Source organism: Cupressus sempervirens, chromosome 10 (assembly GCF_028749045.1).
Source record: "Cupressus sempervirens isolate cs-2001-9-10 chromosome 10, ASM2874904v1, whole genome shotgun sequence".
NCBI lineage: Eukaryota > Viridiplantae > Streptophyta > Pinopsida > Cupressales > Cupressaceae > Cupressus > Cupressus sempervirens.
In genome coordinates, this window is record NC_143127.1 from 339518468 (window position 1) to 339662646 (window position 144179).

The following is a 144179-nucleotide window of genomic DNA, read 5'->3' on the forward strand; positions in this document are numbered from 1 at the left end:
TATTTCAGTTAATACAATTTCCCTTTTTTGTTGTGTCCATTCTATTCTTGGGTTGTGTCCCCGTCATTTGGTTAGGTGTATGATGCCTTCTGACATATCTTGCTAGCGCAGGTACTTTGGATTTTTATTTTGTTTCACTTATTTCATCATGGACTTTAGTATTAAGCTTGGGTCCTACTATTTTTGACTTGGCTCCATCATACTTGGTTTTCTATCATAATAGCTTGGTAGCTTTTGACTACAACTCAAGTCCTTCAGAATGTGACTCAAGTTGCACTGTTTGCAACTTGGTAGCTATTGGTGTTAGCATGAATGTTGATGATATGGGGGAGTACTGAAGAACATTTTTATGATGTCATCATTGTCATTAGTGTACATAATTAATTCCTTGCTAGATTTCATATCATCAATCTCATCTTTTAGTTTGCCAATGTATAGTTTTGCATCTTTGTATCAATTTATCAAGGTTTCTCTTTCTTCTGTAAGAAGTTCAATCTACTTGAGCTTCTTCAAATGTTTCATATTCATAAGGATCTTACTTAAGCTATTAAGCCTCTTCAAATTAGTTGTGCTCTAATAACAATTATTAGAAATAGATAATATTGAGGGGGGTTGGGGGTTGAATCAGTATTCTACAAACTCTTGCACACAAATATATATTGTTAATTACTTTATAACTCACATATGAAAGTAAACCAACAATGTTGAATGGTGAATGTAACCATGCACATAGATAACTCATAACATCATTATTTTGTTAACTAGGGAAACTTTGGCCAAGGGAAAACATTGGTGGGGATAATACGCACTAGATGATTCACTAAACTATAGGATCATGTTAAGGATATTGACCCTATTGAGAGTCTATGAAATAAATATAGTGTCTAAATTCCCTATTAGGAGACTAGGCCTTGTTAGAAGCTTCAAATCTTTTAGGAGTTGGTAGAACAAATATAGTGTATGCAAGAAGAGCCTACTACTCTAACATGTAATAATACAATTCAGTTATTCACAAGATAGGTATACATACAATACTTGATTTACTACTATAACTCACACTTTCTCTAATCAAATATTAGTTCTTGCATCACATAAGGCTTGCATAATAGTTTTTATCACAATTACAACATCTCACTATCTCGCACAACTTCACACTAACTATGCAATATAAGATCTTTACTTATACCCTGCACATTCACAAAACTCTACTCAGTCAGCCTTCATGTGTTTAAATGCTTGACATAATATAAAATAACTTATGGATTAGTATCAATATAGTTGGATCATCATAACTTAATAATTATTTTGTAACCAAAATAATTTCTCAAGTCGCACAACTATGTTTATTGATATGCTATGTCCTGCTCTGATAAATACCCGCACTGGTATTTTAATTATATCTTGAGTTGTATTGTTTGTACACATCTATGTACTTAACTACATCATCCTAATAGTGTCACATAGATTTCCTTAACTATGCATAAGCTAAATCTCAATGAGTCATCCATACTCTTAAGATGTGTTTTTTATATTGTTGTAAATTGGCTAACACTTAGACAATTTTCTAACACTAAATGCATAAGTGAAATACTAAATACATGTTTCCATAAATGACAACCATCAAGACATCTATCTAACCATATTTCCAACATATTTTTCCTCTCAAAAACTACCATTGATATGAGGGTTAGGTCACATTCATTGAATCCATCCATCTTTTCATATCCTCTTCCTCTTCTAGAAACTTCTCCAAACTTATCTTTGAATATAAATTCTCAAACATGATTTCCCTTTTATTAAATCTTCTAGCTCATCAATTCTTATTTTCAACACAGTTTCCATTTTCCAAGAATTCAACTGTGTGGGCCAAGAATTGAGATTTTTCATAGAGTGTAAAATGTTGTCACTCTACCAACATTTTGTTCCTCATCCTTGTTATTACTAGATAACTTAGTCATCACTATACTAACTTACTCAGCTTACACTATTTTCATTTGTTCCATTTACTAGTGCTTGGTTATAATTTTCTATTACTCTATCTTTTACTAGTGCTTTGTTGACACTGAATTTTCTTGACTTCTATTGTTTTCTCAATCGACACTAGTATAGCTTGGCTTTAACTATAAGTTCTTTAATCTTCTACTTTGAAGCTTAGTTAAGCCTAAATATTTTTTCTTCATTGATCATATCTTTTAGGATTTAACTCAACTATATTTTCCACTTTGTGTTATTATTAAACTACACATTATCTTTCCAAGGTCCAACTAATCAAGTTCCCATTGTAATTCCACACAACTCAACCTTTTTACTAGGTCATATTGCTATCTCTTCTTCTCAAATCCTCTTCATCAATCATCTTTATATGGCACTCTACTCAAGTAGAAACTATCTCACCAATAAGGTTTGGCATTAATTAAAACACAATAGTTGTTCCAATTCTAGTTCCAACAGTTAAGGTACAATGTACACCCAACAATGTCTTGTACATGGATATGTTATTTTTATGTTTTGAGGCATTTTTTTCATACCATGAAGGTATGCATGGCTCTATATAAGACCAATCTATTATTGTGAATACTTCTTGTCCATAAGAAATATAGGTCCTATAATTAATCCTCTAGTTGAAAATATGCTTCAATAGATAAAAAAGATTGGAAGTCAAAACAATAGTTAGAAGAATTTAAGTGCTATTCAAAGATAACCTAAGGGGTGCTTTTCAAAGCATCACATTCATTTAAAAGGGTTACCTTTATTTCCCCTTTGCCTAGGGAATTAGTCACATAATAGCAAGAATCTAAATTCTATTTTTGACACTTTGAAGCTTGTTGAGTAGTCAATGAAGCTCTTGATAGTTTTATTTAGTTTATTTGTAAATGAGTGGAAAAATACCACTTCAAATATGGAACTTTGAATTGATTTCAACTACATTAATTTTTCTCATTTTTATGTCAAGAACTCACAAAAACCCTTAGCTAAATCCATATTGCAATGAAGAGCCAAAAATACATGATAGATTAGATGATAAAACAAAGAAAATAAAATATACTTAAAATAGAATCATAAAGATGCACCTGTTTCTTGTCTTTTTGTTCCCACAACCTTATAAATGTGAATTAATAGATTTAAACTTATTTATAAATTCTTTGGTGGACAAAAATACATTGGTAATAATAATGATGATTTTTTCTCAAGATTTAGAGTACATAGCTCAAATTAATAACCCCAAAGATGTAAAATTCAGCCCTCATTTCTCTCGGAGTCCAATGCTAGAATCAAGATTGAGTGAGACAATTTGAAAGATGTAGACCAATAAAAAAAAAGCCTTAAGGATCTTGTACTCATTATAAATAAACTCAAATAGATATGCAAACTAGATTATGTCTCATTTAGATATGACCATAAACCCATATATTAGTGTAATTTGGTCATTAGAGCTTTTGAGATGTGATAGTTATCTATTGTGAGATTCTTGATTTAATTTTCCCCTTAAATTAAGTATTATATTAGAGAAAAGGTAGAGCAAGATGTGAATATGAAAGATGATTTTTTTTCCACAAAAGAACAACCATCCATCACAACTATATACAAAAACATGAATTCTAGAAATGGAAAAATCCTAATACCTCTTAGTGTCTAATAAAAAATATGTAAAAATAAAATATATATTTGGTAGAGCACACAACATTTGCTATAAATGTTAGTTTTAGAAAAAAATGGAGCCTTCTTCAATAGATAACAAATATTGGAAGTTAAAACAATAGTTAGAAGAATTTAAGTGCCATTAAAAGATAACCTAAGGGGTGCTTTTCGAAACATCACATTCTTTTAAAAGGGTTACCTTTACTTCCCCTTTTCTTGGTGAATTAGTCACATAATAGTAGGAATCTAAATCCTATTTATAATACTTTAAATCTATTTGAGTAGTCCATGAAGCTCTTAATTGTTTTATTTAGTTTATCTATAAATGAGTGGGAAAATACTGCTTCAAATATGAAACTTCAAATTAATTTCAAGTATGTTAATTTTTCTCATTTCTATGTCAATAACTCACAAAAATCCTTAGCTAAATCCATATTGCAATGAAGAGCCAAAAATACATGATAGATTAGATGATGAAACAAAGAAAATAAAATATACTTAAAATAGAATCATAAAGATGCACCCTTTTCTTGTCTTTTCCTTCCCACAACCTTATAAATGTGAATCAATAGATTTAAACTTCTTTATAAATTCTTTGGCAGAGGAAAATACATTGGTAATAATAATGATGATTTTGTCTCAAGATTTAGACTACATAGCTCAAATTAATAACCCCAAAGACGTAAAATTTAGCCCTCATTTCTCTCAGAGTCTAGTCCTAGAATCAATATTGAGTGGGACCATTTGAAAGATGTAGACAAATCAAACAAAAAGCCTTAAGGATCTTGTACTCATTATAAATAAACTCAAATAGATATGCAAACTAGATTATGTCTCATCTATATATGACCATAAACCCATATATTAGTGTAATTTGGTCATTAGAGCTTTGAGATGTGATAGTTATGCATTATGAGATTCTTGATTTAATTTTCCCCTTAAATGAAGTATTATATTAGAGAAAACGTAGAGCAAGATGTGAATATGAAAGATGATTTTTTTTTCATCCAAAAAACAACCATCCATCACAACTATATACAAAAACATGAATTCTAGAAATGGAAAAATCCTAATACCTCTTAGTGTATTATAAAAAATATGTAAAAATAAAAGATAGATTTGGTAGAGCACATAGCCAAATTTTATATAAATGTTAGTTTTACAAAAAAAAAATGGGGCCTAAATATGGAAGGTACAATCCCATAATTGCAAAAAAATTAAATTATAATGATTCTTACATTAAATGTGTTAAAAGTAGTAAAAATGACCACCAATACTAGACCAGCATGATTGGTAACTTTTTAATGTAATCTCATTTGCCCAAGTTTGGGTCTGTATGGTCAAGTTAAAGCTAAAAATTTAAATTTAGGTTTATTTGGGTGACAAATGGCTTTAATAGAAAGTTTCCATTGTTGCTCATGTTCTTAAAATCAAAAATCTATTTTATTTTAGTGTTAGTAGAATATACTCAAAATATTTTTCATCCCTAGAGAAATAATACCCTTTGCAAAGAAATTTTTGAGTCTATTACATATTTTGGCCCCTTCTAGAATGTTCTTTTGTCAAAATCTTGGCTAATAGAATTTTGAATACCCATAGTGGTACAACTTGTACATACCCACTTGTATACCTATGTGTGCTTAAAGAGGGCACCCCCTCCTTTCAAGTTTTGGAAAAATAAAATACTTGAGATGGAGATTCCTATTTTGGAATAGTATACTCATATATAGACTATACATGCTCATAAATTATAAAATATGCTCTTTAAATTTTAGAAAATTTGGATATATTAACTACAATATGATGTTCATTTCTTTCCTCAATTTTCAAAGTCTTTGTTGACACTTGGATTTTGCCCTAGATTAAGAAAATTGAACCAAATCTTTAGCTCCTCAAATGTTGATGAATCGAGAGTCAATTAGTAGGTTTTAGGATTTATGCAAATACATGGCCAAATTTTGTTTGAACCTAATGTACATAAAATACTCTTTTAGAACTAGATCCGTCATGAAAATAACATAAATTTAGCTAAGTGAATGAAGTAATTTTAGAACCTCATTGGTTGAATATTTAGATGTTTTATTTATTATTCCAATAGAATGTACATGGAAGTTGGGTCACAATAATGATGAATGATTATTAAACATTTTAAATTAAATATAAGATAAATAAATATAAACAAGGATTAAACCATGGGAAAAGATAAATAATATAAACACGGATTAAATCATGGGATTTTAACATAGGTGTATGCCACTTATTAAAATGCCATTATGAAAAAATATGACAAAAAAATTAAATATATAGATTTTCTTATTATAATTTTATTTAAATTATATCTTATTGGACATTTTTAATGATCAATTCTATTGTAAGTTCATATTTAACTATTGTCACATTGAGTTTTAGAATATGAAGTAATATTTTCATATTATTTTATATTTTGTAAATTCTCTTTCTTATAATAATTAACTATTGAAGATTAAATGACACTCTTTAATATTTAAATTTGCATAAGTTTTGTAGTTAATAATCAACTTAGAAATTAATTTGTGTATATTTTTTCTAAAATATAGAAATTTTTTTTCTGCATATATTAATTTGATATTTCTTATTCTCTAAAGCATGAAGATGATCTTGAAGAAGTATTGTGAAATCTGTGATGAAGTTTTAAATATCGAGGTAAATTTTTACTTTTATTTATTTACATATTCATAAGAAGTCATTTATTTTAATAGAAATCTCTTATTATCTTTACTAAGTATCACTAACCTATTGAGAATAAAAAATTCAACAAAATTCTCATATAGTAAATATAGAAGACATAAAGAATCAGAAAAATATGAAATTCATGCATAGATATCAACATTGTTTTCAGGAGTACATAAGATTTTTTTTATTTATACAAACTATTATCTTTACAAAGTATTACTAACCTATTGGAAAAAACAAATTCAACAAATTATCTAATTATCTTTGTATCTTGAGTCATATAATAACACCCAATCTCTAAGCACAAACATTTTTATCTTTAATGTATTTTTCATGCCACTTTATCATTTGATGTTGAATCATCTCAGTGTATTAGAATGCACTTTTTCTCAACTTATACAATGTATTTAATTGCATAATTCATTCCCTTTGTATATTAGTTAAATCTATATCCAACTATAAAGTAGTCCTTAGGGCTTTATCTTTGAAATCAATAGGCATCACAACCTTCTTTCCATACACCATCACAAAAGGTGTGAATCTTATGGTTATTATTTTAGGTTGTTCAGTAAGTCCAAATGGATTTGGGTAATTTGTAATCCCAATCCTTTCTATGAATGTGTATTGTCTTGGTAACAATTAATTTGATATCTCAATCTTTTTATTTCTGCCTATCCATTAGCTTGTGGATGTTAGGATGTAGACTTCATATTTTGTATATTGTATTCATTGACTAAAGTTATGATTGATATGGAAATAAACTAGGCTCCTTCATCTATTAATATTTCCAAAGGAACATTGAATCTAGTAAAAAACTCTTCATAAATGAATTCTACCGCTTTATTGTCCCTAGCTTGTTTCATGTCTCTTGCTTTTGCCCATTTTGTTATATAATCAATACAAACAAGGATATAAGACTTACCATTTGATGTGAATTCAATAGGACTGGCAAAGTCAAGTACCTATTTATAAAAAGGTGTAACAACTTGTAGAAATAAGGAAATCTCGTCAAACCTAGGAGGTCATCCCATGCTCTACACCTATCATATCGCTTGGTGTATTTTTTGTCATCCTTATACTTGATGTTGACCAATAATAAAAACCATTTCTGATCTTCATGGTTGTGAATTTGGAAGAAAAATGTCCATGATGGGATTCATCATGACATATATACAAGACATCATAAGTTTCTTCCTCCCTTACACATCTCTACATAACTTGATTTGGTTGAGTATAGAACATACAATCTATAATCCATGAGTATCATTTCTTTGGGTGAGAAGTGAGGGGTAGTTATTCCTACAACCAAATAATTAGCAATATATATATATATACACACACACACACACACACAACATGGTTGTATGAACTTTATAGAAAATAAGTAATTATTGGGAAAGATGTCCTCAATGGCTATAGGATCACCTTGTCTTTTAATTTGGGAGAGAAAATATGCAAAGGCATTCACCTTACTATGTTTATCCACTATTGTTATATCTAATTCCTATATTATTAACAATCACATTATGAACCTACCTATGTTGAATTGTTTATTCATCAGGTACTAAATGGTTGCATGATCAGTATGAACAAAAATAGGATACCTTGTAATATAGTGTTTGAACTTATTACATGCATATATGACTACTAACATCTCCTTTTCTATTAAAATAGAATTTAATTTTTTCCCCTTGTAGGTTTTTATTGACATAGTAGATGGAATGCTCAATTGAACCACTCTTTTATCGCAAAATAGCTCCAACAACATAATCTAAAGCATCAATGTGAATATGAAAGGCTAATGACCAATCTAGCTCTTTTAACACTGGAGCATTGGTAAGAGAAACCTTGATATCAAGGAAGGATTTTTCACATGATGGTGTCCATTTAAAAGCCTCATCCATCTTTAGTAGGTTGTACAAAAGTGTTGGAATTTGATTAAAGTTCTTGATGAATCTTCTATAATAACCAACATGACCTAAGAAACTTTGGAGTTTTTTAAAACTGAAAGGAGCAAGTAAACTAGAAATTACCTCAATTTTAGATGGATCCACTTATATTCTTGTAGTAGAGATATAATGACCAAGTACAATGCCTTCTTGCATCATCATAAAATATTTTTGACTATAGAGAGAGAGAGAGATATATATATATTATAGTCCTTACACCTTTGTAATACCTTTACTAAATTATCCTTAGTTCATTGAAATGTAGAACCATACACAATAAATTCATCCATGTAAATCTCCATACAATCATAGGAAATATGTGCAAAGATGTGAACAATAGCTCTTTTGAATGTTGTTAGAGCATTAAAAAGGTCAACATGTAAGACCAAGTAAGAAAATGTATCCCAAGGACATGCAAATATTATCTTTTCCTAGTACTCTGATGCTATTTTTATTTGATTGTGGCCACTAAATCCACCAAGAAAGGAGAAATATTTTTTTCCTAACAAGTTATTTATAACATGGTCAATAAATAGATGTGGAAAATGGTCCTTCTTGCTTGTTGCATTGAGTTCCCTATAATCCACAAATACTCACCACTTACACCCTTTCTTTGGTACCATAACTAGTAGAGAAACCCATTGGCTATGTAATATAGGGTAAATAAAACTACCATGAAGTATCTTTTGTAATTCCTTGACTATTTCCCTAAAGGTTGGATTATTCCTACTTTGAGGTTATCTAACTGGCTTGGACTCACTATTAATGATTATAATATGGGTGCACAAATATGGGTCAAGTTCTTTCACGTTATAATAATCCACAGCAAAGGCTATTTTGTTGGCAAAAAGAATTTTCACAAGAGACTCATTTTCCTCAATAGTGAGTTTATTGTTGATGTTCAATGTTTTACCTTTAGCAACCTCTAATTGTTATGTTGGCTCTAGCATAGAGAATTTAGATAAAGAGGGAATCTCTAGCTCATGAGGAAGGAATGTATGGAAATAATCAAAGACTATGAGATAATGAGATGATTTCAATGATAGAAGAATACTCTATAAGGAAGATGGGTTGTGTCCACACATAGGAGTGTCCATTCCATAATTATTTTGAAGCACATTAGAAAGAACTTCCTCTTCCTCCTACATTTGAATGAGTGGTACTCATGTAATTATCATCAAATTAACAATATATTTGACCTCCACTTCTTCTTCATAATCACACAACTCAAGTAATACTATACATCTTGATTCAAATTGAGATTAGGTTGATATATATAGATTTAGCTTCTTTATATTTTAGCCATCTAAGATTTTCATTTTACTAGACCTCCAACCTATATATGTAAGAATTTTTCATAGCCAACCAAGCTCTCCAAAATATTAGTGGATACCCTTCCAAGGTAGCTTTACGTGACAAGATGATAAAATCAGCTAGATAGTCCTATGAATCCAAGGTAACAACAAGATATTCAACCATTCCACCAATCTTAATAGTGGAGATATCAACTAATTATAATATTGTAGGTGTAGTTCTCAGTTTAGGGGTACCTAGTTGGGTCATGAGATCCTTGGTCATGGAATTGATGGTTGTACCAACATCTATTCATGCATTACTAATGTTTATTCCTTTTATTATTATATCCACTACAAGACTACTAGGGTTAGAATATTTTGGGATGGTAAGATTCCTAAGAATCTCATCAAATGATTGTGTTAGGAGATGTATAGTTTGTAGGTCTTTTTTCCTTCCTAGCCTCTTAAGACAAGCTTTTTTAATGAAATTTTTTATTAATTGGGACTTCCTTTATGACTTAAAAAAAAATTATTTTTGTACTCATTTCTTTTAGCTCATCTTGGAGGTTAGTAGTAAAGTCATTAGCCTATTATACAACTTCTCCTACTAACCTTTGTAGGAAGGGTGGTGAAGTTGTGTTGGAAATAGTAGGGATAGGAGAACTTTGGACAACCTTTAGAGGTAGATTTGGCTTACTATTATTCCTTGGGTCATTTTCTTCAACTAGAATATCAGTGATTATAGGTGGAGTAGGTATATGTAGTATAGTTCTAGACCTTAGGTTGATATTAATTAGGTTAACAATATAGGCCATTTGTTGACTAGGATCCATGGAATACACTTGCTACTACTAGGGTTGACTATTTGCATTTGGAGTAAGTTGAGTAGGTAGTTGAGTATATTTTGGATTATTTCCCTAGTGAGCTATAGGAGGATGGATAATTTCTTGTTGCTGAGGTTGTTACAGGTACCTAGTAGGTGGGATATTCTATTTTTTGTTCCCCTCCACTCATTCGTTTGTTACCAATTTTCTTGTGGAGGTTTCCACTAGTTTTATTGTGGGGCCTAACATTGGTCCAAAGAACATTGTTTCTAGTTTTTCTAATTATTTCAAGGTGGTTGGAATTGGTTAGGCTAGGGAATATTCCTTTTTTTTTATTAGGCTAAGGGTTATTTCAATTTGGAGCTTGGGGGCAAAAATTCTAGGGATATTGATTTTTCCATTGACTACTATTAATATAAGAGCCAAAATTTTGAAGTGGGTCTTGAAGAATACCTTGGAGTTGGGCATGTTGTAGTTCTTTTTGGTAAGAAACATACAAGGCAGATTTAAACTTAATACCAAGATGGAAAAGATAGAGACATGCCTAAGGATAAGCTAAATCCTATATTCAATAGGGCTAAATCTCAACTCTAGACCAAATTCAATAGAATCACTGGGACTCTCTTTACTTTAGGTTGTACAAGGCCAAGGTAGCTACACCTTAGGGATGGAAATGGCTTTATGATCATCTTATTTAAAACACCCAGCTCATTATTACTTCCTCTTTCAAACCCTATCCCTTATAGTAGATACCAATCACAAATTCTTCTTAGGTTTGCAACAAGTTCCTTGACTACAATAACTAGTTATAATCAATAGGAAAAATAGCACAAATAACTATTGACCAACAACTTTAGTTCTTCATTACATAAAATGGTAAATTGATATTTTTTGTTATGTATGTTCTACAATTAGATGAACCATTAACTTGTACTTGAAATTAAATGAAAAGTGTCTTATCCATTATTATTTAGAGTCAAAACCAGCAACTTGGACCTATTTAATCAACTTGTAGTTAAATTTGTCAATAGTGAGCTCTGAATTTCATTCTTATCATATCCTTCCCATTAACCCTAAAACTTATCACTTACAAAAAGAAATTACTTAATTTTTTCAATCAACAACAATCAGTAAGAAATATACAATTTACCTAAATTGCATTAAATTGAAAGAAACTTGTTCATTTTAATCTCAAGATTATAGATGTGTAAGGAAGGAGACAAAACCCTAAGACAGATATGTAGAATTTTCTTCTTGTATTGATTTCCATTGAAATTGAGTACAATACTAACAAAGACTCAAAATAAAACTCAAAACTTGACAACTGCTACTGTGTATTAACTGTATATTTTAGTATACAAAACTGATTATATTCATATAATTACAAGATTGGATGGACTGTAAAAAGGACATAATATGGGAAAATTCTATAGAGTTCTGATCTCTACTCCCTATCTTTGAAATCCTTATATAGGATTGTAACAAGCTATAGATAGGAGGGAGGACACATGTCAAAACTTAAAAGGATAGAAAAGGTAGCAAGACATGCCAAGAAGTTACAAAAAAATTCCTTAGTGTTTGATCCAAAATTGGGGAGGTAGTTGAAAAATTCAGTAGGTCAAAATTTATTTCACACACTTTGACTTTACTCTTTTTTGTCTTCTACTACCTTTAATCATGAAATTCTTCAACTCCCTTCATCGGCATAGCCTTAATATTTGCAACTTCCTTCAACATATTTACTTCTTTCTTGGTGGCCATTCCGTAAATCTGAATTTATCTGATCTTCTCACTATCATACTTCACATGGACATCAAATCTCCATTAAGGTACAATATCAAGAAATCAACTCAATGTTCATCTTTTGGCTCCATTTCAATCATGTCCAGCTCTGTAATCTGCATTTCACATCAAATATTTGTGCCACCTCAAGGTCAAACACAGCTGATTTCCCATTGAAAAACCATGTATCACCTTTTGACTAGTTGGAATTTTCTTCTTGTTATATTTTCACAACCTTACAGATGTATTTCTTTATTGACCAGGCTGACCCATGATCATGTGATCCACTGATTCTTACTTTTTTGTTGCACCTTCAGAACATTGATTCACTTTCAAAATATTGACCTGGCAATCAAACTAAACAAACTTTGACACATGGATATCTCTATACCTTGTTGGTACTCCTTATGTAATACTTTCATGTCATAAGACACATGTCACCCTTTTGTTATGTCACTAATGCTAAAGATCAAGCAGTTCTTGTTAGCAACATATCAACAGCCTTTGATCTTTCATGTATCTAATGATCATAGATGATACATTAAAATCCTTTGAAAGTTGGCCACCATGCTATGTGTCACATTTTTGTTATATCACTATAAGTAAAAACCTTGCAACTCTAGCTAGTGACATAATGACATCTATTTATCAACCTTCAATCTAACGGTGAAAATATAGAAACTATATTATAACTGGGGTGGGTTCGCAAGACACGTGTTTCATTGTCATTACATAATCAAGAGTAAAAGAACTTAATCTTTTCATAGGAACATGATGATGACCACACATCTACTCTAAGATCTATGGTCCTCCATGTTCTTGTTGATTTCTATGCCTAACTCCAAACAAGTAGGCCCACTTGTTCCACATGTCCATCTATCACTTTGTTGCTATGAATATTGATTGTGCAACTTTTGATAGAGACAAAATAAGATCCATTGATTTTGAAAAGATCTTATGGCTTTGACAAAACACCTTTTCTCCATAATGTCTACTAGCAAGGAAAATAAAAACTCAACAACTAGAAATCCATTTATGACAGAGACTTATGGCAACTTCTTGCAAGGGTTGGTTCTACTACCTTCAATGTGGAAAGCTCTTTTTTATGTCACTATGGGTATTCATCGAGAAATTTTACATAATGACATAGCAACAACTTTTGATCATCTCAAAATTGACAGTAGATAAAAGCACATTAAGAAATTGGCCCACCTTCAAAAAGCACAAATAGAACTCAAAAAATTGTCAACTCATTCTAACACTAGCTGCAAAGAAGAATGGCCCACATCACCACATGTCTTCATGTCATTATGTCTCTATGAAGAAAGGAAGAGAAACTTCTCTTAGCGATATAATCATGGCCTTAGATTTCAATCTTGATCTACGGTAGAGATATTTTTCTTTGAAACTTTACTTCAACCTGATCCCCATGACAGGTGTTACCCCATTGCTATCTTGCTAAGATGAAAACTCCTCTAAATTTTCATAACGACAAAGAAACAACCCTTGATCTTAAGGAAGATGAAGGGCCATCATTAACTGATCATAATTTTATCTTTAAAAGGTAACCAATGTAAGGAAAAGGATTATGATGAGACCTTGGATTAAGGAGTTAGCAATAAAATAGGAGGTGGACTAACCACATGAAAACTTAGATTAAAGAAGGATCAAGTGCTGGGTTGAAATGTTTTTTGCAAAAAATATTGAAAAGATTGTACGATAATTATAATAAAATAATTTTCAAAGGTTTTAGGGCTTTATTTGAAAACCTTCCCACACAATTTTGAAAATATGAACCATGTGAAGTAGGCTTAGAGACCTAGGGTAAAAAATGTCATTTAAAGAAATGAAATTAGGGGATTTTTTTGTGAGGAATGAAAAGTTATTCAGAAACCCTAAGCAATCTAGACACAAATTCCTCCTGATTGTCATAAAATAATTCAAAACTTTTAACTAGGTGAAAATTAGGCCAACAAAGGCTCTATTTGTGAATATATGCCCCTTGCAGGCATGGCAAGAATTCAAAATCACTAGATGTAGTAGGCCACATACTTGATAGCCTAAGAAAACTTTCTGAAACTATACAAAAATATACACATATATATAGAAGCTATACACATATGTATAGGAAAATACATAATTGTACAAATTATACAAACCTTAAATATTGTTCATGGAAGATAAATACCTTCAACAAAAGTATTTCTTCATGAATTTTCTCTGAACTAGAAATTCAAGAAAACTTCCTGATTATTTTTTGATGAAATATGAATCCTCACCCCAAGTAGAATCAACCAGATAGGGACCGAGCTAGATAGGATCAAATTTTCCATGTTTACCTTTATCTTCTAGCCTTGCATTCCGCATTAGGACAAGATCATCTAGTTCAAAATTTCTTTCAGTTGCCTTCTTATCATACAGATGCTTTATTTGTAATTGCAATTTTGTATTTCTTGCAGAAGCTTCTTTCCTTGTTTCAATCAATCCAACTAATTCATCCATCCTTTCCTACATATCATCAATGATATTATCATCATACATCTAGATGTAATTATATAAGCCCATTAGGTTATTTTGAGGCATTCTAGCCTAGATTCCATACACAATGTCAAAAGGTGATACACCAATTTCCTTCTTCACTGTCACTCTATTAGCCGAGATTGCTGATTGAAATTTAGAGTCCTCTACATTCTTGTTCTCATCTAGAGTCCTCTTTATGACCTTCAATAAGTTTTTATTTGTATACTAAGGCTATCCATTTCCTTGTGAATGATAGGGTGATGAAATTGACCTGGTGATGCCATACTTATTATAAAATTTAATAAATTCTTCAAATTTGAAGCATATGACATTGTTAGTTACTATTCTCTTAGGATAACCAAACCTTGTTATTATATTATCTAGTATAAAATTATTTACCACTTTACCAGTAGAATTTCTTATGGGAATGGCCTCCACCCATTTTGTAAAGTAATCAGTTGCCACTAATATCTATGAATAGCTAGTACTAGAATAGTAACTTGTTGCAACATAGCCTCCATATTAAGCAACCTATAGTTATCCTTCAAGGATGCAATAGTCAAGTTCCTAAAATCAACACAAAGCCTAATGTCACCATTCTTTTTCCTAATTGGTACCAAGTTAGACACCCATGAAGAATACCTAATTAGATTTATGATTCCCCCCATCCCTAAGCTTCATAAGTTCCTCTTGCATCTTAGGGGCTAAAGTGGGATTCACAAGCCTCTGCTTTTGTCTAAAAGGTTTAACATCATCCTTGAGAGGTATTACATGCTAATTTTATTTATTTTTTCCTATAAGCCTTAAGGTCATCATATGATGATGAAAAGGGATGTCTAAATCTTCTTAATAAACTTATCAAGGATTTCCTAATTTCAAGGGATAAGGTCTTACCAATATATACATTTTTTGGGGATTCAGTAGTGCCAATATTTATCTCTTCTATCTCTTGTGGCTTCTTATCTTTGGCTTCTAAATATACTTGGTCTTGGTTATCAAAAACATTTTCTAAAACCACTATTCCCTTGGGTACCTTATTATTCTTGAGCTACAAGATCTCTTGGCCAAAGATAGTTTCCTCTCCATCTACTTTTTCTATCCAAGAACTATAGTCTAGCTCTTTCCCATGATATTTATCCTCATAAAGGAGGAAATTTAGGATGTCCTTATCATCCTCAAATACTTGCCAACTTTCCACATTGTTTGAAATTTATGGCCTATTTTGCATTTCAATAGTAGACACCAACAAATGATATGTCATCTAGCTTAATAGCTACACTAGCTAATAAGTCAGCTATTTTATTGTTACTTCTATCTTTTCAAGCTATTCCAATAGAAAAAATAACTCAATAATATCCCAAACAACATTTTTATATTGTTTCAATCACTTGTTCTTTGAAACATACACTTCTTTAACTTGAGAGATAATCAACTTAGAATCACCAATGAGATGCATTTTCTTGATTTTGTGGTTCACTACTACCTTTAACTCTAATAAGAGTGCTTCATATTCATAAACATTGTTGGTGCATGAAAATTTAAGGTAAAATGAGTATCTATATGTATTTTTCTTTGGAGAGAAATACTATCTTAGCTCCTGATCCTTCCTTCAAGCTTGCTCCATTAAAATACATATTTCACAGATTCTATGAATCCATAGAAGAAGTCACATCCTATGAAAACAATGGTGGTAACTTCTCAACCTCTTGAATAATTAATTCAGCTCTAAATGCATTCACCTCTATGTATAAGAAACAAGTAGCATCCTTATCAATACTATCCTCAAATATGTAGGTTACTCTTGGCTCTCTATCAATATTTTTAGACTTGTCTCCTATATGAAAAGTTTCATATGATAAGTCACACTATAGGCTACCTCCTATCACAACACTCCACATTCTAGAGAGAGACATTCCATAGTGGGGAGGAATATCAACTACAAGGATTGTTATAATTATTTCTACATTAGGGTATGCAACAGGTTTGAAAGGTAACACATTTATAGTACCTATAATAGGTACTTCCCTAGCATCCATTTCCCTACACCTACCCTTCTTGGTATCTACTTCTAAACCAAGGGTCTCCATAACCTTAAAAGGCATAATAGTATTGATGCACATAAGTCAATCATACAGTTCTTTAAAGTCCTACCTTTTATGATCAAGATAAGAAAAAAATGATCAATTTCTTATAGGTATGCTATAGATGAATTGTTCAAATACATTTGGGGTATTTGGGACATGACTCCCTTATCCTTTGTATCTTTTACAAAGATTGGGGTTTTTTGTATAGTTGTTGGTTCTTGTGTGACAACATTATTATTCCCTATCCCACCTAACCAAGATAGAGCCTTATACTATTGTTCATCTATCCTAAACATTTCTGATCAAGGAACTTTGATAGCAATTTATGATAACATTGAAATCATGTCAATAGGGTCATAATTGGTAGGCATAATAGAAATACCTATGACTATAGGCATCTGAATAGCAAATGGCTCCTTTTTCTTGATGGTATCAAAGTTTGATCTCTTTTCTAGTACACTCGCTTTGACAATTTTAGCTCCTTGACACTATACCTTCTTCTTTGGCTCCCACTTCTTATTGTGTTGTCCTTGACCTTAGAAGTCTCAAGAGCATCCCTCTTATTTTCATTGTTGACCTTTTTAGTAGTGTCCTTGATGAAGATACCAAGTGGCTTAGCTAGAACACTGTTAACAGTCCAACTTCTTAGATTATAGGTACTTTGCGCTTGAACCACCATTTCTGTAGTAATTTTATTAATCTCTTCATTGGTAGGCTTCCTCATATTGATGTTTTCCACCCCTAATAATTTTTTGAATATTGTTCTTTCATCCTGATCTTCACTATCAGAAAACACCTGCTAATGATGCATATGATATATATTTCTTTGGTCTGCAACATTATTTTAAGTTTCCTCTATGTCAAACTCATCTTTATTGTCACAAAGTTTGATCATATTATATGTAACACCCCCGCAATTTTCCTCTTCCTCCCCCTCTTAATTTTGTACCTATTGATTTGTAGAAAATTTTTGAGCTACTACATAATAATCAAGGGAATGAGAGGATTGACAAACAATACACCAAGGCATCTCTTCTACCATGTTTAAAAAATTCCTTTGCAGAGGATCTAGTGTTTCCTTTTCTTTTTTTCCTTGGGTGAGATTAGGGATTGGCTTATCATCCTTCCATTGGGTGGTATAAGGATATTTTTTCATCTTAGGCTACCTATTAAAATTATTATTGAAAGGGGCCTTCTCAACAATATTTGGCTTGTTTTCTTGGTAGGTTGGTGGATTCATTTTCTTTAACAAATTTAAAACTTGCCCTATTGTATCTTCCCCGGGCTTCTTACTTGCATAGGATTTTCACCTTCTTTTTTAATTTCTAGGATTGAATAATTTAGGATCATCCCTTCTTCTCACTTTACCATAGGCTTTTATGTTATTTTCTATGTAAATTTCCATCTTATAAGCCTCCCCCAATGTTTTAGGATCCTTGTCCCTAAGATAGTAGGCCATTTTACAATCAAAAGCATTGAAATAGGTTGTGAGACACACATCCTCATTCAACCTCAATACTTGTAAAAGTTTATACATTCCGTTATGAAGTTTGACATTAAAATCAAAAGTGGACTCATTTGTACCCTTCTTTCTGTTGTTGAAGTCATTCAACACAAAGCTGGCATTGGTGTTGTAACTATATTTCTCTTTGAAAAGTTTTTCTAAGTCACTCCAAGAAGCTACACTGTCATCAAGCAATCTTCAAAACTAGTCTTTGGCATCCTCTATTAGTGAAAGAACAAAAAGCTTCATCAACACATCTTTGTGTTCCACCTTAGAGTTATTTAACATGTCAATGAACTTCCTAAGGTGTTCCTCATCAGTGATGGAATTATTTCTAGAGAATTTTATGACCTTGTCTCTAAGGTCATTGGAGATGGGATGTAGGAAACTAGGCATGCCTAAGAAGGATATCTATTTTTATTTTTCCATATAAATTGGTTTCCTTCATAAACCTACAACATTTGAGGTACTTGCTCCAACAACTTCACTTTAGATAGGAATTTGAGTTTGTTAGATTTGTTGAATAATAGGTATCCGACTAGTAGTCCCAAAAGTTGAGTTTGGGGCTAAATGAGAAGAGCTTTGGCCTATTATTAGAGGTCTAGTAGTAGGGATAAAAGGGGTAATTTTTGAGGATTGGGATAGCCTAAATGGTAGGGAAAAGTTAGATTTAATAAATTGGATCTTTCTCCTAGTCTTAGATGCCTGAGCTTCATTCTCTATTTTCTCAAGTCCCTTTGCTAAATCTTCCTTATCTTTGGCCCTTTCCAAGTCTAGATCAAGCTTTGACATGACAAGGCTAGTGGGTTTATTATGAAGAACTTGGGCCTCATTGATTTGTACTCCCACAATCTTTTGTTTTCCTTTGTCAGGGTCTTTCACAGTAAATTCTACAATTTTAGGTTCAACAAGTTTATAAGTTTGAACTTATGAAATAGAAAATCCCTCCTTCTCTTTAAGAAGGTGCTCCTACTCTTGGACATTAGATTTTAAGCCCTCCATGTCTTCAAATATATCATAATGTAGCTTAGAAGATTTGTCCTCTAATCTCTTATTTTGGTTTTGTAGGGAAGCCATTCTCCTAAGCAAGTTGTCTCTCTCAATGAGAGTATTCAAAGTGATTTTTTCTTTCTCCTTTTCCAAATGAATGTGTCTAGCTTCCTGCTCTACAACCTGCCTCCTAAGAAGGACTAGTTCTAGAAATAAATCCTTGAATTTTGTAGTAGTGGCCTCTAAATCTATTGGGTCATCTAGATCTATAAGATTAGCCACATATGGTCCTTGTCTAGGATTGAAACTTGCACCCATATTTTCCCTAAATACCCAATTATGGTTCATTTCATTCACCAAATTTGGTCTATAAGGCACATCACCCATAGAAGATACCTTTTTATCTTGATAAGCTCTCTCTTCTTGGGTGGTGAAAGTCTCCCAGGAGTATAACATCTTATAATTCAAAACTTTGGGAGGATGATTCGCTTTCTACCATAGGGTGGTATTATTATTAGGCTAACACACTACCTTTGAGGATCCATGTAGGATTAGAATCAAATTTCTTTTTGCTTTGGTTCTTTCTATCCCTAGGAGGTAATTGGTGTATAATGGTATTTCTGGGTGGTCCTTTGTAAAAGCATAGGTATTTTTCTTCATATCATCCATTGGTTAGGATTTCTTAAAATATTTATAGCATTAGCTACAAAACCTTAGACTTGAGTTGCCACCCTATGAAGGGAAAGTAATTAAACAATGACTTTTGAGTCTAAAAAATAATATAGGATAGCTTTCAACAATAGAAATGACATGGGGCCAATTAGAAAGCTTTAACTCTACACACCAAGTAATGCTCTAGAGATTTAGCACATATGAGAATATTGCTTATACCATTTCTCTGGTAGAGTTCCCATTTTTTTGTTCTTTTTGGTAATGAACATACTACGTACATTTAAACTTGTTAGTGTAATTAAATATTCACTAATTACACTTAATTAAGCTTACTTAGGATAATTTATTGCAGAGTAGTTTGTGATTGAAACATTTAGGAGTTTGCACCTCAATTAAACATATGGTGTAGGAGATTCCACTCTTGTTGCTCATAGTTGTTGTCTTATTCCACCTTTAGTGCACTTGTCACATTATCATCCTCATCATAGCACATACTTCATTGCATAATGGAGGATGATCCACCTTTGGTGGACATGTGATTCCACCTTGTGTGGGTGATAGCTTATCTTCTTCTTATCATTATCTCTTATTAGCTCTCCTATGTAGGGAGGCCTATTATGTACATTTCAAATCAATCCATTGGATGTCAATCAAGTCCATTATCAATAATAGCATTGTTTCATCTTCATGTAATTGTCTTGTCAATCTCTTGTGGAAGTTATCTTGGTCTTTCATTTTATTATGGGGGTGTTGTAGAGTCACTTAAAACTCTCAAGTTGTGAAGACCTCTTCTCAAGAAATATAATCTTGGCTTGACTCATTATTGGTGCAGCATTTGGCAATTTGCACATCACAATTTGGAGGAGATTTCAGTATTCATATTTTGTGACCTTCTATTGCAAGAAAAAATCAAAGCTTGCTAGTGCAAATCAGAGGTTGACATCATATAGAGGACATCCAAAAACCCCTAAATCGAATTTTGTTTCATCTAAATTAGACATCTAAGGCCAAATCTATATCCATTTGATTTTTGAAGGTCTAGTAGCACTGATTCAAAAAAAATAATTTCAGAGGTGATTTCAAACAATGATATCTCCCTCATATAGACTCCTTTTTCTGAGAAACTTTTATTTTGTTTTGGGGTAGAATTTCACGATCTACATAGGGGTGTAGGTGATTTTGGATCTCTATCTATAATTTTTTCTAAAAATTGCAAATCCCATTTTTTGTAACTTTCAATGCTTTGTTTGGTATTATCCAGTAACATTTTCAGGTGCAATTTTTTGTGAAAGTGTATAATTTTTCCTTTACTTTCTAGATTTGTAATCAAATATTAGTGATTTGGAGTGGACATATCACTTTTAGAAATCAGCTTTTTTTGGGTATATTTGCACTTGGTGAATACTTGGATTTCAATTTTCTTGATAGAATCAATAATTTTAAGGAGTTATCAATTGATTTCAGTCATCATTTGATCTCATTATGGATTTTTCAAAAGTTCCATTACTCATGCCATACAACTATCATGAATGGAAACAAGCAATTTCTAATTAGTTGATGAGCATTCGATTGCTTAGAATGATTCTTGGATAGGATCTAGAACTAGCTACAACTATTGTAGAAAGAAGGAAATGGTTTGATAGAAGAGATAAAGCACTTGTCTATCTTAGATCTACCATCTCTCTTGATTTTCTATATCATATTGCATCATGCACACATCCTCATAATTTCTGGACAACATTGGAAGAGATCTTTGGTAAACCTGATAGAATAAGAAAATTCAAATTGGAGAATGAGCTTACAGGTCTAAGTGCATTTGATTGACAATCTTAAAGAATTTTTCTCTAAGTTTAATTCTATTATATTGGAGCTTTCTAATTGTAGCATTACTAAAGATGATGAGCAATTTATACTATCTATTCTTTCCAAGCTACATCCAAAATATTTAATCTTTATTTCCACATTCTATGCTACTATGAATGCTCTTGGTAGTGCATACAAAATGCCTTCTCTTGGTGAATTTGCAGCTTAGTTCACAAGGGAAAAAGAAAAGTTAGCGCACATGGGTCCATTAAAACCTTCAATGTATCAAGCATTGGTTGCAAATGACTCCTCTCCAAAGGCTCCCAAAGGAAAGGGAAAAAAAGAATACAAGGATCCTAAGAAACATGACAAAGGTGATGAATCTCCTTTAGAACATAATATTGAATCCAAGTCCTCTTCAAGAGAGGAAACATCTTGAAGAAAGAGAGATAAATGTGCTTATGGATAAAAGTTAGGACATGATGAGCATAAATATTTCCAGAAGAAGATTGATGAACTCACTCACATTCTTCAAAAGAACAATATCAAGATGTCCTCATTAGTGTCTTCTCCTCCTTCTACACATCAAGTAGCTTCTACACCTACATTATCATCCAAAGGAAAAGGACAAGCACTCATTGCTTCTACACATCTTGAGCAACGTAAATGGCTTCGTAATTGAGGTGCATCACATCACATGGCATCTTCTATGGATATGTTTTCTTCTATTGAGCTTGTACATCTCCACCTATATTGATGGGTAATAATACATACATAAAGGTTTGTGGGAAAGGTTGTATTCCTATTGGAGAGGATACATTTAATGATGTTCTTTGTGTACCATCCTTGACCACTAATCTCCTTTCCATTTACCAAATTACTCATGGGGCACAAGATAAAATTGTTGAGTTCACTCCTGATTATGTCTATATTATAGACATGGAGACTAGAGATGTCATAGCTATGGGAGTTGTTGATCATACATCACACTTTTATTCTTTTGTACAATCTATGGGAGTTGTTGATCATACATCACACTTTTATTCTTTTGTTGATAATGATGATGATATTCATGATGTATCTAATGCTTTATTAAGTGCGAATAATTCATGTGAGGAGAACATTGGACACTTGAATCATTTTGTTCTTGAGACAAGTGTTGAACTTCCTACTCCTCCACCTCCTGCTTCTTCAAACATGAGTTCTACTATTCAGTAGGATGATCTTTATGCTTTAGATCCTGCAGTGTAGGGATAAATTCCTAGATGCTCTTTTAGATGAGTCTCATAATGTAGATTTGGTTAATACATCTAAGGAGGTTTCTCGTTTGAGATACTTATTCATCTTCTTTGGAGATTTGATTTCCCAACTCTTCATGTTCTCTTAGTTTTTCACATCTCATTAGTCAGCTTAATGGTGTGATAAAATCTTTGATCTTGGAGACACTTGTTCAGTCTTCAGAGATGCATACATGGAGACCTTCTTCCTCCTTCTCCACTTTTTACATGGAGTGGCTTCTTCATCATTTGATGTATTTATCTCTTCCTAAGGGGAGAGATGTTTCTTGTAGGAATTGGATTATATTTTTCTTTTAGGTACTTGTCATCTACATTTGAGCTTTTTTCATTATGGGGGGCATATTATGTCTCCTTATTTCCTTCCTATTGGGGGATCATTCTTTGCATATAAATGATGTATGCAATTTTTGGTGGGTCTTGAGTACTCCATCCATGCATGCATCTTGTTTTCATCTCTCTTTTTGGAGGAGGGTTTTTCACATGAGGTTTTCTCTCTTTCTCCAAGTTATGAGAGATTTCATTTCATGTATTGCATTTCATATTGTACATGGGTACCTAAAATGGCCTAGTAGCCAGGACCCATCTTGTATTGTGAGTTTAAGTGCATTCCCCTAAGTTTCACTTGAGGGGTGTTGGTGTAATTAAATATTCACTAATTACACTTAATTAAGTTTACTTAGGATAATGCATTGCATAGTAGTTTGTGATTGAGACACTTAGGAGTTTGCACCTTAATTAAACACATAGTGTAGAAGAATTCCACTCTAGGTGGTCATAGTGGTTGTCTCATTCCACCCTTAGTGCACTTATCACATTACCATCCTCATCATCACACATACTTCATTGCATAATAGAGGATGATCCATCTTCAATCGACAAGTGATTCCACCTTATGTGAGTGATAGCTTATCTTCTCCTTATTGTTGTCTTTTATCGCCTCTCCTATTAAAGGAGGCCTACTATGTATATTTCAAATCAATCCATTGGATGCCAATCAAGTCCATTATTAATAATAGCATTCATGCATCTTCATTCAATTTTCTTTCCAATCTCTTGTGGAAGCTATCTTGGTCTCTCATTTGATTCTAAGGGTGTTGTAAAGTCACTTAAAACTCTAACAAAACCAATACCAGGATGCAAAAGATAGAGAGTTGCCTAAGGATCAACTATATCCTATATTCAACAAGGCTAAATCTCAACTCTAGATCAACTTCAACAAAATCATTAGGACTTTCTTCACTTTAGGCTCTACAAGGCCAAGGCAGGTACACCTTAGGGATGGAAATGTTTTTATAATCTTCTTCTTTAAAACAGCTAGCTCACTATTACTTCCTCTTTCAAACCTTATCCCTTATAGCAGATATTGATCACAAATTCTTCTTAGGTTTTGCAATGAGTTCCTTGACTAAAATAGCTAGTTATTATCAATAGGAAAACTATCAAAAATAACTATTAATCATCAACTTGAGTTCTTCATTACATTAAATGGTAAATTGATTGTTTGTTTATTATGTATGTTCTACAATTAGATGAACCATCAACTTGTACTTGAAATTAAATGAACAATTTCTTATCCATTGTTATATAGAGCCAAAACTAGCAACTTGGACCAATTTAATCAACTTGAAATTATATTTGTCAATGGTGAGCTCTAAATTTCATTCTTAGCATATCCTTCTTGTAATCCCTAAATCCTATCACTTAATGAAAAAAATTACTTAAATATTTGAATCAACAACAATCCTTGAAAAATATACAATTTACCTAAATTGCATTAAATTGAAAGAAACTTGTTCATTTCAATCTCAAGATTATAGATGTATAAGGAAGGAGAAAAAACCCAAAGACATAGATATACATAACTTTTTTCTCGTATTGATTTCCTTTGAAACTAAGTAGAATACTGATAAAGACTCAAAACACAACTTAGAACTTGAAAACTGATACTTGGTATTAACTGTATATTTAAGTATACAAAACTAATTATATTCATGTAACCACAAAACTAGATGGACTTTAAAAATGACATAAAATAGGAAAATTCTTCAAAATTTTGACCTCTACTCCCTATCTTGGAAATCTATATATAGGATTGCAACAAGCCATAGATGTGAGGAGGACACATGTGAAAACTTAAAAGGATAGAAAAGGTGGCAAGACGTGCCCATGAAGTTACACAAAACATTCCTCTGCAATTGAACCAAAAATGGGGAAGTAATTGAAAAAGTTAGTAGGTGAAAATTTATTTCAAGCACTTTAACTTTACTCTCTTTTGTCCTCTATTGCCTTTAATCATGAAATTCTTCAACTACCTCCACTGGAAAAACCTTAATATCTACAACTACCTTAAAAATATTTACTTCTTTCTTGGTGGCCATTCCATAAATCCTGATTTTATCTGATCTTCTTACTATCATACTATTGTTGAAATACTTTAGAATAACTAGGGGGGTGAATTAGTTATCCAAGGTCTAGATGTATAAATAAAACTTTTCACATCTTAATGAAGTCATAAAACATTTATACTCATGCATGCATCCATAAGATTATGCAATCAGTTCAAACTTGTAGCTTACCATCAAATGAACTTAGAAAAATGTAAATCATGAAACATAATAGATTCATCAACACACTTGACATAATGGTTTATGTGGAAACCCAATTTGTGAAAAACCACCAGTAACATGCTACTCTTTTCACTCTTCTAAAGTGATGCCCTGTAAAAGGCCACATCTATTAAAGGTTACAATAAATATTGTTAAATGTGACCTTGTTAAAGGATTTCAATCACACTATTAGAAGTGAGCCTTGTTAGAGGACTTTAGACCATTCACTTTGAATGTCACCTAGTTAAAGAATTTTCAAATGATTATTAGGTCAACCTTAGTCCAAAGGATTTACCCTACACTAATACAATTGTTAGAGAGTAACAATAAGGCTTGATCTGATACAACTTACAACTTCATTTGCGGATTATAGATCTCTTTCTAGTCCTCAATTCTTCTTGGCCTTCATACTTTATAGCTATAATAGCTTATTCACCCTTCAAGCATTCATCTCCTTAATCCTTCTTGCTTAGCATGCCATTTTAGACTCTTCTTTTAGGTCACCTAATGAAGTAAAACCCTTGACTCCTTGTCTCCCTTAGGTTCTTGCACATGAAAAACTTGCTTCATGACCAACCATTCCTATAAATAGGAAATTAAGATCTTTTTCCACTCATTCTCTACCGTCCAATTTAGGGTTTGGATGGATTAGGTAGGATACAATGTATCCACCCCATATCTCATATATCTTCTAAAAACTTCTCCAAGAGTACTCTTTGAATTTGCCTAAAAGTGGTTGACCTTGAATTTTATACCACTTGCTCATCAACCTTATCTTCCACTCGATACACATAATCCAAGAAAACAAACTTGTCAGCTACAGCAACTCGCAATTATCAAGCTTCTAATGTTGGAAACATATTGTGTTTCTCAACATCCACTGTGTAATGACTCGACACAAACTAAAGTTTACCAGTGCTCAACATCAGCTAGACTTTACTTGGCATCCACTATTCTGCTTGGCATACACTAGAATAAACTTTTACTTGGCTCCAATTGATTTTCTATTTGGCTTGCTCCATCTTTTCTCAGCACCTACTATCCACTCGGTCAAGCTTCATAGACAAACTTTGTATAACTTGTTCTTCTAAAATTTCTTAGTGTAAGCAACCTTTATAACCTTAAGTAGAATATCAATACATCATTTATCACTATCTTAACTGATTCATGTACTTCATTACATAATTGTAACTCAACATTTCCTCTAGGTGCTATTGTTACATCTTTTTATCAAATCCTCTACATCAATCAAATAGGTGATAGTGCTTGAATCTTATAAGAAATTGTCTCACTATCAAATAGCAGGTTTGACATTAGTGACAAAATAATGATTGAAGTATATTTTTCATACTTATATGTTCTTAGTAATCTCCTTATTTAAACAATCTCCTTCTTTGATTAGCTTCTTCAATCTATTCTCAAAAATTTCCCTCTTTGGCATTGATGGCAAACCAAACTAATTAACCAAATCAACCAAATGATAAACACCTTGTTCAACCAAACTGACAAGGTTAAAATAGTAAGACAATACAAAAAAGAAAGCTTGGATTGAAATATGTCCCTCTATCAACAACTTTAATCTTTTGAATATGTTATAAAACACTTTCTTATAACTCCCTCTTACTAGGTAGATGTTAGGATTTTTCTTTCTTTGTTCTCTTGAACAACAATTGTCTCCTTCAATAATTATCTCCCTCTTAGGATCAGTAAACTCTCCCTCTTTGACAACAATCTCTTGATTGGTAATACTCTCCCTCTTTGACAACAATGATAAAGACTTGTCATCTTTAATATGATAGTAGTTTCTTCAATGTCTCCCTCTATCACCTTTCTTGTGATTGATTTGAATTTTTTTTTTTTTAATTACTTTAGGCAGCTTCTAAAGTAAGATCCTCTGCATCAATGTGTAACATATGAACATGAACTTGTTTGATGCAGGGCACTCCTCTTATTACTTAAATAGCCTTAGATAGGGGTATCACCCCTAGTTTACCTCTTAGATACTCATGAGCATCCTTAGGTAATGCTTCTGTGAAGATATCAACAATTTATTTTTTTGTGTTAACATATTCCATCTTTACCTCTTTATCTTGAACTAACTCCCTCAAGTAATGGTACTTGATTGCAATGTGCTTAGTCTTTGTGTGCATCATTTGATTCTTTGATATATTGATAGTACTTGTATTATTACAAAAAAATATCACTAGTTTTGTGATCTCTTTCTTCATTCCTTTGAGTAGTTGTTTGATCCATACAATGTTTGTACAATTTACAATAGCAACAACATATTCGGCTTCAACACTAGATTGTGAAGTACAATTTTGTTTCTTGCTAGTCCATGTAACTAGCCTCTTCCCTAAGAAAGATTCTCCTCTACTAGTGCCTTTTCTATCATCAATGTTTCTAGCCCAATCAGTATCACAATAGGCTATCAATTCAAAATTTTCATTCTCCTTATAGTGTAGACCAAACTCTTTTGTTTCTTTTAGATATCTCATTATTCTCTTCACAAGCATTAAATGATTCTCCCTAGGATTAGCAGAGAACCTTCCAACTATCCCTATAGATAATGCAATGTTAGATCTACTATGTACTATATATTGTAATTTGCAAATCATAGACCTATACAATGTTTAATTCACCTTAACTGAATCATCATTCTTTGACAACTTGTGTCCTATTGCCATATTTGTACTTACTAGTTTGGAATCCTCCAATCCAAAAGTTTTCAATATTTCCTTGACATACTTTGACTGAGTGATGTATATACCATATTTCATCTGACATACTTGCAAACCCACAAATAACTTGATCTCTCCAGACATAGACATCTCAAATTCTTGCTTCATTTGATTTGCAAAATCCTTGCATAAACCATCTTGACCTCCAAATATGATATCATCAATAAATATTTTAGATAAGAAAATACCTTTTCCTTTCTTTGTCTTCATGTATAGATTGTTGTTATCATCAGTCCTTTAAAATCCAATCTTCAAAAGATAATTATGTACTCTCTCATACCATGTTTTTGGTGCTTGTTTCAAACGATATAGAGCTTTATGTAGTCTACATACCATGTTCTTATTGTTAACATCAATAAAACCTTCTGGCTATACTATGTAAACTTCTTCCTCTAATATAAAATAAAAAAATACAAATTTAACATCCATTTGATAAACTTTGAAACCTTTGTATGAAAAATAAGCAAGTAGAGTTCTTACTCATTTCAATCTAGCAATAGGAAAAAATGTCTCTCCATAGTCAATTCCTTCTTCTTGTGCATCTCCCTTGCAAACTAGTGTTTCTTTGTTCCTTGTGACTTCACCATTTTCATCTAGCTTGTTTTTAAATACCCACATAGTACCAATCACATTTTTGTCTTGTTGTTTAGGAACTAGAGTCCATGTTTTATTTTTCTCAATTTTTTTAGTCTCTTCTTCCATGACTTTACTCTAGTCAACATCTTCTAATGCATCTCTCATTGATTTGGGTTCCTTCATGCTCAACAAACATGTATCATTTCTCAATTTGTTTCTTGTCATTGGTCTAGCATTTTTATCTCCAATTATTTGAGCAATAAGATGATGTCTTTTGACATACTTAGATAATCTCGGTTCAGCTCTTGTTTCTTCATTTTTTCTTTTAGCTTCTAAATCACTACGTACATCTCTATTAGGTAGCTCAACATCTCTTTCATGTACACTAATCTCAGAATCAAAATGTGCCTTCACTTCTTTCTATAACTTGAAATTTGTATGTAGCTTAGTTCTTGAATGCAACTCGAAATTCATAGGGTGTAACTTGATAGTCATTGAAACTTGCTATTGATTTGTAGCTTAATTTTCAACATCTTCATCAGTAGGCATACCTTCATAAAAGTATACAAATAATTTATATTCTTCTGGTTCTTTCATAGGTTCAGCCTCATATATCTCTGTATATTCATCAAAGTTCACATTTGCACTTTCCACAATTTTGTTAGTGTTAGTATTTAAACAATTATAAGATTTACTTCTTGTGGAGTATCCTAGGAATATACCTTCTTCACTTTTTGCATCAAGTTTACCATTCTTGACATCTTTAAGAATGTAACATTTACTTCTAAATACTTTAAAATATTTTAAATTGGATGAGTATCCATACCATAGTTCAAAAGGTGTTGAATGAGTACCTTTCTTGATTTTCACATTGTTCAAGGTATAGATAGCTATACTTACAACTTCTCTCTAGTATTTCAAAGCAACATTTTTCTTCATCAGGAGTGTTCTAGTGTAGTCCATTATAAATATGTTTCTCCTTTCAACTATTCTATTTGTGGAGGTGTTCTAGGGCCAGATGTATGTCTTTTGATTCCTCTGTCATTATAGAACATTTGAAACTCATTTAATGTGAATTCTCCTCCTCTTTCAGATCTCAATCACATCATACTTTTACCTGTTTCCTTCCCAACTCTTGCTAAGTACCATTTAAACATTTAGAAAGCATCAGATTTCTATTTCAAAAATATAACTGTCATCATCCTAGAATAGTCATCAACAAGCAAAATAATATACTTATCTCCTTTGTAACTTTGCGCATCAATTTTTCCACAAAAGTTAGTATGAACAATCTCTAGTATTCCTTTAGAGGTATAAGTTTTACTCTTAAAACTTGACTTAGTCATTTTGCCTAATTAACATTGTTTGCACATTACATCATTAGGCTTCTTCAACTTAGGAAAACCTCTAACTTTCTTCATGTTATTGATACTAACCAAGTTATCAAAGTTAACATGACATAACCTCTTGTGCCATAGTCATACATCATCAAATTTTACAAGAAGACAAGTAGCATCCTCTATATCAAGATAGAATAGATTACTTCTAGTTTGATCACCCTTTGCAATTAATTTCCCATTTGTCTGATATATCTTAGCAATCTTGTTTTCATACTCAACCTTACATCCTAAATTATTTAGTTGTGACACACTCAACAAATTATAGTTAAGTCCTTAAACATAATAAGCATTATCACATAAAATCTTATCTGAGTTTGATATAACCTTTTCCTTTGATCAAACATAGTGCATCATTACCAAATCTTACACTATTTACATTATAACAATTTAGGTTAATGAACTTACTTTTGTCACCAATCATGTGATGTGAACACCCATTGTCAATGATCCATCTATAATACTTGTTCACACAAGTCACAAGTGCAGTTTTCTCATCTTCATAAGATTCATCCTTCATTGTGACATACACCACTTCATCATCATGTTCATTAGATTCTTCTTTTTTTTCCTCTTCAACAATTTAGCAAGACTTCTTGCCTTTGTCTTTAAATTCCTTACTGTCTTCATCTCTTCTACTCTTGTACTTGTCACCACCTCTATAGTTCTTCTTTGGACATCTAATAGAAATATGACCAACCTCATTGTAATTGAAACAAATGATGGGTAACTTACCTTTAAACTTTCCTTTACCTTTGTGGAATATTTTTGCCAGTAGTGCTTCCAGTTATTCAACATCCTCCTCATCTGTATCACTGTCACTAGACACATACTTCTTCTTTTTCTTTTTCTCCTTTTCATCAAGTTCCTTCAATGATACCTTAGCTTTGAAAGTAGATTCAATATTTTTAGGTTTGTAATTATCAAAGTTAGATAGCTCAAAAGAAATGAGTCTACCTACCAGACCTTCAAGTGATAGTTTATTCCCTAGTATGCATCTCAGTTCTTGAATTGCAATAACTCTAATAGCATATATAGACAATAATGTCTTTAAAACTTTTCTGAGTACAATATCATCATCTATATTACTAGTAGCTCCTCTTATTACATTAACAAGTTCTTTTATCCTTCCAACATATTGAGCAATATTCTCACCTTCTTCCATTATCATATCATTAAACTTACCTCTAAGACTTTCAACTTTGGCTCTTAGATCATTTGCATCTCCTCCATAAATAGTGGTTAGGGAATTCCACATTTTATTTTCACTATCAAGACCTTTGATATCATCAAATTCAGCATAACTTAGACCAGTGACAATCTCTAGCATTGCTTGGTTGTGTTCTTTCATCTTCTTCATATCCTGAGTAGTAAGGGCACTAGCAAGATCAACATGCTCCACTGAAATGGTAGATTGTGCATGATCTCCAAGTCCTCTAAGGTGTAGCTTCATCAAACTTTTATATGCAGGAAAGTTATCTCTATTGAGCTTGGGTACCTTTCTTTTTGACATCTTGATCTTTGTGCTACTAGTACCTTCAAACTACTCCTCTTATATAGATGCCTCTAATACCAATTATAGGAATACTTTAGTATAAATAAAACCTTTCACAACTTAGTGAACCCATAAAATATTTATACTCATGCATGTATCCATAAGATTATGCAATCACTTAAAACTTGTAGGTTGCTATCAAGTCAACTTGTAGAAATGTAAAGCATGAAATATAACAAATTCATCAACACACTTGACACAATGATTTACATGGAAATCCAATTTGGAAAAAAACACTAGTAACATGCTATTGTTTTCACTCTTCTGAAGTGATGCCCTATGAAAGGCCAACCCTGTTAAAAGTTACAATACACACTATTAAATGTGACTCTATTAAAGGATTTCAATCATCTTGTTAGAAGTGAGCCTTGTTAGAGGACTTTAGACCATTCACTTGGAATTTCACTCGGTTAAAGGGTTTACAAATAACTATTAGGTAAACCTTAATCCAAAAGATTTACCCTAGACTAATACAATTATTAGACAGTAACAACAAGGCCTGATCTAATACAACTTAAAACCTCATTTGTAGATTATAGATCTCTATTTAGTCCTCAATTCTACTTGGTCCTCATACTTTGTAGCTCTAATAGCTTGTTCACCCTTCAAGCATTCATCTGATTAAGCCTTATTACTTAACATGCCATTGTAGACTCTTCTCTTAGGTCACCTAATGAAAAAAAACCCTTGACTCCTTGTCTCCCTTAGGTTCTCACAGATGAAAAACTTGCTTCATGACCAACCATTCCTATAAATAGGAAATTAAAATCTTTTGCCACTCATTCTCCATCTTCCAATTTATGGTTTGGATGGATTAGGTAGGATACAATGTAACTACCCCATATCTCATATCTCTTCTAGAAACATCTCCTAGAATCCTCTTTGAATTTGCCTAAAATTGATTTACCTTGAATTTTGTGCCACCATCTTATCAACCTTATCTTCCACCTAGTTCACATAATCCAAGAAAAAAAACTTCTTGTCTCAAATCCATTGAATTCACAATCTTTTAAATAATGCAGCAGCTCGGCATCATCAAGCTTCCAATGCTTGAAATCCACTATGAAATCAGTCGCACAAACTAAGTTTATTGGTGCTTGACATCAACTAAATTTTACTTGGCATCCACTTTCTACTTGGCATACACTAGAATGAACTTTTACTTTCCTCCAACTAATTTTTTGCTTGGCTTGCTCTGTCTTTTCTTGGCACCTACTATCCACTTGGTCAAGCTTGGCAGAAAAACTTTGTGTAACTTGTTCTTCTAAACATTCTTAGTGTAACCAACCTTTGTAACCTTAAGTAGATTATCAATACATCAATTTATCACTATCTTAATTAACTCATGTACTTCATTACATAATCATAACTCAACCTTTCCTTTAGGTGCTATTGTTACATCTTTTGATCAAATCCTCTTCATCAATTAAATAGGTGATAGTGCTTGAATCTTATAAGCAATTGTCTCACCATCGAATAGTAGGTTTGACATTAGTGAAAAAAAAATAATTGAAGCATATTTTTCATACTTATATGTTCTTAGCAATCTCCTTTTTTCAACAATCTCCTTCTTTGATTAGCTTCTTCAATCTATTCTCAACAACTTGACCTAAAAATCAAATCTCCATTAAGGTTGTATAAGATCAAGAAATCAACTCAATGTTCATCTTTTTGCTCTATTTCAATCATGTCCAACTCTACAATGTACATTTCACATCAATTATTTATGCCACCTCAAGGTTAAACTTAACTCACTATCTATTGAAAAACCATGTGTCACCTTCTGACTAGTTGGACTTGTCTTCTTGTCATCTTGTCATCTTTTCACAACCTTGCAACTGTATTTCTTTGTTGACTAGACTCACCCACGAACATACAATCTCATGATTCATACTTTTTTGGTACCTTCACAACAGTGATTCACCTTCAAAACTTTAATGAAACAAACCTTGACACATGGATATCAATGTACCTTGTTGGCGATCTCTGTGTAATAGTTTCATATCATAAGACACATGTCACCTTGTCATTATATCACTATGGCTAAAGATTGAGCTATTCCTATTAGCAACATAATGTCAGCCTTTAATTTTTTGTGCATCTAGCGATCATATATGATACTTTGAAATCCTTTGAAAGTGGGCCACCATACTACATGTCACATTGTCATTATATTGGTATAAGAAAAAACCCGCAACTCTAAATAGTGACATAATGACATCTGTTAATTGACCTTCAATTTGATGTTGAAAATAAAGAAACTATATTATAATTTTGATGGGCCCATAGGACACATGTTTCATTATCATTACATTTCCAAGAGTAAAAAACCTTCATCTTTTCATAGCAACATGATGACAACTGCACATCTAGTCTAAGATCTACAATCCTCCATGTTCTTGTTCATTATTGTAGCTAACTCCAAACAAATAGGCCCACTTGTTCCATCTTTCCATCTATCACTTTGTTGCTATGAATATTGATTATGAAACTTTTGATAGCAACAAAGCGAGATCCATTGATCTTGAAAAGATTTGACATCTCTAACAAAACCCATTTTCTCCATAATGTCTACCTCTATGGAAAATAAAAACTTGACAACTGGAAATCCATTTATGATAGAGACTTATGACAACTTCCTACAAGGGTTGGTCCTACCACATTCCAAATGGCAAGCTATCATTAAGTCACTATGTGTATCCATTGAGAAATTTTACATAACGACATAGAGACAACCTTTGATCATCTCAACATTGATAGAAAATAAAAGCACATTAATAAACTGACCCACCTTCAAAAAGCACAAATAGAACTCGAATAGCTATCAACTCATTCTGACAAACCCACTAGCCACAAAGAAGAATGGCCCACATTGCCATGTGTCTTCATGTCATTATGTTGCTATGAATAAAGAAAGAGAAACTTCTCTTAGCAACATAACAATGGCCTTAGATTTCAATCTTGATCTATAGTGGAGACCTTTTTCTTTGAAACTTTACCTCAGCTGGGTCCACATGATAGGTGTTACCCTATCACTATCTCACTAACATTAAAACACCTCCAAATTTCCATAGCAAAAAAGTGACAACCCTTGATCTTAAGGAAGATCAAGGGCCATCGTTAACTAATCATAATTTTACCTTTAAAAGGTAACCCACATAAGAAAAAAGATTATGATGAGACCTTGGGTTAAAGACTTAGAAATAAAATAGGAAGTAGACTAACCATTGGAAAAATTATGTTAAGCAAGGATGAAGCATTAGGTTGAATTTTTTTTTTGCAAAAATATTTAAAAGATTGTGTGATAATTGTAATGCAATGGTTTTTAAAGATTTAAGGGTTTCATTTGAAAACCTTCCCACGCAATTTTAAAAATATGAACCATGTGAAGAAGACTTAGAGACCTAGGGTAAAAATTCTCATTAAAGAGTGCAATTAGGGGCTTTTTTGTGAGGAATGACAAGTTATTCAAAAACCCTAAACAATCTAGACACAAATTCCTCCTATTTTTCACAAAATATTCCAAATCTTTTAACTAGGTGAAAATCAAGCCAACAGGGCTCATGGCCTATGTGTAGAAAAATAGAGCATCTTTCCATTCTCATGAATATCTTTGAACTCTATAGGCATGGGCTTAGTTTCTATGTTAGCTATTGTATTGCATCAACAATTCTCTTCCTTTATCTACACTGTGAGCATTACTCGTTTAACATTATCTGAGTTTCCTCTTGTTTCTTCTAGGAAAATAACTATATCTAGATGAATAACAAAACTGGTGATGATTTATTATTTGAAATTTGATAAGAGATTTAAAATATCCATTTTTTATTCTCCAAAACCACTTGCCTTACCAAGAGAAGGCTTGAATCCTCTTCCCTTCTTCATCATTATTTTTGAGTGGTTTTGACAAATCTTTTTAATATCATTCCAGCTACTATAAGAAATGTCACCTCTCATCATAAGGTCTAGAGCTTCCACACATGTATCATTAAGGCCCTTTAAGGAAACCTATGATTCTTCATTCATCTCACGTTGAGTATTTTTGTAGACACTAAAAAAAATCATGAGATATAATCCTCCAAAGTCTCATCTTCTCATTGAGACATCTTATAGATATCATCCCCCTCTCATATCACTTCCTTGAATAATCTTTGTATTTTTCTAGGAATAAATCATTCATTGCATCCCATATTGTGAAAAATTTGGTTGATAATCCCTTAAATCACCTAAGAGATGTTTGTTTCAGAGTTAAGGGAAAAAACATTATTTTATGGGAATTTTCTCTATAATCATAGCTCCTATATAGAATTTCAAACTCAAATAGTAAGGTATTAAAGTCTTCACTATGAGGCCATAAAACTTTAGAAGTGTAGTAGTAGGAATATTCTTCAAATTATTGTTTTCATGGAGGTTAGGAATAGTAGAGGGAAATGTAGGTTATACAATCCTTTGTGGTAGAGGTGGTGGTCCTAATGAGGATGGAGATGAAGGAAATTCTTCTTAGGAATTAGAAAATGGTTGTTCCAAAGTTTGCTATTCTTCTTGGGGGATTTCCAACTTAGCTTGAAGAATTTATTCTATTTCAAAGGGGCCATCTTGTGGAATGAATCTCCCAAGGTGGTATCACCTTCTATGCATGTAGTATAATCACTGGAATTCTAAAAGATGGAAATTTGAAAATGTAACAATTATGTTTGAGATAGGCTTTTGGTTTGAGACCATCCCTGGCAACAATGTCGAAAATGTAGTGTCCTAGATATGTTTTATGACTAGGAAGAAAAATTCCTTTACCCATGGATTGGAAATTTTAACTGGTAGTCAAGTTACAACCTAAGACATCATTTTATCATCAACCAAGGGATGTTAAACTTGAAATGTGTTATCATGGTATATGTACTAAGTTCCTCTTTTAGACATTAATTCTACGTAGAAATTTCATACTGGAATGTAAATTTTGATCTAACACTTCTTAAAAAAAAAAAATCTACACTCAACTTTTAGAAAAAATGTGACTTTGTTCCTAGTGTTTGAAGGAACAACAAATACTTTTATTTGTATCAAAATTAGGAATAGTCATTGTAAGTTGCTTAACAATTAAAAACAATAGCTAAAAATATTGGCTATTAACCTACATACTAAAATTGAAAGTAGATAACTCCCTAAGTGGCCCCCCTTAGGTAGCATCTAGATTAACACAACATATCTAGGTGAAAAGATTCATAACTTTATTGATAATAGATTCAACAGTACATTAGCTTACATACAACTTAATTGCAAATCCAATGCATATCAAGAAATCTTAACTAACTAACTATTTTGTCCCCAGAAATAGGAGAACACTTATTATAGTTTTATCTTTTTACAATGAAGAAGGATTCTAATGGGAAAGTGGAAAAATTAAAAATAATTGGAGGAATTAAGGAACTATTACCCTAGATTGATGGATCATAAAGGAGAACTACTTGTAGATCTATGGGGAACTATGAGTCTCTCTTAGCATCTTTTAATGCATTCCTCTAAGTGGTTATCATTCCATTAGTTTCTTCCTTATCCATTATTGAATATTCCTTCTTTAGCATGGTTTTGTAATAGTCCTTAAGTGATGACTACATCTTTTTTGGTATCTCTAACTATTATTTTCTATTGGTGTCAAAGGCTTAGTCATTTACTAGGTAGAGTTAGATGGTCATCATTGTGACTGAGCTACTCTATATAGGTTGAGTCATGTACATAATTAAATAAATACAAAGCTCTATAAGATCCAAGCAAGTGTATTTCATTGTGTATTTTCTATACAAGTTGAGCTCAACATCAACCAAGAAGTTTCAAGAATACAAGTTTCGAGATACATAGTATGTGCCAGGCACAATACAGACCAAGAAACAACAATGCCGAGTATCAAAAAAAGTAAAGGCTGAGAAATGCATAGTTTACATAAAAATCAAGAATTATAAAAAATTTTGAGGTAATTCATTTTTAAGTCGACATGGAGGGAACATTTAATATATGTAGAAGTTGTTACAAAGAGTTTTACGTATTAATGACATTGCTCATAGATCCCTATGTTTTGTGATCAATGATTTAGATGGAGAGGCTAATTATGGAAGCATCTAAAAATCTCTTTATGAAACTCCTTAAATAGAGAAGATCTTAACCTAGATCATATGATGATTAGTGTGGTGATGAGATGAGAAGAGAAGATTGTGCATGTGAACAAAGACAAATATGTAAATGGTGAAAGATCGAGATTAGATTAGAAGTCAATTATCTCTAAATAGAGCAAGTGACCTAATTAGAGAAGTGAAGGGGAAGAAAAGTATTATCAGATTAGAAGAGAGGATTAGTTAGCAAGGAGAAGACTCAAAATCAACTTATAGAGCATACCAAGAGTTCAGTACTGAATCAGTTCTAATGAACTTGAATTAGGGTAAATCCCTTAATAGAGAAATCTTAATAGATCATTGTAAATATCCTAATAGATTCCTTACTTTATTCTAAGTGTTAAATCTTGTAACAAGGTGATACCTAGTAGTCTCAATGATTTTAATGGGACATACCCCTCATAGGGTAGATCATATATTATGATCAAACATTGTAACCCTAAAATCTTAACTTTATTACTATAGTAGTGAAGATTTGTGAGTGTCATCCCCATCCTAGTTTTACTTCACTTTGGAGGGTTTTTGGGTAACAAATATTACGTTATGTGTTTATTTCCATGCACATGATTGATCAAATTTACATGTTACATCAATTTTATTAATACAAGTTTTAAATGCCAAAGTTAACTAGTGAATGTGTGAATGAATTGTTGAAAAGTAAAAGTTCTTAAGATTCTAATTCACCACCCCCTCTGAGTATCTTTTTATCCTATTTTTACTTCCATCAATCAATAGTTGGTGTCAGACCTTGGTTCTCTAAGAGAAGCTTAATCACTTGGAGATTAGATCTTGGAGATGGAGACTTTTAAACTAGACAAGGCTATTCATAATTAGGTGATTGACATCCAACTCATACTACAAAAACTTGAGAAAGAAAGACAAGATCTAAAGAAATCCTTGAAAAGAAGAAATGAATTAGCTATCTAGGATAAACAATTTTCCTATGAAGAAGTTGAGTCTGAAGGACTATTTGAATCAATCAATCCAAACGACAAAGCATTTTTAGATCTACTTGAAAATAAAAAACTCTTAAATGAAGAAATAAGAGGACTAAAAAAGGAACATGAAATCCAATTAGTAAAATTATGTGAAGTGGCTGAATAAAAGATGAAAGTTGAATAAGACAAGACTATGGCTAAACAAGACAAAAGGGTAATAGCTACTAGACTTGAAGAAAGGATATGAGATGTGTAGAATCTCAAAAACACACAACTGGACAATTTGAATCAACTAATGCTTGAAAATTAGGAATTGAATCACAAGGATATGGAAATTGCAAATCTTAAATCATAGAAGGATATACTAAAGAATGAACTGAAAGCTAAGAAAGAGTCTATTGAGAGATTCAACAAACCAAAAGAGGCAATGAAATACTTTGAAGAACTTATGAAGTCATCCAGAAATACTGATGGGTCAAGACATTCATAGAATGAGCAAGGAGAATCATCCACGAATGGAGAGATGAGGAATGCAAAGTCAAAAGAAAAACCAACATGCTATCACTATGGAAATTTTTTTCATACTACAAACATTTATTGAAGAAAACATGGCATGCAAAATCCTAAACCTAAGTTTAATGGTTACTATTTTTACTGCAAGAAACAAGGACATCAAATACATGAGTGTAGGTCAAGAAAAAGGAATAAATATATTACACCTAGATTTGAGGGATATTTCTATAATTTTTAGAAGTTTGGGCATATAGCAAATGAATGCAAATCTTAGACCAAAGCTTGTTGGACAAATCAGAGGAGGAATTATGCACCTAACAATGCATGTTCCAAATGTCACAAGTTTGGACATATAAGCAAGAATTTTAGGACTCAAGTCCATTCATCAAATCAAACAAGAGATAAAGGTAAAGGAAAAGGAAAAGTCAACATTGAGAAAATTAAGGAGGAAATGAATCAAAAATGGAAAAAGAAAGAAGGAGATGAAAATAGTGAAGCAAATAGAGCCAAGGTCACCCAATCCAATGAAGAAGGTGATCATGTCATCTCAAACTAAGCAAGAGAGGTATGTATGGAACTATATATTTAATTAATATACCATACATCAGTTCCCTATATGAAATGCATCAAAGTTCATATTTGCATTTAAAAAGATGCATAAGAACATATTTATAAATGTTTGTCAAATGTCATAAAAATTCTCTATGTTGACCGAGCATTGCAACATGGACTAAGCACTTTAGTAATGAAATGGTAGAGATTGAGTGATATGGAAGAGACCAAGCTATAAAGAAAACACCTAGTTCAAAGACACCAAAGTCGATTGAGATAGCTGGCTTCCACCTACCCAAGTACACAATACTAAGAAAAATCCTAAATTTTTTAAAATATGGTATATATTAAATTTTGAAGACATTATCTCATACCTTGGATACAAATTTCAAGAGCAGAGATCAATTTGGTGATTTGAGCTACTAGCAAAAGATTTCAAGAGTGATTTAGGTGAGAAGCATGAAGAAAACACTTCAAACACTAACAAAGAATATGACAACTTCATCCACCACAACTTCATCCACCACTAGAATGAAGTAAGAGGTTAGTCATATTCAATTGTTGAAGAGTGACACTTGTCCTCCACCAAAGCATCATGTTATTCTAAAAATTGCAATGAAAGGAGATTCAATGGGTGTGGTATCCTCAATACTACCCAAAGTTTTTATGATCCATGATGTTAGGATTTGTTATATGTGTAAGATCAAAGAAGTGGGAGACTATGATATTAGAGAAGCATATCAGAAGCTATGTAATGAAAGAATCTTGAAGGATGAATTTAAAGTTTTTGAAAGTGATGGGAACACGACCCAAGAACAGAATGGACACAACAAGAAAGGGGAAATTTTATTAACTATGAAAATATGCTAGTACATTTAGTACAGAGAAAATAGATTTCAAAACATGCCCTAAGGGCTTACAACAGTATAAGTCTGAAGATAATTTCTCCTTTTAGTACCTCCTCTCAAACTCCACTCCAAACTACCTTTTACAATGCTAGAAATATTCTTAAATAGACCTTTGAAGGTTAAGGATTAGGAGTACATTCTAGAAAGTGATATTTGGCATCCACCGTCCAAATAGAAGGCTCCAAAAGCCATGTTAGAAGTCAACACAAATCTAGAAGAATCTAAAAATGGTAATCGAACTTTCAAGAGGCATAACTTTTGAACCGTAGCTCCGATTGATGAACTGTTTACATTTTTGGAAAGCTCTTGAAGCACTCTATAGCCCCATGGACCTGCTTTTCTTGTCCCACATTTTTCAGCCCTATTTGAGGTCATTTAATGCCCCTAACTTGACTTTGAAGCATTCTTAGGAGGTCTCCAAAAACTAAAAAATTGCAATAACTTTCAAACCGTGGGGCCTTTTGACCTAATTCTTTTTCTGGAATGCTCTAAATTACAATTACAATCTTCCAACCAATTTACACCTTCTAGTTCACCAAAATGATGGCTCAATTACATACTCCTATTTTTTTGACATTTACACATATCCCAATGTGTTCAAATACTCTATCCTAGAACACTAATAATGGAGCTATGAGAGTTGGAACCTTTATTTGACCCAAATGGGTATCCAAAAATGAAAACACATGAAACATAAATTAAGTATAAGTACATTTTTTTGGGTGACATAGGATTTCCCTTATACCTCTAGATGCTCCTGCATCAAAAAGGAAAGGGTTAATTCATGGCTTAGAATTTCCAAAGAATTTCAAGATTGAATGGATTAAAATTATTTTAAGTAGAATCCATGATATGAAGTATTGGTTATAGAATGGACCCATGTAGATCACGAAGAAAATTATTTGTACAGTTACATGCTATCCAACCCTAGAAAAGAAGAAAAGCATGTGATGCCTAAGTCAAGAGGAAGTTCTGGAAAACATAAGTGCCTAGTGGAATGGATGAGGTTTGTCCATTATAAATACTTCTAGTTCACTAATTGAATCTATTGTGACAATTATAGCTCAAAATTTTTACCACTCAAGCAGATTAAATGGTGCATTGTGTATGGTAGTAGATCAAGCATGGAAGATAGTGATGAAATATCATGAATATGATCCTATCGAGATGTAATGATTGCAAGTAGAAGAGAATCTATCATCTATCAAAAATGGAAATAATTCAATGTTTAAGTTTGCATTGCTCAGGTTGTATGAATATTCTTTTATATCCAGAAGTATTTTCTTGGTGTTGGTGATATTGTTTGGGAACTAAACAAACTAGCAACTAGACAGATAAATGAAAACATTACTCAATTTAGGAGCAAATTTTAAGAATGTCATGGATGCTTACTTTGAGTAATTCAAGCAAATAATTTTTGAGCTATCATTTTACATGATTTTGAACAATAGAAATCCTTTTGAACTCCTCTCTTGAAAAGCTAATCGACAATCAAATCTAAGGTTTTGAGCAATCTTGCTAGCTACTAAAATCCACTCAATTGAAGATAAATGTGTATATTCATGAGGAGGCCTTTGCTAGTTCTAAATAATTTTGGATAATTTTTTTGATCTATTGGTGTTTGAAAAAATAACAACAAAAGAAATATATTTTTTGGTATTTTTTATTTTTATGATGAATTCAATTTATCGATGCAACTAATATGAATTTTCCTATTTAACCAAGTATTAGAAAAGAAAATAACAAAGATAGGGTGATGAGAGATTAAAGAAAATAACTTGAAAGTGAAATTCCTAATGGACATAAACCATGGTAGAAACATGTCTACAAATGAAATCATCAAAAAGGGATTGGGTAGGAAACCAATGAGAACAGGAGTAATGCTTCCTCAATTCCACTGATGCAATTGTCGATGGGAAATCAATATAAACTGAAAGATTTTTCACGTTTCATTAAATCACAAGGCCAGAAAAAGTGTGCTCATGTGAGACAAGATGATACGAAAGAACAAAGATGATCCTTTCTTTAATTCATTACGTCGATGAAATTTTTTAACATGAAGAAAACACCAAAACTTAATAGTCACACAATCATAACAATGCAATAAAACTATTGGCTCCATTATTATCCATGAACATGCATTAACAAAACTAACACTCTCTGAAAAGAATAACTACACTTGGAATGAGAGCACCAATAACATATATTATTGCATCAAAATAATAGCATGGAGTACATATTGGATCCATGTATTTATAAGAAATCATCTTTTCCCTTTGTGTTAGGAGTGAGAATTTTTAAAATGAAAACACATGCTAAAAAATTAATTAAAAAATCTAATGATATAAAAATTGACTCTCTAAATGGTGCTAAGTAGGTCTCCACCCATGTTTATATTCATTAATGGGTGCATAAGCCTATACATGACACAAAAGAATAAAAGAATGAGAATATAAGAAGAATGCAACTATAAGATGATCTAGAAGTCTTTGGAAGCTCTAAAAATGGAAGCTTGACCTTCTCTAGGAGTTTCTAGGAGTTGAAATGTTGTTTTGGTGCATGAAATGCTCTAAATTAGGAACTGGTAGTTAATTGCTAGTGCAATGCTTCTTCTTCAAAACTATTAGCACACCTCTATGAAAAATGCACCTATGTACCTACACACCTGGTGATAGGTTCCAAAAATCCAAAGTTTTTGTAAGTGTCAAAACTGAATCTCCAACATTTGGGTTCTCTTACCCTTTATACCAAAATGATGTCTAGATGTTTTCTCTTACACTTCTCTATTATTTCCATGACTTGGGTAGCCTTTGGAAAATCCAAAGCTCCATATTCATCCTTTACTTATTATTAGTAATTACTGACTTCAATCTGAGTTGTCACAGAATCTTCAAGCTTTCTATCCAGCTCCAACAATACCTCTTCAGTCTTGAATGCTTGTCTTGTGTCTTCATTAGATGAAGCATCCTTGAATGTTCCTTGGAATTGTTGGACCACTAATTGTGTTGCAATAAGCTTGGTCTTAGCCTCATCCTCAAAAATACCAAGGCAAGCGGCATTATAGAACCTTTCCACTTCCAAAAATTGCTCCTAAATCTAATCCTTAAGCCTCTGGATCTTTGTACATAATCTTTCCATTAATTTATTGTTAGTTGATATCTTCTCAATCTAGTCATCGAGCTTGTCTACCTCCTTAGCAGTATATACTTCCATTAGCATTTGATACTTTTGAACTTTGATTTATTTTAAAACCTGTAGGTCATTTTCCCAAGTATGAACTTCATCCATTAGCCCAAAATCTTGGTTTACTATGCCAATGAACTTGTTGGCACTAGACTATATGTGGTGTAATAGGTTCAAACTACATTGTATTATTTGTACACCTTTCTTCTCAAAATTGTCATGTTATTGCTGACAGGCTTCTAAAAATGGATCTAGTTGTGTTTCTCTTGTTCCTCTTTTCTATAATGCCAATGCAGGAGTAATCTTTGGATTTTCTAGGTTCATTTGGCCCACATTTTCATGCAAATAGCCTCTTACTAGCTCATTTTCCTTCCACAATGCTATCAACTTGGACTCATCCTAGTCCATATGCCTGCACACCTCTTTCATACCTATAGTGATTGTTACTTTGGTTGTGTCTACCGTGGGTCTTCCTAACATGACCTCCTTGATTCAATAGTATTTAGAAGTTAGTTCTTTGGTATCAACATGTGGAGGAGGAATGGCTATATGTGCAAGAAAGTCTTGATCTTGGTTCTTCATTATCAAGGTCAATATTTGCACATCACTCATAGATGGCCTAGGCTTCTTGATTGATTTTACTAATATTTTCATTCCCTCCTTGGTTGTTAGGTCAATATATCTCTTTTACAAAAGAATAACCTCCCTCTTTGGCCAAATTGGTGTGATGCCCATGGGAGACATGTACTTGGCTAATAAAGTTGGTTCTACTATAGGCTACTTTCCCTTACTAGTCCTCTCTGGAGTCTTCTCTTGTTGACAAAGATCTTCAATTTTAGTCTTTATATTTGGTTGGGCTAAGGTCTTAGCCTCTATACCTTGATGAATTTCTTGAGGCTCTTCAAGTATTTTCCCTTCCTTAGATACTTCATCAACATGCAGCTTCTAGGGCTCCCCTTCCTCAGTCACTGCTTCTTCTTCTTGTGTAAGCTCAAGAATAAGTGGAATCAATAAACCTTTATCCAAAAATGTCAAATCTAGAGATGGTGGTGGTGAAATGCCCAGAGGTTCTTAAGGTAAAGACAATAATTGATTCTAGTCCTCTACTAAGGGTTCACTTATGGGAGTATCTCTTATTTTCTCTCCCACCATCTTAGTGCCCACTGGTATGAAGTTAAAGTTAGAGAGGTTGAAGACATCAGTTTGTTGAGCTTCCTTTCCTCTCTTTCTCTATGGCCCTAGGCAAGTAGATCCTTTTACTTAAGGGGAATAATTCAATTTTCTCCCCTTTTTCTTCATTCTCTACTTTCAAGATGGTCTTAGGCACTTTTGGTGATGGAGTGGTTTTCTTCTTTGGTCTCATTCTATGTGTTCCCACAATAGTTGATTCAGTTCTTGCCTTCTTTGGAGTAGAGGGGGAGGCTTCTTCTTCTAAAGTTTCTACTAGTGGTACCCTCTACTCTTCTACTTATTCTTCCTCTAGCTGTGGAGGTGCTTGTGGTTCCTAGGTTATCTCTTGTACGAGCTCAGCTTGAGGCTCAACTTGTTGAGGTTGTACAAGCTCTTATTGCTCTTGACCTTGATTTTTCTTCTCCCTTTCCTTAGAAGATGTTCTTTTCCTTTTTGTGCCTTTTTCATCTTCAAAGTACTCAATCTCCCACTCATATCGATGTACCATTTTTGGCCTTACTAGGGATTGAGTAGGGAAGGTTGGTACTATGAATTTCACACCTTTACTTTTAATTGGTTATCCTATAGCTTGTAGGGGTATGGCCCATGGAACTGGATCTAGTCTAAATGGATTTTTGTTCCATTCTTTATCGACTTGATTATGTGCATAGCTCGATGATTTATATCAATATTCTTATCCCTCCCTATTTCAGCATTCATTATAGGCCAGTCATAAATTTTATCCCTATTGTATAATGGATCCATGACATCTTCAATGTCCTTTTCCACAAAATCAAGAGAGGTCTTTATCTTCAACGCCTTTTCTACTAAATATATAGTCATCCTATAGTAGTCCCTTTTACAAACACCATGGTCATCTACAATATTCATCTAGTGATCCTCGAACACATCTTCATGTACAAACTCTTTCCCTACTAGGTGTTGTACCATGCCATTATTGTCAAAGTATGGGCGAGGGGAGTTACATTCTTTCAAGGGATATTGATCCCACTCAGAGTCAACTGTGATAATATCTTCCTTTTGGTTCACCTTAAAAGCACCAATTGTAATGGGATAGACCCATGTTTTGTGATGCTTTCTTCTCACCCTGTCATATGTAGAAGTGAGTTGTCATGCAATTTCCAATAGGATGAGCCTATCAGATGGGTATCTTGGGAGCTTCTTTGGGTACAATACATTAACAACTACCCTAAGATAGGTGAAGGTTTTGAACTGAATATAATAGGCACCTATTTCTATAATCATGGTTACTACCTCTACTAAAATTATTTTGGCACAATCAACTTCAATGAACCTAATGATGTCATGTATAAATGTGGGTCAGCTTTGATGGCTACTAACTACTCATCCAAGTTGTCAATTAGGATGGTAGCCTAATCAATTGGCATCTTTTCCATTTAGCTGGTTTGAATAAAATGGATCATCCAAGTTGGAAGGTGTCCTATTATAGGATGTCCCATAGCTCTGCTCAAAAACATGATTGCATATCCGATGTCATCCTTCATATACCCCCTTGTCATATCAACTTTACTGACTCTACAACCAACTAGTGTTTTGTCAATTAGGAAAGAGGATTGAACTATTTCCTTTTCTTCCTTCTCATTTTTTCCATACCATCTTTCGACCCCATCATATGAAGTCAGTAAATATTGATTTGCCCTTGGCAGATGAAACACTTTCTTGATGGTCTGGGGTTAGAGGTCTAGGTCTATCTCTCTAATGACACTCTTGACAACCTTTTCTTTAGTAATAGTGTTCTACAAGAGTCATTATCATTTTTGATGATTGAATTGATGTTGGGTGAGATGCTATGTTTATAAGGCTTGAGTGTATGAGCCATTGTAGAGCTTTCTCTAGGCTTATTACAGATTGTGAGGAACACATTCCAATCAATGTGTTCCAGTTCTTTTTCTTTTATCTCTGAATGTCCATCTTGAAACCTTTATTTCCTTGGTGCTTCTTAGCACTTGAATGCTAATATTTTAAGATCCATCTTTTCCACCATTGAAGAGGATGATGATGCCATTTTATCTACACAAGAAAAAAAAAAGTTGAAAGGTTAAAACTTGGCCTATACAAGACTCTAACTAACTGCAAAAAAAGTCAACATCAGTAAAAACATAATAAACAATAGTTGATCCCCCCAAAATAATGTGGCATATAATTCAACACACCTAGCACACCCTTACAAGTGCACTATTTGGACCTTTGAATAGCATTAAGGAGTAGTTGCGCACGTGTGCACCTATGTGAGGTGTGCACATGTATAGTGCAATTGGGGTTAATGAAGTCTTAAGCTTCTTTCTTCATATGCAGTTTAGTTGCACACATGCAGACCTCATGGAGTTCTACATGTGTGCGACTTCATTTGCCCTAGAAAGTTTGGAATTTGCTCTTAATGTTTTGTCTTTTATTGTTAGAAAGTGTGTATATGTGCATCTTGTGGAGGTATGCATGTGTGCAAACTCATTGTACTTTAGGTGTTAGGTTTAATTTTTTTAGGTCTTTCTTAAACATGTGGGGGTGTGCATGTGTGCACCTTCATTGAGTGCTAACCTTGTGTTAGTTATATATGTAGGGAATTGGCAGAGTAGTGTAGGTTGGAGCTATACAAAGATGTGTACTTGGAGGAGGTGGGGAGAATAGTGAAGAGAAGGTAGGATGTTAAGGGTCTTATATAGACATTAAAATCACTACACACCTTTGTGGGTGTAGAGCTTGGTAGGTGCACACCCTCCAGAGCTACTCATGTATGCATCTTTGGAAGGAAGTGTAGTGCTTACTTGCACATTGACCACACATGTGCAAGTATGCATGTTTGTAAGTGCTCTACTACACACTTAAAGCACATGTAAGCTCAAAACTTCACTTTTCTCTAATCTTTGTTCTCCAAACTTCCCCAGTCAGATACTGTGGTTTGACCTAGACTCCTAAGGGAGTCCAATATTGACCTAGACTCTAGACTAGGAGCCTAGTAGGGGAAAATCTACTAGGGGGTCCCCATTTCTAGGAGAATGGGGTGTGAGTTGTGAGACCACAATAAATATCCCCCAAAAAAGGGAAGAAATGACAAAGGAATTTTCTCATCAGCAAGCATTCTTTTGAAATGTGCCAAATGACACAAATTTTAAACACTTCAAGAAGCGTTCAAGTTTTTTGATAGTTAAAATTTTAGAATCTTAAATCTTCAAGCTCATTGTGTTCTCAGTGTATTCATTTCCTTTGATATCTTGAGATGTAGTCTATCATGAGTATCTAGCAACTTAGAAAAAATATTTTTCTCCACTAGTCCATTCATCAGGAATCCTTGTAAAACATGGTTAGCAATCACTACCTAACTAGCTAAGAAAATCCAATCTGAGGGCTCTTGATGATTTATCAATTTTTCATTTTGAATCCTTGGTAATCTCTTTTGATTTTCTTCATAGAACTTGCATGTTTCCATTTGATTCTTTCTTGAATCCTTTTCTATATTTGGTGGATAGCCACTTTGGATTGCATATCCCCTCCTTCAAATTACCTTTTAGGATCATCTGGTTCTTTCTTTTAACACCATCTGTAAATTTTCTTTCTTTCTTTTGTACCCTAACGATACTTAGATTGTATGGCCAAGGAATTGGTGTCATCTCCTAGATTTGTTCTTCATTTTGATAACCCTTGCATTCCTCTTTTATTGAACTTTACAGAAACTCTCATGCCAAATAGTGATCTTTGCAATTCATCAAGAGACCCTTTGTTTCAAGTAGAAAGTTTGGATAATCCCTCACTATTTTCAATCTAGATTTAAAAATCTTTGAGATAGTCAATCATTAAAGTTCATTAAGTGTTGAGAGGTATTGATTTACAACTCTAATTTTAAAATTGAAAGTCTCTTATGACTAGAAGCCAGGAATGTTTTCAATTAGTACAAGAAACAAAATTATTTGAATGAATTGACAAAGAAATACCTCTTCCCTAAAGTCAAAGACAAAAAGTGTGATCTATTGGATGCCTTAGAAAGAGTCTTGATTGAACCTAACCCCTAGTATGATGAAAAGTGATAGACACAACTTTTAAAGAAAACACATAACTAGAAATAAAAACACAACTGAAAGTAAACAAACTTTTAGAAAGTAAACACAATTACATAAAGTATTTTTTTTGTTTTTTAGTTTTAAAAAAAAAAACAATTTGAATGATTTTTTCTTTTAGGGCTCGAAGTAATATTTCATAAACTGGCCATTGAATGGAAATGGAACCAATTCCCCTTGTAGTGAGCTTATCCTAAAAGTATTTTCTCCCAAAATCTCCACAATTTGATAAGGGACAATCCACAGGCATTGAGACTTAGTGTGATTGCCCGACTTTTCTTTTGCCTTGTCCTCTAGAAGAACAAGGTCAGACATTTTGAAAGATTTAATTGCGGCCTGCTTGTTGAACCACCATTTGATGACAGCTTGATGTTTCACCATATGCTCTAAAGCTACTGTCCATTTCTCATCCAATTTCAAGAGATTCATTAATCTAATCTGAACTTTATCAGCATCCTCAACATACCCTCTCATGAAATTAAAAACTAGAATCCTAAGATTGAGTGGGAATACTAGTTCTTGTCCGTAGATGAGTAAATATGGAGATGTCCCCAAAGCATTTTTAATCCTAACTCTATCCATCCATAATGAATATGTTAGCTAAGTGTGCCAATATTTCGGGTTTTTGTATAATAAATTATTTATCACTGTGATCAAGTTCTTATTGGTGGACTTAGCCACACCATTCCCTTGGGGATAGTAATTAGATGATAACTTGATTATGACATGATTTTTTAATGCCCATTGAGTAAGGATTGATGCAAAAGATAACCCATTATCACATAAAAGGAAGAACAACATACCAAACCTTGTGACAATGTGTTCTTCCAAGAAATTAGTAATGACTTTTGTTGTGCAATTTTGAAAACTTTTAGCTTATGTCTAGTGTGTGCAATAGTCTATAGTTGTGAGAATAGACATATGTCTTGTAGAGGATGGTGAGTTTAATAGTCCTATAAATTCCAACCACCACTTGGCAAAAGGGCATACCTCAACAACTAGTTGTAGTGGCATAGCTCGATGTTCTATTAGAACTTGTCTAAAAAATGTGGCAAGAATGTAGATGTTCAAATGTGTCCTTGAAGATGGTAGGCCAAAAGTAACTTGATCTCAAAATCATGTAGGTTGTATCCTCTACTAATCTATGTCTCATGCCATACTTATCATGATATTGTTCTAATACCTCCTTCACTTCTTTGGTTCTTTGCATCTCAAACACTTCAAATAAATTTCCTCATAGTTTCTTTTATAAAGTTTTATATCTTGATTGAAGCTTATAGGATTCACATTTCATCTTGACTCCTCTTTGTTGGGAACTATTCATCCAGTTAGGCTATTGATTCTGCAAAAGACAATAGATAATATCTTGATAGCATACATATGTGATTATTCCTTGATCTATATCCACTTGAGACATTATTATTTTTGTTGATTTTTGGTGTTGATGTCTTCATCAAATCTAATTTCATTGTTCACATCGATCTCATTATTAGCTATCATCTTAGTTAGTCCTTGTCCTTTCACCAACTTGATTGGTTGAAACTTTGAATTGAACTCTTGTAATATAGCAATCCATTTTCCTTGTGTTTTGCCTAACTCATTATGCATCAATAATATTTTGATAGTAGGGTCTGGCACAATTGTATATACTTTGCTCCTGAGTATGTAATGATGAAATTTATTAACTACCTTTATTAGATAAAAGGATTGTTTGTCAAGATTGGAATAGTTCAATTCAAAATTCTTTAGTAGACAACTCACGAATGCAATAGGTCTTTCATCCTTTTTGTCTTTCTTTTGAGTGAGAATCCTAGCACATGAATGTTTTGAAGCAAAGGAGTAGATTTTGAAAGACAAGTCATAATTTGTACTTACCAATATGGGAGCCATAGATATAGCTACTTTGATGTCCTCAAAATATTTCTTTACTTCAAGAACCCATTTGATTTTTGCTCCATTTCTTAGGATCAATGGATATCCCAACTTCAAAAATAATATGACCTAGAAGCTTTCCTTTTGTGAGCTTAGATGAACACTTCTTGGGATTAAGTGATATGATATACCTTCAACATTATTTGAATACTTGTCTTAAATCAACAATATGAGTACTTTGATCTTTCAAAAAGATGGTTAAGTCATCCATATAGATAAATTTACATTTTTTTATCAACCCTTTGAATGATTTTTCCATCACTCTTTGGAATGTGGCTCCTATGTTGATCAATCCAAAAGGCATCCTTTGGTATGCAAAGGTTCCCCATTTTTTTATAAATACAGTCTTTAACTTGTCCTCTTCATCTACCATTACTTGGTTGTATCCAGAATATTCATCTAGAAAAGACATCATTTTAGACCTATTCACAATTTGCAATACTTCATCAAGTGAGGGAAAAGGGTAGTTATCCTTCTATGAAGCTAGGTTCAAATTGCAAAAATCCATGCACACGCAAATTTCTCCAGTCTTTTTCCTTATTGGAACCAAGTTAGCATCCCATGTAGAATGTCAAACTAGGAAGATAATTTTAGCATCAAGTAACTTTTGAACTTCTTTTATTATTAAAGGCACAATTACGAGATCCACTAGTCTCTATCTTTGACAAAAAGGTTTGGCATTAGGCTTCAATGAAATGTTATGAGTGATTATTTTAGGATCGTATGTCTTGAGTTCTTCATAACTCCATGCTATGACATCTTTTTATTTTTAAGTAACTAAAGCATACTTTCTCATTGTTGACGATTACATGCCTTTCCAATTCTCACCATCTAGGATCTTCTTCTGTACCTAGATTATTTGAATCACATTCTTCAATCCCATTTTCTTCAATAGTTCTTTTTTTGTGTGTTGATTCATCCCAATTGAAGATACATTCCAACTCTACCACCCCCTTAGGAATAGTATTGGTCTTCAAATTTATAATTTCATCTTCATGCTCTAGCTTTTCATCTTGAGGTTTATCATCAGGAGTATTATCAATCTGCTATCTTTCAAAAAGGCCATTGCACATAATGATCTTGAGAATATGTTGGTCATATTGAGAGATTTGGAAGTTCATAATGGTGTCTATAATAGAAAGGACATCAACCAATTCAACTAAAAACCTCTTTGGTTGTGTTCTTTCAATAGGTTACAATGCACTTGTTGAAATGGGAAGGGCATTAGATACCATGTTCATCCTCAACAATGGACCTTATGTTCAAGGCCTCTAAATCTTCCAATAAGTCCCAAACTCTTTTTTGGTATGCAAGTAATATTATATCATTACTAGAATAAATTGATTTCACCTATCTAATGACCAACTGAGAGTCTCCTTGAATTATGAAAACTTTGATGTCTTTCTGTAATGTGAAGAGAAGTCCATGAATCAAGGCTTCATACTCTACAACATTTTTAGTACATCTAAATTGTAAGCTATATGTTTCATAAAACACCTACCTTTGGGATTAATTAATTCAATACCTACACTAGCTCCTAATTTGCATTTAGAGTCATCAAACCCGAGTGTTCAAATTGGTTATTCTTTGGGCTTTCTAGACTTGTTTTTATTCATTCAAATCTTTTCTTTCACTTGAAATTTGAAGGATTGGTTCATTGGGATCCACTGTAATCTTTCACATGGTGGACTTGGTGAGTTTCTATTGTTCACCTTTGATATTGGGGTTGCCCATTTTTCTTTTTTCTTTTGAATATGCCCAATTAATTATGTGATTTTATCAATTTGTGGTTTAAGATGAATGACTACCAAGGCCCAATATTGACCTTTTACAAATGTATTCTACTTAGTACTTTCATCATCCCTAGTGCAAGACAAGATAAAACCCCACCATTAGAAGATTTGTCACTATATAATGCATTAAAATCTTTTTTTTCCTCTTCAAATTTATTCATGAGTTAAGATATGTATCTGGAACCTGATATTTCCTCTTGTATCTCCCTCATATTTTGGCCACTTTTAAATTGCATTATCTAGGTCATTACCCCAGAAATTGCTTCTTGGCAATGTGAGCACTTGAATTTTGAATGACTTACTTTGTGTAGCCTATAGAATATTGGAAGAATAAAAAATTTTGGGTCTACTTCTTTACCCAAACATTATAAGTTCAAAACCATGTTATCTATGAAATGAGTCACAACCTTTTATTTTTTGGTAGGGATCATAGATTATTTATTTAGATTGTCTAGTCTCTTGGCTGAGGTTATGTCAAGACCCATCACTTGGTAGGAACCGAAATTGGCAAGCAAAAAATGCTACCTCATCCAGGGCATTGTATTCTATGATCATCATCTTCAATTTTGGCTTGGCTTCAATCTTGATCTAATTATTCCATCCTTTCCAAGGTAGCCATAGTTGAGTAAAGTCAGTTGAGAACCATTCTCTACTCATTACCAATCTATATATTTTTGGAATCTCCACCACATGTATATCTATGATGTCTTGGATTCTAGGGTTTGTAGTCAACTATATTTGAACATCTTTTAATACATCAATAAATTTTACTTTTATCTTGTCAAGTTGAATCACTATTTGATTCATAGGTTAGGGAGTAACTCCCAACCTCTAAGCTATCAAAAGTGGCATAACATTATAAGAAGATCCTAATCAATGAGACAACTATGTAGGTTTCTTCCAAATATTCTTATGATGAGGAAGAAAGGAGGCACTTTGGCCTTGTCTTTATACATGGTTGGCATAGCCTCAGAAGTGTTGAGTTGTTGTGATACTCTCTTTGTAGGACTCATGCTAGGCATTGCCTTTGTATGATCAAGAGCCTTTATCAATCCTTCCCTTTGATTAGGACAAATTTGTAGCATGTGGAAAAAGGATATATTGGCCTTTGCTATTTTTAAATCTTCCACTACACTATACTTTTTAGTTGACCAAGTAGGATTCTTGAGGATTGTAGGCACATTTCCTTGGTTTTGATTTTGTTGTCCAACATAGGGTGCTATGGTAGATACTAGATTGTTATTAGCTCTTAGATCTAGAGGCATTGGTTGAAAAGTAGGAGGAATATCATCAGTCATGGGTTCCCTATGGTTTCACGAATTGTAAGTATTGTGATTGTCATTTAGAAAAGAAATATTCTCTTCTGGTTGAAGATTTGATTCTTGACTAAATGGAAAAGTAAAATCTTCATTAACTTGTTCTTCCTTCCCTTAATTCTATGCAAAATCATAAGATTCCAACAACATGGTATTGAATTGCATAGGGGGTTCATTATTATTGCTTTGTGAATTTTGGCTCACTACTTGATTTCCATTGAAGTATGAGTCACCATCATTGCGTACATTTTGATTATTTCCATATTGATTGATGTCTACAAATTGAGCATTATTGTTTCTATCTATAGGGATGCTTCCATTGTTTGGATGGGTGTTCCATTATTGATTATGTCTTTGGAAATTGTTGTTGCAATCTGGAGGATTGAAATTGTTCCCTACATTATTATTTCTTGCATTGTTATTTATGCTGAAATTATTATTGTAATTTTGGCCATAGGTGTTGTAAGGTTCATTCTTTGAAATTTGATGTTCTTCCCTTGTGACAACCTCAAATGGGTTTTTTTTTGGTAATTTGAGGCATGGTCTTCTTCATTTGGCCAACCTTAGATGCGACATTATTTTTTGCTTCAGCATATGTGGTTTTCTTATGCTCAAAGAAAGAAGCTTTTGGAGGTTCATATCTTGGATAAGTTATGGCTAGAACTGGTAAAATTGGTGCATGTTGTAGTGGAATTGGATTCATTAGAATGAATTGAGTAGGCATCACTTGTGCTCCAGTAGGATATGTCAATACTATTGTAGTAGCTTGAGTTGGGACCATCAATCCTCTTCCACTAGAATTGGATTGTTTAGTAAAGCTAATTTTTTATGAGAAAATTTTTTCCAATGTGGAAATGGCTATAATAGGTAGTCCTCTCAAGAAAATAGCCATTAGATCGTCCATAGCAATTAAATAAATTTGGATTGCAACTTCAACTAGTATGGTGTAGGGTGTCTCCTACTTGTAGTAAGCTATGTGAAATTGATGGTTGAAACATGAAATGGTTTCCATTGGATCCCTCTTGATTGATATAAATTGATGATGTATCACAATTGAGTTGAAAAATGTTTTAAATTTCTCAAGGAACAACTTTTCAAAGGTGGCTCAAATTTAGATACATCCTGCTGGCAAATTTACGTACTAGTTAAAGGCAACTTCTCCCAACTAAAATGAGAATAAATAGAGGACCAAATTCTCTTCTTGAACCTATTTTCAATTATATTTTTCTTTGAATACCTTGATATAGTCCTCATTTGTTCATGTTTCTCTATAGATGAATCTTGGGCATAGTTTCTCTAAATTCTTGGGAAGGTCATTAAGTATACCTTGTAAGTTAATAGGTGAATCTACTACATTAGAAAAGAGGGTCATCAATGAAAGATTTGGTGGAATGATAGGTGGAGGTTGATTCAAAGGTGGAACTAAAGAAGATAATGAAATTTGAAATGGAATTGGTAAATTTCTTGGTAATCCTTTATCACTGTGAGGCTTGGAAAAATGTTTAAGTTCTAAGAACTTTTGTCCATGGGTGAAGACCTTAAAGCTTGTTGAAATGGAGATGTGGGATTAGGATCTTCCATTTTGCATCAATCCTAGAAACGTGTACATCTATAGAAGTGCATTCTTTCAAAATAACGCACTTGTGCACCTTTTGACTGTGTCAAATGAATTTTTTTTAACTTCCATAAATTGTAGAATTTCAAAAGAACAAGTTTTTTTTCTTATCTAAATGGTTTGTAGGCCCTCCTTCTAGCACAACTTCTATTGAGCTATCATTTTGCATGATGCTAAATGACAAGAAGCCTTTTAAACTCCTCCCTTAAAAAGATAATCGAGGATCAACTCCAAGGTTCTGAGCGATCTTGCAACCTACTAAAATATTCTCAATAGAAGATAAATGTGTATGTTCATGATGAGTCCTTTGTTGGTTCTGAATAATTTTGGATAATCTATATGATATGTTGTTGTTTGAAAAATAACCACAAAAGATACATACATATGTACATACATACATACATACATACATACATACATACATACATACATACATACATACATACATACATATATATATATTTTAAATTATAAATGTAATTTATTGATGCAACTAATATTAATTCCTATTTTAAACAAGTGTTAGAAAAGAAAATAACAAAGATAGGGTGACAAGAGATTAAAGTAAATAACGTGAGAGGGAAATTCCTAACAGGTGTAAATCATGATAACAACATGTCTATGAATTAAATCATCAAAAAGGGATTAGGTAGGAAACTAGTGAAAATAGGAGCAACACTTCCTCAATTCCACAGATGCAATCGTCAATGGAAACTCAATATAAACTAGAAGATGTTTCATGTTTCATCAAATTGCAAGGCCAAAAAAAGTGTGCTTATGCAAGAAAAGATGCTATGCAAGATCAAAGATGATCATTTCTCAAATTAATTCCATCAATGAAATTCATTAACACGAGTAAAAAACCAAAACTAAAAGTTCCCACAATCATAACAACACAATAAAACCATTGGCTCCATTATTATTCATGAATGTACATTCACAAAAATAACACATTTTGGCAAGAATAACTACACTCAAAATAAGAGCACCAATAGCATGTATTTTTGCATCAAAATAATGGCCTAGAGTACATATTACATCCATGTATTTTTAAGAAATCACCTCCTCCTTTTGTGTTAGGAGTGAGACTTCTTAAAATTTAAACACATGCTAAAAAGTCATAAAACAAATCTAATTATATACAAAATGACTCTCTAAATAGTTCTAAGTAGGTCTCCACCCCTGTTTATATTCATTAATGGGTGCAAGAGTCTTTAGATGACAAAAAAGAATAAAAGAATGAGAAGATAAGAAGAATGCAGCTATAATATGATCTAGAAGTCTCTAGAAGCTCTAAAAATGGAATCTTGGCCTTCTCTAGGCATTTATGGGAGTTGAACTACCATCGAAATGTGTTTATGGTGCATGGAATGCTCTAAATTAGAAACTAGTAGTTAACTATTGGTGCACCACTTTTCCTTCAAAATTCTCAGTGCACCTTTGTGAAAAGTACACCTACACACCTTGGTAATAGGTTCCAAAACTTCATATGTATTCTAAGTGTTAAAATTGAATTTCCAACATCTAGGTTTTCTTTCCCTTTATACCAAAATGCTATCTAATTTTTTTCTCTTAAACTTCTCTATTATTTCTACCACTTGGGTAGCCTCTAGAAAATCTAGAGCTCCATATTTATCTTAACTAATTGTTGGTAATTACTAACTTCAATCCTAGTTGTTGCAAAATCTTCAAGCTTTGTATCCAACTCCAACACTACCTCTTCGATCTTGAATGCTTGTCTTATGTCTTTATCAAATGAAGCATCCTTGAATGTTCCTTGAAATTTTTGGACTATTGATTGTGTCACAATAAGTTTGGTCTTAGCCTCATCTTCAAAAATCTCAAGACAAGCGACATTGTAGTACTTCCAAAAACTATTGTTGAATCTAATCCTTAAGTCTCTAGATCTCTATATGTAATCCATCCGTTACTTTATTCTTGGCTAATATATTCTCAATCCAGTCATCAATCTTATCTAGCTCCTCAATAGCATATACTTCCATCAACATTTGATACCTTTGATTTTTGATTGATTTTAGAGCTTGTAGGTCATTTTCCCAGGTATGAACTTCATCCACTAGCCCAAAATCTTAGTTCTCTTTGGAAATGAACTTTTCAGCACCAGACTAGATGTGGTGCAATAGGTTCAACTTACATTCTATTATCTATACACCTTTCTCCTCAAAATTGTCATGGCATTGATAACATGCTTCCAAAAATGGATCTAGTTGTGCTGCTTTTGTTCCTCTTTTCTCTAATACTGGTACAAGAATAGTCTTTGGATTCTCTAGGTTGTTTGGGCCCATAACTTCATGCAAATAGCTTCTTAATAGCTCATATGTCTTCTGCACTACTATCTATTACAACCTTGTACAATTCCTATTCTTATTATTTGTTTTGTAAAATGTATTTCTTGCAAATAATGTTGATGTGTCAACATCTTGAATTGTGTGCAAGGAGATCATGACTAAAACGGTTATGACAGATTCCTATGACATGTAAGAGCTATGTTAGGAAGATTCAATGACAGGTGAAGACATGTGGCAACTAAGATATTTGAGTACTGTATACTCTACCCCAATAGTGGGGTTCGAGGCATCACCCCAAAAAAAATTTTGGGGTTCCTATTTTCTCGAAGAATGATAAAACACTAATACGGTTTACCTTTGGGAGTAGCCCTAAAGTGAAGTGCATGTTATAAGCATTTTTAGAATTGTGAAGAGATGCAATGCGAGAAAGGTGTATTTTTGGTACTGCAAGTAGCTACTGGAGTCTTCTTTTATCGATGTTGAGCTTGCACTGCAAGTGTATTGTAACCTTTTGTTGAAGATAATACATTGTGTAGGTTCTAAAAATGTGGGGTTGTTCTACCGAAAGGTTTTTCCCCACCGAAAAAATCCTTGTGTTATGTTTTCCTTTCACTGTCTATTTTTTGTATGCATGGTTGGCTACAATATTGTTGTTTACATGATTTTGAATCTGTAAGTGTAGAAGTTTTTAATAGGATTTGCATCATACTTTCCTTATGAGATTAGTTTAGGAAGCTGTTTTTGCACCTGAGTTTCCTTACAAGTGGTATCAGAGCTTGATCAACTTTTGATCCTATTTTTTGGGTAGGGTTTTTTGAGCTAATCTCAAGTTGAGTGGGAGTCTTGTGCAGAGCATCCTAAATCTTATTTGCAGATTGAGATGGTGAGTTCATCATATGGAAGAATGGAGGTGGAGAAATTTAATGGCACTAATTTCGAGTTGTGGAAACTCAAAATGGAAGACATGTTGGAAGATCGTGACCTATGGGAATCGACTACAAGTTCTACAAGACCAGCAACTATAGCTCAAGAAAATTGGGATATCAAAGACCATAAAGCTAAGGGTCTCATAAGACTCTATTTAACCGATGCAGTCCTTTTGAATGTTCTAGATGAGAAAACCACATATAGTTTGTGGGAGAGACTTGGGGTTGTGTATCAGGCAAAATCTTTGGTGAACAAGTTGTTCCTGAGGAAGAAGTTGTATTCTCTACAAATGGAGAAAGGTGGATCCTTAACATATCATTTAAATGCATTTAATCTACTGGATGCACAGTTGACATCAGCTGGTGTCAAGTTAGAGGAGGAGGATTGTTGCTACATGTTGTATTTTGATCTTCCCGCCAAAATTTATAATTCATATTCACCTTTCCTGCCTTTGAAATGTCCATTGTCCAATACCCATGGAAATATTAAAAAATACCAAGCTTCAAACCTTATAGCATATTTTCTACAGCCCATAGGTTCTCCATCTTCAAATCTAAGGAGATCGGCGGTTGGCGCTATCTCGCCATCGAAAGCTACACGAGATTTATGTTTGCGACATGGCGCCCTGATGACACATGTTCAATGGGTCCAACGAGCTGAGCAACATGTTTTGGCAGGTCAAAAAAGTTCCACGGCACCATGGGTGCTATGTCGCTATCATGTGTTGGCCGAAAAATCTTCATAGCGATATAGCGCCTGATGGAAATGTCTTACGGTGGGCGATCAGTTTCGTGGGCTGAAAAGTTCAAAAGGTGGCAAGGTGCCATGTCACCATCAAAAAACTCACAAGTTTTTCGATAGCAACATAGCGCCCAACCAGTTGGAGGGTGTTTCTACGGTGAGTCCCAGTGTTCGGTGGGCAAAGTTCGCTACAACGAAAAAGTCACCATGGCTAGAGCTTTAGGCAAGTGGTTGGGTCCCATTTTGTACCTCATCTACCCAGTTGGTGGAGTCCGGTGCCATGGTGGAAAATCATTGGAAGACACGTGCAAATCAAAAGACATGTCATTGTTGGGCGCCATGGCGCTATGGGAAGTTGGCCTTGATTTTCCCATAGCGACATAGCACCTGGGCACCACGTGTCCCCTTAGTAGGGTCAAAGCAGTACGGACCCTCCAGGTTGGTGCCTTCTCAGACCAAGGTGGTGCTTCATTAGGCCAATGGGGAATAGCCACGTATGCTAGGTTAGAATACAGATAGATCATGGGACCAGATCTTCAACGCAGCCAGTGCAGTAAGGGGTTAAGTTCTCCACTATCAAATCTGCAGAGATAAACGACAGGTGCCATCATTCGATGAATAAGCTGCATGAGATTTACAATAGTGAGTTGGCACCTAGAGCACACGTGTCCTTGTGGGTCCAAGTTGGAGTCATAGGAAATATAGATAGTTGGCACGTGGCCGATTCCCATTGATTCATACACTGAGAAGCAGTATCTATCGCTTGTCGTTAGATCAAGGAGAATCGACGAAAGGTGCCATGTCACCATGGTGAAGTTGCACGACCTTTACCATAGCGACATGGTGCCCTTTCGCCACGTGTTAGTGGGGCCAGGTCTCACCAAGGTGCAGTCACTGAGGTGATTCCAGCTATGCTGTCAGCATTTCACGGGCCCAAAAGTTGAAAAGCAAGCACGGAACATGATGAGTCTTCATGATCATCAAATCAGGGTAGATCAACGTGAGGCGCCATCTCGCTATGGTGAAGTTGTGCGATCTTTACCATAGCAACATAGCATCTTCCTAACATGTGTCTTGCTAGCAGACCAAGGTTGACGATTAATAGCAAGCAGTCGATGCAATCATCGCGATCAACATGGCAGTTAGTTTTGATGTTGCGGCTAGATGGCGGAAAGGTGGCGCAGTCAAATTGGTAACCACCGTAGTTAGAGATAATAGTTGGGCACTATGTCGCTATAATGACCCTCAGGGCATGGTGCCTATAGCGACATAGTGCCCAATCTGACATAAGGAATGGTCAGTGTATGGGACCTTGAGGAGGTGGCAAAATAAAGAGAGACAATTGGCCCGCGTGGCCTAGTTGGCACATAAGGAACTGTTTGACTTACTTTGACCTCGCAGATTCATGAGCCAGAAATAATGAATTAAGTTTTTTGCTATGAGATTTTGATCCTATGATCAATGCCACTAACTTAGAAGTAAAAGCAAAGTGCAAGGACATTCTACCACCATTACAAATCTATCTACTATGTCAAGGGATGTTTTATGGCGCCGTTCTGTCTTCTCACAGCTCTTTCTCAGAGGAATATCATATTTTTGGTACTCAAAACCATCAGATCTTTGATTAGATTTTTAGGGTGAGAAGTTAATGCCAGTAGGTGAGAAGTAAATGTAATGCAAAAAATCCTCAGTTATGCCTGAACTATAAATGCAATTTTGTGATCTTTTCTTAGAGGACTCCTTTTCTGATTTCTCTGCTATGACTTGTAGGTCTGCAGTGTAAAATTCCCTTTGTCTCTAAGCTGTATGACATTCTGTATAATCTCCTTCAGCCATCAATGTGTATGTGCATCCATCTTGCCTCTCGTTGGTGTATTGTTGAGATCTATGACTTGCATACTATATCTATTTTTGGCCTATTGGATAATATATAAGTGAAATCCTTTTCCTTGTGTTATTTAGTTTGGTTTCCCAATCTGTATGTGGTTGTTGATTGACATAAGTCTGGGTGTGTATGCCTTTTGAATGTTATCTTGGTTTTGTAGTGCATATATGGGCAAAAATGAGTCTGAACACTCTATTTTGGTGCATCACCTCCTTAGATTAGACTAGGTAGATTTGCTTTCATGCTCTCCTTCTCCCTTTTCCTCTCCAAGAAGTAGATAGGTGCACCTTGATATTAAGAGGAAGCCGGCCTTCTCCAGAGGCTCAACCTCACAGTTCAAGTCCCACAGCTTGGAGGTTGTTTCCATTATTTCACTAGGTTTTCCTCATGCATAGGCCTTGGACAAGGGTGCAAACCTAAGTGACAACAATTTTTGGCACACCCGATGGGACACTTTTTCAATCTAATTTAAAGTCTACTACTGTCAAGAAGAAAGAATTTCAGATATTAATACTGAAGAGGTAGTGTTGGCTTCAGTATTCAAGCCTTCAAGAGGTTGATTCTTCTAAGTACTTGGCTACTCTGAACATCAAACAAATCTGGTTCTGGGCCAAAGCTGTAGTGATTCATGCTCAGAGCTGAAACAAGGGTGTCTTCTAGAGGTAAATTTCAATATCAAGAGCTTTCTCTTTCAAATCCTAGAAGAAGGAGGACTAGAACTTCATTATCACCAGTTAGGGGTGTAATAATAGTTAATATACCTATAAGATCTGTCTCTACTCCTCCTACTATTCGAAATCAGCCTAGATTGCGATCAACACTCATCAATAGAACACTTGTTTACATGGCACAGCCAAGAGTTCATGCTTTTGCAACCTTTAATGGTGGAAGTCCTCTATTGTTAGCCCAAAGACATGATATACTAGTATCTTCACTCAAAAGTATACCTGATTTTACTGGTGAAACTTCCATCTCCACTTTAGACCATATCCAAGAAGTAGCAAATGTCTGTAATATTCATGGTATTACAGAGGATGATGTTCCTGTCAAACTTCTAGCCTCATCTTTAAAAGGAAAAGCATTACAATGGTATAGAGGCTTAGGTCATGGTTCTATAACTGATTGGGATGGACTAGGAGTAGGGTTATGCACACATTTTGAGGATAGAAGTGACCATCTATCACTTTTAGAGTAGCTGACTACTATAAAAAGGGCCCCCCATGAATGTATGACTAATTTTAATTATAGATTTCAAAAGACATGGGATAGAATACCTACTACAGTGAAACCTTCCCCTGGTAATGCCTTCTTGCATTACCTTAGAGCTTGTAATAGTGATATTGCCACTACAATCCAAACTATGGGAGGAGATACCTTGCCTAATGCTTATGAGATAGCCATAAAGGCTGAGAACATCCTAATACAAGGAGGAAAGTTGGCTCCAAGGCCCCCTATGCCTTTCTTTCCTGATGTTCCCAACCACCAATCGGCAATGGCCCCTCTTCCTACAACTTCTACATCACAAGCCCTTATTCCAGTCCCTCAAGCTTCCACATCCTCAAATGGGATAGATGAACTCAAAGAGATGCTCCATGCTCTAGTGCTGAATACAGATAAGAGAGAGAAGACCCTAGATAAAAAATTGCAAGAACAGGGGAGGGAGTTGAAATACCAAGGGAAGAGATTAGAAGATAGTTTTTCTATAATACAAAAAATGAGTAACAAAGTGGTGGCCTTAGAAAGACAACAAGCTCAAAGTGGCAAGCCCCCCCAATTGCAATATCAAGTTCCAAATGGTGGTAGGCCTCCTAATCAGTGGAATAGCTCTTTTGATCAGGGTAGGCAAAATAGTCATGCTTCTGCTTCAAGCTCAAATCATAACAGAGCTATAGTCCCTCAAAATAATTTGGCCCAAGATCAAGATTTCTGTCCTTCCTGCAGCTATTCTTATACCTATTGCATATGCCAGAAGGCAGAATCTAATTTGGCCCTGACTGACCAAGAACCTATAGCAAAGCAATCATACAAGGAGGATCATCCCAAGGAGGCCTCATATATTCAAGGACGTGATGATTTCTCTTTCATGAATCATCAGATTGGGGAGCATTGTAATGTAAACCAGGATTCCATTGCTCATAACACAAGAAGCAAGAAGAGAGCTATGGAACATACTGCCCCTCCTTCTCCTAAGCAGGCCTCAACTTCAAGTGCTACACCTCATGCACATGCAGCAGGTGAATGAACGAGTGCTTCATAGAAGCAAAAGCAAGATTCTAGAAAGAAAGATGCAAGTGATCCTTATGTTGCCCCATCTCAACCTCTTATAAGTGCAGCTCCCAAAGTTTCTACCAAAGTTCCTAATACACCATTTAGCGTGGTAGAGCAAATGAAGAAGACCAATGTGAATATCTCCATGTGGGATTCTATTGCTACCATACCAATATAGAAGAGGATGCTACAACAAGAATTAGAGTGCCACAAGTCTAGTACAGCTAGCAGGGGATGTGGAGACAAATAAAAAGGTTAGACCTCCTCCATTCTATGTTTCTCTGATTATAGGGGGTAAATTAGACCACAATTGCATGATAGATTCAGGGGCTAGTAGCTCAGTAATGCCTAGGTGTGTTGCTAATGCTTTAGGAATGAAATATGAGCCCATTGTTAGGGATGTGTTACAATTAGATGGTAGTACTATCAAGACTGTAGGTATCCTTAGGAATGTGGAGATGGCCCTACATGCATGCACTGGTTGCACTATGATTCAAGACATATCTGTTGCTGAAGTCAAGCCCTATTTTGCTATCTATCTTTCGCGAGACTTCACTGCTCAAATTGGTGGATTCATATCTACTGATTGGTCATATATGTCACTTAAGACTAGATATGGATCCAATTCCTCAATTAGAGTAGAACCTCAAGCCCTCCATCACATTAAATCTTACACCCCTAATCACATCAACATGAATTACCCTATTCTAGAGATGGATGAAAATGACATAGAAAATGATCCTTCCACTTCCATAGCGGAGATTTCTGATTTCTTCTTGGATGAATGGGCTAGTACATATCAGTTTGAAACTATGTCAGAAAATCTTGAGACAGGCCTTAGTACATATTGCATAATAGAGAAAGATGCTCAAGTTCCTGATCTAATTGAGACTAATGATGATATAAGTGGAACATGGAGTATGTACTGTGATGGCTCAAGCAATAGAAATGGAGCAGGGGCTGGTGTTATGTTGATCTCTCCTACACAAATAAGATACTACTTCTCCTTTAGGCTCCAATTCAGTTGCACCAATAATGTGGCCCAGTATGAATCTTTGATTCAAGGTCTCTTACTTGCCCAAAAGAGAGGAATTCAAGCCTTGAGAGTATATGGGGATAGTGAGTTGGTAGTTAACCAAGTGAGAAATAGGAATGTCACCAAAAATGGCCTGCTCAAGTCTTACAAACACAGAGTCTAGGATTTTCTTGAGGGCTTCAATGCATTTAATATTCAGAGCATTCCTAGGAAAGAAAATAGACATGCTGATAGACTTGCAACAGTGGGTGCAATTTATGATGTACCAGGGAATCTTGAGGAAGAAAAGAAGCAAAAAATAAAGGTGGTAGTGAGGCCTTCCATCCCTAACAACAACACTCATTGGCAGGTGTTTGATTCTGATGAGCAAATTGTGAGTTTCTTGCAGAATGAGGCAGAATTCTTAGATAGAAACCAGTCAAGACTGCAAGATCAGTATGGTGATCATATCATTCATCTCAGTTCTAACAAGTTGCCCAAGGGTCTCAGTACCTTGGAGAGTGTCTTTAATCCTGATGATCAAACAAGAGGCAAAGGAATGAATCTAGCTACAGAAAAGGATGATTATGCCCCAGTTACAATTGTTGATGGAAAATCTCTAAATATGGGGAAGGTATGTTCCGAAGATGAGCAAGAAAAATTCATTCATCTATGTCAAGAATTTAATGATGTATTTTCTTGTACATATGATGACTTAAAAGGGTTTGACCTTAGTTTTTTCAGCATACCATAGATTTAATTGATAAGGCCAAACCAATAAGGCAAAAATAGAGGCTAGTGAATCCTAAGATTGAACCTCTAATGAGAAAAGAGCTATCCAAGTTGATTGAGGCTAATATAAATTTTCCCATCAAGCACTCATCATGGGTAGCTAACCTTGTCCTTGTAAGGAAGAAGAATGGAGAAACCAGATTGTGTGTGGACTTTAGGGATCTTAATCAGGATTCTCTTAAAGATCACCATCCTCTCCCTTCCATGTGGTAAATTTTGTCCAAGGTCAGTGGTTCAAGGAGATTCTCTTTTCTCAATGGATTCTCTGGTTATAATCAAGTGCTGGTTAAAGAATCTGATAGACATAAAACAACATTTACTACTAAATGGGCCACCTATGCTTATTGCAAGATGCCATTTGGACTAACAAATGCAGGTGCCACATTTCAAAAGGCAATGGAGATGGCCTTTAAAAAATTAATTGACAAGTTTGTCTTAGTATACCTTGATGATATAACTATATATTCAAAAAATGTAGAAGATCATTTTGATCATCTAAGATAGGTATTTCTAAGATGTAGAGAGTTTGGGGTCTCCCTCAACCCAGCCAAGTGTGTCTTTGCTACAACCCAAGAAAAGTTATTGGGAGACATTGTATCTAAGGATGGGTTGACCATTGATCCAAAAAGAACAAAGGCAATACTTGCCCTTCCTCTTCCTAAACACAAGAAGGGGCTACAAAGTTTCCTTGGTAGAATAAATTTTGTAAGAAGGTTTATTCCTAATCTTGCTACCATGGTGAAACCTCTTACAACTATGCTTAAGAAAGGTATGGTCTTCTCATGGACCAAGGAAGGGAAGGAGAGTTTTGAAGATATCAAGACAGCCATAGCCTCAGCCCCTACTCTCATGAACCCAAATTTTGAAAAAGATTTCATCCTCTACACCTTAGGTGGTGAGTCAAGTATCTCTACTGTCTTGACTCAAACAAATGACAAGGATGAGGAGCAGCCCATAGCCTTCTTTAGTGAAGGGCTCAAGGAATATGAAGATAAGTACAAATTTGTTGAGAAACAGGCCCTTGAGGTCATCAGAGCCTTAAAGAAATTCAAGCACCTCTTATCCCACAATAGGATCCATTTGTTGGTACCCCATGCCAGTGTAAAGGACTTCCTATTAAGAAAGGATATCAGTGAAAAGAGAGTTGGATGGATCACTAAGGTAATGGAGTATGATGTTGATATTCATATTACCAAGCTGGTAAGAGGGAGAGGATTATGCAAGGAAATGTTATCAGGCCAGGATTCAAATGAAGAGGCTACTATGGTAATAACAGAGTAGCGGGAGGAAGGAAATGTTAATGGTCCAAGGAGCTGGATAAATAATATGAAGAACTTCTTATTAGGGAATGGATACCCTCAGGGATTGGACAAAACTAAAAGGAGACAATATAGACTGCAGTCCATTCCCTATGTTGTAATTGATGGTATCCTATTCAAGAGGAATTTTAATGGGACCCTGTTGAGATGCATTGAAGAGGATCAGGCTGAGAGGATGATTAAGGAACTTCATGATGGCCCTGATGGTGACCATTTCTCTATGAGAACAACTGCCATGAAGATCATGAGGGCTGGTTATTATTGGCCATCTATGTTCCATGATTGTTATGGATATGTGAGAAAATGTGAGAAGTGTGCTTTCTTTTCAGGCAAACAAAGGCTTGCAGCTCTCCCCCTTCATCCTATTCAAGTGGATCAGCCCTTTACCCAGTGGGGGTTGGATTTTATAGGCCCCATTAGTCCTCCATCTAGTGCAGGTCACAAATGGATTTTGGCTGCTACTGATTATTTCACTAGGTGAACAGAGGCAATTGCCTTGAAGGATGCCATAGAACCATCAGTTGTTGAATTCCTTGATGGAATTGTATCTAAGTTTGGTGCTCCTTCTACTATCATCTCGAACAATGCTATCTCTTTTGTTGGAACCTAGATTTGTGCATGGGCAATGAATCACAATATCTACCTAAGCACATCATCAAATTACTATTCTTAGGGTAATGGTTTGGCTGAGTCTTCCAACAAGAATCTGATTAGAATCCTGAAGAGGACAAAAGAAGACAATCAGAGGGTCTGGCATAAGAAATTAAGAACTGCTCTGTGAGGTGATAGGATAACACCCAAGAGATCTATTGGGAATTCACCTTTTGTGCTGGTATATGGTAGGGAGGTCAGACTCCAAATTTCATTGGAATTTCCATCCTTGGAGTTGGCTCATCAGCTGGAATTGATTGAAGATAATTCCATGTCAGTAAGAATGGTAGAGCTGATTGAATTAGAAGAAAAGAGAAATAAAGCTATGCAAACCCTAGAGATACATCAGCAATAGATGAAGAGGAATTTTGATAAGAAAACTAAGGTAGCTGCAAACCCAAATTTGATGCACTATGGAGTGGCCCCTATCTGATTGCCAGTTGCAAACAGGCTAATACATTTCAGTTGAGCAGGCCAAATGGTGAAATTTTGCCCATTCCAGTTAATGGGATCTATCTAAAGCCCTATTTCTAAAATTTTGGGAATCCATGTACATAAGTAGTTTAGTTTCTTTTCTGTTGTTTCCTACTTTTCAAGAAGTGTGTGGGCACAACCGTCTCCTTGTGAGGTAGTAGATTTTAAGGTGTCTCAGGTTGCAGAAGAAGTTTTGTTTTTTGTTTCCAGTTGCAGTTGCAGAGGTAGGGTTTTTAATGTTTTGATCTCCTCATAGAAGGGTTAGGGTTTTGCAGTTGTCAGATTCATACTTTTTTGACCCTATGACCCAATGGATTGTTTATAGGTACTGGTCATGCATCGAGCAGGCTCATGCCCCCTGTGAGTCACTTGAAATGTTGTATTTTGATCTTCTCGCCAAAATTCATAATTTATATTCGCCCTTCCTACCTTTGAAATGTCCATAGTCCAATACTTGTGGAAATATTAAAAAATACCAAGATTTGAACCTTATAACATATTTTCTATGGCCCATAGGTTCTCCATCTTCAGATCTAGGGAGATTGGCGGTTGGCGCTATCTCACCATCAGAAGCTACACGAGATTTATGTTTGCGACATGGTGCCCTGATGACACATGTCTGGTGGATCCAACAGGCCAGGCAACATGTTTTTGTGGGTCAAAAAAGTTCCATGGCACCATGGGTGCTATGTCGCTATCATGTGTTGGCCAAAAAATCTTCATAGCGACATAGCGCCCGATGGAAATGTCTTACGATGGGCGATCAGTTTCATGGGCTGAAAAGTTCAAAAGGCAGCAAGGTGCCATGTCGCCATTGGAAAACTCACAAGTTTTCTAATAGTGACATAGCGCCTGATCAACCAGAGGGTGTTTCTATAGTGAGTCCCAGTGTTCAGCGGGCAAAGTTTGCGGCAACAAAAAAGTCACCACGGCGAGAGCTTCAAGCAAATGGTTGGGTCCCATTTTGTACCTCATCTGCCCAGTTGGTAGAGTTCGGTGCCATGGTGGAAAATCATTGGGAGACATGTGCAAATCAAAAGACATGTCATCGTTGGGTGCCATGGTGCTATGGGAAGTTGGCCTTGATTTTCCCATAGTGACATAGCACCTGGGTGCCACGTGTCCCCTCAATAGTGTCAAAGCAGTACGAACCCTCCAGGTTGGTTCCTTGTTAGAGCAAGGTGGTGCTTTGTTAGGCCAATGGGGAATAGCCATGTATGCTAGGTCAGAATATAGATAGATCATGGGACCGAATCTTCAACACAGCCAGTGCAGTAAGGGGTTAAGTTCTCCACCATCAGATCTACAGAGATCAACGGCAGGCACCATCGCGCTATGGATAAGCCGCACAAGATTTACGATAGCGAGTTGGTGCCTAGAGGACACGTGTCCTCGTGGGTCCAAGTTGGAGGCACAAGAAACACAGATAGTTGGCATGTGGCCGATTCCTATTGATTGATACACTAAGGAGCAGTATCTATTGCTTGTCGTCAGATCAAGGAGAATCGATAGAAGGTGCCATGTTGCCATGGTGAAGTTGCACAATCTTTACCATAGTGACATGGCACCCTTTCACCACGTGTCAGTGGGGCTAGGTCTCGCCAAGGTACGGTCACTAAGGTGATGCCAGGTGTGCTGTCAGCATTTTGCAGGCCCAAAAGTTGAAAAGCAAGCACAAAACATGACGAGTCTTCACGATTGTCAGATCAAGGTAGATCAACAGGAGGCACCATCTCGCTATGGTGAAGTTATGTGATCTTTACCATAATGACATAGCATCTTGCTGACACATGTCTCACTGGCAGACCAAGGTTGATGGTTAATGGCTGGCAGTCAGTGCAATCATTGCGGTCAACGTGGCAGTTAGTTTTGATGTTGCAGCTAGATGGTGGAAAGGTGGTGCAGTCGAATTGGTAACCACCACAGTTAGAGATAACAATGGGGCACTATGTCGCTATAATGACCCTCAGGGCATGGTGCCCATAGAGACATAGTGCCCAATCCGACGTAAGGAATGGTCAATGTGTGGGACCTTGAGGAGGTGGCAAAATAAAGAGAGACGATTGGCCCGCATGGCCTAGTTGGCACATAAGGAATTGTTTGACTTGCTTTGACCTCGCGAATTCATGAGCCAGAAACAATGAATCAGGTTTTTTGCTGCAAGATTTTGATCCTGTGATCAATGCCACTAACTCAGAAGTAAATGCGAATTACAAGGACATTCTACCACCATTACAGATCTATCTACTATGTCAGGGGATGTTTTTTGGTGCCGTTCTGTCTTCCCTAGGCTCTTTCTCAAAGGAATATCAGATTTTTGGTACTCAAAACCATCAGATCTTTGATTGGATTTTTAGGGTGAGAAGTTAATGCCAGTAGGTGAGAAGTAAATGTAATGCAAAAAATCCTCAGTTATGCCTGAACTTTAAAGGCAATTTTGTGATCTTTTCTTAGAGGACTCCTTTTCTGATTTCTCTGCTACTGCTTGCAGGTTTGCAGCGTAAAATTCCCTTTGTCTCTGAGCTGTATGACATTCTGTATCATCTCCTTCAGCCATCAATGTGTATGTGCATCCATCTTGCCTCTCGTTGGTGTATTGTTGAGATCTGCAACTTGCATACTGTATCTATTTTCGGCCTATTGGATAACATATAAGTGAAATCCTTTTTCTTGTGTTATTCAATTTGGTTTCCCGATCTGTATGTGGTTATTGATAGACATAAGTCTGGGTGTGTATGTCTTTTGAATGTTATCCTTGTTTTGTAGTGCATATATGGGCAGAAATGAGTGTGAACACTCGATTTTGGTGCATCACCTCCTTAGATTAGACTAGGTAGATTTTCTTTCATGCTCTCCTTCTCCCTTTTCCTCTCCAAGAAGTAGATAGGTGTGCCCTGATAGTAAGAGGAAGCCAGCCTTCTCTGGAGACTCAACCTCATAGTTCAAGTCCCATAGCTTGGAGGTTGTTTCCATTGTTTCACTAGGTTGTCCTCACACATAGGCCTTGGACAAGGGTGCAAACCTAAGTGACAACACTACACACTATTGTGTTCTTTACCGGATTCATGGGACCATCTTGTGATGGCTCTTGGAAGCACATTAGTCACCTTCAAAATGGATGATGTGGTGTCTTCACTGCTATCAGAGGAGATGCAGAGAAAGGCTTCTATTTCGGAAAAAGAAGCCCTTGCTATCCGTGGGAGATCCATGGAAAGAGGAAAGAAAAATGTCAATAAGTCTGACAATAAGGGTGGATCCAAATCCCATGGGAAGTCAAAGACTTCCACTAAGTCCAAGGGAAAATGTTGGAACTGTGATAAGACTAGGCACTTCCCTAAAGACTGTAAAGAGCCTAAGAAGAAAAACAAAGCCTCAGATTCTGTTTCTAAAAAATCTCAAGAAGATGGCAATGCATTCATTGTAGCTTTGGCAGCCCATGCATCTAATGATATGTGGTTGGTTGACTCAGGTGCATCTTTTCACATGACCTCTCATCAAAACTGGTTCTCAAAATATGAAGAGTTTGATGGTCGAAAGGTGTACTTGGGTGATGATTCTCACCTAAAGATAGTTGGATGTGGAAGGGTCACTATCAAATTTCCTGATGGACAAGTAAGGGGAATCAATGGAGTTATGCACATTCCAGGTTTGGCATGAAACCTATTATCTGTAAGTATGTTGAATGATGTAGGTGTGCAAGTTGTTTTTTCTAAAGATGGATGTAAGATGATGAGAGGAGCTATGGTGCTTGCTAAGGGTACTAGGAGAGGTACCTTGTTTCAGCTTGATGTACACATTTCTCAGTGTAATAGTTTTTTTGTTTCAAAGAAGAGAGTAGCTATCACTTCATCCCCACCATCTGAATGAGAAATAAACAAGACTATGGTTAGTGGTTCTGATGGTAGTGCAACAAGTGTACCTAAGGGTGCAAACACTTTGGAAGGAAAGCTTCTTGCAAAAAATACAATGTTGTGGCATATGAGATTTGGCCACATTGGTGAGAAGGGTCTCAGAACCCTGAAAAATAAAAATTTCGTTGAGGGGTTAAATGATTGCAATCTCAAGTTTGACTTCTGTGAACACTGTGTATATGGTAAATAAAATCGTGTTCAGTTATACTCTAGTTCTCACAAATCTTCTGATGTTTTGGATCTTATTCATTCTAATGTATTTGGTCCTGTAAAAGTTCCTTCAATCTCCAAGTCTATATTTTTTGTATCTTTCATAGATGATTATAGTAGAAGGACATGGATTTATTTCCTTAAAAGTAAGACACAAGTCTTTAGTCAATTCAAGGAATTTAAAGCCCTAGTAGAGAATCAGACTAGTAAGAATATTAAGTGTGTGAGAACTGACAATGGTGGTGAGTTTTGCTCAGTAGAGTTTGAATAGTTCTATAAAGAACAAGGTATCGAGAGGCATAAGACAACTCCGTATACCCCATAGTAAAATAGAGTTGCAGAGAGAATGAATAGGACACTGATGGAGAAGGCTAGGAGTATGCTTAGTGGAGCTAGTTTAGAACAAAGGTTTTGGGCCGAAGCTGTGGCCACTGCTTGCTATCTTGTTAATAGATCTCCTACATTAGCCCTTGTTGGTAAGACACCCATGGAGGTGTGGTCTAGTAAGAAGCCTTCAATTAGACATCTTCGTGTTTTTGGTTGTGAAGCTTATGCACATGTTTCAATGGAGAAAATATCTAAGTTGGAAAACAAAGCTGTTAAATGTATTTTCATTGGGTACAGTGCTGGTGTGAAAGGATACAAGCTTTGGGATCCTATGACTAGTAAGGTACTGTATAGTAGAAATGTTATTTTTAGAGAGCTAAAATCTTCTCCTATTGTGCTACAACCAGATGAAAAAGAAAAGGAAAAAGATGTTGTTTAGTTGCCTCCTACCCCTAAGAAGACTGAACAGAGAGACCATGTTGGGTCTAATGATGAGGATAGCTCTTGCAGCTCTGATAGTTCATAAGAAGAGGAAGAATAACCTCAACCTCAACCCTTGAGGAGATCCACGAGAGAAAGAAAGAAACCAGAAAGGTTTGGTTATTCTATGTTACATTCCAATTGTGCTTTTGCTTTGATTACTAACACTGATGAGCCTAGATCTGTGAAAGAGGCTTTTGGCATGGAAGATGCAGGTTCCTAGATTGAGGCTATGAATGATGAGATGGCTTCATTAGAGAAAAAAAAAACATGGGAGCTTGTACCTTTGCCTAACGGGAGAAAATTTATTGGCTGTAAATGGGTGTTCAAGAAGAAATTTTGTGCAGATGGCAGTGTTGAAAGGTACAAAGCTAGATTGGTTGCAAAGGGGTATTCATAGGTAGAGGGAATAGATTATGGTGAAATATTATCTCCTATTGAAAAGTTGACATCCATTAGATTTCTTTTATCTCTTGCTACATCATATGATTTAGAGATAGAATAGATGGATGTGAAGACAACTTTCCTTCATGGTGATTTGGAGGAAGAGATTTATATGTCACAACCTGAGCACTACATTGTTAAAGGTAAAGAATCCTTAGTTTGCAGATTAAAGAAATCTCTATATGGTTTGAAGCAATCTCCTAGGATGTGGTACCTTAAGTTTGATGCCTTTGTGTTTTCAATTGGATTTGTAAGATTGAAATTAGATCATTGTGTTTATTTCAGAGTTGAAAATGATCGCCTTCTTATTGTTGCATTATATGTTGATGATATGTTGCTATTTGGGAAGGGTAAGGGTATGATTTCTAATTTTAAATCTCAGTTGTCAGCATAGTTTGAGATGAAAGATCTTGGGGCAGCTAGGTACATCTTGGGTATGGAAATAAGTAGAGACAGGTCTAACAGAAAACTTTGGTTGAGCCAAACTAAGTATGTGAAGTCTGTGTTGGACAGGTTCAGCATGGCAGATTGTAGACCACTATGTTTTCCTATTCCTGTGGGAACAAAGTTATATGTAGATGATTGTCCAAAATATCCTAGTGAGGTGGAGGACATGAGTAGAGTACCTTATGCTAGTGCATTTGGTAGTCTTATGTATTCTATGGTTTGTACTAGACCAGACATTGCCCAAGCAGTGGGAATCCTGAGTCAATTTATGGCTAATCTTGGATGGATACATTGGGATGCAGTTAAGCGAGTATTCAAATAGTTGAGGGGTACATCAAATTACTAGATATGTTATCATGGTAACTCTTTTGGATCTCCGCATTCAGTTTGTATTCATGGGTTTGTGGATTCAGATTGGGCAGGTGATATTGACCGCAGGAGATCCACCAGTGCTTATGTGTTCACTATGTTTGGTGGTGCCATCAATTGGATGAGCAAGCGATAACCTGTGGTTGCTTTGTCCACTACAGAAGCTGAGTACATGGCTGCTACTCATGCTTGTAAGGAAGCCATTTGGCTTAAGAGATTGTATTCTGATGTTGGTGTTGATGCAAAACATATTACTATTTGGTGTGACAGTCAGAGTGCTATTTGCCTTGCAAAGAATCCAACTTTCCATGCCAGAACGAAGCACATTGATGTGCAGTATCACTTTATGAGAGATATGGTGGAAGATGGAAAGGTAAATTTTGAAAAGGTAGATATTGTGAAGAATTTTGTAGATGCTTTAACAAAACCAGTGGGCACTGAGAAGTTCAGATGGTGTTTAGAGACTATGGGCCTTTTGACCTATAGCAGTTAGTTCCTGTTATGTTCTTGTTGCTCTTACAAGGTGTTCGACAAGTGGGAGAATGTTAGGAATAAGGTGTCTCAACCTTGTATAATTCCTATTCTTATTATTTGTTTTGTAAAATGTATTTCTTGCAAATAATGTTGATGTGTTGAGATCTTGAATTGTGTGTAAGGAGATCATGACTAAAATGGTTATGACGGATTCCTATGACACGTAAGAGCTATGTTAGGAAGATTCAATGATAGGTGAAGGCATGTGGAAACTAAGATATTTGAGTACTATACACTCTACCCCAATAGTGGGGTTCGAGGCATCACCCCAAAATTTTTTTTGGGGTTCCTATTTTCTTAGAGAATGGTAAAACCCTAATACGGTTTACCTTTGGGAGTAGCCCTAAAGTGAAGCACATGTTATAAGCATTTTTAGGGTTGTGAAGAGATGCGATGCAAAAAAGGTGTATTGTTGGTACTGCAAGTAGCTACTGGAGTCTTCTGTTATCGATGTTGAGCTTGAACTACAAGTGTATTGTAACCTTTTGTTGAAGATAATACATTGTGTAGGTTCTGGAGGGGCGGGGTTGTTTTACCAAAAGGTTTTTCCCCATCGACAAATCCTTGTGTTATGTGTTCCTTTCACTGTCTATTTTCTGTATGCATGGTTGGCCGCAATATTGTTGTTTACATGATTTTGAATTGGTAAGTGTAGAAGTTTTTAATAGGATTTGCATCATACTTTCCTTATGAGATTAGTGTAGGAAGCTGTTTCCACATCTGAGTTTCCTTACACTATCAACTCTGACTTATCCTAGTCCATAAGCTTGAACACCTAATTTATACATGTAGTAGTCATCACTTTGGCTATGTCTACTATGAGTCTTCCTAACATGACCTCCTTGATTTGGTAGTCTTGAGGAGTTAGTTGTTTAGTGTCAGTGTGTGGAGGAGGAATGGCTATATGTGCAAGAAAGTCATGATCTTGGTTCTTCATTATGAAGGCCAGTGTTTGCACATTATGCATAGGTGACTTAGTCTTCTCGATTGATTTTAGTAATTCCTTCATTCCCTCCTTGGTTTTCAAGTCTAGCTACCTCTTTTGGTAAAACATAACATCCCTCTTCAACCATGACAATGTGGTGCCCACGGAAAACATGTACTTGGATAAAGAGGTTGGTTCTCTCGCAAGATTTGTTCCCTTATTAGTCCTCTCTAGAATCTTCTCCTATTGAGAGAGATCTTTAGTTTAAGTCTTTGTATTTGGTTGGGCTAAGGTCCCAGCCTTTATACCCTAAGGAGTTTGTTGAGGATCTTTAAGTATTTTCCCTTCCTTAGATACTTCATCGACATGCATTTGTTGGGGCTCCCCTTCCTTGATTTCTTGTTCTTCTTCTTGTGTAAGCTCAAGAAGTAGAGTCATTGAACCTTTATCCAAAAATGCCAAATCTTGAGATGGTGGTGGTGGAATGCCCAAAGGTCCTTGAGGTATAGGAAAAAATTGATTCTAGTCCTCTCCTATGGGTTCACTCATGGGAGTATCTCTTATTTTCTCTCCCACTAGCTTAGTGCCCATTGGCATGAAGTCAAAATCAAAGAGTTCTAAGACATCAATTTATTGATCTTCCATATCATCTATCCATTTGTGTTGCTCATCTGTTGATGTTGATACCTAGATAGGCTCCCTTGGAGTAGATGGAGCTATCATTGTCAAGCATCTTCTCCTCTCTTGCTTTGTGGCCCTAATTAAGTGGGTCCTTTTTCTTAAGGAAAAAAAATCAATTTTCTCCTCTTGTTTTTTATCCTCTACTTCCAGGATGGTCTCAGGCACTTGTGGCAATAGAGTGCTTTTATTCTTTAGTTTCTTTCTCTATGTTACCTCCATAGTTGATTTAGTTCTTTCCTTCTTTGGAGCAAAGTGGGAGGCTTCTTCCTCTTGAGTTTCTACTGGTGGCATCATTCATTCTTCTACATGTTCTTCATCTAGCTATTCCAACTCTCAAGGTGCTTATGTTTCTTGAGCTAGCTCTTGTACAGTGTTGGCTTGAGGCTTAACTTATTGAGGTTGTACATGTGCTTTCTACTCTAGAGCTTGAGTTTATTTCTCTATTTCATTAGAATATATTCTCTTCCTTTTCATGACCCTTTTAGCTTCAAAGTAATTAGTCTCCAAGTCATGGTGGTGTACCATTTCTGGCCTTACTGGGGATTGAGTGGAGAAGGTTGGTATTGTGACTTTTGCACCTTTACCTTTAATTGGCCTTGTTGTATCTTGTAGGGGTTTGGCCTATGGAACTAGATCCAATCTAAATGGCTTTTTGATCCATTCCTTTGGAAACTCGATTATGTGTCTAGCCCGATGATTTATATCAACATTCTCATCCTCCCTATTTTAGCATTCATTATAGGCTGGTCATAAATTTTATCCCTATTGTGGAATGGATCCATGACATCATTGGTGTCCTTTTCCATAGTCTTAAGAGGGATCTTTATCTTCAGTACCTTTTTTGCTAAATATAGAGTCATCCTACAATAGTCCCTTGTATAGTCATTTTAGTCATTTACAACATTCATCTAGTGATCCTCCAATGCATCTTCATGTTCAAACTCTTTCCCTGCCAATTGTTGTACCATGCTGATGTTGTCAAAGTATGGGTAAGGGGAGTTGTATTCTTTCAATGGATATTGATCCCACTTAGAGTCGAAGGTGATAATATATTTTTGTTGCTTCACCTCAAAAGTAGACCCATTTTTTCTTCTATTATCTTCTCACTCTGTCATATGGAGAAGTGAGTTGTTGTGCAATTTCTAGTAGGATGACCCTATCAAATGGGTATCATGCAATCATAGGTTAATGTTTAGATTCACTTTGTTTCAAGAATAGTTTAATATTCACTACTAATTAGGGCCAACCATGTGAAGGTGGAAGCTCATTTGGCTCAACTCCCCTAACATCTAAATTCCCTATTAACATCTAAAATTCATTTATTCATTAATAAAATTCATTCATCCCATCAATAAATTCTTCGTTAACATCATACCATTAATTTGATAAACTTGTGAATGTCACTCTAAATCGATAATGCACATGCAGCTACATTCTATATCCAAGGAAAATAGGTGGAGCTAAAAAAACTCAACACATGTACATTTATTTAATAGGTCTATGTAAACCCCTAACAAAAATGAAAACCTGTTGGGTTTTTGAACTCCACCTGATGTCATATGCATTTAAATGGAGATTGCATATTAAACTATGGCATCCTTTTGCATTTCCTAAAACCAAGAGATTCATAGAGTTAGTTGTTATGAAATCATATGTTAATGTTGAGCTTTACCTAGTTTTGAGAATATTTTAATATTCTATACTAATCAAGGTCAACCACATGAAGGTAGAAGCTCATTTGGCCCCACCCCCCTTTCTAACACCTAAATTCTCTGTTAACATCTAAAATTCATTCATTCATTCCACTAATAAATTCCTTGTTAACATCATACCATTGATTTGATAAACTTTTGAATGTCACTTTGAATTGAGAATGCACGTGCAGTTGCATTCTATATGCATGGACAATAGGTGGTGCTAAAAAAACCCACCACACTTACATTTATTTAAAATGTCTATGCAAAATCTAACAAAAGTGAAATCCTATTGGGTTTTTTTTAGCTCAACCTAATGTCATATGCATATGAATTGAGATTTCATATTGAACTATTGTGTCCTTCTGCATTTCCTGAAACTAAGAGATTCACATAGTTAGATGTCATGTAATCATATGTTAATGTTGAGCTTCACTTAGTTTCAAAAATAGTTAAATATTCTCTACTAATCAAGGCAAACCACATGAAGGTGGAAGCTTATTTGGCCTTGCCCCACCCCACCCCACCCCACCCCAAAAAAAAATTCTCTATTGGCATCTAAAATCTTTAAGAAAGGATCAATCTTTAAAGCACATAGAATTTCCTAATTTCCTTTTGCTACTCTCACGGGAAGTCCATCTTCATTTCTCATGAGAAATACATCACAATTTTTTAGTGATCCCTATACTTCTAACACAAGAACATCCAAGAGTTTCCTAATTGCATCTTGAATTAAAGGAATCCATTATTAAAAAATGCCCCCTAAGAAATAATAGTTCAAGTGAAATAAACGCTTGAAAAATGAGAGAGAAAAAGAGGAATCTACTCACAAATAGGCATTGTTATCACATCTATGGCCATGCTATGTGTTGAGTGAATTTTATTGTTTTTTTGTTGTGCCAAAATCTCTCTATTTATATACATGCATACATACATACATACATACATAGACACACATGCACATATGTGTGTATGTATGTATATATACATATATATATACATATACATATGTATATGTATAGATATACATACATACATCCATATACGAAGATCATAAGGGAATGCTAATGCGATGCAGAGATCACAAGGTCACAACAATGAAATCTTAGATCTCCACTGATCTCTACAATCCACAAGATCTCTCTCTCTATATACATACATAGACACACATATGTGTGTATGTATATGTATACACATATACATACATACATACATACATATATACATACATATATACATACATAGATATATGCATACATACATACATATACACATACATACATACATAAATACATATATACACATACATACATAGATACATACATATATACATATGTACATACACACACACAGATCTTTTTAAATGTGTTTATTACATCTTAGCACAATAGAAAAATTGATCCAATTGCATACATATTCTAGAATCCAAATAATAAAATAATAAAAATCACTCAACCCATGCTAAGCGACTTACCTCAAAATTGTGCACACAAATAATGCAGAATTAATGGGCTATATATATATATATATATATAACAATGCCATTAACTCTAACCATTTTCCTAGGTTTATATATATGTATATACATACATCCATACATACATACATCTACATCCTTTCCATGGTTTAGAGTTAATTTGAAAACTACTAATGATCTACTGGAATTAATAGAGGAAATAGGTGGAAATGAAACATTTGACACACTAGAAAGAGTTTTAAAATTAGCTAGAATACAAGGTGCTATAGGTGGGATATTGCGAACTATAGTAGGAGTATTAGGATAATTGTAAGGAACACTATTGTATGAAGGTTGTGAGATAGGAAATGAAGTAGGTGGAACACTCATATGTAGAGAACAAATAGTAAGGTTACTAATAGGAGGATTAAGTGGTTGAATATAAGTAGTCACAATAGGAGAAACATAAGAAGGAATGCTAGAGAGAGGTTTAGAAAGGGACAAGGTAGGTTCAACACTAGTGATATGTGAAGCCATTCCTATTTCAAATGTGGCTTGAGTTGAAGGCTTAACATGAGTTTGGATAAGATGAGTAAGACCACAAAAAAATCCATGTCCATTGTTGCAGATCACTTTCTTAAGAGCATCAAAAGTAGCCATAGTATCGATATTGTGATTCTCTTGAAGAAGTCAATCATTCATTTTATCAATCTTAGTAGCAATCTTATGAACTTGTTTAGAAGGAACCCTTAAATCCTCATCCTCATCATGAGATGAATGAGAAGAGTCATGGTCCATAGAAGGATTACAATCATGAGAAACCATATAATCACTAAGCTTCCTAAAGAGAGGAAAAGAGGAATCTTGATCAAAGTGAGTCTTGAGTCTATGATTTCTCCTAAGGGGATACTATAATTAGGGCTTAAGGTAATATATCCCAAGGATGCAAGATTGTTAATTGCCCAAGGATGCACCTACATTAGACACCCAAGGTTTCAAAAAAAAGATGTTCCACAAGGACTTATTGACATCTAAAGAAATTCAAAACATAAATCCCATGCACATTCATAATCCACAAATCCTCTTCATCAATCATCCTAGAAGTTTTTCTAGACTTACTACTACAACCAACTATATCATCAGAAATATCAAATCTTCTCTTTCTATTGCAACTACTAGGATCAAATGAATAATACTTGTTGAAAGCCTTCATTTGATTAAAAAAATTCTTTCTTCTTCATCTAATCTTAATCACAAGACCAAATAACTATCTTTCAACAATAGGAACTTCAACCATAGGTTTTTTAATCTTTAAACTAAAATTCTTTAAAACACATAAGTTCACTACAGTATTTAGGGTCAAATTGTGATGATAGGGTAATTTATGGATTTTCATGTTTTTTTTAAAACAATTGTCCTCGATGCTATCGTAATACAAATATTTACACTAAAATTTTGATGCCTGCATGATTAGAAACAAAAGAACAAAAGAAAAACACAACATAAATCATTCACCATTTATTTGATCAATTATGGAGAGCTACGCACAAAAGAGGGTGGAGAGCTCTAAACGTTGATGGATATTTTATTGTCGAGCCCTTGTGGTCACTGCATTTCATTTTCATACCCTTATGATCTCTACATTTCATTGTTGTGCCCTTGGTGGAAATCAGTGGAGATCAAGGATTTCATTGTCGTGCCCTTGTGATCATTTCATTTCATTTCCATTCCTTTTTGATCTCTATATTTCATTTTCATGCCCTTGTGATCTCTACATTTCATTATCATGCCCTTGTGATCTTTGTGCCCTTTCTCTATGATTTTGTTGTTGTATTGTGCCCTTGTGATCTCTATATGCTTGCTCTATACTTTCTTCAAGGGGAGAAGAGGTACCTATGTAAATGTTCTTTTCTTTTCCTTCTAAACATGTATATCTTTATAGTTCCCCTAGCAGGTGATTAGAGAAGCTTCTCTTTATGTATATGTATGTGTATATATACATACATACATCCCATATGTGTGTATGTATATATTCACATATACATATGTATATATATGTGTGTGTGTCTGTGTACATACATACATATATAGAGATCACAAGGGGATGACAATGAAATCCTATATCTCTGCTGATCTCCACAATCCACAAGATCTCTTTGTATATATAAATACTATAGGACTAGAAAATGGGTTAATACCTAGCATACTATGAGCAATCACCAACTCAATAAATATATGCTAAAAACCATCTAGTCTACCATGAAAGCCAACTAAAACAAAGAAAGCAACATAAAGTAAAACAATCCCTCTTTAGTTGTAGCTCCCATGTCCTTCTTTCTTCTCCATATAATGTAGATCCAATTGCCTATATTGCACACAATTGAAAGAAAAATCCTATGATGGGATGATGCTATTGAGAGTACTACAAGAGTGATTTGAAGCCTAAGGAATTCTAAAAGATTAGGGACCAAGGGCTTAGGACTTAAGACTAGAAATGGGAGCGAGATGGCTCAATTCATAGCCAACATGCATGAGGAGATGATTGAATGAGAGGATGGACACTTGTCAATGGAAATGTGCAACTTGGCATGATATTCCTTAGGATATCCATGATTCATATGATACAAGATTCCAAATGTGAGATTCTATGATGCATGAAATTCAACATGCCTAAAAGTAGAAGAGAATCTATGACATGCATATAACACCTCAAAGCCACTTGTAGGATTCTATGATGTGTGGAAGTCAACATGGATAAAAGTGGAGGAGGATCTATGATGCATCATGTGACACCTCAAAGCCACTTATAGAAAAGAATCTATGATGATGGAGACTTATTATAGATATGCATAAGGAATAAATTATATAGATTATGACATATTTTAGCTAAATCTGAGGATAGAATCTATGATATAAGATGTACATGTGGCAAGATTATGTGGAATATTTGAATTAAAAATCCATATATCCACACAAATGAAAATAAGTAAAATGGAATTTAGAGGTGGAAAATAGAACTTAGGAAATTGTGAATTCCCATAGATTTGCAAAGATGAATAAATAAATTAATAAATATCAATTAATTGAGAATGCTAGGTAGGAAGAATGATTAGTAATGTGAGATGAAGATGACTGGACTGAAATAGAATTAGATTATGGGTTATCTAGTCCTATAAGATAAATTAGTAAATGATTGGCCAATTTGATTAGATAAATGCAACAATATCCTTTAATGAAGTGTGGTGATTATGTAGGTCAATTAGGATGATGGTGGATAGATCAAAGACATGATCAAATTGATTGACTGGTTAAAATTGATAACATGCCAAGGACACATGACATGGATTAAGGACATGTAACATTCAACTGACATTGTAAATGCTATAGGATCTAGATTGATTGATAGGGTTGATCATAATAAAATCTAAAAATATTGTCAATATTATCAAATGGATTTTATGATGCCATGATCTTACACTAAGAGACTCGAAATGTCAAAGATCAGATGATGTGAATGACAATTTGACCTAGCAATGAGAGACATGAAAATGCTAAGGTTTGATTTGATATGTTTGATAGGTTTTGATGGGTATCCCAAGCACTGAGAAACATGACAATGCAGAGAATTGGACAGATGATGGTAGATTTGGGATGTTAGGCATATCTTGGGTTAATTAGGACTGATTTGGGGTGATTCTAGGTAGATTTGGGATGATTCTAGGTTGATTTGATATGATTCTATGTTGATTTAAGATGGTTTTGGGTTGAGTCGATGAGATTATGAAATGATCTAAAAATGATTCAAAAAGGGATACGAATAATGAAGGACATTTTTAAAACCCTCTCGAGTGATATTCAAGTTTGGCCAAAAGATCAGAATTAGTGAAATGAGAAAATGGGATGAGTTAGTATGAAAATATGATTCAACCATAAATGTAAACCATTTTTGAGTGTCTACAAATACATACATATATACACACATGTGTGTAGGTATAAATACACATATATTGTTGGTTAACAGTTTGTCCCTCTCGCTAACTTGGCTTTACCTTGACTCTAAATGCCCAGAATGTGAGGAAATAAAAGGACATCACCAACAAATGGGTCAATGTATTTATTATATCACTTCCCTCTAAATTATAAGGTACAACTCCATTATGTGTAAAATATACCTAGAATGATGTCTTTAGTAGATCAAATGGTAACTAGGGTATGTTTTTAACCTAAGAGAAGAAGAGGCTTAACCAGGCTACCCATAGACATAAGAAACCTAGGTAAGGTTTTAGGTCTAGGACTAACTCTGCTCCTACTCCTAAATGCATCTAAAACTATGGGATGCAAGAGGATGTAATGGAAGAAGAACATCCATGGCCCTTAGTGGCTCTCTAACTAGTTAAGGTTACCCAGTGGACAAATCCCAACACACTTTAATCATAACTTCACACCACTGATGCAAAATGTTATGTAGCTCTTGAAAAGAGAAGAAATACATATGAAAGATAGCACTTGAATCACTCAAAAATCTAATGGTCATCAGTTACAACTCAATAAATTAGAGAAATAATATAGAAATGGTTAGAAAATCTCAAAATGGTTCATATTCCTCTCTAATCTATAATAGTCAGTGTGGCACCAAATCCATCTAATTTGTACCTCAATAGTCACATCAAATTTGAATTCTTGTTGTCAATCTGAAATCAATGATCATGATTAAAACCTAGCAATTTTTTCATCTCAATCCTTATTGCCTCCTCATAGTTGTCCATTATACAATACTTTTAACCCATGTGATGACTAACTATTATCTTATTGTGTAGCTTTGCAATCTTAATTTTTCTCATAGCTTAAACATGTGATGGTGTTATCTTTTATCTTTTGTTGTTTTTCCCCTTTTTTGTTTCTTTACAACTTGAAATGTCTTGAATATATTTTAACCTATGATGTTGTGATTCCTCTTATTCACCACTTTGTAACTACTCACTATCTCTTTTTACTAATTTCAATGAAGTATTAATGGCTACATATTAACCATGTTCACACCTTCGCAATATTAAAACTTACTATTATTTCAAACTTTTGAGGTAGAGAAATATTTTGAATTTGATTGCATCTCTTCTTCACAATTTTCAATCACTTAACACCTTTATCTCTTGCAATGTTGTGATCACCATTTTAGTTGACAATCAATTCACTTCGTAGCTTTGCAACTTAAAATCCCTTAACTACATTACTGCCTATGATGGTGTGATGGTTCAAACTTTGATTGCCATTTTATGCTCTTCACTCCATCACAACTTAAATTTCTTTAAGCTAGGACTAAGTCACAATCATGTGATCTTTAGCTTCTACTACTCTGCAACTTTCTTTGAGAGTTAATATTGACACCTTTTGATGCTATGATGACCGCATAGAAGACTGCTATCCTATTTCATGGCTTCACAACCAAAAGATCTAATTTCTACTGAAACCATGCAACAATGTGATACCCATGTGAAATTGATTACTACCATCCATCACAACCTCACAACCTAAAACCTTAACTCATCTTTTAACCTAATGAAGTTACGATTATATGCTTTTACTCCTTCACAACCCTAACCTTGGGTATTTCTTAACTTGTAGCAATGCTATGATGAAGAACTTTTGCTACTTCACCATCTTAACAAGAAGTCAGCCTTAAATCCTTGTGATGGTGCAACTGCTTAGTCCTTAACTATTGTGGTTAGCTCTTGTTACTTCATAACTTAAAACCCTTTGAGCCAAAATGAAGTTGCAATCATGTGATCTTTAGCTTTCACTTCTTTTTTAAACTTCACTCTATCAAAATAACAAGATACTACTTCCTTCAATCACCTAACTCATTTTATCATTGACTTCAAGCTGACCTTTCAACCAGTGATGTGGAGATTCTGATGCATTTTGCACCATCAATTTGATTTCCATTTTTCATTCTTTCCACCTTGACTAGGGTGTTTACCATTGCTAGATATTTGAGTTATTTCTTTGCATCAGATTCAAATGTTGTTGTTTCTAACTTGTTTCCATGATCTGCATCATATCCCCTAGTCTTGATATTGATGTTTTCTACTACATTTTTCTCTTGATATAAGTGTGACCTTTTCAAATGCATCTTGTCTTCACCATGAATACCTGATCAAAGCATTAGGATTTTAGAACAACTTCCCTCTCATCTAGGAAATACATAGATGTGCCCTCACTTTCCTAATCACATAATATGAACAAATGCATTACATTTCTTTTAAATTCCCACCTAGGTGCACACAAAGGGATATATGAGAGAGGAAGTTCCTTAAGGGAAATCTAGACATAGACATGACATCACATTAACTCAACCCTTATCCTAGAAGATTGGAAAAATATAGGGGGATTTAAATCATGGAAACAACTAGCTCTCATTGGGGAACTAGGCATGGTAATGCCTAGGTAGGAACCTAGAATCTCTAGTTTTGTAAAGAACTCGTCAAAAATATAGACAACAACATACCACCTTACTTTCTTTATTACAAAAAAATACCAAATAGCAAAGATTAGTGCCTTAGTCCATTGGATTGTAGAGCCCTAAATAGTATATAGAGATGTTATACATTTGGGTGGTGGGGAAGTAGGGAAGCCAACACAAAGAGAAAGCAAACACACATAGAGAAGGAAAGGGGAAAAAAAAAAGGGACAACTAAACTAAACACACACCTAACATGACATATTTACATGAGGTGAGATGAATCTCACCTTATGAAACCAGCAACAAAAGGTACTCAAGTGAATCCACTTACTAATTGACTAAAGTAGGATCTCTTCCTCCATAATTGATTTTTCTCTCTAAGTAGGATTCCTACTTGTACCAACATAAATAGCATGGAAACTCCACATGATTCTTTGATTATATGAACTAGCTGGCTATATATCCATTCAAGTCCAAACAACCATGTATGATCATAGATTACTTAATCCTCCTCAGGTTCTCTTGTAGTCTCCTTCTAGTAATCTTCTAGGAGAGGAAGATGGTCACACAACTCCTTATTAGGAGTAAGGTGATTAGCACCAGGGCCTTTGGTTACATTCTCACATAACTGGGCTTGATCAACCAGGGTAGAGAATTTTTTTTGCTACACAAGTTTTGTTACTAGATGGGTAAACACTTCATTACATTCAAGAATCAAATCTCCCTCAGCTATGGAGTAATGTCCATTCTCCCTATCCTTCAATGCATCCTTATTATCTTCAAGAATGAAAACAATAGGAATAAACACAAGAGAAGGGGAAGAAAACCCAACCATTAATGTCCCTTCTTTAACTTGATTAGGATTTGTACTTGGGCCATCAAGTGATTCATTTGTTTTAAGGGATGACAAGGACTAATAGAGAACCTCTCTCTCTTTGGGAAAAAGACTTATATCTATTTATGATGCCAAAGAGGCCAAGGGTTGATAGTTTACAATAAGACTTATTTCTTTAGTCAAAACTTTCCTAGGAGAGGATTCCATACCAGTGAGCAACATTACCTTGTCTTGTTGAAACTCTTCTTCATATTGGCAAGGTTTCTCCATGGATTGCTCCTTGCATATCTTGTGGACTGATGTTGAAGTCTCACCTCTTGGTTTCTCATCATTGAATGGATGCTTTAGAATAGGATGTTGATCATCCACCTTTGATTTGAGATTTGCTTCAATAGATGTATCTAATGAAGACTTACTATCTCTTTCTAAAATATCAGGAATGTTCACCCGGTCTTTAAACATTTGAAAACCATAAGGATTAGATTTAGGCAACTTCACCAAGGGTTCTTTATGTTCAACTTCCTGCACTTGTTTTAGCCTCTTGCTTTCATTTTCTTGCAGGTACTTGAGTCTATGGAAATGAGTATAAATGTGATTCCAAAATATCTTTGACATATGATCATCTTCTATGCTGATGTTTTCTTGGAGTACATAGAAGATTCTTTCTTTGTACTAATCAAAAAGCTCATAAAGCTCCTTTTCATCTGTGGTGTAGAGTTATTCAAGAATGAGCTTCAACCTTTCTTGCTTCAACCTTAGCTCCTTTCTTTGCATGTCTTTCAACTTCTAGAATCTAGAGCACACACATATCCTTAGGGATGGAGAAACATGATCATCTCCAATGTTAATATTCTTTAGGAGAGCATGAGAGATTTCTTCTTTATATAGAAGCAAAAGATCTTGCAGTAGCTTGTCCATAGTTTCATTGAGCTTTTAGAGAGTTTGTTTAGCCCTTGGCCTTCTCCTAGTCTTTGAATTTGGCATGGTCATTGAGTTATACTAAAACTTCTTAGACCAAAGGGAACATGACCTTCATACAGAGTCACCAGTCTTCACCCTAGGGAAGACACCTTTACATTTTTTAGAATGAGAATCCAAGCACTAGTCTTTGATTCCAATCCTTGGTGGAATCACCAAAAACTATTGGTTAACAGTTTCCTCTTCTTGCTAACTTGGCTTTACCCTGACTCTAGATGCTCAGAATGTGAGGAAACAAAAGGATGTCACCAACAAATGGATCAATGTATGTATTATATAAATGTCCTCAAGTTATAAGGTACAACTCCCTTATGGGTAAACTATACTTTGAATGATGTCTTTGGTAGATCAAAGGGTAACTAGGGTATGCTCTTAGTTTGAGAGCAGAAGAGGCTTAAACTAGGATACCCATAGATATAAGGAACCTAGGTGAGGTTTTAGGTCTAACACTAACTCTACTCCTACTCATAAATGCATCTAAGCCCATGGAATGCAAGGGGATGTCATGGAAGAAGAACATCCATGGCCCTAAGAGGCTCTCATACAAGACAAGGTTTCCCAGTGGCAAATTGCCAGCACACTTTAATTTTATGAAAAGAAGTAGAATGTTATGCAGCTCTAGAAAAGAGTAGAAATAGCTATGAAAGATAGCACTTTGACTACCCATACTATTAACACTGCACTAACACTCTAATTAGCCCAAATACTAATAGCTTCATAATTACTTGTCCTACATTTCTAGAAAGACTAACGTACATGCATGTTAGCTCAATCAAAGGAGACAATGAAGAAATCCTAGGCATGCTAGTTCTAACTAGAATTAAAACATCACATTACCTAGTTTTAGACATCAATCTAATCCTTCATTCCATACACCCCTCAATTCTTAAATCTTATGTGGTTAAAACTACAAAGCAATGAAATTTCTTAAAACACAAAGGGATAGATGAGAGGGTAAGTTCCTTAAGGGAAATATAAACACATACATGACATCACATTAACTCAACCCTATTCCTAGAAGTTTGAAAAAATATAGGGGGACTAAAATCATGGAAACATATATACATATATATATATATATATATGTGCATACATATATACATACATACATACATATACACATACAGATATACATAAATATACATACATAAATATATACATACATAGATACATTCATACATGCATATATACATGCATACATATACACATACATATGCATATGCAATTTTTTCACCTTGGAAAACTATATTTGATGTTGCTAGATAGGAACAATTGATTGTTCATTTTATTTTACCTAATCTAATGAGAGTTCTACAGGAATTTGTAGTCAACCAAGCTAATTAGCAACTAAACCCATTTAATTGGGTTATGGATTGTTTCTTTCTAAAAATATCTGCTATGATACGTTTTTATAAAATTTCTTGCGAACTCTGCCCATTTTTCCTGCTTTGGATTATTTGTGTGCAAAATTTTGAGGTAAGTCACTTAGCAAAAGTTGATTGAGTTTTATTGTTTTATTATGTGGATTTTGGAATATGTATGTAGCTAGACCAAATTTTATATTGTGCTAAGATGTAATAGGCACCTTCAAAAAGATCTCTTTTTATATATACATACATAAATAAATAGATATACACACATATGCATGCATATGTATGTATATATGCACACACATATACATGAAGAGAAGCTTCTATATATATATATATATATATATATATATATATATATATATATATATATATATATATATATATATATATATATATATATATATATATATATATATATATATACATACATACATACACAAACACATGTGTGTGTATGTGTGTGTGTGTGTGTGTGTGTGTGTGTATCTATACACATATATATACATAAAGAGAAGCTTCTCTATTTAACTACTAAAGGAAATATAAAGAGATGTTGAAGGTGATTAGATTTCTTACAGATTTGACTATGAATGTCTTTTCTATTTTCACAACATAATTATTAGTAATCTCTGCTCTTTATATTTGAAGTTAATGAACACCAAAGGGCAAAGCATTCATTGATTTCAATACTTCTTGTGGTTGTACAGTTGGGTATAAGTATTTTATCAAAAGACATGTTGGTGTTTAAAAATGTTACCTATTTCCAATTATCCCCATGAGAATATGACACATCTAGGGGCAGCTAACTCCCATTATCAACATATCATTTCAGAAATAGGGCCAACTATAAGGCATGACCCTTCTTCTTCTTTAGGCTCTGCAAAACCTAGGCGGGTGGACCTACAGATTCTTTATATGGTACCAGTTGTCAAAGCATACTCTGAATCTAATACAAAGCAGATAGAAACCCTTATTTCTCCTAATAACTTATGAAATAACATATATCTGCAGTAGCTAGATGCAAAATAATGAAATTCATAAGCTGAGTGATGGCATTCTTTTTATAGCTCTTCGACATGAAAGGGGAATTCATTTGATTAAAGATGTTGATTCAACAAAACCTCAAGAATGCAATAGTATAACCAGTGATCCTATAACTAATCAGTGCCTAATCCATTGGGCAATTCCATGAATTCAAAACATACATCTGTGACATCAGGACGTATCTCATATACCCAGACATCAGATCTATCCAACCACCTTGTGATTTAGACATCAGTGTTCATTCAGGTCTCATTCTCAAAAAATATCCTTCTCAAACAACTAGTAAACTTTGTTTAAACATATCGAGCATTTACTTGGCCCTTTGGTCCAACAGCAAAATACATCAAACATACAACCTGAAAGGGATGCAAATGGTTCTCAAATCTTTGTTCCAAACCACATAAGACTTACAAATTGCTGAGACATGAGACAAGAACTAGAACAAAACTAGTGAAATTGTTGCTCACATGTATTCATTTCCTTGAAACTATACATTCAGATGCATAAAATTAAAACATGAAACAACCTAATATCTCAGAACTATCTATATTATCTCTACAACTACTGTTCACATGAGAGTTCTACTAAAGAAAATGGTGTCATAGTCATGGAAACATGTCAAAATACTGGAACCAATGGTCTCACAGTTCAAAAATTGGAATCCCTAATGGTATCACAGCAATGAACTTTTTCTTCAAAGACTGGAACCGCTAATGGTATCACAGCAATGAACTTTTTCTTCAAAGACTGGAACCCCTAATGGTATCACAGCAATGAACTTTTTCTTCAAAGACTGGAACCCCTAATGACAAAAAGAAAGAATCATATATAAGAGAAAGAATTTTCGGATCTAATCTTTACTTGACAAGTGTCCACTTGAAATTCAATCTTTTGGCAACTGAAAACTTCGTCCTTCATTCTCCATCTTGATTTGATTTGATTTCATCATTGCCTTGTAACTGATTTGCAAAATATCCCCTCCTGAATGATGAAATCCCTTATTTGCTAAATATCTAATTTGCATCAAAATGCTAATAAAACTTGCTTTAACTGACTCAAAGATGCCCCCAGGTGAATTCTCCTTGTCTTTTACGCATATTCAAGCTATTAACTTGCCAAAAAACACAACTAAACTTCCTGGTCTGAAAAGGGTTGCAATTCAAGTACTTGAAAGAAAACCTCCTATAGCTTGAGCCAGCTACTACCTGTGTAAAAACCGACTCCAAAATCAGATAGTTCATCTTTTCTCGATTCCAGTGGTATATTGGAGTCCATGTTTTGCTTACAGAAAACCCCTAGAATCTTATTTTGAAAAATGCCCCTCTGCTATAACTATTAGGTCTGCATTCCTTTTTAAATTTAAAATTTGAAAATTTGAAATTTATCTAAAGTTAAAAATTTAGAATAAAATGTCCCCTTTTGCAAATTTTTAAAATCGAATGTGCATCCATTATAAAAATAATAATAAAATATTATTATTTTTTATTCTTCAACTACCCTTGCCTTCCAATTTGAGTCAATAGAGTTTGACCAACCTTTCTACCACGTGGCAGCCTTTGATTGGCCGACCACTACTCTCAGATGCCACGTCAACACCGTAGGGACCCAGTGCCACGTGTCGAGAATGCGCTTCCCCACATTACTTAAATCCCTACAACTCCATATTGCAGGGATGCGCGAACCGTCAGATCTCGCCATGTGGCAAAATCTTGTGCCTCCGTTTGAGCTGCTGATTTTGAACTGTGACTTGGGCCCACTACCACGTGGTGCCCAGGCGCATCCCTGCATTGCTTAACTACCGCACAACTCTTTGTGCGGGGATGCACATGCCGCCGGATCAATTCACATGTCAAAACCTGCTGCGATCCGCTCATCAACTTGCCATGTCATTAGATTTGCATTTGCATTTAAAAATTTGTCTTATTTGCCTCCCATTCACTGGCTGATGTCATCCACAAACCACGGGGTCCACGGCAAGGTCTACGCCCTTTCCCTTTAAAAATGCTTGTCTTTAATACAAAACATAATATGTGTGTTTGAGTATTTAAATATCAAAAAATATTCTCAGACTAGCGATGTGGGATAAAAGACTTTAAAGGTTTTCCCTTGTCCTCATTGTTTTTCTTCATCTTGGTTCCTTTGTTTCGAATGGGCGACTCCCAATCTTCTTTTTCTTGGCGTGGAACTTCTTCTAAATGCATGGACGACTGGTTTTGTGTCCCTTTGGCACGTTGCCTACCTCCTCTACAAGGTCAACATCCTACTTTCTGTAGTTTCAAAGCAAAATGTGAGGACCCCTGTGAAAAGGTCAACTTCCACAAAACACATTTTTCCACTTATGTGCTATGATTGGATGGTTCTTCATGTTGCTTTTTTGCACTAAACAAGTTTTCTATGGCATAGGCGTGAATGAATACATCTCTTGTTTTGATTATTCTTTATTTCCTATGTCGTCTTCTTCTTGTGTTGGAAGATTCTCTATTCATAGATGAATTGGTCTTTTGTATTACTCTGTAGACTATCTTCATAGTGCCTCTCCATGAAATGGCTCTCCCTGTTGTGTTGGCCACTTGCTAATGGTGTAGATTTTTGGCGTAAATCTTCTTTGACTGGCTGCGTTTTCCATTTGCTATGGAGTGTCCTTTATTGGTGCCTCAAACTAACTTCTCGCTACAGGCGTTGATTACTCTTCTATCATACCAGTTTGTTCCACTCTTTCATGGTGCTACTCTGATGTTTCATGTTGTGTAGGGTCTCTTTTATGAAACTTGCGGCTTCTTCATCTCGTGGATGCCCTTTGCTCTATTGCGACTTCTTTTTGTTCTTGGCTAGCGTGATACATTTTGTTACTAGTGCTGACCTCTTCTATGCGTTAGAATTCTTCCTATTTCATTTGATGTCCCCTGAAGCTTGGAAATCTATGCATCTTTAGCTTTGACTTCTACCCTTCTCTTGTCGTTGATTACTTCAAACACATCAGGTAGATTCTTAATTTCATTGACGCGTTGAATATAAGAACATGAGTTAAATTATTTATCAGAGGCTTCCTTGCTTCTTGTCTCTTTCCTCCTTATGGTGAGCATCTCTCTTTGGCTCCTTATGCATGGAATGGATGCTTGAATGGAAAGAGTCTTTCTCTTATGTGTTCCCTTGTTCTTCAAACTACCTGCCTACTTGTGGATGCCTTCTATTCATGAAAAGACATTTTGTTTGCTTCCTACAAAATAGAGTGATGAACACGAACAAACTTCCTCATTTTTGCATCTTCAAACATATCTTTTAGATAAACAATATTATGCTCACAACATTTTTCATATCACATCTCAATTTCAAGTATCACATCAATTTGACAAGATTGGTCGGACCCCAAAGTGGGTTCGGCTAAAAAAAATTTCGTTCCCAAACAACTGAACCTTCAAACTGATTCACTGACCTTTTCAGACTGATTGGGAACCAATTCGAGCACTAACTGATCCTTAAAAACTCATTTTTCACTGATCTACACACTGTCAATTTAGTGCTAGAAGGTCTGTTGACTGGCCTTAAAAACTGATCCAAACAGATAACTGGGCTTTAAGATCAACAGTACTGAATCTTTGTTCCTCATATTCCTACCCTGTTGAATCTCGTCTTATGATGAATTAAGGGTCAAAAGATATTTTTTGTTAAAGTTGCCTTCTCAGAATTACCCACAAATAAACATGTCAGAACACCATAAACTAGGTTTGGATTTGGCCTGGAAAACTGGGCAAATGAGCACTCGGAAAAATGAAACTTGGGGCATTGGTTCTCTGTCATGAGGACAGTATGAAAATGTTATTTGGGCTCATAACGAATAACAAGATGCAAATGGCGGACGTTCAAAGTGGGCTACAAAAAATTTGCAGACTGGACATGCTGACAAAAAGCATTTTGTGTGAATGGAATTGACTTGGAAATATGTGCATACGGATTCGTCAAGGCTTAAAAACTGACACACTTATAGTATTTTTAGTGGACAACATAGGGGAATAATCCATTCGATCTCACCGATCACAAATTTCAAATTATAACATCACGAATAGGGGTACTGATAAATCTGCAATTGCTGACACCAGTAAAAAGTCATAAATTGCGTTTGGAATTGAGTTTTAAAAATGATCAAACGGATTCATCAAGACTTGAAAATTGAGACATAGGAAGTCTTTGATGTCTACCATGCAATGCAGAAGGAAATTTAGCATTTTAGTCAATTGGGTCAAAGTTATAGCACGTCAAACAGGGCTTCCCAGAATTAGGTGCAAAGTGCAAAAGCATGAAAAACAGTAACTGACCAACTTTGAGGGATTCAAAACCTAGTCAGACGAACTTGAAATGACTCAAAATCTGAAACATAGGTTCTTGGGTATGGACACTAGATAATCTCAAAATGGTAAGTCATGATACATTTTTGGGTGTGAGATATTCAATGGCAAACATAGCCTCCTGTCGTTGTTTGACATTTTAGTGAAAAAGCAAGATTGCCAATTGTTCAAAACAGGACTTCGCCGAATAGCTCAGAATGATGATTTGACCATATGGAATAGGTAGGCAGGCTGAATGGAAGGTGCCAGAAGAATTAAACACCTTAGGGGTCTTGAATGGACAACCAGGTACAACCAGGCACATATGCATTTTAAAAGCGTTTAAGGGCTTGATTTTTTCAATGGTGCTCAAAATCGGGAAGGCAATTTTGAGTGCCAATAGTGGCTCTATCTGGGGATGCATGCCCCTTGTGGGCATGGCAAGATTTTAGATCTCTAGAGGAAGTAGACCACACACTTGAATAGCAAAACTTCCTGAACAACTTTATTGAAAACAAGAAAACTACTCTTAACTATGTACAAGAGATGGCCCGAAGCCATTGAAAAGTTTCAGAACTTTTTACCTATGTCATATACCTTATTTTCATTCACATTCTCCTGAGGCAAACTGAAACTCTCATCCTTATTTGTTTCACCCATCATATCAACACTTTTAATTACTTCGTTAAGCAAAACAAAACTGCTATTATCATCTTCATAGTGCGTATAAAAATCATACATACTGTCTACACCTTGCTTACTATGAAAATATGGATCAACATGACCATGACAATTGATATCAAACTAAAAATGATCACTACTGACTGAATCATGGATTCCTTTAACCGGAAACACAAAAGCTTGGTACTCTATTTCGTTCAACGAGTTACATGAATCAATTTGTAACTCACCTTGTGCCTTCGTAAATGAAGAGTATGTGAAACCTAATCGTTACCTACTTGCAACCATGTTACTCATCGAATCAGATTTATGCTTTGCTGAAACCTCTTCACATTCAAATAACTGATTAGTCACCAAAATTGAAAACTCATTCCAACAGTACTGATCCAAACTATGTTGATGACCATCATCTTCTTCATCAAACTAAAAATCAGAATACACCTCAAACTTATCTTCACAAGACCTATCAGTGCATGAAGAAAATCTATAACCGGATGAACGTCATCATATGAAACATCAAAAGAATGTTCAGCAAGATCAACATGAAAAGAATCTAAAACAACATTAAACTTCCCTTCATCAACATTCTCTACATCAAACAAATTGTCATGTGTAAAAAAATTTGAGGTTTTGTTATATACACCTCCAAAGTCTAACAAAGATTGTTCGAATTCTACCTCTTTTTCCACATCAAACTTTGGGGAATTGATTTGAATGGATGAGAAAGTATTATGAGAGAACATATGAAGATCCTTAGAGATACTTACATGCTTTTCAAACTCATGGTTGTGATTGTCATCTGGACAATATGAAGAACTTACAACAAGAAGATCATTAGTGTAAAAATTTGGAAAATCAAAATTATTACAACATTCTTTCTTATCATGGAAATCACTGGATCTACTATTGTTACAACTTTCTTCAACTTTATATGTACTGTAACTTAATTTATCTTCTCTTTTATATCCATCATTTTCATGCTGATTGCTATTACCTGATTCATTAACATTTGAATCCACCTCTTCACAATCGGAAGACAAATTATCTTGCTCTATGGACTCGTTGTATTCATTACTACCTTGGCTTTCAACACACTCATTATCATTAGGAGATATTTCATGAGATCTATAATCATCATCTTCCATTTCCTCAATGAATTTTTCAATTTGCAAAATTCTTTGTAATCTTATAGGTGCTGGCCAATTGACTGAATCAGGTACTAGAATATCAAGGAAACCACTAGGCAGTGAAGATTCCTTAGGTCTACAATGAAAAGGCATCTTACTGATTACTGACTTAAGCCTTAAATAACATTGTTTGAGACTTAGACCTTGAGTACTGCCTACTTCAGTTCTTATAATATTGACAATCCTTTTGTAGACCAATCTATTCAACATAACAATGTTATTATTCACAATTTTCAAACTCTCAGAATTTGGTGAACTAATCTCAGATCTGAGGTTTGACTCTAGATCTGACTCCATTATAAAAAAAAATTCTACCTCTTCTTTCTAGTGATGAAAATCACTGGATAGAGGCAACTTTTTTAAACACTTGACTTCCATGAAAAGAAGCATGAAAATCAAAATACCTCTAGTGCTGATGCTGAACTTCGATCTGCTGATTTGGCATAGGCGCAAGACTGAATTTCTTTACACCACTGATCAAAATTTGTAGAGTTGCCACCTCTTTGCAAGAGGAAAATAATAATTACTATTGTGATTCAGTTTTTACATTTCAATTATTTATAACAGCAGATTGCAAATGGCACTTAAAAACTTATCAAGAATTTAAAACTTTTTTTCCAAGATCTATCGACAGTCTCAGATCTGCCCATACAACTGAAAGTCCTTCAAAATTTTGCAATGAAATCAACTAGGAACAAACTAGTACAGAGATTTGAGAGTGGCTACTCACACTTGGTGAGAAATAAAACATAATTTATCACTTGAAAAATCTGAACCAGACCTTCAATGTAGGAGGAAACTTGCAGATCACTAACACCTTGAAAAGAGAATATACTTTATAAATCGAATTCTTGACTCTGAAAATTTTCTCAATAGTATTTGCAAACTAGACTGATTGAAGATAGACCTATGACAGTCATAGAACACAATTTTCATCTAGTTTCAACATACTGTTGATAATGAATAAAGTTTAACTGGGGAACATGAAACATCAGCAAAGAAAAGGGAACACATCTTGCTCTAGATTTTACAATATCCAATCTATTTCATGGCAGAGATTTTGGTTCTTTCTATATGCAACTCCCCAGCAGAGTTGCCATTTTGTTGGTGCTTAAAAATGTTACCCGTTTCCAATTATCCCCATGAGAATATGACACATCTAGGGGTAGCTAACTCCCATTGTCAACATATCATTTCAGACATAGGGCCAACTATAAGGCATGACCCTTCTTCTTCTTCATGCTCTGCAAAACCTAGGCAGGTGGACCTACAGATTCTTTATATGGTACCAGTTGTCAAAGCATACATTGAATCTAATACAAAGCAGATAGAAACCCTTATTTCTCCTAATAACTTATGAAATAACATATATCTGCAGTAGCTAGATGCAAACAATGAAATTCATAAGCTGAGTGACGGCATTCTTTTTATAGCTCTTCGACATGAAAGGGAAATTCATTTGATTAAAGATGTTGATTCAAGAAAACCTCAAGAATGCAATAGTATAACTAGTGATCCTATAACTAATCAGTGACTAATCCTTTGGGAAATTCCATGAATTCAGAACATACATCTGTGACATCAGGACGTATCTCATATACCCAGACATCAGATCTATCCAACCACCTTGTGATTCAGACATCAGTGTTCATTCAGGTCTCATTCTCACAAAATATCCTTCTCAAACAACTAGTAAACTTTGTTTAAACATATCGAGCATTTACTTGGCCCTTTGGTCCAATAGCAAAATACATCAAATATACAACCTGAAAGGGATGCAAATGGTTCTCAAATCTTTGTTCCAAACCACATAAGACTTACAAATTGCTAAGACAGGAGACAAGAACTAGAACAAAACTAGTGAAATTGTTGCTCACATGTATTCATTTCCTTGAAACTATACATTCAGATGCATAAAATTAAAACATGAAACAACCTAATATCTCAGAACTATCTATATTATCACTACAACTACTATTCACATGAGAGTTCTGCTAAAGAAAACGGTGTCACAGTCATGGAAACATGTCAAAATACTGGAACCAATGGTCTCACACTTCAAAAACTGGAATCCCTAATGGTATCACAGCAATGAACTTTTTCTTCAAAGACTGGAACCCCTAATGGTATCACAGCAATGAACTTTTTCTTCAAAGACTGGAACCCCTAATGGTATCATAGAAATGAACTTTTTCTTCAAAGACTGGAACCCCTAATGACAAAAAGAAAGAATGATATATAAGAGAAAGAATTTTTGGATCTGATCTTTACTTGACAAGTGTCCACTTGAAATTCAATCTTCTGGCAAATGAAAACTTTGTCCTTCGTTCTCCATCTTGATCTGATTTGATTTCATCATTGCCTTGTAACAGATTTGCAAAATATCCCCTCTTGAATGATGAAATCCCTTATTTGCTAAATATCTAATTTGCATCAAAATGCTGATAAAACTTGCTTTAACTAACTCAGAGATACCCCCAGTTGAATTCTCCTTGTCTTTTACACATATTCAAGCTATTAACTTGCCAAAAAACACAATTGAACTTCCTGGTCTGAAAAGGGTTGCAATTCAAGTACCTGAAAGAAAACCTCCTGTAGCTTGAGCCAGATACTACCTATGTAAAAACTGACTCCAAAATTGGATAGTTCATCTTTTCCCGATTCTGGTGGTATATTGGAGTACATGTTTTTCTTACAGAAAACCCCTAGAATCTTATTTCGAAAAATGCCCCTCTGCTATAACTATCAGGTCTACATTCCTTTTTAAATTTTAAATTTGAAAATTTGAAATTTATCTAAAGTTAAAACTTTAGAATAAAATGTCCCCTTTTGCAATTTTTTAAAATCTGACATGCATCCATTATAAAAATAATAATAAAATATTATTATTTTTTATTCTTCAACTTCCCTTGCCTTCCAATTCGAGTCAACAGAGTTTGACCAACCTTTTTGCCACGTGGTAGCCTCTGATTGGCCGACCACTGCTCTCAGATGCCACGTCAACACCGCAGGGACCCAGTGCCACGTGTCGAGAATGTGCTTCCCCGCATTACTTAAATCTCTACAACTCCATATTGCAGGGATGTGTGGACCGTCAGATCTTGCCACATGGAAAAATCTTGTGCCTCCGTTTGAGCTGTTCATTTTGAACTGTGACCTGGGCCCACTGCCACGTGGCACCTAGGTGCATCCCCACATTGCTTAACTACAACACAACTCTTTTTGTGAGGATGCGCATGCCGTCAGATCAATCCACGTGTCAAAATCTGTTGTGATCTGCTCATCAACTCGCCATGTCATCAACTTTGTCTTTGCGTTTAAAAATTTGTCTTATTTGCCTCCCGTTCACTAGCTGACATCATCCACAAACCACGGGGTCCACGGCAAGGTCTGCACCCTTTCCCTTCAAAAATGCGTGTCTTTAATACACAACATAATATGTGAATTTGAGTATTTAAATATCAAAAAATATTCTCACACTGGCGATGTGGGATAAAAGACTTTAAAGGTTTTCCCTTGTGCTCATTGTTTTTCTTCATCTTGGTTCCTCTGTTTCGAATGGGCGACTCCCAATCTGCTTTTTCTTGGTGTGGAACTTCCTCTAAATGCATGGATGACTAGTTTTATGTCCCTTTGGCACGTTGCCTACCTCCTTTGCAAGGTCAACATCCTATTTTTTGTAGTTTCAAAGAAAAACATGAGGACCCCTGCGAAAAGGTGAACTTCCACAAAACACATTTTCCCTCTTATGTGCTATGGTTGGGCGGTTCTTCATGTTTCTTTTTTGCACTAAACAAGTCTGCTATGGCATAGGCATGAATGAATACATTTCTTGTTTTGATTATTCTTTATTGCCTATGCCGTCTTCTTCTTGTGTTTGCAAATTCTCTGTTCATAGCTGACTTGGTCTTTTGTATTACTCTGTAGACAGTCTTCATAGCGCCTCTCCATGAAATGGCTCTCCTTGTTGTGTTGGAAATTTTCCATTTGCTATGGAGTGTCCTTTATTGGTGCCTCAAACTAACTTCTCACTATAGGTGTTGATTACTCTTCTATCATACCAGTTTGTTCCACTCTTTCATGGCGCTGCTCTGATGTTTCATGTTGCGTAGGGTCTCTTTTATGAAACTTGTAGCTTCTTCATCTCATGGACGCCCTTTGCTCTATTGCGGCTTCTTTTTGTTCTTGGCCAGCGTGATACATTTTGTTACTAGTGCTAACCTCTTCTATGTGTTAGACTTCTTCCTATTTCATTTGATGTCCCTTGAAGCTTGGAAATCTATGCATCTTTAGCTTTGACTTCTACCCTTCTCTTGTCGTTGATTACTTCAAACACATCAGGTAGATTCTTAATTTCATTGATGCGTTGAATATAAGAACATGAGTAAAATTATTTATCAGAGGTTTCCTTGCTTCTTGTCTCTTTCCTCCTTATGGTGAGCGTCTCTCTTTGGCTCCTTATGCATGTAATGGATGCTTGAATAGAAAGAGTCTTTCTCTTACGTGCTTCCTTGTTCTTCAAACTGCCTGCCTACTTGTGGATGCCTTCTATTCATGAAAAGACATTTTGTTTGTTTCCTACAAAATAGAGTGATGAACACAAACAAACTTCCTTTCTTTTGCATCTTCAAACATATCTTTTAAATAAACAATATGATGCTCACAACATTGTTCATATCACATCTCAATTTCAAGTATCACGTCAATCTGACAAGATTGGTCGGGCCCCAAAGTGGGTCCGGCTAAAAAAGCTTTCGTTCCCAAACAACTGAACCTTCAAACTGATTCACTGACCTTTTTAGATTGACTGGGAACCAATTCGAGCACTAAATGATCCTTAAAAACTCATTTTTCACTGATCTGCACACTGTCAATTTAGTGCTAGAAGGTTTGTTGACTGGCCTTAAAAACTGATCCAAACAGATAACTAGGCTTTAAGATCAATAGTACTGAATCTCTGTTCCTCATATTCCTACCCTGTCGAATCTCGTCTTACGAAGAATTCAGGGTCAAAAGATATTCGTTGTTAAAGTTTCCTTCTCAGAGTTACCTGCATACAAACATGTCAGAATACCATAAACTAGGTTTGGATTTGGCCTGGAAAACTTGGCAAATGAGCACTCAGACAAAATGAAACTTGGGGCGTTGGTTCTCTGTCATGAGGACAGTATGAAAATGTGACTTGGGCTCATGAAAAATAACAAGACACAAATGGTAGACGTTCAAAGTGGGCTACTCAGAATTTGCAAACTGGACATGCTGACAGAAAGCATTTTTTGCGAATGGAATTGACCTGGAAAAATGTGTATAAGGATTAGTCAAGGCTTAAAAACTGACACACTTATAGTATTTTTAGTGGACAACACAGGGGAACAATCCATTCAATCTTGGCGATCATGAATTTCAAGTTATAACATCACGAATAGGGGTACTGATAAATCTGCAAGTGCTGACACTAGTAAAAAGTCATAAATTGCGTTTGGAATTGTGTTTGAAAAATGATCAAATAGATTCATCAAGACTTGAAAATTGAAAAATAGGAAGTATTTGATGTCTACCATGCAATGTAGAAGGAAATTTAGCATTTTAGTCAATTGGGTCAAAGTTATAGCACATCAAACAGGGCTTCCCGAAATTAGGTGCAAAGTGCAAAAGCATGAAAAACAATACCTGACCAACTTCGAGGGATTCAAAACCTAGTCAGACGAACTCAAAATGACTCAAAATTTGAAACGTAGATTCTTGGGTATGGACACTAGATAATCTCAAAATGGCAAGTGATGATACATTTTTGGGTGCGAGATATTCAATGGCAAACACAGCCTCCTGTCGTTGTTTGACACTTTAGTGAAAAAGCAAGATTGCCAATTGTTGAAAACAGGACTTCGCCAAATAGCTCAGAATGATTATTTGACCATATGGAATAGGTAGACAGGCTGAATGGAAGGTGCCAAAAGCATTAAACACCTTAGGGGTCTTGAATGGACAGTTGGGTACAACCAGGCACATATGCATTTTAAAAGCGTTTTAAGGGCTTGATTTTTTCAATGGTGCTCAAAATCGGGAAGGCAATTTTGAGTGCCAATAAGAAACAAAGCCAAAAATCATGTCACAAGAGGACATGTCTCATGTCCATTTGATGTAGAGTGCACAATTAGAAAGGTGTAAATGAGCTTTCCCACTCTAACACCAAATCAACAAGTTACCAAATCCCCAACCTTCTCACAAGGTCATAACCAGTTGAAATCCTCCAAATATTGAAGAAAACAAGACTACCAACTTCTTCAAGCACTCATGGTCTAATGATCAAATTCATCCAAATCATGGCTTCTAGAGCTAATCTCGACAACTAGGCCAACATAGTGGAAACACAAAAATGGTTTTCTTCAATAGTTCCAAGGCATGAAATGGACTTAGGGAATCCACATAATAGAAAATATATCATTCGTTTGATCCATAGCCCTATTAAGCCTCCTTAAGAGTTTTTTGTTGTCTAACTTCCAAAAAGTCCCAAAAAAACCTTAAAAATAATTAGGGTTTCAGATACCATTTTCAAAGTTATATCCAATCCCACAACACTAGGACTCAATTCCACTCTAGCACTCCCTTTCATTCACTAAGAAACATAATCCTAATTGGCCTAATTATGATTGGTTTACAAAGAAACTATGGGAAAGTGGGGTCATGGAAACACACCCAACAATTAGGAATGTATATTCACCTTCCTCTAACTTCCTTCCAAACTTTCAAGCCTCCAATAAGTCTCCTTCTCCTATTATACTCCAAACAACACACTTACAAGATCAAATCCTCATAGACACTTGACCTAGGGCTGGTTAAGAAAAATAGAAAAACACATTGCCCAGTCCTAAAACCCTAGAATCTCTCAGAGAATGCATCTAACTCTCATTCCCAAAGAGGCCATTAAAAAGCAACTGTGGGAGTCACAACTATGGGCCCATCTTTGAAGCTTGCACAAAATTGAATAACTTAAAAAAAACTCCACACAAAATGATGAAACCGAAATCAATGGAAAGGTAAGACAAAAATCTTCTTCAAACAATCATCTGGTCATGCCTTCCAATCCATACAATACAAAAAAGGTACAAGAAACTAGTGAAATTACTTCAAAACTAAAAAATCTCTTATTGCAACTTCTCCCAATCCATACAGTCTGCCCCTATTAACCTCACAAATGAGGTATATATCCTTCCTATATCCATCCAAACCAAAATCCACTATTTTTTGAATAGTTAGAATTCATTTTCAACTAAGTTGCATCTTTAGCTACTTTTACAATTTTTCAAATTAGCAATTTTGCACAAAAAGTGTAACTTTTGTACTTCTCACAACTTTTCAATTCTAAGACTTAGAAAAGCTTCCATGTTATTCAAAAACAACTAAAAATACCTAATCTTAGTCTATCTTAACCAAAAACTCAAAAAGACCCAAGTTTTCCCAACTAGCACCTTTGGCTTACTTGCCCAAAGTGACCTAGGCATACATGAAGGTGTCTTTTCATTACAACCATGGATTTTTCATCCAAGACTTATTTATCTTAGCCTTATTAGGTGATAAATGAAAATATTAAACCAAAATTAACAATAATGCCTTGGTGCTCTGCACCACCACTCATGCCATGACTATTGATATAAACAATTGTTAACCTTATACTAATTAGTTTAGTTAATTCTTAACCAAAAATAATTTATATTAAGTCATTGATTTGTATAAACATAAATGGATCATTTGCATGATCCTATTATGACTTACTTTGAATGCATCTAATCATTGCCTGGACAATATTATGCATGAGATCTTTACTCAATCACCAAGAGATAATATAATATGTAAGTACATATTTTTGCATACTTAGTTTGGTATTAATAGTTTTGATTGAATGCAAGGATAATTTCTTGTGTCAATTCATGACATCAATGATTAATTTAATTTAGCACAAGTACTATGATAGTGTGTATGTATGCGTGTAAAGCAATTCACATACTGAATTCATATACATACATACATACATACACATATACATATAATCATCATAATCAGTTATCCTTGAATCTAACTAAAGCTATTATATATCAACAAGAAATACATGTTTAGAAAGGAAAAAATAACATATACATAGGTACCTCTTCTCCCCTTGAGGAAAATCATAGAGCAAGGGAATAGAGATCACAAGGGCATAACATGATAACAAATTACAATGATCAAAAGGAAATGATGACAAAATCCTAGATCTTCACTAATCTCCATCAATGTTCAGAGCTCTCCACCATCGTTTGGAGCTTTCCACCATCTTTCATGTGCAACTCTCCACAATTGATTAGAACAAGTTTTGAAGCAGTGAACAAAGGAAATCACAACGTCACGGGCCAGACTTAGCAGTTAAAGAAAAGAGGAGTGAAGTTACAAAACAAAAGAAATAACCCATTTCACATGATCACAACTAGAAAAAAGGAAGATAGGAAACCATAGTGAGACAATTATAAGGTTATCATCGCATCATCGTAGCTTTCATTTTTAACACATAAAACAGTTTTCAATAGCCATGTCTGAGCTAGATAAAAAGGGTATGAGTTAGAATTATGAACTATGAAAAGAAAATATTTTTCAAGCTTTTTGAAGATTGATAGGTTTTGAAGTGTGATGATTTAAAAGCCATTAATTATATGCTCCTATTGCAGAGATAGATAAATTCTGAAAGGTAGAGATTTTCATTACCAGTTGCATAATTGTTTGAGCTTTTAGAGTGGAAATTTAGTTGCAAAGTGATTTAGAGTGATTATCCAACATATAAAATTTACAATTGATTGAATTACTTGGAGAAATGGCTCAAAAGGAAGGTGAATTGATTGCACAAGTCCAAATTGAAGAATCTACATCACAAAAAAAAACCCCTAGTTCATTTGTGGAAGAGTGGATGTACATTTTACCTAGATCCTACCCTTGCACAATCTACAAATGATCATGCTTTTAGACATCCATGTACATTTTTTAGAGATGCAAAGGTTCCAGATAGGAATAGATATGAATTGTTCTAGTTCTTTTACAAGAACATAATGGAGAAAGATCTAGTTTGCAACCCTTGGGTTAGGAATTTGGGCAAGCTAATTATGCCAGAAGTATTAAACTAGGTGACTCTAATGAGGTAGTTTCTAAATTAGTGCAAAAATTGCAAGAGTATGATTCTACTAGTGAAACCCTCATTGTACCAAAAGGTAGAGATCTAGTAAGAAGAAGTGACATAATTGTCTTCCCAAGATGGGATATTAGTTCCTCTTTTCTACTAGACTAGATCAAGGGACAAGAAAATTCAATCTCATTTGAAGATCAGAATTAGCTTGGAGAATTGAGAGGGATATGTTACAACTTAAATTTCTCAAAAAATGGCTATATGAAGTTTAGATCTAGAGCATCAAATTCCTACCCTTATGGACATCAAAGAGTCCCTTAGGGGGAATGTAATATTTTAGAATGTGCACTCTTCAGTGGCATTATTGGGAAAGAACAACATGGATGTACGTGAAGCACTGTTGGAAGGAGCTTATGGGTGGTATATTAAAACTAGGAGGCTTTATGAGGAAGAAATGAAGAAGATTTATGTCTTGGAGTAGAACACCCTTAAATTGGAAAATGAAATAGTAGCACTAAAAAATACTATCAAATTTTCTATAGAGGTTAAAGACTAGGGCATCTAGATAGAGGGCCAAACATTTAAAATAGAAGGTATATCAAGTCAGGCCTTTGCAATTGATGAGGAAGATTTGGAATCAAGAAAGGAGATTGAAATTAGAACCATTAAGAACTTGTTGGTTTACAAAATAAATGCACTAAAACTTGTCTCTCAGAGTGTACATAGCAACTATCTTGTTTTGCAGGGAGCATAGTATAGGTGTTTAGGGGCAGTTGCTCTATTATCTCCTCTTTTTACCACATGGGGTCCTTACACTCCATTTTTTGATAGTCTTGTACTTGTGCTAGCAAAAAAGAAAGATCTACCAAAGGTAATGATTATAAATACTAGAAAGATTATAAATAAAGTAAGAGATTTGAATGGTTTCTTTGTTGGAAAATTGTAATTGATCTAGAATACAATAAAAGAAATTGCCACAGGAACACCCAATTTTGTGCCTACAACTTTAGATAGTGGTGGAGTAATTAAGGACTTGGTGGAGTGGTCATCCTCTTCTAATAATATTTCAAATCATCCTAACTTCCTAGAATATTTCAATGGTGAGGAAAGTATAGTAATGTTATATGATTTGATTGACATGATGTATAAGTTAGAATAAAAAATGTCAAAGATAACTATAGAGGTTAAAGCAATAATAGATGACAAATGGAAAAAATGCCTCAAGGAGTTAAATGAAGTTAGGGATGCCACCTAGCTTCATGTGGACATAGACATAGCCATTTGGGAAGTCATTATAGATACTAAAGCTTTACCATCAGGTGATAGTGACTAAGATTGCATAAAGATGCAGTTAAAAGGCTAAAAATACAAAAGACAAGGAAAAGGAAAGGAAAGTGACAGGAAGTTGAAGACTAACAAAAAAATGATCATTAAGACACCTATAGAAAGTACCACCTACCAATTTTGTAACTACATTCTATTTTGTATTCCAAGTATAAAGAATGTTTTTAAAGAAACAATGTAAAATATCTTTGTATTTTATTTCCAATTTTTTTTTGACATGTGTCCTCCCATTTGAAGCTTGTTGCAATCCTCCCTATAAAAGGATTCCCAAGATGTGCAGTGAGGGTCCAAAGTTTGTATAATTTTAGTGTTTATGTTATTTTGTAGTCAATCCATTAGTCTTGTGTGTCAATTTTATGCGATGTATTCAATTTTGCAATCTAGGAACACACATGAATCTTGATTGAAAGTTTTGTCATATCTTGAAATATTCTTGAATTTATACCAATAATGTATTGGTTTTGCGATTGATCCAGTAGTCTTGTGTGTCAATTTTATGTGATGTATTCAATTTTTCAATTTAGGAACACAAATGAATCTTGAATGACATTTTTGTAATACCTTGAGTTATTCTTGGGTTTACACCAATAATGTATTGGTTTCAAGGAAGATTAATACAAAGTAAGTTTTTGTGCTATCTATGTCTCTAAATTTTGTCTCAATTTTAACATATCTATAATTTTGGGATTGAATGAACAAGGTTCTTTCATTTTAATACAACTTGGATGGGTTGTATATCTTTTCATTTATTTCTTTTAATTCAATGAGCTAATTAAATGCTTTCATGAGTTGATAGGGTTTCTAGGTATATGGGAGGGATATCATAAGAATGAAATTTAGGGGTAACTACTAATAAATTTAATTGCAATGAAATTAAATATGTCAAGTTTTGCTAGTTAGACTCTGTATAGCAATGGATAAGGCACTGATCATCTATTCAAATGCAAATTGATAAGTTCATGTAGTTGCACAAAGAACACCAAAATCAAATCAATATTTACTTTTATGTAATGAGAAATCAAACTACTGGTCTTTACTTATTTTTAATAGTATCTCTCTAAATTATAATTAGTTGCTATAATCAAGGATTCATTAAAAATCTAAGAAGAATTGTTGACCATTTTATTCTATAGGGGATAGATTTGAAGGAAAGAGTGTGAGTGAATGAATTGTGAAGAAGAAGACTAAAATATCCAGTCATTTCCATCCCTAAGGTGCACCCACCTTGGCCCTATAGAGCCTATAGTGTAGAGAGTCTCTATAATTTTGCTGATGTTGGTCCAGCTCTGAAGAAAATCCTACTAAATATGGGATCTAGCTAGTCCTTAGGCTTTTTTTTGCCTTATGCATCCAGGTAATGTGTCTTTTGTAACCTAATCATTTTAAAACACCAACAAAGTCAAAGAAGAGTGGTACGAAAAATCCCCCACTATAGATTTCATCATCAAAGATATAATGGAGAATGGAAGAGTGGATGATATAGTAGATAGTTATGAACTTTGTAATGAACAAAATTAGAAGAGGATAAAAGATTTAGTTATATAGTGTATGCTCAATTTCTAGAGGATATTGTGTGAACTATATAATACATTGCATAAATCCCTCTACTAGTTAATTGATGCAAGACAAAGAGTGACATTGAAGTCAGATAGAGAAATTATGGAGAGATCCCTTATGGAAGTATCTTTTGAATTGGATTTGGAGGATATCAATATAATTATTGAAGCCCATAGACAATATTTTAGATTGAGAAATAGGGCTATAAGAATTATATATTTTTAAAATCAAAGTGTGCATAATGATACCGCAGAAGGATGAAAGACACTGTAGGTAACATAGAAGGAATTTAAATAAGGGACAGAGGAGAAATATGCTACTAATGAGCCAATAAGTATATATAAACTTATATTCCATCAGATATTATTAACCAAGTTATATTTGACACTCCTAGACAAGGTCATAACATGGGAAACTAGGAAATAGATAAAACTAATTGAGATACAATGATAATTGATGATATTCCCTATGAACAAGTTGGTCATTATATGCCAAAGGTACAACCTAGTCAACTGATAGTAGAGAAGAAAGGAAAATATGACAATGCAGTTAAAGAATCAGTGTTAGTGAAAATAAAGATAAATAATACAAGTGAAAGGATGAGAATAAATTCTCTTATTAAGGCTAGTCCAAATGAGGAAGAGGAAGAATGAAAGGATGACACATTAAAGATAGTAGACATTATAGAGTTGAGCCCTAACAAATTATTGGAATATTTTGAAAAGTTGAAGATGAAGGCTAAAAGGGATATAATGAGAGAAAAAAGATAGAAAAATAGAGTAATGCAAGTAGAAAACTATATTCTAGTAGATACACTACCTGGTGTGGAATATAATTGTAATGAAAAAATGATTTGATCAAATGGATATCCCGATCAAAGGTATTGTAGGAAAAGTGCCTAAGACATAAACAGACACAATGAAGTTGGAAGAGAATTGTTATAAGAAGAAGAGAACTACAAATTTTATGGAAACAATTGATAGGGATATGAAGATGAACTAAAGGTCACACTCAAGGATGCTGGTCAATTAATGAAAAGATACATCAAATCTATCCAATTTTACCAATGATTTTGTGAAGAGAAGCAATGAGACACAAAAGGAACTTGATAAATTAATTAAATAGTTTGATCTAATCTCAATTTTTACAATTGTATATAATACAAGAACAAAGATAACACAAGGTAAAGAAAGCCAAGATAGAATATGAAAATAGGATAACTACTCTATTAGAGTTATAATAATATCTAGAATCTATATTAAAAGTGATGCAACAAAATATGGAGAATGATGAAGGTCTACATGGTTTACCTGATATGAGCACTCTCGATTCAATGAAAGAATTATTAGCCAACATACATGGATAGATAGTCACCATAAAATACTTGAATAAATCATGGGTATAATCATTAGAGTCAACAAAGATAAACTTCAAAGAGTATTTTATAGGTTTTTTTAATCTGTGTAAATAGTTAAAATGCAAAAAGAGTAGAATAGGTTACCTTTATCATTGTTGACAAAAAAGGAGAAGGGTTTCCTATGAAAATGTATAATAGTAAGAAAAGTGAAGAAAATGGGAAAGGGGAGTATATATAACTAAGGGATAGTAATAGATACAAGTAGAATAGTTCATACTAATGCCCTAATAAAAATTATTTTAGCATAATGTTCTTCATTGATGCCAAAGGGAGAGATTGTTGGCATTGACATGAGAATTGGAATATATTTTTTGGATGTGAGGTGCAGTGAGAAGTAGTAGAGCATTTAGTTATTATTTATGGAAACATAGTCACAATACATATATGGATTAATTGGTAATATAAGGGATGTGATTGGTGAGAAGGAAAATAACCAAGTGATGTAACCATATCCATAAGGAAAAAATACAAGTTAGATATTTTGTTGATGGGGTTATGATACAATGTAAATTGAGTGGAGTAGTCATAATTAAAGTCCTACATAATATATGAATGATAATGAAAGGTGAGAAAGGTTATCAATTGTAAAAGATGTTGTAGAGCATATGGCTTATGTTCTTGAGCTACCAATAAAAGATTATTGATTGGTGATTGGTATGATCAATATGATAAGAATAGGAAGTATGGAAATATTTCTTAATCAACTAAAGATGTGATGAGGTTGTAGTTATGTGATCAAAATACAGATGAAGAGAAGATTTTAGAAATTTTGGAGGAGGTCAAACATATTTTTACAATTCTTGGGAATATCACATAAAAATCCAATGTTAATCAACAAAGTGATCAAAAACATGTTAGTTGTGTTGGGATATGTAAATTATATGTGGTATGTGCAAGGAAAGTTTGAATTTTGAATGGATGGTGAAGATTAGGTGACAGTAGGACTATGTATTTGTATGATGTTGTATGAAGAGAAAGTATGTTGAATGTGGAGATTACGGTAGAAGAATTTCATGATTATAGAGTATTTGATCAAGGTCTAGAGTAAAGATTGAGTAGTGAATAGTATTAGAGTAGAAATAGAACATTAGAAATTATTGGCAAGCAATACTGCTTACAAAATTATTCAACATGTCATTCCCTACTAGTTTAAGTGAGGGAAATGCTGTAATTAGGTGGACTCTAACATGTCTCTTTGTGTAAACTGTGTAATAAAGTGGAATTTTAGAAGAATTTGTAAATCCTTTTGTGAGATAAATCCTATTAAATCTCTATTTTACCCTAATAGTGTAAAAAGTAGTCCAAACTATTTGAGTCCCTAGAAAGGGTATCTGTAGCTCGTAATAGGAAAAACCTTTTTATTGTAATTAAGGGATTATGGATGTAATGTCCAACACATTCTTGTCCCTCTAACCAAGGATTTCAATGTATAATAAATTCATGTGTTATATGTGTTACATGTGTTGTTCTATGATGCTATTTAATTCTATTTCATTTTGACAATTATATGATATGTGCTTTGAGAGTTACTTTGAAAGTTAGTCAGATCGGTGTTGAATTAGTAGTCTATGTGTTTGCACTAAGCCCCGCCACCACCACCCTCTCTTAGTGATTCTCTATACAAAATAATATCATATTCAATATGATACACACATGGATCCCACTAATTTATTTGATGAGTGTCTTAGAATAAATAGAATTTAAATGTAATTGAATACTAATGAAATGGTGGACATAGGGATTGAAGGGATTGAGGTACATCCTAGCTATGAAAATAATGACAATAAAGCATCCTATCATCAAGATTTTAGTTCTAATTCATCAATTTTTTTGTTTTTATGGGGATATAGATATGTTTATGGTCATAGATTGCTAGATTCAAAGTGTTTACCAAAAGAAGAGGTTTGAAATAAGGAACTAATAGTTCACTCTACAAACTTACTTCTAAGGAAAGTTGTGAATAAAAAGGATGGGTAGCTAGTTAACACCTTGCATATCCTACTATATACAAATAATTGATCAGATCCTTGATGCATCTAGTTAATACTAGACTAGATATTTTTAATGTAATGATTGCAATCAATTAGTTTATCTTTGAATCCAAATAGATATTTCTAGTTGAGGGTGTTTTTTAGTGGTGAATATTCGTAATTTTGCAAATTTTAGAGATTTTTTGCTAGTAATTTGGCTAATAATTAAATATTTAATGCAACCTAAATCACCACATTTTTATTAAATTTAGTTCTAAAATATTTAAAATCACTCAATAATTTATTTTATTAAAAAATTTAAACTCAAAGATTTGCCACAATATTTGATACATGATTAGATTTGATTCACCTAAATATTATATATTATCGAAGAAATTAAAATTAATTCACCAATAATTATCATTATTATTAGTTACTTTAGGGATATATTACCAATATTTAGTTTTCACTATTGGTTTAAAATATAATATAATTATCCTCATAATTTTTATGAGATAAAACATCTATAATTTTGATTTGCAATATTCCATGATGATTAGTGAACTTCCTATTATTATTTAGATTAACCAATATTTTATACTCAAAAAATTATGATTTCAAAATAATCACCAATGAAAATAATATTTAAAATAAAAAAAATTGAGAGATTCACCAATAAAAATAATTTGGATTTTCAAAACAATGAAAGATTTGCCAATAAGCTATATCTTTTTCTAGAGGGGGGTTTCTTAAAGTTTACCCTATTCTAGTTCTAGTAAAGTATATCTTAAGATACTTGTGTGACACAATTGGATATTGATTGAAGTATTCTTTTAGTGTGGAACTAGACTTGGAGAGCTATATAAACTCTAATTGGGTAGGGAATGTTACTAATCATAAGAGAACCTCTAGTTGTTATTGTAGTTTAGAATCTTCTATTATTTCCTAATGCAACAAGAAATAGTTATGCATTTCTAAAAGTAAAATGGAAGGTGAATATATTATATCTAGTGTAGTAGTACATGAATCAATCTAGGTTTGAAAGATTCTTGGAAGATTATTTGGATAATTATTGGATCCTATAGTTATTCATTTTGATAACCAAAGCTATGTGAAAATTTCTATCAATCTTATTTTTTGTGACAAAGAAAAGCATGCGGAGATTAAATATCCCTATATTATAGATGTGGTTTAAAAGAATATATTAAGTTAAAGTAAAATAGTACTAATGATCAGACACCTTATATTGTCAAGAATAGTATTTCCTTAAGAAGTACTATAGCACATTCTTCTTTTAGAGAGATGATTTTGAGGTCAAAGCACATGTTAATGCACTCTTCCACATGTGGTATAATTTTAAGGTGAAAGATATTGTTCCACCCTCTAGGAGTATCTATGGTGGATTCACCCTCAAGGAATAGCGATGATGAATGTCATGTGAAAGAACATATGACTTAACCATTTCTTGATTCACCATTCAAGTGTAGCTATTGTAAAAATCATGATGAGATGATAACATACATTTAGTTATTTCATTTTGGGCATGTGTATTCATTTATATTTCCATTAATGAAAATTGTTAGGATTAGAAGAAGAAAATATAATAGTTAAATATAAAATTTAATATAAAAAATGCACACAAAAATATAAAAAAAGACAAATATAAATAAAATGGTTCACCTAATTTTGTACTACATCCACCAAAAAGAGAGTTTTATATTTATAGTGATTCAGCCTAATTATAATTTAAAATCTATTGCAATGTAATAACATTACAAGAAGATACTAAATCACCATATATATAAAAATACCTAATATTAATCCATTTTAATTAAAACTTGTGTTAGTTACAAAATTAGGGTTAGGTCATGGTATGACCCTGTAACCCCATCTTAGAGGTACTGACCCCAAACCCTTCTAGAAAAAGTAATGGAAAACTATAACGATCAAACTAAGAAAAATTTAATCTCTTAGCCTCATTAAGCTCTACATAACAATAGGAATATCCATGATGGACCCACCTTCTGGAAGTAGTCAAGGTGGAGGTTATGTGGGTGGCTCCATGACTCATATTTTGTTTCACCTTTTGGGATTCTTCATGATGGACATCATGGTAAGATAAAGACATCACGTTGAGTGATTCCTTAATAAGAACTTATATTTAGTTCCATTTCTATTAAGGGAGTAACCATGATGGATCCACCCTATGAGAGTAGAGATGATGGAAATTAATCTATAACTCAAGTATCTGAGAAGAAGCTCTCTAGATAAGGATTTTTTGAGATAGCATTGAGAAGATAAATAAGAAGTGATCAAATCATCCTAAGTGATGAATCACATCACTCGAGTCAATATTCTAGCATCTAAATGATTTCACTAAGTAATTGGCTATGTAACATTTATCAAACTAAATAATGTTTAACACTAACAAATGATATCATTAGTGATAATTGGACATGTTTGTGTAACATTTACTAGACGAGACTAATAATTGAAATGATTGCAGTTATCATAAATGGAGAGATGAAAAGTTATTGGGCATAGTAATGTTCTTTTTTGTTTTTTATTATTTTTTGTTTGTTTGTTTGAATGAACGTGATCCATTCATCTATATGGATATAAGACAACATTAAAAGTGCTTTCCAAATATATTGAAGAGAATACACAATATTGAAATTAATAAAATAATACTACATTGAATATGATAATATAAAATACATACAAATCTCATAACATGTGCATTATAGAGGATCATTCACACACTCACACTAGTGCAAGGAGGGATGAAATAATTAGGGCCAAGGGCACACCCAGCTATCCCAACCACCTTGTAGAGTAAACACAATGGAAGAAAATGATAGAGAACACCACCAAGGAGAGAGAGAACCAAAATAATTTATTGATTCATCAAGTAATAAGCATGCATGCCAAGTTGTAAGGACTTTTGGGTTTTGGCCAGATATAAAATACAACTTCCAAATCTATGATCTAGCTTCTAATTTGCATTTCTTGACACATGCATTCCATCTTCAAAAACCCTATTTTTAATACCCTAACCTAAGCCTAAGAACTCTATTTATACTTGCCAAGACAACTTACAAAAGATTCTAGAATATTACATCAAAGAAAGGCCAACCCCAAAATGGTCAACAATAGTCATCCCTAAACAAGATCCTATCATTAAATTCATGATCAAAATTAAATACACAAGTTGCCTCCCACTAAGAAATAAAATACAAACAACTTGGCTAAAGTAGGAATTAAGCATTAGTAAATAATAGGCTCACTTGGCACATGAAGGAACACTCAGCCAATATTAGATAATTCGTTAGACACTGGGTAACTCGACAACAACTAGAACTCGGCAGCAACTAGAACTCGACAACAATTGGAAACTGGAACTTGGTAGCAGCTGGCACTCAATAGTAACTAAAACTTGACAATAATTGTAAATTAGAACTTGATAGCAATTGGAACTCGGAAAAAACTAACACTTGACAGTAATTGGAACTCGGTCAGAGCTGGTAGAATGGACAAAAAGTGTAGGATTACAAGGGAACCTAGGATGCTCCTACATCAGACAACCATGGTTGGAAGAAATGATTCTCCTAAATTATGCAAGTATCACAACCTAAGCTAAATCCAACTCAAATTGAGAAATCCATGTAGCATCTTCAATTGGTCTATTCTTCCATTTCACTAAATACTCATTGTAATATTTTCCTCCTATTATTTTACCAACTCTTTGATCCAATACTTATTCAACTTCTTCAATTGGCTTCTTAGGATAATCATTTGATACAACAACTTCATTATCTGACTCATGATACTTATACAAATCAATGACATTGAATATAGGAGATATATCCATGTCATCGGGTAACTCAACTTCATAAGCATTACTAATGTCAAACTTCCTCAATGTTTTACATGGTCCAAAAAATTTCATCTTCAACTTACTACATGTTCCAATAGGAAATCTTCCTTTTTTGAAATGAACCATCATCTCATCACCCACTTCAAAAACATGATGTCTGCTAGACTTATCGACATTCTCCTTATACTTCTAATTACTTTGTTCCATCCTCAAGTTTACTTCCTTGTCGAAAGACTCCATGGAATCAAAATATTATTCGCCTACAACATTTATGTTTTCTTCACCAGCAACATCCCTCAAATTTGATACTCCTTTAAGAAACATTCTTGTAACAATCTGAAAAGGTATTTTCCCTATACTCATATGCAAAGAATTATTATATGCAAACTCAGCTTGCACCAATACAATCCCCAAATTACTTGGCTTATCCCCAACTAAACATCTTAGCAAATTACCCGAGCTTTTATGCACAACCTTTTTCTATCCATCTATTTGTTGATGGAATGTAGAACTAAACTTCAACTCAATACCCATCTTCTTCCACAAATTCTTCCAAAAATAACCAACAAACTTACTATCTCTATCAGAAATAATGCTTCTTGGTAACCCATGCAATCTCACAATCTCTTTAGAGAAAAATTCAACAACACGCTTAGCATCTAATGTTTTCTTACATGGTATGAAATGAGCCATCTTAGAAAATCTATCCAAAACAACAAATATAGAATCATACCCCTTCATTGTCTTAGGTAATCTAAGAACAAAATCCATACTAATGTCAGTCCAAGGTTTCTCAAGAATAGAAATAGGTGTATAGAAACTAATATTCTAACTTGCTCCTTTTGAAATTTGACAAACTCCACAACTCCTTACAAATTGCTAAACATTCTTATACATTTGTGGCCAGTAATACTTATCCTTCAGCAAACTCAAAGTCTTATCAATTCCAAAATGTCTAGCCAATCCACCGCTATACTTTTCCTTAATCAAATTAACTCTCATAGAACTTATAGGGATACACAACTAAATTCCTTTGAACAATATACCTTATTGACTGAAATATTCATACTTACTTATGTGATTTGTTAGATTTGGTGCTCTACACTCTATCCATGCCTCAAAAAAATTAGGGTCAGTATCATAGAACCCTTTCATTTCATCAAAACGAAGAACTTCAACCTTCGTCTTAGTGAATAAAGAATATCTTTTACTCAATGCATTGAAAACTCTATTAGTAACTCTACTCTTATTCTTGATCACAAATGTGAAACTCTTTAAGTACTCAACCCACTTCATATGTCTCTAATTTAATTTATGTTTACTTCCTAAGTATTGTAAGGCTTTATGATCAATGTATAACACAAACTCCTTAGGAATCAAATGATTTCTCCACTTTTTTAAGTCTTGAACAATAGCATAAGATTTTTGATCATACACAGAATACTTCCTTTTAGCATCATTTAACTTCTCACTAAAGAAAGCAACAAATTTACCTTCTTGACTCAATACAGCTCCTATTTCAATACTACTTGCATCATTCAACTTGAAATACCTTATTGAAATCAAGAAATTCAAATACAAGTAACTCAAAAACCTTTTTTTTTCAAATTTCAAAACTCTTATCAACTCCATGTGTCCACTTGAATTCCTTTTTATCTCCTCTCATTGTCTGAATCATAGAATTAAGAACAAATTGAAATTCCTTAAAAACTTTCTATAAAAACTAGCCAAACCATGAAATGATCTTAGCTCACCCACATTCTCAATTATAGGTCATTCCATAATTGCTTTAACCTTCTCGAGATCTATCTTGAAACCATTAGCTAAAATCACAAATCCCAAATACACAATCTTGTCTTGCATAAAAGAATACTTTTTTAGATTAATCATCAACTTCTCTTCTTTCAATCTTTGCAATGCTTGTCTAACTAAATATCAAAATGTCATCCAAATAAACAATCACAAACTTACCCAAGAATCTTTTTAGTACTTCATCCATTAACCTAATGAAAGTACTAGGTGCATTAGTCAAACCAAAAGGCATAACCAACCATTCATACAAACCATCTTTTATCTTAAAATAATTCTTCTACTCATCACCTTCTCTGATTTTAATCTAATGATAGCCACTCTTCAAATCAATCTTGGTAAAATACTTTACTCCACACAAGCAATCCATTATGTCATCCATCCTTGACATAGGAAACCTATATTTCACTGTGATCTTGTTAATAGCTTAGGAATCTATACACATTCTTTCTCCATTCTTTTTAGGTGTTGATACAATAGGTACAACACATGAACTCAAACTTTCTCTAATCAAACCTTTGTGTAATAACTCATGCACTTCTTTGTTAAGTTCATCATTGTTTGTAGGTGTCAATCTATATGGTGCTTTATCCAACAAATTAGCTCTAGGAATTAGATCCATATAATGACTTATAATCCTTATTAGTGATAAACCATCAGGTATATCCTCTACAACAATCTCTTTATATGCATTCAACAATTTCTCAATTTCTACTGGTACTCAGCCTGTACCACTTTCTACTATCTGATGGGGACACAACAGAAAAGGGAAATTATATTAACTGAGAAAATAGGCTAGTACAAATAGTACAGAGAAAATAAACTTCAAAACATGCCCTAAGGGCTTACAATAGCATAAATCTGGAGATAATTTCTCCTTTCAGTACCTCTTCTCAAACTCCACTCCGAACTGCCTTTTACAATGCCAAAAATCTCCTTAAATAGACTCCAGAGGGTTAAGGACTAGGAATACATTCTAGAAGGTGCTAGTAGGCATCTACTGACCAAATAGAAGGTTCCAAAAGTTGCGTTAGAAGTCGGCGCAAATCTAGAAGAATTCAGAAATGGTAACCGAACTTCTAGGAGGCATAACTTTTGAACCGTAGCTCTGATTGACGAACCATTTAAATTTTTGGAAAGCTCTCAAAGTACTCTATAGCCCCATGAACCAGCTTTTCTCATCCCCCATTTTTTGGCCCTTTTTGAGGTCATTTAATGCCCCTAACCTGACTTTGAAGCATTCTTAGGAGGTCTCCAAAACTCAAAAAATTGCAATAACTTTCAAACCGTGGGACCTTTTGACCTGATTCTTTTTATGGAGTGCTCTAAATCATAATTACATCCATTTGGCCAATTCACACCTTCTAGTTTACCAAAATGATGGCCCAATTACATGCTCCTATTTTTTTGGGATTTTCTAGCTCACTGATAGTGGAACTGTGAGAGTTGGAACCTTTATTTGACCCAAATGGGTGTCCAAAAATGAAAACACATGAAATAGAAACTAAGTCTAAGTACATGTTTTTGGTGACACAAGGTTGCCCTTATACCTGTGGATGCTCCTGCATCAGACACCCAAGGTAGATTGAAAAGTGACCCTGTTACTTTATGAATGGTAGAGGAAATCCCAAATGGGAAACCTCAGCTGCTGAAATCCAAGTTGAGTCCTCGATCGGTCATCCTTTCCATTTGACCAAATACTCTTCATACTGCCTGTTTCTGGTACTCCTACCCACATGATGATCTAGAATGTCTTCGATCTCCTCCTTCTTAGAAGCAGGAATTGGACATGGTTCTAACAACAGCTCCTCATCTGCACCATCATCATGATACTCTATTAAATCTGCAATGTTGAAAATAGGAGAAATGTGAATACCATCTAGCAGCTCCGCCTCATATGCATTTTCTGAGTCATGTTTCTTCAAAACTTTGCAGGGGCCAAATTTCTTCATTTTTAGCTTGTTGTAAGTACTGGCTAGAAATCTTTCTTTTCGTAAGTGCACCATGACTAGATCTCCTACTTGGAATTCCTTATGTCTTCTCCTTTGATCAACCCTAGCTTTATACTCTTGATTCATCTTGGTAATGTGTGCCTGAACCTCCTCATGTAGACGCTTGATATGTTCAGCAAATTCTTTCACTTCAGCACTTGTCCTCTCCCCTTGCTCTATCTTTCTCAATTCTGGTGCAGTCCTTGGGCTATTTCCATATACAATTTGGAATGGTGATTTTTCAGTACTCCTATTTATAGATTTATTGTAAGCAAACTCTGCTTGTGGTAGAATCAAATCCCATCCCTTGGGCTTATCCCCAACTAAACATCTTAGCAAATTGCCCAGACTTCTATTTACCACTTCTGTTTGGCTGTCAGTCTGTGGGTGATGCATGGAACTGAATTTTAGGTCAGTTCTCAACTTTTTCCACAATGTCCTCCAGAAATACCCCACAAATTTAGTATCTTTGTCAGAAACTATGCTCCTTGGAAGACCATGTAGTCTTACCACCTCTTTGAAAAACAAGTTTGCAATATGGATAGCATCATGAGTTTTGTGGCATGGAATGAAATGTGCCATTTTGGAGAACCTATCAACCACCATGAATACTGAGTCATTACCCCTTTGTGTCCTTGGAAATCCAAGAACAAAATCCATACTTATGTCCTCCCATGGCCTTGATGGAATAGGGAATGGCTGATATAGGCTAGTATTGTGACTAAACCCCTTGACAACTTGACAAACCTGGTAACTCTATACAAACTTCTTCACATCTTGTGAAATTTGAGGCAAAAAATAATGTTCTCTAAGAATGGCAATGGTCTTATCTCAACCAAAATGTCCTGCCATCCCTCCACTATGTTTCTCCTTAATCAGATTTTCCCTCATGGAACTCCTTGGAATGCACAATTGACTACCCTTGAACAACATGCCATCCTGAATTGAATAGTCTAACCACTTGGTTCTATCTACAACAATAGGTTCTTTACAAGCTTTCCATGCTTCAACAAAATCAAGATCCTTGGGGTACAAATTCTTGAGTTCATCAAACCCAACTACTTCAACCTACATTACTATAAGCAACAACTGTCTCCTACTGAGTGCATCTGCAACCCTGTTAGATTTTCCACTTCTATGCTTCAACACAAATGTATAACTCTGCAAGAACTCTACCCACTTCATATGCCTCTGATTCAATTTACCTTGGCTATTTAGGTATTGTAATGCCTAATGATCAGTATACAAAACAAATTGATTTGGCAATAAATAATGCCTCCATTTCTTTAAGGCCTAAACTATTGCATAGAACTCTTGATCATAAATAGAATACTTCTTCTTTGCATCATTCAATTTTTCACTAAAATATGCAATAGGCTTACCTTCTTGGATTAATACAGCCCCAATAGCACTGCCACTGGCATCACCATCTACTTGGAAAACCTTTCTAAAATCTGGAAGTGCCAACACAGGCTGTTCTGTTACCTTCTTCAAAAATTCAAAACTTCTCGCAGCTGTTGTAGTCCATTTGACCTCTTTTCTATCCCCTCTTATTGTATCAATTAGGGGTGCACATATGCCACTGAAATTCTTAATAAACTTCCTATAAAAACTAACCAAACCATGAAATGATCTTACCTCAGTAGCAGACCTTGGAGTAGGCCATTCCAAGATGGCGTTTACCTTCTCTGGATCCATTTTGAGACCTTCAGGTGATATAAAAAACCCCAAATAATAGTTTACCTTCTCTGGATCCAAATAACTTCTTCAGATTCAATAAATGTTCTTCCAAATTCTTGCTGAAAATTAAAATATCATCCAAATAGACAATAACAAATTTTCCCAACAACTTCTTAAGTACCTCATTCATGAGCCGCATGAAGGTGCTTGGGGCATTCGTCAATCCAAAGGGCATGACTAACCACTCATAAAGACCCTCCTTGGTCTTGAAGGCTGTTTTCCACTCATCTCCTTCTCGAATTTGTATCTGATGATAGCCACTCTTGAGATCTATCTTTGTGAAGTACTGAGCTCCACTCAAGCAGTCCATAAGATCATCCATCCTTGGCAAAGGAAACTGGTACTTGATGATTATCCTATTTATAGCTTGAGAATCTGTACACATCCTCCACTCTCCATCATTCTTTGGTGCGAGTACTATAGGTACTGCACATGGACTTAGGCTCTCTTGAATCAAGCCCTTCCTCAACAGCTCTTGAACCTGTCTATTTAGCTCCTCTGTTTTAGTAGGAGTCATCCTATGAGTAGCCTTGTTAGGAAAACTAGCTCCTGGAATCAGATCTATCTAATGACTAATTTGCCTTACTGGTGGCAATCCATCTGGAACATTATTAGAGATAATATCTCCAAATTTCGCTAGTAAATCTGAAACTTCAAGTGGTATTTCACTACTACCTTCTTTATCTTTCCTAGGAATCAAAGCATAGCACATATGCTGATGTTTCATGTCATCTAAAAACTTCCTTTCATCAACAAGACAAATCCTAGCACTGTTACATACCTTTTCATCTTCCTTTTTCATGGGCTTCAATTTGTGGCGAACTCCATCTTTTGTCAGAGAGTATGTGTTTGCATGTCCATCATGTACTGCATGTTTATCAAACTGCCATGCTCTACCTAATAATAGATGGCAAACATCCATCGAAATAACATCATAGAGAACTTCATCATGGTAACTCCCAATTTTGAATTTTACTAAACATTGTTCACTTACCAGGACCTTATATCATCTTTTACCCAAGCAATCTGATAGGGCTAGGGATGTTTCTCCCTTTTGAGCTTCAGCTTAGAGACCATCTCTTTTGATACCAAGTTATCAGTGCTACCACCATTAATGATCACGTCACAACATTTATCCTCACACTTGCATCTGGTACAGAACAAACTCCTTTGTTGTCCTAGTTCAATGTCACCACTTAGTAGGACTCTTTCATTTACCAAGGTCTCTCCTCTTTTTGTATCCTCTGAATGTGATGATTGTGCATCCTCATCCACATGAGCAACCCTAGCTTGGCCCTCAGCTCTCCTATCTATCCTTCCTTGTCATTGAGGGCATTCAAAAGCACGATGACCTTCTTCATTGCAATGGAAACAAGTACCACAGAAGTTTCCTCTTCCTTGACCATGTCCTCTACCTCTTCCTCTTTGATTTTCAAAGTCTTGATCACAGGAGCGGTTGAAACCCTCATTCCTCTAGTTCCTTCTAGTACCCTCATCTTCATTTTTCTTTTAGGTTTTTTTGTAGCCTCTAGATGATCTACCACTTCCCCTTCCTCCTTGACCACGCACCCTTTTTCTTCCTTCAAACCTTTTATTTAGCTTCTCTTCAACTCATAGGGCAAACTGGTATGCCTCTTCAATGTTGGTCATTCTTACCAGACTTAATTCCTTCTGGATGCTAGGTCGCAACCCATTGATATAACAAGCAACCTTCTCCTTATTTGCTTCTACATGTCCCGCTCTCATCAAGAGTCAGTAAAATTCCTCTGTATATTCTTGGACTGATCTTCCTGCTTGCTTTAACCCATGCATCTTCTTAAACAAATCAAGCTCGTAGTCCACAAGAATGAACTGCTTCTTCAATTTGTCCACCATGCGATCCCATCTTGTGATCTTCTCCTTTCCACTTCTATTTCTTTCCAATTGAACCTCTTGCCACTAGATTTTGGCATGGCCTTTGCAAACTTAACCCTATCTGGGTCCCTGATATCCTCATACTCAAAGTATTCTTCTAGTTCATTGATCCAATCGATCAACTCATTTGGTTTCAGATTTTCTGAAAATACACCCACTTCAATTGTAGGTCTTTTCCCAAACTTAGTAATGGCCCTAAAAAGCCTTTCCTCTACATGATTCAGAACTTTCCTATCAAATTCCCCTTCTGGTCCCATTACTTCTTCTTCATTGTCATCCTCACTGTCATCACCTATGGCAAAATTTGCTCCTCTACGAAGCTCCTCTTGCAATGCATGTACCTACCTCTAGAGGGCTCTAACCTCCTCAGGATTAATAGCTCTAGCCCTTCCACCACACTCTCTTCATGGAGGCATCTTCTAACTCGAACCCTCAACCACACAGTCCTGGTGCAAACTGCCTCACAGTCGGCGCTCTATCTATACAATCAGGAAAACGAACTCTGATACCACTTGATGGGGACACAACCCAAGAACTGAATGGACACAATAGAAAAGAGAAATTATATTAATTGAGAAAATAAGCTAGTACAAATATTACAGAGAAAATAAACTTCAAAACATGCCCTAAGGGCTTACAATAGCATAAATCTAGAGATAATTTCTCCTTTCAGTACCTCTTCTCAAACTCCACTCTGAATTGCCTTTTACAATGCCAAAAATCTCCTTACATAGACCCCAGAGGGTTAAGGACTAGGAATACATTCTAGAAGGTTCTAGTAGGCATCCACTGACAAAATAGAAGGTTCCAAAAGCTATGTTAGAAGTCGGCACAAATCTAGATGAATCCAGAAATGATAACCAGACTTCTGGGAGGCATAACTTTTGAACCGTAGCTCTGATTGACGAACCATTTACATTTTCAGAAAGCTCTCAAAGTGCTCTATAACCCTATGGACCAGCTTCACTCATCCCCCATTTTTCTACCCTTTTCAAGGTTATTTAATGCCCCTAACCTAACTTTGAAGCATTCTTAGGAGGTCTCCAAAACTTGAAAAACTGCAATAACTTTCAAACCGTGGGGCCTTTTGACCTGATTCTTTTTCTGGAGTGCTCTAAATCACAATTACATTCATTTGGCCAATTCACACCTTCTATTTTACCAAAATGATGGCCCAATTACATGTTCCTATTTTTTTGGGATTTTTTAGCTCACTGATAGTGGAACTGTGAGAGTTGGAACCTTTATTTGACCCAAATGGGTGTCCAAAAATGAAAACACATGAAACAAAAACTAAGTCTAAGTACATGTTTTGGGTGACACAGGATTGCGCTTATACCTCTGGATGCTCCTGCATCACTATCACTTGGTCATTACCAACTTCTGTTGTCACTGAATCATTACCAGCTTCTGTTGTCACTTGGTCATTACTACCAAAACTTAGTCATCTAGGAATTATAGAAAAACAAATGTGATTCCTTTAAATTTATTTTTTAAATTTTTTCCCATTGACCATACAAATTTTCATAATAGTACAACTAACCTCATCTTGATTTTCAATCAAAGGCAACAATATTTTCTTTTTCCCATTCACCTAAAGAGTATATTTATTCAATCATCCATCATGTATAGAATATCTATTATATTGCCAAGGTCTACCCAAAAAAATATGACAACAATCCATAGGCTTAATATCATATAGAACTTCATCAAAGTAATGTCCAATCTTGAACTTCACAATACATTATTCACTTACCAATTTCTTATGCTCATCCTTGATCCATGAAACATGATAGGGTTTAGGATGCTTCAGACTCTACAACTACAATTTTGTAACCAGCTCTTCTAATACCAAATTTTTTGAATTTCCACTATCAATGATTACCTTGCAACATTTTCTAGACATCTTACATCTAGTTTTGAAAAGACTTATCCTTAGGATAAGTTCCTCATCACTTCCCTTATTACATAAGTTTCTTCTTGCCATCATATTTTCCCTAGCCTCAGGTCCACTTGATGGACCCTCAATATCTCCATGTATCACAACATTTCTATTACCTTGCCCACTTTTAGAGGATCTACACTCAAAGGATATATGCCCTTCTTTACCATATCTAAAACAATTACCATGAAATACACCTCTGGAATAAGAATTACTTGTTCCACAATAAGAACTAGTACCTCCTCGGTAAGAATTGCCACCTTTCCACTATTCTTACCTTTTTCATCATTCTTCCATTTAGATTTACCAATATCTTGCATAGAATTTTTAGAACTGCCACCTTCTCCAAAAGATCTACCTCTGCCTCTTTGGAATCTACCACCTCTACTTGTTTGTCTTTGCTCATGCTTCATTGTTGAGATCTCCTTATCTTTCAAGGTATATTGGTATGCTTCTTCCACACTTTCCAATTTCACAAAACTTATTTCATCTTGAATTCCATATCTCAATTCATTTATGTACCTTTCATTTTTCTCAACATCATCATCCACATGTCTAGATCTGATCTCCAATCTATAAAATTCCTCAATATACTTCTTCACAATCATGTCTCTTTGTCTCAAATTTTGCATCTTTCTTAACAAGATAAATCAGTAATCAACAAGAAGGAATTTTTTCTTCACTTTTTTTACCATCTTCACACAAGTTTTGATCATTTCTTTTCCTCTCCTTTGTCTATCAGTTTGCAAATTCTCCCACCACAGTGAGGTATGTCCTTTTAACCTAATAGTTGCAATCTTCACCTTCCTATTATCACGAGTGTTTTCATAGTCAAAGAGCTTATCCATTTCAAAGATCCAATCTAATACAACATTGGTGTCCAATTTCCCATCATAAGGAACAACTTCTACAACAAGCTTTGAATTTTCCCTAGACCTCAACAATCTTTCCACATCTAGATCTTCTCTAGGTTCTAGATTAGGGTTTGGTTCTACTACTTCATCATCACTCACATCATCAAGATGTGCTCCTCTCCTCTAGGTGCTCTCTATAATATCTAATCTAGCTACAATCTATCTCAATGTATCCAATACTACATTATCAACATTTCCTCTACTTCAAACCATTTTTATAAATCAGGTTCCTACAAGATTGTAACCCTGTGCAAGTTATAGGTCAAATTCATAGATCTGCCACCCTATAACCAAATTCAAATTAAGGTTCTACATGATCCAATCTATAAAAGGATGAACCTCAAACTTTGATACCACCTAGTGCAAGGAGGGATGAAATAACTAGGGCCAAGGGCACACCCAGCTATCTCAACCACCTTGCATAGTAAATACAATAGAAGAAAACAAAAGAGAACAAGACCAAGGAGAGAGAGAACCAAAATACTTAATAATAGACATGCCCAGGTATAAGGTCTTCTGAGTTATGGCTAGATAGAAAATACAACTTCTAGTTTTATGATCTAACTTCTAATTCGTATTTCCAGACACATATGCATTCCACCCTAAAAAATCCTCTTCATTTTTCCCTAAGCGAAGCCTAAGAACTCTATTTTTACTTGCCAAAAAAACTTATAAAAGATTCTTGAACATTACATCAAAGAAAGGTTGACCTCAAAATGGTCAACACTCATCCCGAAATAAGATCCTATCATTAAATTCACAATTGAAATTAAATACGCAAGTCAGCTCCCACTATGAACCAAAACACAGACAACTCATCTGAAGAAGGAACTGAGCATCAAAAAATAGTAGCCTCACTTAGCACATGAAGGAATACTTGGGCAATACTAGATAACTTGGTACATACTAGATAACTCGGCAAGAACTAGAACTCAGTAACAATTGAAACTTGGCAACAATTGGAAACTAGAACTTGACAACAACTAGAAACTAGAACACAGTAAGAACTGGAACTTGATAGCAACTGGCACTCAGTAGTAACTAGAACTTGATAGAAACTAGAAATTGGAACTCGATAGCAACTAGAAATTGATAGCAACTAGCACTCATCAGTAACTAGAACATGACAAGAATAGGTAAAATGGAAAAAAAGTGCAAGATTACAAGGGAATCTAAGATGCTCTTGCATCTCACACACATACACGAACACACACATGCATGCACACACACACACACACGCACACACACACACACACACACACACACACACACACACACACACACACACACACACACACACACACACACACATGCATGCACAAAAATATGTGCACACATATCCACACACATGATTGAAGAGACTTATATTAGAGAATGATCAAAGATTGTTATATATACCTCTAGCCATTAGAGTTGTATATCTATAGAGACTTGTATATCTATACTAAATATTGATCATAGACTAATATTACTAAAATTGTATTCATACTTTAATCATTTTGATAAGTATAATTAGGGTTTATTTGTTGGCTTTTTCACCTTCAAACTATTACATTTTCCCAAGGTACATTATGTGTATTTATTGTAAATTTTAGGAATACGAATGTTGCCTCATATATTGTAGGATTTTACGTTAAATAATCTTTGAAGATTCATGAAATCCCACTAACTATTATCTAAGAAGGGCACTCATAATTTATAGAGCACTTCATGGACCTTTTAGAAGAAGTTGGGTGCAAACTTGACCTTTATTTTCTCTTATTGTAAGAAAAAAGGATGGAAATACTAGAATACTCAATAGATAACTTGGATATCTAATTAGATACCTCAAAAAATAATATGAATAATAATTTGATCTGGGTCTTCGACAAGATAAATATGTATACAATGTGCCCATCTATATAAGTATTGGTAAAATTTCATTTGAGGTAGCTTTTGATGTGGAACCTAAATAAGTATTTGAGATTTAGGATGTGAGAGCCATGGAGATAAGTATTGAAAAGGAATGATAATTTGAAGTGTCCATAAAGAGCATACATGAGAAGGTTAGAGAGAATCTTAAAAGATGAGGTGGTCAATGTAGGTTGGTATACAAGTTTATGGAAAATGTTTATGAGATAGAACCCCCTCTGAGATTTTTTATCTCAAAAATATTTAATTTTATTTTCATCTATCCTTTTAAAGGACTTGTTGTTATGGGTGAAGATAGAGGTCTATCAAGATATCCAAATGAAGACTAGGTGAAAGATTTAGTTGCAAGTAAACTAGTGAAGTTGTAGTGCATTATGGACACCAAGGAAACCATGAGAAAAAGGAACAAGGTGCAAAATGAGTACCTCATAAGTTGGAAAGGCCTTCAGATGGAGGATGTCACATGGTTGATACAAGAGGAATCAAGAAGCATGGAAGCATAGTTTTAGATATTATCTCAATGCACACTTGATATTCTTATTATGCCTAGGAGTATGGTGTATGAATGCCTACTACATTCATGCCTCTATGAGGCTATTTTGTGAATACCACTTTTTCATTATTCTTTGGTCATCTAATAAAGTATTTCAACTACTTTAAACTAGGTTGTGTTAAATAATGTCATAGGAAGTCAGTTTGGGTCATTTCTAAAAATTTGCAAAAGTTATTACATAAATTTTCCTATTTGAAGACTAGATATGATCCTGACATCATTCCCATAGACTATTATTACTTGGTGAATTGGTTAGAAAGAAAAGACATTTTTGTGAAGTACTCTACCAATTTCTAGGTTTTTTCCTCCATTTAAAGTGGGGTTATATCAAGACCCTCATAATATATGGTTGTGGATTTAGGGGAAATGCTAAGATGGGTGGAAATTATGTTCATATTGAGCCAAGTAAAACTAAGGAATCCATTAAAGGTAATGAGGAAGATTGGATGTATGTGTGTGAGGTAAGCCTCATTCCATTCATGAAATATATTTACGACTATCATGAGAATGTTTCCATTAGGCTTTCCCTTAAAGAAAAAAAATTGCATAAGCAAGTGAGGATTATGGATCAAGCTAATTTGAGAAAATTCTTTTGACGTGATGAAGATCTAGTTCGTATATGTGTTGGATTTTGAAGAGAATCTCTCTTTGAGCCCTAGGATGAGGTGTGTTACACTATTATGTGTTATCTTACACCAGAGGGTCAAATTCAGCTCCTTTATTACTACTATTTCCCCATTTTAAATAACTTTAGGGAGAATTATCTTATTTCCCTTCCTTACCTTAATCATTTTGTGTTAGAAAATATTCTGCATATTAGGAAGAAAAGGCGAGATGGTAAATCCTACACTATGTTTCACCAAGGCTTCATGTTCTTCCTATATAATTTTTATCTGATATTTTTTCCCCCTTGACCAATTATTTTTAAATTCCTCCCTCTCAATCCTTCACTTTTAACTTCTACTCTCCAAATCTTTGTGGAACATGTCTTAGTTGTTGACACCAAATGCCTCAAAACCACCCCCTCCTACATCCTCTAACAAATTAAGTTGGAAAAGGACATCAATATTATTGATTATAATGCTGAGGTAAAAGTGGGTAGAAGAATATCTCTCATGTCTAGATACAACTTGAAGTAGGAAAATCCTAAGGTTAGGAAAGAATTCCCTTTAACTCAAACTCTACTAGTAGTGGGAAGAATAAGACACCCACTAAACTACAAAAAAAGGAAATCTGATAGAAAGAGGTATATTAATGATGTGGAGGAGGATATTGTGAGTTAGGGTTCTCAATTCAAGGGGGTTATTTCAGTCCTAAGGATAGTTTTCTAAGCCCCATGCCCTCCCATGTTTATGACATTCTTAAATATGAGACTTACACCCTAGAGGATACCAATGTTGGGGGTGACAATGATGACCCTGATATTATCACCTCCCCTACTTCAGAACAAGATAAGGATAAGAATGCTACCAAAGGTGATGGGTATGACCCTCAGGTGACTCTAAGAATTTTTATTTAGGGCTATACCAATTATACTTCTATGCTCGATGAAAGAGTTAAGAGACTCATGGAGATACATGATAACATTGACTAGAGATTTGACAAGGTGGTGAACTTTGTGGTCAAGGTCATACACTCAACAATCATAACTCTTCATCTCCTTCATGCTAGGAAAGATGGGTTTGTTTCCTCTATTGGTGTAAATGCTATGAGATCCTTATACCAATTTATGGTAGAGGACTAGCTTCATTTGTTGCAAGAAAGGCCTAGTAAAGAGAAGAAACAGAGATAGCTAAGGAGACAAAAGGTGACCCCAAAGGATACCAATGTTGGGGGTGACAATGGTGACCATGATACTATCACCTCCCCTACTCGAAAAAAAAAAAAGATAAGGATAAGAACAATACCAAAGGTGATGGGAATGATGGGAATGACCCTTAATTGACTCTAAGAATTGGTGTTTAGGGCTATGCTGAGGAGACTTCCATGTTCAATGAGTGCATTAAGAAACTCATGAAGAGATAGGATAACCTTGACTAGAGATTTGATGAGGTGGACAAATTTTTAGTTTAGGTCACACACTCAGTGGCCACCTCTTCATTTGCTTTATTCTGAGAAATATTGGGTTATTACCTCTATTGGTGTAAATACTATGAGATCCTTGTACTTTTTATTACCAGATGACTAACTTTGTGTATTGCTGGAAAGGCCTAGTAAAGATAAGAAAGAGAGACACCTCTTTGTGTTTATTTTCCTTTTTTCAATTTTTTTAGTTACTTGGACTTTTCCTTCAAGGGCTTCATCTATAGTCTTTAGTTGGACTCAATTTAGTTTTATTATCTAGAGTTGGTATATGTTTAATTTTTAGCTTATTACTCTATCTACTGACTATAATACTTTTAGACACTAGGATGCTTTGATGTGGGGTTTTTTGGTATTAAGAAATGGGATAGGATGATAATCTTCTACTAGTGACTTTTTGTTGTGTTTCATCTTTTCTTTTTGGGTTAGCCCCCATTTTGGCTACTTCTTAATATAAAAAACTTTCCCTTTAAATGTTTTCATTATGTAAAAATCATGACTTTTCTAGTTATACTTTAAATGTTGGCTAATAACCATTATAAATGTTGGAGAGACATGGTAATAGGCCATTATTTATTTATCTTCAATTAATAAAATAACAATGTTTCCTATGTTTTACTAGTTTTTTTGTTGTTGTAAAGACTTTTATATGAAAATTTTTTTATTTAATGGTGTGATGACTGTACTACCTTTTGCATTTGTCTTGCTCCAATTTAATTAATATTTAAGAATTCTTGAGGAAATCTGTTGAATTAGTCATGAAACCCTAAGTTTGAGGTTTTGGTAAAATAAATCATTATTTGAGGCTCGTTCCAAAGATGGAATATTTTGTTAGTTAATGAGATGGATATTTTTAGGGTGTTCTTTATGTCTAATAAGTTGGAAAGAGTAGGGGATGGATCTATAAATCAACTTAGTGATGACCTAGCCTAATATCTCTCTATATTAGGATTAAAATGATCCACTAACCACATAGTTTTATAAAAGGCTAACTTGGTGATAGTTATAATTGGTCAAATTTGTAGATTTAGACTAGATGAGACATGTTTAGGGACCTTGAATTAAGATTTGGAAGTTGGATTCCTAAAATGACACACTTGATTTGTAAATTAAGGCTAATTAGATATAATTGTTGCATATAAATGAATTGATGAGGGTATTATCTTAAATAAACCTATTTGTATATTTAATATTTAAACAAGTGAAATACATAGCATCCTATGGTAATAAATTTGTGGATATTTGACATACCTTGGGAGATAAACTTGAAAAACTTGTTTTGAAGTAGTACTATTAATTTGGAACCTAGAATTTAGAAATAAACTCTTTAAGGGTTTGAAACTTGAATTTAATGTTTGGAATTTATATCTCTATTGTGACCTATAGTATCAATGATCTCATAAACACCTTTGCCTCTACATCAGTGTTGAATTCATGTTGTGCCCTAAACTTTGAGATAACTATGTCTACAGTCCTTATTGTAATTAAGTGAAATAAGTCTACTTCCTAGTTTAAATAAAAATATTGTTGTAGCTACTTTCCAACATTACAAAACCTAAATCTAGATATTATTATTTTTTTATGTTTATTTTCTTGTGTTGAAGAACACTATAATTTTTTGATATATATATTTTCAATAAGTGCCAAGTAAAAAGATTAAATTTGACTAGTGACTCTTGCATGACATAATATTTGGTATAATGTCAAAAATTCTTGATCTAGAGCTATGAAGTTATGTGTTTATAAATCAGAGACCTCATTCCAAGTTTAAAAATGTCAACCATCAAATCCAAGAGAACCTCAAACCAATGAATGCAAAAGTTTGCAATTACAATGAACCAACTATGGTTTAAACCTTTGTAGTCATACCACTTCGACCATCACCTAATAAGAACAGTATGTGAAGTGAATTTATTTTTCAAATACTAATTTTGTATTTGGTGAAAACAAGTTTTACAAGGACTCAAAACTCAAAAAGTAGCAAGTTACATGATATAATAAAAAGAGTCTAAAAATAGTACTATGATGGAAAAGATAGATGAGACATGATAAAATCCAACAAACCAGAACATCTAATCAACAAAAACGAAAAAACCTTTGTCACAGCTAAGACAAACCAAAAGACCACAACAAACAACACTTCAGCCATCTCCTTAAAAGCCTTAGCAACCCGAATCTTCATACCCTATGGATCATCTTCATCATTCTTCAACAACATGGTCACCTTCTTCTTGTTTGAGTTATCCTCTTGTTCTTTTCCTTGGGCCATCACTATCCTCCTCCTTTTGGTTTTTTTTTTTCTATTCAAATCAACATTTATCTCAATGGCCTCAAGGTCCATTATACTGTTCCACCCATGAGCTTCTAATGGAGAAGTGGAACCTATTGTCACTATCCTTCAAGATTTTATTAATTTTTCCTTCCACCTCTTTAATTTGGTGGGATAATTTCATCCCTTCTTTTCCTTGCCTCCACTTCATTCTGTAACCCATTATCCAAAATTTCCACCATATTTTTCATGGAAAGGATCTCATTATTTACCCAATTGTCAAAGGAAATAGTGGTCTTAGATGTCTCCTTAATTTTAGTGAAAGTGTCCCTAGGCTTTAGAGGCAAATTAAGGTTAACATTCCCCAACCCCTTCATTTCCTTCAAATATAGTTTAATAAACATATTAATGAAATTTTTAATGTGATTTGATGAAAAATTCTTTGAAGTTCAAACTTTTGGTATATTATTAGATATGGATGCATGCACATATTTTATTTTAATAAGTTTTTCGTGATTTTATTGGGTTCTTTAGACATGGGAGATGATTCATATGCATATTTGACTAAAATTTATAATATTAAAATTTTAAAAGTATGTTTCAAAATATTGCAAACACTATTAAATAATTGTACATAAGAAATACTGCTAAATACTTAACAATGTCTAAGGTGGAGAAATATTTGGAAGAGGTATCCTCTAAGTCCTTTTATACAAAAGTGAGTGACAAACATATTACAACATTGAGATGTGTTTATACACAAAACATTATAAAACACACCATTATAATATTTTTCAAACAAAAGAGTCAAAAGTAAATACATCATTATGATAAAAATGGTTTTAAATATAAAACTTTTTCTTTCATTTTTTAAATTTATAATTTAATATTTTTATGGAAAAATGTAATATATTATACAATAAAATTATACTCTAAACTCATTATAATAATTTATGGTAAAAATAACATTCTATTATCATTTTTAAATTAGAAGCTTTTTCTTAAAAAATTAGCTTCATATTCTATTGATAATTTAAATTTAAATGTTATTTTTTACTAAGAATTTGGTTTTCATTAAATATCTTTATAATTGATATATAGTAGAATAGATGATGTAACATTTTTTTTCCAAATCTTAAACGTATACTAGAATTGAATATTTTAGCAATCTTTTTCATGTTACTTGGATAGCTTGATAATCAGGATTTTGGAAGGATAAGACAAAAAAATGGAAAGCATCAACCATACTTTGAGGTAAACCATACAAATAAAAAATTTAAAATCAAGAAATTATTTATTATAATTAATTAGTTTTTTTAAAAAGGATTTATTTATTGGTTTTGCATAGGAATATGGATGGAGAAGACCTTCAAGAGCAAACAATAAAAGAGTTACAAGAATTAGAAAAAAAAAATGGAAGTTGGTCTACACAAAATTCGATCAACAAAGGTGTTATTTTATTGTATTTTATTTTAAGATAAATTAGCATATTTCATATAAATAATAAACTAATGTTTAAAAGATAAATAAATATTTTTTTATTTAAATAGTTCAAAATTTCTCTATTTGCTCCTCTTTTATGAGCTCATTAGTAGGCACATATTTGGATCCACCTATTATGATGCAAGAGCATCCTGGGTTTCCTTGCAATCCTCCACTTTTGTTCTTTTTGCGTATTGTGATGAGTGATCCTTTGGGTGCCAAGCTCCTATTGGTGTTGAGTGATTTCCTTTGGGTATTGAGTTCATAGTTGCTAGCAAGTGATTCATTTGGGTGCTAAGTTCATAGTTGCTACCTAGTGATTCCTTTGGGTGCTGAGTTCCTATTGGTGTCGAGTGATCCTTTGGGTGCGAAGCTCATGTAGATGTTGAGTGCTAGTTTCTGTGAAGTTTTCATTTACCGAGTTATCTATCTCTAGTTCCAATTTGGACTAACATTTCTTGAATTTAATTTTGGTATAGGTAGTCGATATCTGTTATGGGCTGACTTGTGGCTTTTCTATGTTCTAGAATCTTATGTAAGCCATTTTGGCAAGTATATAAAGAGTTTTTAGGCTTAGAGTTAAGGCAGATTTTAAAGAATTTAGAAAAATAATGCATAGGTGTTTATATATGCAGAATTAAAGCTAGATCATGGATCAAGAATTTATATTTTGTGTCTGGCCGTGACCTAGAAGGCCTTACATTTAGGCATGTATGTTGATTATTTGATAAATCAATAAAAGTATTTCTCTCTTCTTCCTCCTTTGGTTGTTTCTTGTGTTTGCTTCTGTTGTGTTAACTCTTGCAGGGTAGTTTAGATGGCTGGGTGAGCCTTTGGCCCTTGTTATTCTCTCTCTCCCTACGTCAGTTGGTGTTAGAGCTTGAGGTTCATCCTTGTGGAGATTGGATCATGTAGAACCCTGATTTGGATTTGGTTGTAGGGTTGTAGATCTATGGATTTGACTTATAACTTGTAGAGGGTTATGATCTTGTAGGAACCTAATTTGTAAAGATGGTTCATGGTAGAAGAAATATTGATGATGCTATATTGGATTAGTTGACACAAATTGAAACCAAATTAGATGTTGTAGAGATAGCCTAGAGGAGAGGAGCAAATCTTGATGATGTAAGTGATGATGAAGTAGTAGCACCAAACCATAATCTAGAACCTGAAGAAGATCAAGCTGAGGAAAGACTGTTGCAAGCATTGTCTAGGGAAAATTCAAAGCCTATTGTAGAAGTTGTTCCTTATGATGGAAAATTGGAAACCAATGCTATGTTGGATTGGATCTCTGATATGGAGAAGTTATTTGAGTATAAAAACACTCCTAATAATAGAAAGGTGAAGATTACAGTCACTAGGTTGAAAGGTCATGCATCACTATGGTGGGAACATTTGCAAACTGATAGACAAAGGAGAGGAAAGGAGAAGATCAGAACATGACCAAAGATGGTGAAAAAGATATAGAACAAATTCCTCCTTGCTGATTACCAAGTTAGCTTGTTGAGAAAGATGAAAATTTTGAGACAAAGAGACATGACTGTGAAAGAATATACCAAGGAATTCTATAGATTGAACATTAGATCTAGACATGTAGATGATGATGTTGAGAAAATTGTAAGGTACATTAATGGATTGAGATCTAGAATACAAGATGAAATAAGTTTTGCAAAGTTGGAAAGTGTAGAAGAAACATATCAATATGCCTTGAAAGCCAAGGAGATCTTGACAAAGAAGCATGAACAAAGACAAAGAGGTAGAGGTGGTAGATTCTAGAGAGGTAGAGGTAGATCTTATGGTGAAGGTGGAAGATCTGACAATTTTATGCAGGATAAAGGAAAATTTGAATGGAAGAATGATGACTAAGGCAAGACTAAATGGAAAAGTGGTAATTCTTTTTGAGGAGGTACTAAATCTTATTGAGGAAGAGGTAATTCTTATTCTAGAGGTGGATTTCATGGTAATTGTTTCAGATGTGGTAAAGAGGGACACAAATATTTTGAATGTAGATCCTCTAAAAGTGGGCAAGGTAATAGAAATGTTGTGATTCAAGAAGATGATGAGAGTTCACCAAGTGGACCTGAGGCTGGAGGAAATCTGATGGTGAGAAGAACCTTATGTAATAAGGAAAGTGATGAGGAACCTATTTTAAGGAGGAGTCTTTTCAAGACAAGATTTAAGATGGCTAGAAAATGTTGTAAAGTGATCATTCACAGTGGAAGTTCTACAAATTTGGCATCAGAACAGTTGGTTACAAAGTTGCAATTGTAGAGGCTAAAGCATCCAAAATGCTGTCATGTTTCATGGATCAACGATGAGCATAAGATATTGGTAAGAGAGCAATGCCTTGTGAAGTTCAAGATTGGACACTACTTTGATGAAATTTTGTGTGATATTATGCCTATGTATTATTGTCATATTTTGTTGGGTAGACCTTGGCAATATGATAGATATATTGTACATGATGGAAGATTGAATCAATATACTCTTTGGGTGAATGGAAAGAAACAAATATTGTTGCCTTTGATTGAAAGTCTAGATGAGGTTAGTTGTACTACAATAAAATCTTTCATGGTTAATGGAAAACAATTTCAAAAGGAAGTAAAGAAGAATCAAGTTTGTTTTGCTACAGTTCCTAGAGGACCAAGTGTTGGTAGTAATGACCGAGTAGCAGAAGCTAGTAATGATCGAGAGACAACAGATAGTGATAGTCAAGTACTAGTAGAAATTATAGAATTTTTGAATGAGTATAAATACATTATTGTTAATGATATTCTTGATGGTTTACCTCCCATAAGAAGTATAACCCATTGTATGAACCTGATTCCTAGAGCTAGTTTTTGAAACAAAGCACCATATAGATTAACACCTATAAAGAATGAAGAACTTAACAGACACATGCATGAACTATTGCAGAAAGGTTTGATCAGAGAAAGCTTGAGTCCATGTGTTGTACCTACTATATTAGCAACTTAAAAAAATGGAGAATGGAGAATGTATACTAATTCCAGAGCTATTAACAAGATAACAACGAAATATAGGTTTTCTATGCTATGGATGGATGACATAATGGATTGTTTGAGTGAAGAAAAATATTTTACCAAGATTGATTTGAAGAGTGGCTATCATCATATTAGAATTAAAGAAGCTGATGAATGCAAGACTGCTTTTGAGACAAAAGATGGTTTGTATGAATGATTGGTTATGCATTTTGGTTTGACTAATGCACCTAGTACTTTCATGAGGTTGATGAATGAAGGTTTGAAAAGATTCTTAGGAAAGTTTGTGATTGTCTATTTGGATGATATTCTAATATTCAACAAGACTAAGGAAGAAAAAATTTGGAGTATATTAGACAAGTTTTTTAAAGGTTGAAAGAGAAAAAGTTGTTGATTAATCTTTAAAAAATATTCTTTCATGGAAGATGAAGTTATGTATTTGGGATTTGTGATTTCAGCTTATGGATTGAAGATGGATCCTAAGAAGGTTAAAGCAATTTTGGAATGGCCTACACCTAAGAATGTGGGTGAGGTAAGATCATTTCATGGTTTGGCTAGTTTTTACAAAAAATTTATAAAGAATTTATAGTTTTTTTTGTAATGCTATGATTGAGACAATGAGTGGAGATAAAAAGAACTTCATGTGGACACATGGAGCTGATAAGAGTTTTAAGACCTTGAAACAAAAGGTTGTTGAATTACCTGTATTGGCTTTGCCCAAGTTCAACAAATTATTTCATGTTGAATGTGATGTAAGTGGTAATGCAATAGGAGCTATTTTAAGTCATGAAGGTAAACCCATTGCTTTCTTTAGTGAAAAGTTGAATGATGCTAAAAGGAAATATTCAGTGTATGATTGAGAGTTGTATGCTATTGTTCAAGCATTAAAGAAGTGGAGACATTATTTGATTCCTAAAGAGTTTGTACTATATACTGATCATAAAGCTTTACAATACTTGGGAAGTCAACACAAATTGAATCAAAGACATATGAAGTGGGTTGAGTACTTGTAGAGTTTTACATTTTTTATCAAGCATAAGAGTGGAGTTACTAATAGATTTGTTGATGCATTGAGTAGAAGACATTCTTTGTTGACTGAAATGAAGGTTGGAGCTCTTGGTTTTGATGAAATGAAAGAGTTGTATGATGTTGATCCTGATTTTTCTAAGGCATGCAGAGAGTGCAAAGCACCAAATCTTAAAAATCACATAAGTAAGTTTGATGAGTATTTCATTCAAGAAGGTATGTTGTTCAAAGGTATTCAGTTGTGTATTCCTAGAAGTTTTATAAGGTTGAATCTGATCAAGGAAAAGCATAGTGGTGGATTAGCTAGACATTTTGGAATTGATAAGACATTGAATTTTTTGAAAGATAAATATTATTGGCCACAAATGTATAAGGATGTTCATAAATTTCTAAAGAGTTGTGGAGTTTGTAAAGTTGCAAAAGGGGTGAGTCAAAATACTAGTTTTTATACACCTATTATTGTTCCTGAGAAACCTTGGACTAACATCAATATGGATTTTGTTTTTGGATTGCCTAAGACAGTAAAGGGGTATGATTCCATATTTGTTGTAGTGGATAGATTTTCTAAGGTGGCTCATTTCATACCTTGTAAGAAGACATCCGATGCTAAGCATGTTGCTAAACTTTTCTTTAAAGAGATCGTGAGATTGCATGGATTACCAAGAAGTATTATTTTTGAGAGAGATAGTAAGTTTGATGGTAATTTTTGGAAGACTTTGTGGAAGAAGATGGGTACTGAGTTGAATTTTAGCTCTAAATTCCATCTATAGATAGATGGATAGACAAAGGTTGTGAATAGAAGCTTGGGTAATTTGCTGAGATGTTTAGTTGGGAATAAACCAAGTAATTGGGAGATGGTATTGGCACAAGCTAAATTTGCATTTAACAATTTTGTAAATAGGAGTACAAGAAAGACACCTTTAGAGATTGTTACTAGAATGCATCCTAGAGGTATATCAGATTTAAGAGATGTTGTTGGTGAAGAAAAGAGAAGTGATGCAAGAGAAGAATTTGCTAATTTTATGGAGTCTTTGCATAAGAAAGTGAAGTTGAGGTTGGAACAAAGTAATCTGAAGTATAAAGAGAATGCTGATAAATCTAGAAGACATCATGATTTTGAAGTTGGTGATGAGGTGATGGTTCATTTGAAGAAAGGAAGATTCCCAGTTGTGACATACAGTAAGTTGAAGATGAGGAAGTTTGGACCTTGCAAAATCTTGAAGAAGTTTGACAGTGAAAATGCTTATGAAGTTGAGTTACTTGATGACATGGATATATCTCCTATAATGAGTGTTGTTGATCTGTATAAGTATCATGAGTTAGATGATTAAATTGTTGTACTTGATGATTATCCTAAGAAGAAAATTGAAGAGGTTGAATAGATATTGGATCAGAGAGTTGGTAAAAGTTACAAGAGGAAAATACTACTATGAATATTTGGTGAAGTGGAAGAGTAGACCAGTTGAAGATGCTACATGAATGTCTCAATCTAAGTTGGATTCAGCTCAAGTTGTGACACTTGCATGATTCAAGAGAATATTTTTTCTCCAACCCCGGTTGTGTAATGTAGGAGCATCCTAGGTTTCCTTGCAATCCTACACTTTTGTTCTTTCTTCCTATTGGTGTCGAGTGATCCATTGGGTGCTACATTCCTATTGGTGCCAAGTGATTTCCTTTGGATGCCAAGTTCACAGTTGTTGTTGAGTGATTCCTTTAGGTGCCGAGTTTGTAGTTGCTACCGAGTGATTCCTTTGGGTGCTAAGTTCATGTTGGTGCTGAGTGATCCTTTAGGTGTCAAGCTTGTGTAGATTTCTAGTGCTAGTTTTTTAGAAGTCTTCATTTGCTAAGTTATCTATGTATGGTTCCAGTTTGGGCCAACTTTTCTTGCATTTAATTTTGGTATAGGTAGTTGATATCTGTTATAGGCCAACTTGTGGCTTTTCTATGTTCTAGAATCTTCTATAAGTCATTTTGGAAAAAATATAAAGAGTGTTTAGGCTTAGAGTTAAGGCATATTTTAGTGAGTTTAGAAAAGGAATGTGTAGGTGTTTGTAAATGCAGAATTAAAGTTGGATCGTGGATCATGAAGTTATATTTTGCATTTTTCTATAACCCGGAAGGCCTTACAATTAGGCATGCATGCTAATTATTTGATGAATCAATAAAATTATTTCTCTTTTCTTCCTCATTTGGTTGTTATTCCTTGTATTTTTTTTTGTTGGGTTAACTCTTGCAGGGTAATTTGGATAGCTAGGTGAGCCTTTGGCCCTAGTTGTTCTCTCTCTCCCTGCATCATATTATCATAGATACACATGCTTTAGACTCATTTTAGAATGTTTTGAAGACATAAATGGGTTTTTAATGGTGTGAATTTTGTAGGAAGATGCTTAATTCAGATGTAACAATTTACTTTGGCAAGCATTTTCTACATGCATCATCTAATGGTCAATTTTTTTTTATGTACTATGTTGAATTTTACATTATTCATACTAAGCTTATCCCTTCTAAAGTGATAAAAAAATATTCCTACAAAAATAATTCTTCACATTATTTTTACAGAGGCACTAAGTTGGCTATCTGTAGTTGTGAAGGGGATAGAGTGGTTCCTCTAGTGCACTAGTATTCATCAAGTTTGGAGATTTTGCTAGATGATGTTCTCAGTTGCTAACTTCTCATCATCCCTAGCCATCGAAGTATTTTTTGGAAATGTAATATAAACTAGGTTACTGAGAGGGAAGGGGTGAATCAAGAACCAATAAAACTTTAAACTTAATTCACCAATAAAACCATTACCGCTTAATCTAATCTAGTTTCATATATCAAAGAATGAAAGCAATAAAACATTCATAACACTTTGACACAATATTGGTAGCCCATAAACCTTCCAAAATAGAAAGTAAATTTTGGGTGGGGATGATACCCACAAGCTTTATGACTGTAGTATAAAGTTGGCCTGTTAAGGCTTATAATTGGTCACTTCTGATGACCTACCCTATTAGGAGCAATAAGGACTATTAGATCCACCTTCTTAAAGGATTTACACACATACAATGAAGTATGCACTCTATTAGGATATTTGGAATAAGACTATTAAGTCCACCATGTTAGAGGATTTGACTAATGCACCTATTAGGATGAATTAGTGGCTGGTATCTGATCTAGAACTTAGTTTTCTGAATGAGATTCCTTTGAATAACTATGATCACCTGACTATGATGGATGAGTCTCTTCTTTTTCTTATATTTCTTGTACCTTCTTTAATTCACACTAATATTCTTCTTGTTCACATAATTTTTACTTTTGGATATGATACAATGTATTACATATATATAGGTCCACTTAATTACCTTTTGGAGTTAGCTACAATACCGAATTCATCATAATTCACAAAGTCAACACACTACTATAACTTGAGTTCTAAAGAAAACTCAATGATGTTCTAACACTCAACAAACATTGTCAACACTCGATAGACTCTAGCACTCAGTTGATGTTGAAGCTTGGTAAATACTAATCACTTCGAGTTGTAGGAACTCAATGAACACTATATGATGCAGTAAACACTAAGAAACTTGATAGATACTAATTTACTTGGTTGACACTACATGTCTTGGTCAACATTGAATTTACTTTGTTAACACTACAAGCTTAGTAGACATTGATATACTTGGTTAACACTAAAATTTTCATCACTTAAACTGGAAAGCTTGGTAGACTCTATTATGCTCAAGCAATATTATAAACTATCTCAAATGCTCTGTAGATACTATGAAGCTCGTCATGAACTATGGTTTGATTGATTAACTCGATAGCAATTGAAACACTTGGTTAACATTGCTAGAAGCAGGGTAATCTTGGTAGCAACTGTACAACTCGATAGCAATGACCAACTGACTAAGTGTTAAGTCACTAATAGAAAAACTGACTTTAATGTCAACAATCTTCCCCTTTGGTGTTAGTGAGAAAAACACTTATCATACCAAAAGTCTAAATTCTCAAAATTACAAGTCAAAACTCCCCTTATCATCAATCTAAGTCTTCAACTCAATTTTGACTGATGTCTACTATCATAGCTCTATTTGACTGATGTCTACTATCATAGCTTAGTAATCTCTTACTCTTTTTTCTATTTTTTTTTAAATTTCTTTTGTAAACATATTTTTTGCTATCTATAGATGTTTTTACTTTCATATTACTACTCCCCCATACATATATCTCTCCCCCATACATATATTTGGAGTATGATAATATACCAATAATCTTCTCCCCCTTTTTGAAATAAATGCCAAAGGTGCAAAATTTTTGCAAGTTAATATCAAAATGTAGCAAGAAATCATTATGTACCTTCAAAATGATTGACATGCTCTTGTCCAATTCTCTTTCAATGCCTGAGATGCATGGAAGGCTATCTATACTTCTATTGAAAGTTCCATCATGTGGTCAGCTACGGAAAAATTATTGTCATGACTTGATGTCTTTGTATGTGCAATATACTTTTGTAGTGCATCCATGTTGGGAAGGATCATGCCTTGAATATCTACAAGTGTGGCCCTTATCCTAGCTTCTTCCCTTAATAATTCTACTCTAAGATCTATCAAGTACCTGATCTTCAAAAAATGTGTAGAGTTGCAACTGGGATCAAGTAACAATTGTTGTGTACTTTTCTTCATGTTGTCATCTATCTTGGATAGTTTATCCTTTATTTCCTTAGAAAAGATAGATGTATCACTTAACAAATAAAGAAACAACATTATTTGTACAAGTTTCAAGTGTAGGAAGAATATTAGATAATTCTACTTGGTCAATAGCTATCTTTTGTGGTACCTACTCCAAAAATTTGTTTTCAAACTTTCTTTCTGCCCTTTGTAGTATTTTTTCTTGTCCATTAAGCTCCCCATTATACTTGTGAATAATTTCAACAAGTTGGTCCAAAATTGGTTGCTTCTCATCAATCTTAGTACTTAGTGCATCAATGAATATGCCCTTGATATCTTCAAGAACTTGATTTTTCTTTTTCTTCTCTTCTCTAAGATTTTGTTGTTTAGCACTTTTCTTCCATAGCTCACCTAGGGTGTCCATTTGATTAGGAGTTATATTGGAAAGATCCCAATATGGTATTACAATATCCTGCTTTAGATCAATTTCTTTAGTAGATGCTTCTACTTCTTTGCCATTTTCCTTTTGGATAGTAGAAGCAATAATTTCTTTTCTTTTGCTCAAAATATTTGTGCTCAATTGAGTATTGACCTCAACTATCATTACACTTATTGTGGATACACTCAGTATAGACACAATAGGTGAATCAGTAGAAATAGAAACAAAAGTAGAATAAGTAATACTAATAGTAGGAATACCTTGATGTAGCTCAGTAATGCC